The sequence below is a fragment of the Brassica napus genome, chromosome C7, assembly GCF_020379485.1.
Source record: "Brassica napus cultivar Da-Ae chromosome C7, Da-Ae, whole genome shotgun sequence".
NCBI lineage: Eukaryota > Viridiplantae > Streptophyta > Magnoliopsida > Brassicales > Brassicaceae > Brassica > Brassica napus.
The window spans coordinates 2,881,784-3,023,299 of NC_063450.1; the positions used below are offsets into that span (position 1 = coordinate 2,881,784).

Consider the following 141,516-nt stretch of genomic DNA (forward strand, 5'->3'; position numbering starts at 1 on the left):
ATTGTGCGTACCTGTAGTCTCCAGAGGGGGTGTAGGAGGTGGGATATCCATTCTTTTGAAGTCTTGATCCCTTTAGAAACAATCCGATTGCAAGTTAGAGATGTGGATGTAGGTTTGAATTTTGATGAATTAGTAAACGAATTTTGCACACTTACGTAGGCTTTTGGAGTTTTCACAATGGGAACTATGAAGTTTTTTTTCCTGAGTCAAACGTATGAACATTAAGGAAGGAGATTGGAAATCATGGATTGATTTGATTATTAATTGCTAGATCCTCTTACGTTTTTGGAAAGGATAATATATGATTACCTTGTAACTGACTTGTTGCTAATTATGGGGTCAATCACGTTTGAAAGTTGTTAGAAATATAATGTAACTTTATAAAACTAATTCTGACAATGTAGAATTCGAATCTTGGCTACCCTAAACATGTTTCGTACGTAACAATTACTTTGACTATATCTTTTGAAAAGTAAGCTAATACCTGGTAACATGTAATAAAAAGCTTAGAAAGAAAATCACTCGCCTTAATTCATAACCAGATAGAGCAACATGAGCATGATTATTAGCTAATATTCATGCAAATGAGAAAATGTTTGCAAAGTGAAAAGCTCTGTAAAATTCAAACTTAAAAAGAAAAGCATGAGTCAATAAGTAAACTAAAAACAAAGACTCTGAGTGCGCTGGAGCTTGCAACCTCTACTTCCCAGACTTTGGGCGTTTAGCTTTCTCCACCTTAGCATTGTCACCCGACCTCTTACTCCCCGCATCTGCAGCACCTACACGGCTTTTGGAAGATTCACACACATCATTTCCAGTCTGAGATGTTTCATTCGACGTTGCACTAATGTTGGTTCCTGCTGAGGTTACTGTTTCGGTTGGAGTGTCTAGAGGGAGGATCTTGGTCACAGTCAAAGCTCGGGTCTTGCCTGATAGGTTGTGCTTTGTCACCTTCACACAAAACTTGTGACTTTGTCCGATGGTGTTGATTAGAGCTTCCGGGACAGGCACCTCTTGGTCAACACCTTCGTTAGCATTAGCCTGACATTCATCATAAAAGTGTGAGTTCAATTCATGTAAGTTTATAGACTGATTATTAGTTACCTCAAAGTAGTTGCTAACTAATTCCGACGCATGCTTTCCAGTAAGCGCATGCCCAGCATCACCAAGTAGTACAAAAACGGCCTGTTCACTGTTGTCATAAACAGATAGCCTTGCCATGTACCTGTTATTAACAAATCAGAAACTAATACGAATAAAACATAATTGAAAATTCTGTTCAGAGTTCTTACTGCGCAACACCATCTACGTTAACCTTCCCACACTTGTTGTTTGTACAAATCAATGAGGTTGGGCCTTTGGTAACCTTACTATGGCACCCACTGCACGAAATATAGTACCAAGCATAGCCATGCACAACGTCATCGATCGTAGCCGTGCACTCAAAAAATGCTTCCTGCGAGAGTGTATAACCATATAAGCTTTCCTAAGTGATTAGAGATATTTAAATTGATTTTACCTTTGCAGACTCCTGCTTAATGTAGGAGAATAACTCCCCTATAGTCATTGTCTCACGTTTAGTTACCACCTCTGCATCAACCTGCTCAGCAATAGCTGGATTTGAGCTCAACCTGAGACAGAGTAGAAATCATTAATTTAGTCACTCACTGCAATGAGGTAACGGGGTAACGTCATTTAGGCAAATTGCAAATGCATATCACATGAATACTTACCAGCCGAAGTAATCTATAGTAGGCTGGACATCATAGTCCATAAAACCCCGTGAGGAGGACATTGAGGTGAGGGCTAGAGTTCCTGTGTTATTATGGAACTCCCATTTTAAAAACTCAAACTGTGCATGTATAAATGTCAATAAGCAATATAAAGAGGGAAATAAAAACCTCCTAGACGCTTTGTGTTAACGGTCGTGACCAGCAACACGGTGGGAGTGGTTTCACAAGACTTGAATTTTCTGCAGAACTCCGTTGCGACCTGGTCCCAAAGGTAAAGCTTAATCACAGGTCCACTGCAAACAAAAAAGAAACACACTGAATGTTAAGAGAAGTACAGTGAAATGGTGTTTTATATAAAAAAAAAATAACACATACCCATGTAATTGCACATGAACCAGAAGATGCCTCGCAGCTGCTATTTGCACTTCGTCAAGGACGGGACTCTCAGTGAGAGTATGACCATTTACCAACTTCATGTGGCCAACAACATCTGTTACATTGTTCAGAAAATTTATAAGTTAGATGACTCCAAAATAAAAAGCTAAATATTTAATCAAAACATGGAAATCAAACACAACTTATCTGTATATAATCAACGCATTCATTTATACTAACATATGCTATGATGAGCACCAAAATCCAAGAGTGAGGGTTAATAAGTTGTGCTACCTAACGCTACAAACCTAATAACCGAATAAATTTCATCTACATGTTCGACTTTCAAATATTATTTGAGACAATGATCTAGAGAAACCAATATCACAGTATAACTTTTAAATACATCCAATCAAAGATTCTATGATAGATTAGTGAGTTTACCGTAGAGGTCTCCTTTGAGGTCACAGTTTGCTTCAAAAACCTCGTACGTATGAAACCGGAATCTGTCTTCATCAAAAGGGGTGGTGATGTTCTGAAGATCCGACAGTTCAGAGTTCCACGAAAACGACACGGTAACGGCATGATCAGAAACCCGATAAACCGACTTGTTACTCGATCCATAGAAGTTGTCGAGCTTGTAAACTTTTCCTCGCTCCATTTTACCCAAATACTTTTCAATACGCGATGGCGAAATGAATCCTTGAATCACCGTTCCCTGTGAAGAAAAACATTAGACAAAAACGAAATAAATAACAGAACAAAATCACAATTTACTTAGGAGTCCTAGAATTTCATGTAATAACAAAGGCAAAATTATAAAACAATTTGAAAATTACGTGATGATCTTTTAATGGGGTTTATAGTAAAACATCTTAGCCTACAAATTCATCCCGAGATTTTCGTTTTATAACAAAGCGATAATTATAAACCGTAATTTATCCTACAATTACGGTTTTAAAATCAGAAAATGACGTAACCTGTTCGTCGATGAGGAGCATCTCAAGGCCGATAAGCGTCTTCTTAATCGGATTCCAAGCTTCCCAGAAGTGGATCAGACGAAACCGCAGCTGAGTTTCGTGTGGACCCAGCGAGACATCTCGGAAGAACATGACTTTTTCATCAGAGGCGGATGAGACGGGAGACTTCCCATTCGGTTTCGTCGCCATGGTTGAGATCTGAGAAGCTGGTAGGGTTTGTGTTTGTAAAGAGAAAAGAGAATCGGAGAAAAGATAATCGGTATATAAAGAAGAAAGAACATGAGGAGATGAAACGAAAACATTAAGACAAAATTAATTGAAGAAATAAAGTGGAGTTTCTTTTGTGGAGAAGTTGATCGATCAGAGCTCTTTACGCTTTGAATCGGAGAAGAGGAAGAGGCAGAGGCGTAGTTCCTCGAGACCTCCGTCTGCATCGCGATCTCCGTCTGCATCGCGATCTCCGTGATCTGTAATTTTTTTTTTGTTAGGGTTGTCGACAGATAAAACAGACCAAAGCCCTGGCCTAAAACAGACGTAGCCCATACAAATAAAATCAAGGAACAGAGGCCCAAACGTAACATAACACAACGGATCTGACGTGGCAAAAAAAAAAGGTTTTGTATTGTGATTGTGATTTCTCGATACTATAAATTATAATTTATTTCATAACAAACACAAAGTTTTCAAGCAACAAGTATCGGTCTGGAATCTTAACTGTAAGAAATCCAAACCTAACTTTGTACCATGCGTAAATCTCTTGTTATAAGGAGAATGAAGAATGAAATTTGCAGTATATAGCACATGGAAAAATGATGAGATGAAAATCAGAAACATACAGTAGCATGAAATCACTTTGCATATCAGAAACATACAGTTGTGTAAGGCGAGAAAACCTTAGTTCTCTTTTAAGCAACCCGAGTTTTAATTGTTTAATATGAACCAAAAAACATACTATCACTTAAGAATCTACCATAACCTTTTTTTCTTCCGCCGTAAGGTTTTATTTAACCTTATATAGCCAATCATATCACAGTGGAAGGTTGATTGTATTTGTTTACAAATTATTTTGTTGAAAAATATAACTCTTCGTATAAACTGTACTATAGAACTTAACTGTAATTCATAATAAAATAACTTTATAGAATTAAGTTTGCAGACACACATACACATACAGGGATATATAACTATTAAGAAATCAGAAAGATTAACATTAATATTCTACACCAAAAGTAATGTAGATTTAAATCATTATGCACCTGCTGAAACACATTGATGGTCATGTTAGGAATTTAGGATATTCATCGATTGAGATCCGTGAATTATACCACTGAATATCTAAAATACTTTTGAGGTTGGCTCGAGCATTTCCCTACTGCAAAGCTTTCGTTCTCCATTCCTCCATATACTGCTTCCAACACAATTAAACTCGTTCTCTCAGTTTAGTCTTCTTCAAGTCTTCAATAGCTGTAACTCTGCATTTTGCAGATGCTCTAGGTGAAAAGACTCTAACCTTGCTGTTTTCTTTTGTGCCTAACCTGTTTTGCTCCCTTCTTAAGCATGGGGATTTATTCGGTTGGTCAGCCTTCAGCTTCACTTCTCTTAGTTTTATTTTCATTTTATCAGCTGATGAGCCGTTTTTGTTACGGTGCGAGCATGAACCACTGAATCTTCTGTACTTTATAGTTTCTTGTAATATCCTCCTCGCTGTTTTCTTTTCACGTTGAACTATGCGTCCTTCTCTGATCTCTTTGGCTTTTGTTCGAGAAGCTACTGGTCACGTCTCTCACACCTCTGCTCATCCATGTTCACCTGAATTCTTGGCGTCTGATTTTGGAATTTGATTTCCATGTGGATCCACTCGCCCTGTTCTAGCCTGGGAATAAAAAAAAGAGTAAAAGAAGTTAGAGTCTGCCCAAATGGAAGTCAAGAAAGTAAAAATATGAAGATCACATTCAGTTTAGTTACTTACCATCTTCTCTGGCGTGTATATTGACTTGCTAAGTTTTCTCATCGAATATACATTCAGGAGTTATGGCTTGAGAATGGAAATGAAAAGAAAAGATTTAACAAACCAAAATGGACATATGGCTTCTCACTCTCAGTTTTTAGATAAAAGGGCCAGTTCCTCTCATAAAATTTCCTTGCTGATACATTCACCCAATCCGGAGCTCTAGTCTACAGAATCACAATTTGAAGAAAAACGTTAAATTAAAATTAGAAGAAGAAAAAAGCTAATGACGTTCTTCTGTTGCTAGGTTTCATGGCTTCTGCTTGGTTGCATCCCAAAATCTGAAGAAAGTTAAATCAAAACATACTGCGTTAGAACTTAGGTTTATCTACCTATCTTGTTGCTGGAATCTCAACTCTGTTCGATGGCATGAGTCTGAAGACCAGTTTAGCTTGGAATAACATCTTTAAAGAAAACAGCTTAACAGCTTCGGGGATGTTTGCAGTAGATTTTGCAGATTGTCAGCAATTGATGTAGTGTGATTTGTGGTCCTATGGAATAGGCCAGGACGTGTGTATGTTATATATTTGTAGGGAGGTGAACTGAAGGGTTCGTTGCCAATGTTACTGAAATTAAGAAAGTTTTAAGAATCCAATTTTAGGAGGAGTGACGTTAGGCCGAAGCTTCTTAACGGCTGTCGTTAGGGCTTATGGTGGGGTAGAGGAGTTGGGCCGTCGACGTTGGAAAAGAGAAGGGTATCTGGGCCACCGCATGGGCCTTAACAATAAACTCTTAAAGTTTCCGTGGAGCTGAGAAGGTTTTTCTAGACGAAAAGATTGGTTTTGTGAGGACTTATTTTGGGTTCACCCTCTTGGGTGAATTATAGGATTGTGTTATTTTATATTTGATATCTTTTAAAGAAAGAAAATAAAATATTTTTAAATTATATTATGTTTTTAAAATTATAAAATAAAAAGAAATAAATAAAAAATAGTAGTAATTACGAAAAAAAATATTTTTAACTTCGTCAGCAAAACATTAAACCCTAAATCGTAATCCTTAAACCCTAAATCATAAACCCTAAACCCTTGGGTAAACCCTAAACTCTAGGATAAATCCTAAACTCTAAATCAAAATCACTAAACATTAAAACACTCAAGGGTTTAGGGTTTATTGTATAGGATTTAGGGTTTAGGGTTTAGGGTGTTAGTGTTTTTTTATTTAGAGTTTAGGATTTATCCAAGGGTTTACGATTTACCCAAAGATTTAGGGTTTACCCAAGAGTTTAGGGTTTAGGGATTTGGATTTAGGGTTTACTGTTTTGCTGACGATGTTAAAAATAGTTTTTTTTAATTCTTTTTTTCTGTAACTAATATTTTTTTTACTTTTTTTTATTTTAAAAACATAATATAACTTGACAATATTTTGTTTCCTTTATTAAAGATATCGAATTTGAAATAATGAAATTCTATTGGATGGTGAACCGGGTGAACCCAAGAATAACTCTTTTGTGAAGATTTTATAAGGCGACACGTGGCGCAAAACGCCTTTCTCTCCAGGGTGACGTGGCAGCAGGAGAAGGGAGAATATCCATAATTTATTGTTTCTTTTTACCAACTAAAATTTATTTATTAATTAAATTATAAACAAATTACATAAATACATATACAATAATGAAAAATACCAAATAAAATAACTAAAACGATGAGAGAGAGATTCTTGCGAACTTGAAATCGTTGTCGCATTTGGACTATCAGTTCTCTTTGTTGAATTACATTGGTCTCATTCCAATTTAGATCTATTAATATTCTTCGGTTCAGAATCCAGTGTATTGATTCAACCGTAAGAAATAATAATTGGAATGACCAATTTTTAACGATTGTAAGCATATCGCCATATAACAAAGAAACTACGTGCTTCTTGGATGATGCATTCCATGATTTCAAACAAATATTTTGATACCAAATATATTGTAACAAAATATCAGTTTTGAAAAAAATTTGGTTGGCCGATATCATACTCCTTCCCCTTGTCTCTAAATCTTCTTCTTCATGTTGAATCCATGGTGGTTTCCTTGGCGGGCGGTGTTTCCGTAACAAATCCGTGAAGATTTGTTTCAAACATCGAATAGTTGTCACACTTTCATGAAAACCATCGGAAACTAATACAAAACTAACAATACATGTTAGAATTGACAAGGAAACATCAAAAATTGCTGGAAGATACCCGATATAACAATCGGAAATGATATTTGGATAAACATAGATCCATGGAACCATAATTTTGTTTTCGTGTTGCACTCATGGTCACATATGAAGCAAATTTTTTTTTGATGTTTTTAAGAAAAAGAAGAGAATTGATTAGGTGGTGGAAACCATGCAGTAAAGAGAAAAATTAAACAGAGAAGGAATCTGGGAAATGATGAAACTTGCAGAAGAAAATTGGTAGAGACAATCGCCTTCACAATCGCCTTCAACCGCTCTTCAACCACTCTCTCTTATTCGGTTACAATCATTATACTCATCTTATATATTAAAACATAAGTCCCAACCTTGATTCATGTGTGATTTTTTTAAAAATGTACTTATTCCTAGAAAGTCACGTTACATTTAATATCTAATCTTATCATTTAAATTTTGGACCTACCAGAAATTTTTATTGGACTATTAATAATTAGATTTAAACAATAGATAATTCATTGTATTTATAGATAGTATAAATTAAATAGATATAATTTAATGTTATAATATTATACCTCTATATGCTAAATATTTAAATATTTGTCTATGTTAACTTTTAAAATTATAAAGATTTTTTTTTAAATAACACAAATCATATTATCTAACAATGATTAATCTTTACTACCTTAAACCAATGAAAACAAATTTTAAACTATGTAGTTTATTTTAAAAATTAAACAAAATTAAATGTTTAATTATTTACTCGATAATATAAATCTATGAAGCGAAAAGTTTAATTTTTTAAAAACTTTCTAAATTTGTGAAATGTTACAATATCTTTGAATATGACAATAAACCAATATTTTACTAATCTTTATATATATATAGTTACGATTTTAATAATGAAATAATAATCCAAAAATATATATGTAGAAGAAGATACAGATACATGTGAAAGTTTGAAACAATCTATTCAATGAAAAATATACAGTAAACTTATTATGTTTTAAAAATTGATAGACACATATATATATTATAATATATACCAATTTAGAATTGAAAACAAAATATTTATATAAAAATAAATGAAAACAAAAATCTGTGCGGTTGCGCGGGTCGAGATCTAGTATTTTATTGTTAGAGATAGATAGATATTTTTTGAAAAAAATATTTGGACAACATCAAAAGCTTTCCTTTGGTGTCTTCTGCAACTCAAATCCATGGAGGTTTTCTTGGAGGACATTGTTTCCATAACAAATCTGAATAAAAAAATTGAGTATTCGAGTGACATTACTCTTTTACGATAATCACCAAAAATTCTCATCTCCATAATAATAACACCCATGGTGATTGTTTCCAAAATAAAGTAGTGAAAATGGTTTCTCCACCACTTAATTTTGAAAACATCAATGTATTGTCATCGATCATGGTTTGTAAATCCATATCGGAGATTACAACATCAGATTGGAAGAAAAAATAAATTAATTTCCAATCCTCTGTAAAGAAATCCCTCTCTCACCAGAGAGAAGAAGAAACTACTCTCACTTTTTTCTCGTTAAAATAATTTCATTAATCCACAGCTCTATAATTGGGTCAAAAGGCCCAAAGGGCAAGTACCTTTAGCCATGGGCTTTACAAAAATGGCTAACTCAAAGCAAAGCCAACCAAGAGCCTAAAATAGTTAGAGGAGAAGAAGCATAGCGCTAGTTCATTGGGTTACCGAAATCATACTTGGTTTGAAAACCGCTAGTTCTCAAAGAAAGAATCATCCCAAAAGTTCTGTTCTGATCAACGCAAGATAATGGATGGAGGCTCAGAAGAAAAAACCTGTTCCAATTTTTTTCTTTCTAAAACTCAAGTTGCATGCTACTAGGCGCTTGCTTTGTTACGCATTGTGGGTTTGTGGCTAGCTCACTCCCATAAAAGTGGAATGGGTTGGATTATCTAATAGGTGTGGCAATTTAAGTTATACACTACAGGAAGTCTCCGACGTAAACATGGGATTTAGATTAAAAAACGCGTATACTATTAAACTCAACTGGAACCACTACGAGAAAACATATTTATTACAAGGGTCATATTCTTTGTTAATTCGTTGTAATAGAAGGGTTACAACGAATTAACAAGGAATAGCGTTTCGTTGTAAAACGCCCGTCGTAATGCAAGATTCGTCGTAACTTTCATGTAACATTTACGACGAAATAAATTCTTTGTAAAAGCGAAAGAGAATATTTCGTCGTAGTTTCGTAGTTACGCTTCATCGTAAAAGACTCGTATAGTTTCCTTGTAAAGTCGTCTTTAAGTACTTGTACAATTTACGACGAATTTACAAGTCTTTTAATGTAAAGTCCTTGTAATATTTACGAGGAATTTACAAGTATTTCCTAGTAAATTTCTCGTAAAGATTACGAGGATTTTACAAGGAAGTACTTGTAAAATCCTCGTAATCTTTACGAGAAATTTACATTTCATTGTCATATTATTATATTATTATGAAATATTCAAAATAAAAATATATAATTTATAAAATAAAATATTGAAAATTAAAATTTTTTTTAAAAAAATATATAAATGTCATAAAATAATATTCAAATTAATAATAGAAAACAAAAAAATTGAAAAATAAAAAGCTAAGGGAGAACGCCGTCGAAGTAGTTGTTGGAGGTGTTTCTTCCTGGAGAGTCTCGTACTTCATCTATGGGTTCCGTCTCGAAGAGTAGGATGAAGTCGTCCTTGTGGTTTCATTGATGAAACTTATTCATACCGTCAGTTCCATCTTTTTAGGAGCCACCTTGAAAAAAGAAACATATTAATATAATTAATTACATAAAATTATAAGAAAATAAAATATATTTATTTTTAAAAAAAAAATATCTAATCAGTCGTTTAAATGCCTCAACCTAATATTTGAATATAGTTTTGTTACCTAAAATTACCACCTAAACTAACCACCTAATCTAATTAACTAAACTAATCACCTAAACTAATTACCTAAACTAACCACCTAAACTAACCACCTAAACCTAAATTAATATTAAAAACAACATACCTTTGAGAGAAGGAGAGGAGTGGTTTGAGATGAATGAAGGAGGCATTCCTCATTCATGTTTCGAGTGTATATAAGAAAACAACATTCCTCGTAAAGTCGTCGTAATTTTACGAGGAATCTACCAGGCCCGCGTTTTTAGTGTTACGAGGAATCTACCAGGTCCGCGTTTTTAAAATTACAACGAATTTACAAGGAATATTTACGATGAATTTACAAGGAAAATTTTACGACGACTTTACAAGGAAAGCTTTACAATGAAATTACAAGGAAAACATTACAACGAATTTACAAGGACACATGTATTACGAGGAATCTACCAGGCCCGTGTGTTTTCTATTACGACGAATTTACTAGGACTATATCTGAAACCCCGAAAATCAAATCCCCAAACCCCAAAATCACTTATCTATTTACACCATACCCTTTTACCACATCATCCCCTTTATCATATTTTTTCTTAAACCCTAAACTCCAATTGAATCCTTAAAACGCAAGTTATAAGTACTATAATCAAACAACCACTTGATAGCAAATAATCAAATTATTCTGTAATCTCTAAACCGAGGGTATGAAATGAAGTTAACTTGCTTGGCTTTAGAATGCTTACAACAAAATCAGTTTGGTAAAACAGCTTAAACACGTTTTCACCAAAAATAATGGTAACATGTTTCGTGAAAAAAATCCTTGTAAAGTTACAACGAATTCACAAGGAAAGCATTACAACGAATTTACAAAGAAAGAATTACAACAAATTTACAAGGACACATGTTTACGACAAATCTACCAAGCCCGCGTTTTTAGATTTACAACGAATTTGCAAGGGAGCATTACAACGAATTTACAAGGAAATCTTTACAACGAATTTACAAGGAAATGATTACAACGAATTTACAAGGACACGTGTATTACAAGGAATATACCAGGCCCGTGTTTTCCATTACGACGAATTTACTACGATTATATCTGAATCCCTGAAAATCAAACCCCTAACCCCCAAAGTCTCTTACCTATAACCTCATATCCCTTTTACCCCATTCCCCCATTCTCCCATTTATCCTATTTTCTCTTAAACCCTAAACTCCAATTAAATCCTTAAAAGCCAACAAATAATTATTATAACCAAACAATATACACTTGCATTAAGTCTTAAACTGATTTATATATTTTTTAAAAATATTTAAAACATATATTACATCATTCTGAATCATTCGAGTTTTCAACAATATCAGTACAATGATTATCATCGCTTGCATTGAACTCTTCTTCACTTTCTTCATTCGTCATATCGTCGAAAAGATCTTCATATTGACGGTTATCCACATCAATTAGAAGGATGTCATCAGTTTGTTGTTCAGATACTTTCACTTCAGTGATACACACTTCTTCTTGCAAAAGTGATTCTTCTCTAGCAACTATTCGTTCACGAGGTGTAACTTTGATAGCAGCTAATCAAGTTATTTCAAAATCTCTAAACCGAGGGTATCAGTTTGGTAAAGCATGCTTAAAACACGTTTTCACAAAAATTAATGATAACATGTTTCGTCGTAAAAGCCTTGTAAAGTTACAAGGACTTTACAACGAATTTTCTCTTTCTTCGTAAAATCGACGTAAATTTACATATAAATTACCACGAAACATTTTTCTTGTAACTTTACTACGACTTTACGACGAAATTCAGTTTTGTCGTAAAATCGTAGTAATTTTCTCGTAAATTTACGAGGAATATATTTTCTCGTAATTTTTCCCGTTATAGGCATGTTTTCTTGTAGTGAACGCGGTTGGTCGACGTCGTAAGCAGTGCTGTGTTTGTCCCATCCACGTACCAAAAGAGGTCACGAGCTCATGAATTTTGAAACGGTCATCAAGCCATTTTTTTAATCTTTTTACTGGCATCACCCTAAGTCAAGCACATATCTCTTCATGTTTTTGTTTCGGTCCAATTATGTTTATCAGTAGAATAGTTTATATTTCTTTTGAAATCAAACTGAACCAAAAAAAGAAAAATAAAACAGAATGAATCGAAATAAGCTTATTAAAAGGTTTTATGCCACTTACTTCTGAAGTCGAATCCAATAAATGTGGACTTCAATTGTTGCTCGGTATCCCTGAAGACGCTCTAAGGTTTGTTGGGGCGGTTAAATGATTGAAGCTCTAGGAGCTCATGCTCTATGCTACCAGTGGTTGCTCGAGGCTCGAGCTGCAACGACTAGGATGACAAAGCTGCGTGTGGATAGAAATCAATCATTTGGAATAGCACTATGGACAAGCCAAATTCTATCAAGCTGTGGTCTCATAGGTTATCAAAGGCTTCCTTCCCATGCGGCAATGCTTCTTGTGTTAAGTTTCGACTCTGTCCAAGCTAATAAACCTTTTGTTAAATATGGTAGTGACCGATGTTCCAGTTGGGTTTGTTTCTTCTTTCTCTCTGGTGTTGCTTTAGATTTATATTTTTTCGTTCTGCTATTTGTGTTTTATGTAACTTCTGTCACGAAGAAAATTTGGTATAAAATTTAACATTTACTCAAAAAAAAACTTATTAAAAGGTGTAGTTATAGAAAATGAATAAAATTCGTGATTTCTTTTAACTCACGATAAAATTCATGGTTGTTACATACATAGTGCTAAACATTTTATAACTTCTCATATACTACATATCATACGTTAATAGGGAGCTTTTAGAATAGGCTATTTTCAGAATTAGAAATGCACTATATTTTGTATTAGAAACTAGGGGTGGGCGTTCGGGTACCCATTTGGGTTCGGTTCGGGTCTATTCGGGTTTCGGGTTCAAAGATTTCAGCTCCATTTGGGTATTTCTAAATTTCGGTTCGGGTTCGGTTCGGATCTTTGCGGGTTCGGTTCGGGTTCGGATAACCCATTTAAATTATTTTAAAATTTTAAAATTCATTATCTACTTTAAATTTCTCAAAATCTATAAACAAAACAATATATTACATATAAATTTGAATATCATATGTCAAAGTACCTAAAATTAACATATAAATTGGTTTGGTTTGAATATTTGGATTGAGAATCAATAGATATTTTAAGTATTGTTGGTATTTTGAGTATACTTTAGCTATTTTAGACATGTACTTTTGATCATTTGTATATATTTATAAGTATTTTGAACAACTTAAAAGTATCTTATATATTTTGATGTTCTTAATATATATTAAATTTAAAAATAATTAATATAAAGGTATATAAATCAATTTTTGATATAATCGGGTACCCGAATATTTCGGTTCGGATCGGGTTCGGTTTCGGTTCTTTAAATACCAAAATTTTAAACCCATTCGAATATTTAATCAATTTTGGTTTGAGTTAGATATTACTTTTTTGGATCGGGTTCGGTTCGGTTTTCCGGATCCGAGTTTTCTCCGGCCCTATAAGAAACTTAACAATGTTATAAAAAGAACTGAAATTTTATTATATCGCAGGAATTTAAATAAGGGAAAATTTTATACCCGTAGATAGGAGATAACACTGATAACAATAGAGAATTTGTTATTAAGAAGGAGAAGAGATGGTGTCTTTCGTCGAACACAAACGTTCGTTTATATAGACATGAAAAAGTAGGATTCACTGTGCAAATAGTGCAGCGGGCCCCACATCTTTATATATATTCAACGAAAACGGCTCATCTTATCTTTTGTCTTTCGTAACACTCCCCCTTGGGGGCCGGTGTCACTATCCGCTCTCGCTTAACGTCTTTGTTGCCTCGTTAAAAACCTTTCCAGGAAAACCCAATGGGAAAAACCATAGTAAGGTAAAAAGAGTACAACTACGTAAGCTCCCCCTCGAATGAACAGTCATAGATCCTTCTGATGGCGCATCCCAATGTTATGGATGTGTTTTCTGAATACCGAGGTAGGGAGTGATTTTGTGAAGAGGTCAGCTTCATTGTCGCATGATTGGACATATCTTACTTCAATCTCTTTCCTTTTCACGAGCTCTTGAGTGTATGAGAAGAACTTCGGATGAATATGCTTCGTTCTATCGCTTTTGATATATCCTTCCTTCGTTTGAGCAACACATGCCGCGTTATCTTCATATAGAATAGTTGGCTCCGTATTTTCGCCAATCCCGCTGCTTGAACAGATGTGTCGGCTCATTGATCTCAGCCATACACATTCTCTACTTGCTTCATGGAGTGCAATTATCTCAGCATGATTTGAAGAAGTAGCCACGAGCGTTTGTTTCTGGGAACGCCAAGATATAGCAGTGCCTCCGATCGTAAAAACGTATCCTGTTTGCGATCGGGCTTTGTGTGGATCTGAAAGATATCCTGCATCTGCAAAACCAACCATTTGACCTTTTGAACTTTTAGGATAAAATAAGCCCAAATCAATGGTCCCTTGGAGGTAACGAAAAACATGTTTAATCCCATTCCAATGTCTTCGAGTTGGAGATGAGCTGAATCTTGCCAAAAGATTCACAGCAAATGATATATCAGGCCGTGTACAATTTGCAAGGTACATCAGCGCTCCAATTGCACTTAGATATGGTACTTCTGGACCAAGTATCTCTTCTTTCTCCTCAGGTGGTCTAAATGGATCACTTTCAATATTAAGTGACCTAACGACCATCGGGGTGCTAAGAGGAGTTGATTTATCCATGTTAAATCGTTTCAACACTCTTTTAGTGTATGTGGATTGATGCACAAATATACCATTTTGTGAATGTTCTATTTGTAGGCCAAGACAATACTGTGTCTGTCCAAGATCTTTCATCTCAAATTCTCCTTTGAGATAGTCTGATGCCTTTTGTATTTCCTTTTGAGTTCCGATGATGTTAAGATCATCAACATATACCGCGATTATTACAAATCCGGATATTGTTTTCTTGATGAAAACACATGGGCATATAGGATCATTCACATATCCTTCTTTTGTTAAATGATCACTGAGACGATTATACCACATACGTCCAGATTGCTTTAACCCATATAATGATCTTTGCAATTTTATTGCACATACATCTTTAGGTTTGGAACTTAATGCTTCTGGCATTTTAAATCCATCAGGAACTTTCATGTAGATATCAGTATCTAATGATCCATATAGATAAGCTGTAACAACATCCATGAGACGCATCTCTAGATTTTTATCAGCTGCTAGACTCATCAAGAATCTAAATGTAATGGCATCCATAACTGGAGAATACGTTTCTTCATAATCGATTCCAGGTCTTTGAGAAAAACCTTGAGCCACTAGACGAGCTTTGTATCTCGTAATCTCATTTTTCTCATTTCGCTTTCGAACGAAAACCCATTTGTACCCAACTGGTCTCACATCTGCAGGTGTGAGCACAATAGATCCAAATACTTTTCGTTTATTAAGCGAATCAAGTTCAGCTTGTATTGCATTTTTCCATTGTTCCCAATCATGTCTCTTTTGACATTCATAGACAGATTTTGGTTCTGGATCATCGATTTCTTCATTTATTTCACTTGACACAATATATGAGAAAGCATCATCAAGGTCATTTTGTTTATTTCTATTCCATATCCTTTTATTATGGATGTAATTAATAGAAATCTCATGATTATCTTTCGATTCATGATGCTCTGATTCATGATGCTCTGATTCATCAGAATCCTTATCATTTATTTCTTCCAAAATATTTTCTGCTATTTTGGGTGCATCATATATTTCAGCTTTCTTCTGTTTCCTAGGATTCTTATCCTTAGAACCAACAGGTCTACCACGCTTCAGGCGTGTTTTTGGCTCTCGTGTGTCATCCTCCTTTTCTTGTTCATTTGGCATTTTGATACGAGCAGGAGCATTTGCAGCTGGTATATGAGATTTAGTTACCGTCTTGGTATCTACAAATGCATCAGGTAGCTGGTTAGCTATACTCTGTAAATGCATAATTCGTCGAACTTCTAGTTCTGACTCTTTAGTAGGAGGATCAAGATATAACAATGATGGTACACTCCATTTTATATCACTTCCAACATTTTTGTTTTCTCCCCCTAGAACTGGGAATACATTTTCGTCAAAATGACAATCAGCAAAACGTGCTGTAAAGACGTCACCAGTCTGTGGTTCTAGGTATCTTATAATTGATGGGGAATCAAAACCAACATATATTCCCAATCTTCTTTGTGGTCCCATCTTTGTACGTTGTGGTGGTGCTACAGGCACATATACCGCACAACCAAAGATTCTAAAGTGGGAAATGTTTGGTTCTCGACCAAACGCTAACTGTAGTGGGGAATACTTATGGTATGCACTCGGTCTGATCCGAATGAGTGCTTCTGCATGCAAAATGGCATGTCCCCATACAGAGGTTGGAAGTTTTGATCTCATGATCAATGGTCTTGCAATCAATTGCAGACGCTTAATTAAAGATTCAGCCAAACCATTTTGCGTATGAACATGAGCAACCGAATGTTCAACTTCAATTCCCATTACCATACAATAGTCATTGAATGCTTGGGATGTGAATTCACCAGCGTTGTCTAGTCTAACTCTTTTAATAGTATAATCAGGAAACTGTGCTCGCAGTTTGATTATCTGAGTTAGAAATCTCGCAAATGCCACATTTCGAGATGATAATAGACAAACGTGTGACCATCTACTGGATGCGTCAATTAATACCATAAAATAGTGGAATGGTCCACAAGGTGGGTGTATAGGTCCACATATATCGCCTTGAATTCTTTCAAGGAACTTTGGTGATTCTTTATCGATTTTGGTTGGCGATGGCCTTACGATCAATTTTCCTAGAGAACATGCAACACATGTCATTTTATTCCCTTGAGAAATCTCCTGGATTTTCAGTGGATGACCATGTGAACTTTCTATGATTTTACGCATCATTGTAGTTCCTGGGTGGCCAAGGCGATCATGCCATAACGTGAACTCTTCTGGGTTCCGTTCTACTACAAGATTTGATTCGATCTCATCGATATAAGTATGATGTAACCCCGAAGGAAGCTCTGGAAACTTTTCCAATATGTGTTTTCTGCCACATTTCTCAGAAGTTACATACATGTATTTCTTTCCATCCTCAGTTGCAGACTGAGTATCATATCCGTGAAGATATATGTCTTTAAAACTCAACAAATTCCTTTTAGAACTTGGAGAATATAGAGCATTATTTATGGAAAATTTTGTTCCATTCGGTAAAGTAAAGTTTGCTTTACCAGTTCCTTCAATCACGTCTGCAGGACCTGATATTGTATTGACGACAATTCTTGTTGGTTTTATATCAGAGAAATATCTCTTTTGTCTCAGAATAGTGTGCGTTGTTCCACTATCTGGTATGCATATTTCACGAATCCGTTTCTTGGATTTTGCTTCATTACCATTCTGATCCATTTCTGAAATTGTCATAAATATAAAAGGAAACATAAAATTCATTCATATAAGGAAAAACACAATAATTATACATTAAGGTGATGTTAAAACATCATTATTTGTTTAAAACAAGAAATGTAATAATTATACATGGTAATACTGAAAACTATTCAATACTCTTATCATAGGCATTTCGATTCTCTTCAGGAGTAATCTAGTCCAGCTCATTAGCGAAGTCGGAGGATTCAAGGTATGAAGTCCCTTCAACATTTTCTGTGAGGTTCACCTCTTTAGCCTTTCCTTTTATGGACTCTTGATATAACTTGCACAAATGTGGGGGAGTACGACAGGTACGGGACCAATGTCCCTTACATCCACATCTGTAACATACAGTCTCACTTTTCTTTGTGGTATCCTCTTCGGTTTCTTTGCCTTTAGGAGGTTGTTCAGATCTAACCCATTTGTTAGATCTAATACTTTTAGGATAGTAAGGCTTTCCACGTTTGTTGTTGAAACGCCGACCACGACCTCGGTTGGTCTGGTTTCTCCTTCCCGAATATTCTACCGCCGTAGCATTCACTTCGGGAAATGCCTTGGCTCCCGTAGGTCGGGAATTATGGTTTTTGATTAGTAACTCATCGTTCTTTTCAGCCAACATGAGTGTTACCATCAATTCAGAAAATTTGGTGTACCCACATTTTCTGTAAATTCGGGATAAGACGTTGTGTTCTTTGTGGAAAGTATTATATGTCTTGTCAAGCATTTCTGCTTCGGTGACAGGGTTACCACAATATTTTAATTGTGCAACTATCCTCAAGATAGTGGAATTGTAATCTCTAACCCTTTGGAAATCCTGAAACCTCAGGGTTTTCCACTCTTCAAGAGCGTGAGGGAGATTGATTTCCTTTTGATTATCGAACCTATCTTTCAAGGCTTGCCATAGTACGGCTGGGTCCTCAACGTCTCCATAGTCGTGAGTTAGATTCTCATCTAAATGCTTCTTCAGGAAGATAATCGCTTCGGCTATATGCTCGGGTGGCGATTTGTTACCGACTTCTATCGCTTCGGTTATCTTTTTTATTACAAGATAAGGTTTCACATTTGTGACCCATCTGACATAATTTTCGCCGGTTACTTTCAGAGCCGGGAACTGGAGTTTCTCGATGTTTGCCATTTGTATTTCTAAAACACAAAATAATAATTTTATTAGAACTTCATAATTTAAAAACCGTTTACATTAATCATACAAGCAATTACAAGGAGAAGCGATGTAAAGAAAATTAAACCGATATTCATCTTAAATTCACTCGGAGTAAATTCTCCAACGAATAAACCATAAATAGAAACACAAATAAAAATGGCACATAAAAACAAAAGTGCGCGAATCATCTTTCTTGAAATGGAAAATCGGAGGAGAGCGATTTGAAATTTTTGAGAGAAGATGAAATGTTTTGGATGATGAAATGGAGTGAAAATGAGTTGTATTTATAGGTGAAAAACACTGTTCATAACCGTTGGAGAAAGGGAAAATTTTTGAAAAAATTTCTTTGTGACCGTTGGGGTTAAATCGAGTGCACCAAAAATTAGTCTGAAAATATCGTATTAAACGGTCAATCAAATCTATAAAATTTCATAAAAGTAAAAAAATATGACAATAAAATATTTATGTTATGACAACAAATCATGCGACGGCTCAGCCGATCAATGCAGAGTAATAAATAAATTATACGGCGGCTCGGCCGACCAATTAATAATAAACAGAATATAAGGCGGCTCAGCCGACCAATAAATAATAAACAGAATATGAGGCGGCTCGGCCGACCAATAAATAATAAACAGAATATGAGGCGGCTCTGCCGACCAATAAATAAATTAAATTACTAGTAAATAATATAGGCGGTATTCCGGCCATTATAACATGATATATAAAAAAATAGTAGAGGCGGTATACCGACCATTATAACAGGGTATAAATGATACAAATAAATTTTACCGAATCGCAGAGTGATCGTGCTGATAACGTGTTATAAAAAGAACTGAAATTTTATTATATCGCAGGAATTTAAATAAGGGAAAATTTTATACCCGTAGATAGGAGATAACACTGATAACAATAGAGAATTTGTTATTAAGAAGGAGAAGAAATGATGTCTTTCGTCGAACACAAACGTTCGTTTATATATACATGAAAAAGTAGGATTTACTGTGCAAATAGTGCATCGGGCCCCACATCTTTATATATATTCAACGAAAACGGCTCATCTTATCTTTTGTCTTTAGTAACAAACAACTCTTTTCTGTGAACACAAATCTTTTTTATCATGTGCTAAATGGATGATAGTTCTTTTTTGTTTCTTGACGTCATATTATAAATATTTGGTTATAAATTTAATTTTGATAAAAAAGCATTAAATCTAACGACCATTACCATATCACGAGGTGCACATGAAGACAAAGTGCTATGGACGGTGAAGTATCCCCGCCGCAATTTCTCATAAGTAAAACACGTTAAATTGACATAATTTCTTCTTACTTTTAAAAACAAAGACGCGTTGTAAAAATTCAATTTTAAGCATCAGTCCCAAAACCCGAAAATTACTAACACACAATCATTTAAAACTAAATAACACAAAAATACATATGGTTGGGAACAACTGTAATGCGATTAATTAAAGATTACAAAATCACTACTCCCTTCGTTCTTAAAACATTTATGTTTTAGAATTTTCACACTTTTTAATAAAACATATTATAATTTATCTATAAATGCATAGTTTTTTGTAATTTTATATTTCTTATATTTTTAAACCAATAAAATTTTAAAAAATACAATTAATGTTCTTGAACTTCACAGTTACTCATTATTAGTTGACAAAAACTACAATAGAAATATAAAATATGTATTTTTTTGAAAAAAAAGTTTTCTCTAGAATATAGATATTTTAGGAACGGAAGAAGTACTGTATTTCAACACATATATTTAAATAAATTCTTGTCACAGATACGGCGATCTCTACCAAATGATTAAGTAAATAAACTACCAAAACTGGAAATTTAGTGATATGTTTTTAATCATTTTTAGATCTGTAGAATAATATTTTAAAACATCAAGTTTAAATACAAAGAGAGTAATCTCAAAAGAAGGAAATAAAATCTGAGTAGATACTGACTCAAAGGTTGGTCAAAACACAACTGCTTGGAGATAATTATCCACGTCACGCTGGCTTGTTTTCTCCTCCCAACTTGTCAATTTCTTTAATAGCATATCCTAAAATATCACAAAAACTGAACAACACAGCTGTTCTTCTCGAGTCCTAATTTATTATTTCGCTGCTAAGGACTCAATTTATTTCATTATTTCATAATTCAGGACAGACTTCCTCAATTTTGGTGCAACAAAGAAACGGACAAGAGTGACATCTTCTTTTTGTAATTTCAGTTGAGGACACGATGCAAGTTAAGTTTGCTCCCTGAGGACTCACACTGTCTCCAAATATGCAGGAAGGACTTTTTGATTGGATCAATATAAATACATTTCTTCATTCTCTTGCACCATCATCAGCATCCTCACAGTATCTTGGTTTTTGTCTTTAATTTGCGTATCAACTTCCTAACAAGATGACTGTTCTTGTTGAACATTACGTCTCTGGTAACGTTTCATTTCTTTTTTTCTTTTAATATATCAGAGAACGCTATGCTTAGATTAGTTCTGAACAATGATAGTATTTAAGATTTTTATCCATAAACATATGAAACTTACGTTTTGACCATTTTATAGATTCAAGAATCGAGGAAAAGAAAACAAAAGAGGAGAGGGGTGATGGAGGTTTTATGGTTCCAAAATCTAAAGAAACTGATGAATTCGATGCTCCTGATATCAATTTCCTGGGCCACTCTTTTAGGTTTGTGCTTTTTCTTTTGTCTCTAGAGATATATAACTACATTGATTAACCTGCATGTGATAATATGTTTATGAATGTTGCATTTCATGAAAATTTATCACAATCATTTTCTATTTATGTTTAGGGACTATGAGAACGGTGAAAGCGAGAGACAGCAGGGTGTTGAGGAATTCTACAGGATGCAACATATTCATCAGACTTATGATTTTGTAAGTTCAATTAAATTAAAGTTTTATGAGGCTAACTAAATTAAAAATATCTAGTGTTAATAGAAAGCTAACAACTTAGAAAAAATTGAAACAGGTGAAAGATATGAGAAAAGAGTATGGAAAACTTAACAAAATGGAAATGAGTATATGGGAATGTTGTGAGCTATTGAACAATGTGGTTGATGAGAGCGATCCTGATCTCGATGAGCCTCAAATTCAACACCTTCTCCAAACCGCTGAAGCCATCCGCAAGGATTATCCTAACGAAGACTGGCTCCATCTCACTGCTCTTATCCACGGTACATGTCTTCTTCTGCTATATCATAACTATATATGTACACAATACAAATTTGAACATTTTCAATGTATCGTATATATTAGTTATTCACACAAAAATGACTATTTGTTTCTACGAATTTATAATTACAACCTTTTAATTTAAGTCGAGAGGTCCAAAATGATAAAAGGCTGCAAGTTGAACTTGTCAATGGCGCTGGTTGTGTAACATGAAATTCAATAAAATGCCATCATCCCACGTTATAAATGTTGCAATATAAAACGGCCAACAGTTTCAAAGATTTGTTGTTGTTCCATTCTCTTTGAAGCAAAACATGTACACAGGAGAATTAATTATATACTAAGCTACCGTTTTTTCATACTCTGGGTTAGAATACTTGTAGAAGATAATCTTGTGTCAGTATTGGAATTTTGAATTACTGTCGGTTTTTATCCAGATCTTGGAAAGGTTCTCCTTTTGCCAGAATTCGGGGGTCTTCCTCAGTGGGCTGTCGTTGGTATGTGTATTAAATATGAATTATCCTATTTTAAGTTTTTGTGGACTATATACTTGTCTAGAACTATATTTTCGTTTAATTCTGTAAAATAGCAACAAAAATGTACACAGTTTAACACTTCCATTGAATTATAGGCGACACATTTCCAGTTGGATGCACCTTCGACCCGGCCAGTATTCACCACAAGGTAAAAATATAATACACTAGGTCTATCGGTAGTGTATTTCAGATTTTGTGAAAGACAAGTTCGAATTTAAACGTAGATGATGGATAAGTTATGTTAATTAATATATTTACCATTACTATATTGCAGTATTTCAAAGAAAATCCTGATAATAACACCCCAAAGTATAACACCAAAAATGGAGTTTACAGTGAAGGATGTGGACTGGACAATGTCCTTATGTCATGGGGTCATGACGACTACATGTATTTGGTAATAATCAGTTTCTTATTTTCTGTAAATGATTATGATTTAAAAGAACTACCAAAACTTATAATATGATTGATTTGATAATTTAAAATAGGTGGCCAAGGAGAATGGCACAACTCTTCCTCACGCTGGTCTCTTCATTATTCGATACCATTCCTTTTATCGTACGTTTTCAAATGTGTCAACCATATCTTATGTTTCACTCACTAAATTTAGTATAGATATCAGCTACTTTTTAATTACTAAAATTCTAAGAAATAATCGTGCAGCATTGCACAAAGCGGGAACCTACACACATTTGATGAACGATGAAGACAGGGAGGATCTCAAGTGGCTCCATGTTTTCAAGTAATTTTTTTGTCATTTATTTTATGTTGTTACTATTCTATATTCCAAGTTTTTTTATTCTAACGAATTAAAAAAAAATTGCAGTAAATATGACCTATACAGTAAGAGCAAAGTTCATGTAGATGTCGAACAAGTGAAGCCTTACTACATTTCCCTTATCAACAAGGTAAAAATACTTTCTATGTACAATAGAATATATGTGTTACTATATATCCAGATTTGTAAACATATCATGCATTTCAATGCAGTATTTTCCGGCGAAACTAAAATGGTGAAAGATAAAAGTTGGGAGATCACTGATTACATTTTACTTGGAGGACGAGACGGAAGGTTGATGAATTTCTACTGCATAAAAAGAAAGTTTAAATTATCTAATAAGAAATAATGTTCATTCTTCTTTTCTTTTCCCAATCATTTTAAGAAAAAATGATTGACGTTGTATTTTATCAATAAAATAAAATAAATTGACCTCTATATCTTTAAGTTCCTAAGTTCAAATTTTACCTTTGATATTTCAGCATCTTCGGTCAATTATCAAATAAATTGGATTAGTGAACAAAAATCCATTCTCTGTATTTGTTAAGCTAGGATCGTCGGTGCCGGTCCAACATTTTCAATTTTTTCTTGATGCCCTAAGCTTGTGATGACCACGAAAATATGTTGACTTAAAAAAAGAGGTTATACGTAATGAAATTTTATGGAACGGTTCGCCATAAACCATGAAGGTAGAGTTGGAAACTACAATACGATACGTCGATACTAATACTACTACACATTCAAGCATCTTCTAACTATACCAGCAATGAAAGAGTTGGTGGTGAGAGATATTGTTTAAAGTATCCGTTTAAATGCTTTCCCCATTTTGATAACGCCACTGCAAGACGACATGAACTCATTAATTCGTTTGATATATGTTTTAAGTTTGAAACAATAACGACATTGTTCTCTCTTGAAGATTTCTGTAAGAATTTATATATTTTTGGTTAAACATATTTGCAATTTGGAAAACTAAAGGATATAAAAAGAATGATTCTGTTTTAAGTGGCTACTAAACAATACAAGTAGGTTAAGTAGAATGAAACGGATATTTGAAGTCCCCATTTAACATCTCTAACCCGTACCATTGAAAGCATGTAAGAAACAAATTGTTCTTTAGATTCGACCGAGACAAAAGAGTGAAGCAGTAATAATATTACAGAAGTTGTGTTAACAGTGCGATGAAAAGGAAACGAACAAAGGGTCTTGAATTTAATGGGCTTTGTCCATGAGCTGTATAGGTGAAAGTATGTTGGCTTTGCTAGTCTCGACAATGCAACCATTCATGACCATTTCCTCGAGCATGAAATGAGCTTTCTCTAGATGGAACATTATGTCCAGCTCACACTAGATGCATGAAACAAGAATCGAATCACACATAGAAGACACAAAACAAGACAAACACTATTGAGTTAGGGACTAGTAAAACTTACCACATTCCCAAAATGCTTGTCCATAGTCTCAACCAAAAGATGTATGAACTCTAGAATCGCCAGCTCGTTCTAGAACAAGACTCCAAGAAAAATGCATTAATTAGTAGTTAGAATCAACAAGCAAACACACCTACAACACTTAAAAGGGATGGTACAATAACTTACTTCATCGTCATCAACACCAACCATGAAAAACAAAGACGCATAGCGCCTGTAGACGATCTTGTAGTTGCGATGCTCCACAAACGAACACTGCTCGTTAAGAGCCAGCCAGCCAGCCAATACACCAGCATATGAACAAAGGAACTCAAACATCAATTCGAATCTAATCTAATCACAAATTTCGATGAAACTCAGAGATTTTTCAAAAGCTAATGCCGGATCGATCTAACAAAACCAAATTTCAGAATTGATCAAAAGGCCAATTCCAGGATTTGAAACAGGTCATTGACTTATGGATACGAGATCCGAACCAAAAATCACGATCGAATTTGAAGGATCGCATTGGAAGAGAAAGAGGTTAACCTGCTGGTCGTTGCGGGCGAGGCATTTACGAACGATCTCGCCTTCGAGAGCACGGCGTTCCTCGAGAGTGAGCCACTCGTAGTACTGAGCAAGGCGAGTCTGGCCTTGCTTGTTCACCATCAGTATGAACCTTATTCCCATCTTCCTTCCTCTCTCAGATCTTTCGATTTTTCTTCTTCTTCTTCTTGAGTATACATACATACACACGTCATCGCTATTTTTTATTTTTGTTTTTAATAGGAGAAAATGAAAAACTTTATTTATCGGCCCATATATAAATACTAAGCAGGCTTAGCTCAAACTTACCCTAGCCCGCCAATAAAAATGCCTAACGTCCTAACCAACATTAGTGTGTTTATGTACATCATTTGGTAGATTATTTCGGGTTGCCTGGCATGGTTCTCCAATCTTGGTGAATTCATGACATCAAATTATTCTTATTATATTTTCTTTTTTGAATAAACCATAATGTTCGACGGCCAAAATGTGGATCTCGGTGATGCCGATATTGTGAAGCGGTGTCAAATTAGTTTCGGGTTTCTTCTTGTGCCTAACGAAATAAGAACGGCCCAAATCATTTAAGCTCGGTAACGAGCTGGTGCTGAGTCAGCTGTCAGTTACAAAAGCGGGTCCCGCAAAGGTGTTGAAAAATAAACTTGATTTGGATCAAACATTATTGGGTTAATCATGTGTTGATCCAAAACTTAGCCCAAATTCTAGAAAAATCATCCACTTCCTTAAAATAAAAATCTAGATATTCTTATAGAATTATCTAGATAATTAAGATAAAATAATCTAGATTTTTAAGTAGAATTCTCTAGATTTAAGATTAAAATATGTAAGATATTTTGTACTTTGGAGCCTATAAATACCTCCACTCTCTTTTCATTTTGTATCACCAAGAAATAAACAAAGCTTGTAACAAGTAATAAAAATCTTCTTCTAAGTTATTAAATCTTTCTTCTTCACAAAATTTCTTTCTCTTCAAACACTTAAAACACTTTCTCCATCTCTACAAAGTTTTTCATTCCAACAAAGTGGTATCAGAGCTACAAGTTCCTTTTGAAGATGGCAAACAATGGTGTTCCCTTCCAAGTTCCATTGCTCACTAAGAGCAACTATGACAATTGGAGTCTTAGGATGATGGCTATCCTAGGAGCACATGATGTGTGGGAGATAGTCGAGAAAGGCTTTAATGAACCGGAGAATGATAGTGGTCTATCTCAAACTCAAAAGGATGGTTTGAGAGATTCAAGGAAGAGAGACAAGAAGGCTCTCTGTCTAATCTATCAAGGATTAGATGAAGATACATTTGAGAAGGTTGCTGGAGCAAAGACATCCAAAGAAGCATGAGAGAAGCTTCAGACATCTTACAAGGGAGCGGAACAAGTTAAGAAGGTACGTCTTCAAACTCTAAGAGGAGAATTTGAAGCATTACAAATGCAGGAAGGAGAACTCATCTCAGATTACTTCTCAAATAACCTAAAAAGAAATGGTGAGAAGTTAGATGATGTAAGAATCATGGAGAAAGTTCTTAGATCATTGGATTCGAAATTCGAACACATTGTTACCGTGATTGAAGAGACAAAAGACTTGGATACTATGACAATGGAGCAACTTCTTGGATCACTACAAGCTTATGAAGAAAAGAAGAAGAAGAAAGAAGATATTGTGGAGCAAGTTCTCAAGATGAGAATTGATCACAAGGAAGAAAGTGGCCGAAGCAATCTAAGACGTGGTGGCGGTCATTTCCGAAGACGAGGTTGTGGTGTAAATGGACGAGGTTGGAGACCATATGAAGACAACTTCAACCAAAGAGGAGAGAATTCATCAAGAGGTCGTGGAAGAGGAAACCCAAAATCAAGGTACGATAAATCAAGCATCAAATGCTATAGTTGTGGGAAATTTGGACATTATGCTTCTGAGTGCAAAACTCCAAACAACAATAGAGTTGAAGAGAAGTCCAACTATGTTGAAGAAAGGAGTAAAGAAGAAGATATGCTATTGATGGCTTACAAGAAAGATGAACCAAATGAGGTTCACAAGTGGTACCTTGATAGTGGTGCAAGCAACTACATGTGTGGAAATAAAAGCATGTTCGTGGAGCTTGATGAATCGGTGAAAACTGATGTGGCTTTAGGAGATGAATCGAAGATGGAAGTGAAAGGTAAAGGAAATATTCTCATCCGCTTGAAGAATGGAGATCATCAATTCATTTCCAACGTTTACTACATTCCAAGCATGAAGACCAACATTTTTGAGCCTAGGACAACTCTTAGAGAAAGGTTATGACATTCGACTAAAAGATAATAGCCTTTCTTTAAGAGATAATGCAAATAATCTCATCACAAAGGTTCCAATGTTAAGCAATAGAATGTTTGTCCTAAACATTCAAAATGACATTGCACGATGTCTCAAGATGTGCTACAAGGAGGAATCTTGGCTTTGGCATCTTCGATTTGGGCATCTCAACTTTGGAGCCTTAGAGCTACTTTCCAAGAAAGAAATGGTGAAAGGATTACCTTGCATCAATCATCCAAATCAAGTGTGTGAAGGTTGCTTACTTGGAAAGCAATTCAAGATGAGTTTTCCAAAGGAGTCGGAGACAAGAGCAAGAAAGCCACTAGAACTCATACATACAGATGTATGTGGCCCAATCAAACCAAGTTCACTTGGTAAGAGTAACTACTTCCTTCTCTTTATTGATGAATTTTCAAGTAAAACATGGGTTTACTTTTTGAAACAAAAATCAGAAGTGTTTGAAAATTTCAAAAAGTTCAAAGCCCATGTTGAGAAGGAAAGTGGTCTTAAGATCAAGTCCATGAGATCAGATCGAGGAGGAGAATTCATGTCCAAGGAGTTTCTGAAGTATTGTGAAGATAATGGCATTCGAAGACAGTTGACGGTGCCAAGAACCCCTCAACAAAATGGAGTAGCATAAAGAAAGAATAGGACAATACTTGAGATGGCAAGAAGCATGCTCAAGAGTAAGAAGCTACCAAAGGAGTTGTGGGCGGAAGCAGTTGCTTGTGCGGTTTATATATCAAACCGTTCTCCAACAAAGAGTGTTTTAGAAAAGACACCACAAGAAGCTTGGAGCGGAAGGAAGCCTGGAGTCTCACACCTAAGAGTCTTTGGAAGCATTGCTCATGCTCATGTTCCAGACGAGAAGCGGAGCAAACTAGATGATAAAAGTGAGAAGTACATCTTCATTGGGTATGACGCTAACTCCAAAGGCTACAAGCTCTACAATCCTGAAACAAAGAAGACAATCATTAGTCGGAATGTCATCTTTGATGAAGAAGGAGAATGGGATTGGAGATCAAATAATGAAGACTACAAGTTCTTTCCATCCTTTGAAGAAGAGAATGTGGAACAACCGAGAGAAGAGTCAGCTACACCACCAACTTCACCAACAAAAAGTTCTCAAGGAGATAAAAGCTCAAGTGAAAGGACTCCACGTTTTAGAAGTCTACAAGACATCTATGAGGTAACTGAAAATCAAGATAATCTTACTCTATTTTGTCTATTTGCGGATTGCGAGCCTATGAACTTTGAAGAAGCTAAAGAAAAGAAGTCATGGAGAAGTGCAATGGATGAAGAAATCAAGTCAATTCAAAAAAATGATACGTGGGAGTTAGCTTCACTTCCATATGGGCATAAAGCAATCGGTGTGAAGTGGGTGTACAAGGAAAAGAAGAACTCTAAAGGAGAAGTTGAAAGATACAAGGCAAGATTGGTGGCAAAAGGCTATAGTCAAAGAGCCGGGATCGACTATGATGAGGTATTTGCTCCAGTTGCTCGCTTAGAAACGGTTAGACTAATCATTTCATTGGCAGCCCAAAAGAGTTGGAGGATACATCAAATGGATGTAAAATCAGCCTTCTTAAATGGAGACCTTGAGGAAGAAGTCTACATTGAGCAACCACAAGGCTACATAGTCAAAGGAGAAGAAGACAAAGTCTTAAGGCTGAAGAAGGCGCTTTATGGATTAAAGCAAGCACCAAGAGCATGGAACACTCGGATTGATAAGTACTTCAAGGAGAAAGGCTTCATCAAGTGTCCATATGAGCATGCACTTTATATCAAAACTCAAAACAATGATCTATTGATTGCATGCTTATATGTTGATGACTTGATATTTACTGGCAACAATCCGATTATGTTTGAAGATTTCAAGATGGAGATGACAAAGGAGTTTGAGATGACCGACATTGGATTAATGTCATACTACATTGGCATTGAAGTAAAGCAAGAAGAAAATGGAATCTTCATTACTCAAGAAGGTTATGCTAAAGAGGTGCTTAAGAAGTTCAAGATGGGTGACTCAAACCCAGTTTGCACGCCAATGGAATGTGGAGTCAAGTTATCAAAAGAAGAAGAAGGAGAGAGTGTGGATCCAACACTCTTTAAGAGTCTAGTTGGAAGCTTACGCTATCTAACGTGCACAAGGCCCGACATCCAACACGCAGTTGGAGTTGTGAGTCGATACATGGAGCATCCAACAACAACTCATTTCAAAGCAGCAAAGAGGATCCTACGCTATATCAAAGGTACAATCAACTTTGGCTTGTACTACTCTATTTTTGACGATTACAAGCTTGTTGGATATAGCGATAGCGATTGGGGTGGAGATGTAGATGACCGGAAAAGCACAAGTGGCTTCGTGTTTTTCATTGGAGAAACCGCTTTCACATGGATGTCAAAGAAGCAACCAATTGTCACTCTTTTTCTACTTGTGAAGCGGAGTATGTGGCAGCTACCTCATGTGTTTTCCATGCTATTTGGCTACGAAACTTGCTAAAGGAGTTGAACCTACCACAAGAGGAGCCAACGAAGATCTTTGTGGATAACAAGTCGGCAATAGCATTGGCAAAAAATCCAGTCTTCCATGATCGAAGTAAGCACATCGACACTCGTTATCACTACATTCGAGAATGTGTTACTAAGATGGATGTGCAATTGGAGTATGTGAAGACAAATGATCAGGTAGCTGATATCTTCACCAAACCACTCAAGCGAGAAGACTTTATCAAGATGAGGAGCTTGCTCGGAGTAACCAAATCAAGTTTAAGAGGGGGTGTTGAAAAATAAACTTGATTTGGATCAAACATTATTGGGTTAATCATGTGTTGATCCAAAACTTAGCCCAAATTCTAGAAAAATCATCCACCTCCTTAAAATAAAAATCTAGATATTCTTATAGAATTATCTAGATAATTAAGATAAAATAATCTAGATTTTTAAGTAGAATTCTCTAGATTTAAGATTAAAATATGTAAGATATTTTGTACTTTGGAGGCTATAAATACCTCCACTCTCTTTTCATTTTGTATCACCAAGAAATAAACAAAGCTTGTAACAAGTAATAAAAATCTTCTTCTAAGTTATTAAATCTTTCTTCTTCACAAAATTTCTTTCTCTTCAAACACTTAAAACACTTTCTCCATCTCTACAAAGTTTTTCATTCCAACAAGGTTGTACAACGATCATCGTCTTCCTTATAAAGCATAGGAGGTTGAGAAGAAATAGAGGGTTTGTGGCAAAGAGTAGAGAGATATTACACACAGAGGAAGGAGAAAGAAGAAGATCGAGATAGAGAGATCGAGGAAGAGATCATAGCTCTTGAGGTTACTGCACTTTCTCCGGTTCACGATTCCTAGTCTTCGGCGTCGGAAGGCTCAGAGGCTGACAGCGAGTCATCCTCATCGTAATCGCTGTGGTAATCCTCTCCGGTGATCGCTTTGTGTATGTTCTTGAAATACCTGCACAAAGAGAGACTAACTCATTACTATTGTATCGTATTGATCATAGTGAAAGCATGAGAGTTTTTTTCTCTCCCCCAGTCAGTAGGAAACGAAGACTGGATAAACAAATCATGAGTGTTTCTACTTGCTTAATCACCTAGAAGAAAATATATCAATCGCAATTACAATCAAAGTATGAACGGATTAGATAAGTTGGATTTGAATCTCGGTCTTAACATATATTTTTTAATCCTCTGGTGGCCAACGGAAATCGAATTGTGGCCGGCCATAAAAATTACGCGTTATCATCAAGTAATTTAGAATTTATCCCAATTTAACTGCATGCTTAATTCAACTGAAATCAGTCACTGGTATTTTCTTTTGAACGTATCCACAACAATAGGTGAAGATCAAAAGTCTGATAGAGAACTATAAGTAGGTGAAAATGTCGTTTTGACTAAAAGTTACAGAGGGGAACGAGCTGGCCATAGTGCCAGGGCTTCTCTTAGATAATACAATTGCAAGACATGGTATTCATGGACTCTACTGGTTACACAGTGTGAATGCGCCTGCTTCCTCCCTTTGTCCGGAATGTAAGACCATATATCTAACCCAACCGCTTGTCATAAGCCATTTTCAAGGACTCATGTACGATTACATTCGTCTAGAGTATCCTGATTCTGTTAATCATATCACTAGACCATAGATTTTGTTTTCAGTCTTTACCTTATAAGTTGATTAATATAAAGATAGAAAAATAAAAATTATTTTCTTAATTGATAACTATTGTTGTTAATCTTAATGCTTTAAATAAATTCATTTTGATGGTGATGATATGTACAACAACTAAACAAACAAAGGATTATTTGAATGCTCCATCCAAATAAACATCCTAAAATTAAAAGAAACCATATTAAATAAATTATTTAGAAGAAACATTTAAAGAAGTCTGAGCTAATACAATTTCTAACAAAATCACAAGATAAATTAGAATTTATCCCAATGTAAATGCATGCTTAATTCAGCTGAAATCAATCACTGGTATTTTCTTTTGTACGTATCCACAACAATAGGTGAAGATCAAAAGTCTGAAGTTCTTTGAATAACTTTTTTTATTAGGGAGACTGAGGTTTGAAAATTGCTTCCTAATGACAAAAATATTCGCCATAAAAAATTACGTGTTATCATCAATTCAATAAAATTATTGATTGTTTTCTCTATTACATAAGTGTAAAAGTCTTTTGTTGTTTTGTTACTTGTAGGCGACACAATCCATTGATTTATCTGAGTTGACCAACCGGTACATCTTCTTTAGTTAGTTATAGAACGTTAGCCCAACGTGTTGTCTACTTAGAATTTTAGGTGAATGTGTTGTGTATATAATGTGGTTGTGTACTTAATTCAACTGAAATCAGTCATAAAAATTACACGTTATCAACAAACTCTTCTTATTTTTCTCGTTATCATTTCAATTTTTTATTAAAATTTTTTTTTTGCTACTATCTTCCTAATTTCTTACTTATTTTTTCCAAATATTTATTTATCTCTATAAACAGTAATACAAACCATACAATCAATAAACCAAAAATCTATCTTATAATTCGTTTCAATCATAATTTTAACTTATTCACTATATTATTTGACTTGAATGCAAAATATTTCTAAATCATAGTTCACATGTTCTGGTAAATATAATCCGTTCAATCTTCAAAGCCTAATTATTAATAAATCATATATGGACATTAAAAAGATTAATAATTATTATAGATACGGGTATATTTTTATATGAATATGAAATCATTATATTTATTTCTATAAATTGTTTTCTATGCATTATTTTATGCACTATATAAATATAAAAAGAATTGATCAAACATTATTACAATATCTATAATTTTTAAAATTAGCTACCATAAATTATTATTTGTAATATCATTTAGGTTATTTGGCAAGTGATAATCATTATTTGTATACATACCCTTTTATTTGATCTAATTAAATTAATTAAAAATTATATAAAAAATTCGTTCATTGTATTATGTAGTTTATAAATATAAAAAAATTGATCAAACGTTATTTTCTTTATATAATTTCAATAATTAGTTACCATAAATAATTATTTGTAATATAATTTATATTATTTCACAAGTGATAGTAAATGGTTCTAGATTTATTTTTTATTTTAAATCTAAACTAAAATAAATAAAATTAAAAATTATTGAACAAGCAATTTATAACAAATTTCTTAAGGCTTCACAAATAATCGACATGTAAACAAAAGTCACTTAAGTTACTTCTCCTCTACGTTGCACAGAAGTTTCATCGGACGTCTGCTTCCCGCTTCGGAATCGGAATCGGAACCTTGTGGAATCTTATGGAATCTCGCTTCCAAAACGCTTCTAAAATATTATCTTTAAAAACACGTTGGAAGCTTACGATTCCGTTTTGGAATCACGCTTCCATTTTTTTTAAACACAATGTCTTATATCAATAAAAATATAAAATTAGAGTTTCTAATTTATATAAAATTCAAATTTAAAAGTATTGAATAGAGAGAATATAAATATAGAAATATTAAAATTAATACTATAAATTATCTTTATGCATTGAGGTTTTTATTAAAGATAAATCATACATTGAAATATATTATGTAAATCAGTTATAAAGTATTAAAAATAATTAATATAATAATTTATTTTAAAATTAATTTATGTGTAGTTTCACAGATTTAATATGAAATCATTTAAAATTATTATAAATGAATAAATATTTTATTTTAAATTTAAATCGTATAATTTTAGTTCTAGATTTGTTAAAAAATTCTTACATATGTATATATGTGTATATATATATATATGGATACGCTTCAAACACGTACCCGCTTCCTATGTTTTTTAAAAAAATTTGTTTCTGCGCTTCCATATGCTTCCGTTTCCACGTACCTCCGCTTCCGTTTCCATGTTTCTTTATTATATAGGAGGATTTCTATTTTTTATAAATGCTTTATAAACTCTTATAAATGTTTTATAAACTCTTATAAATAATTTAAATTTATGATAAAATAGTTTTGTAAGCCATGATATATAATTTTATAAATGACTTATAAGACATATATGGACATTATAAGACATTAATAATTATAATAATATGTTATATACAAATAAAATGTTTCATATAAGAATATTATATCATTTTATCGATTTCTATATTATTTTATGTAGTATATAAATATAAAAAGAATTAATCAAAACACTTTCTATAAGAATAGGAGGATTTGAGAAATACAAAAAGAATATAACATTTAAATTGATATAACCGTAATCCATGGTAGATTATGTCACAAGCTCACTGTCGGTAATGATAACGAGAGGAATCTATGTTCGACATAGCAAAGCTCTTCCTCGAGACTTTGCCAATAAGCTTGGGAAATTCAGAATGATCATATATGGTACAAAATAATAGTTCTCCGTTGCAATTGTAAAATTGTGTTATGGTATGCCAAAATATTTTTCAGAGTAAAATGTTAACTGTGTAGAGAGTTCAAACTGAGACGATATTTTCATTCAGAAGAGGTTGTTTCAAGGTCGCTATTACAAAATCATGGTCCTGCAATCATTTCATTGGTCTTCTTCCAATAACATCCCCTATATATTAAATGAAAAATATTTTTAAAACTTACCTTAAAAGTTTATTGAAAAGGAATGTGACGTGGTGACGTGGCTTCATGAGAAGCTTTTATTTAGTAAAACGCTTAGGTGTCACGCAGAGAACGTTTCTTACCAAAACTGTGGATTTAATGCGTTCACACTAACATTCTTTTAAAAGAACTTCATACCATCTATACTTTTCTCGATGAAATTTTACGTGATAAACCTTAAACCTTCACCTTCAAGTTCGATTAGTTGATTTATCAATCCTCTCAATCCCTCTATATATTAAAAGAGAAGTCACTTTAGTGAAGTCTGGTGACGTGTCGCTCATAGGTGAAGTTTCAAAAAAAATTGTTATAATTTGATTGGTCGATTGTTTTCAATTTTTATTTATTTAAATTAGATCTAAAAAATTAAGGAAAGTCTAAAAACATTTAACATCACTTGCCATATAATCTAAAAAATATTACAAATAACACTTTATGGCAACTAATTCTCGAACCTATAGAAAGATTAATAATGTTTTATTTATTACTTTTAATATTTATAAACTATAAAATATAATGAACGAATTTTTATATAAGATAATTATAATAGTTTTATACTCTACTTGATGAATTGTATTTGAATATAATTACATAATAACTATTTTAAATCTTACAAAATCCAAACATGTTTATTAATATGATTTTTAAATTATTTATCGTTGTTTACATAATAAATTTATCAGAATTTTAAAATTATTTATATAATGTTATAAATTATTTATGAAAATATAAATCTTATTATATATTGATTGAGAAGTCACATAAGTGATTTTTTTATTACGTGTTGATCATAAATGAACTCTTCAAATTGTTATAATTTGATTGACCGATGATTTTTAATTTTATTTATTATAATTATATCTAAAATAAAGGGATAATTCAATTATCACTTTCCAAATAATCTACATAATATTAGAAATAATTATTTATGGTAACTAATTGTTGAAACTATGAAAGAGTAGTAATGCGATCAATTTTTTTATATGTTTATAAATTACATAAAATAATAAACAAAAATGTTTGCTTGAATTGATATAATGATTTTATATTCGTATAGAAAGAATTATATTTGTATATAAAGTATCATAATAACTATTAATGTCTAATAATTCAATGCATGCTTTATAAATCATTTACAAAATTATAAATACATTTATAAAATTATTTATATTGGCTTATCAGATGTTTTAAATTATTATAAGAGGATCTAAGTCATTTATAGAAGCTTATACATTAATTTATAAAATGTATTTTGAAAATTTATCCTCCTATTACAATATTTTGATTTTTTTCATTTTTAATGGTAAAATTCCTCAACTATGTTTACTTAGTGTAGAAACCCCTAAACTAAAGATTTACTGGTAGTAATGGTAATTATGACCTGTTAGAGTTTACTTCATTAAATAGAGTTAGTTTAGGGGATTTTTCGTTAAATACTTAGTTTGGAGGTTTTTACCCAAAACAAACTTAGTTGAGGGGTTTTAACGTTAAAATTCATTATTCTTTCCTTATTATCTATTATTTAAATCCTTATAGTGGGACTTGTTTTATCAAAAACCAGTTGCAATCAACTGACGAGATATCTTCTTTTCTAATATCATGCATTTAATATTTAAATATATATATAGCAAGATTTGAGTCACCAAAATTATGTATATATTATAACCAGAATATCTTTAAAAATTTACTAAAAGATATTCTTTCTCATAGCTGAATTAAAATTTATTAGATGATATTTTATCTCATAGCTTCTCTTGAAAACTAGGTCATTTAGAAACTTAAACTAATTTGCTATATAAATATCACGCCACCCCCATTAGTTTCACGCATCTATCTTTTAAGTTTTCATATGTTTTTGATCGTTCTAATTTAAATTCTACTTTTGTGATCTTGCGCAGGTGAATGATAATCAATAAGTAACTCATAGACGGGAACACCATTACTGGTTATTTTGTGGGGGATTCTTCTTCTCCGTTTATTTTTGTTCTCTTCCTCTCCATGTTGTATCTCTATCTATATTTTTGCATCAGTAGTGATTCAACTAACAAAAAGAGATGACTTTGTTTATCCAGGAACTGATCATCCCTTTCGAAAAAGGTAATTCTTTTTTTATAAAGTTAAATCACTTATTAAGAATATAATATAAGATGTGTACGCTAATCAAGTGCAATTTATTTATTGTGCGTGATCCTCTTCGGTACGTCTGAGAGCCAAAGGTAATCTCAAAGCTTTTTAAAAACTTTGAAACTCATTGACGTTGTCCTATCAATTATATAATTTGTTATCTTTTGGAGATTGTTTACATCTTTAAATATTTTTGTTAGAATTACCTCTTTTCTGACTCAAGGCTTAGAGAAGGAAACCGTAAATCATCTCTGCTGTTACAATGAAACAAATGATAATAAATCTCAGGTAATTCAAATCTCTCTTTTATATTTCATGGCTGATTTTTTTATTGGGGTTATGCGTGAAATATTTGTTTTTTCTCAATTATATTTTTATGATGTTTTAAGATTAGTGTTAAATGTGATCGTTTGAAGCATAATGCATTCTCAGAATACACCTCCATGATAAACACTTCTATGTAAATTGTGTCAATTATGTTAGTGATTTTTCATCTGAGTATTGTGACTGATGTTCCAAGAGAGAAAGCGTATCATCTCAAACCGAGATTGTTGGGCAAGTTAATTGGTTTATAGATGTAATTGGATAATTAACATCTAAATGATACATTTTATTAGATAGTACCAAGCAGTCCTTTTAAACTTTTTGAACTTTAACTTTTTGAACTCACAGAATAATCATGCTTAACCTATAAGCAGTTCAAAGAGTTATGTATCTAAAAGATATGCTTTATCAGATATAAATGATATGTTTTATTAGATAGTACCAAGCAGTTCTTTTAAACTCAAACAATGTCATGTTCTGAGTTGTACACATTGTATTGGCCTTTTTTTTCCTTGCGGTGTGTATTCAGATAACAGTAGTGAAGTGCAGATATGAAGTAATATCAACCAAAATTAAGAAAAGTCTTTTAAAAGCAGAGATAATCACATGGGCCTCTCTTGAACATGGCAAGCAACCAGCAGTTTTGCCAGACCCGAATTTCTTAAACAGGTTTTCTACTTTCTTTTTTCTTTTTATTTAGTTTCACCTGATGAGAAGTTTGAATCACAGACTCTTGACATTTTAAAATTTATATTATTTGTTTGTGTAATGGTGCAGAGGTTTCAATGAGACCGGCTTATCGTTCTTCCAAGAAAGTAAAGGACTATGACAAGCTTGAAGCTGAAGTGAAGAAGAATAGAAGGATGATAAGCTTGAAGGAGACGCAGCTTTGAACAAGTTCTTCCGTGAGATATATTTGAATTCTGATGAGGATATAAGGAGTGCTAGAGCAAATCATTTGTGAGTATCTATCTATCTATATTCCTATTTAGTCTTTCTTCTCTCATGGAGATTACAATGTTTTGGCATTTTGATTGACTCTTTTGCAGTTTTGCACAATCAACAGGTGAAATCTAATGGGACAGTGCTTTCAATAGACTGGAAAGATGTTGGTGCTAAGAAAATCGTGAGCACTCTTCATGATGATCAGGCGCTCAAGACATGAGAAATATGATCTTATATGATGTGTGGGTTTTACCTTAATCTAGACAGAACTCGAAGTCTTGGTCTTAAGGCTGGTTTCTCTACTTTATGGACGTAAGGTACTTTGTATTTTCCATAACTCATATTGTTTATACGAAACACTGAAATTTTTAATCTAAACGTTCTAATGTATTTTTTGTTCATATGAACATGTATAAATATTAATATGTAACATCAAATCTTTCATATTAACCACATACATTTAACATAAGTATTTTATAGTTGTAAATATATAATTATCAATTTAATATTAATGTTAATGCCTGCACGCATGTGCGGGCGGTCCACCTAGTATAATCATAGCATCAATAAAGATTTCTTATTCCTCTATATGTTTCTGTTAAAAACGGTAACCTATCTGATCTATCGCCATTAAGTCGACATATCCGTAGAGACGACAAAGCGATGAAACTTTAGTATGATGCCAAGTGTTAATGAAAGAACTCGTTTCTCCATACATGCTTTCATGCATTTAGCAGAGCACTCACGTTCTTGGAACCACCTCTCATTTCTGAAAGAGAACGTTGAAAATCTATTTCTAAATAAATGTGTCGTATTCGGTTTTGTTACTGCTCGATGAGGTGATCTCTGTTTCGCGGAGACTGAATCATTGTAATTCGTCTCGGCTTAGTGTATTAATCTTCTTGAGCAAGCAATATAAGCATGCGAGTGTCACCACCTTCGCCGCCATGAGAGCTCTGCATTAGATGACCTTGAAGATGAGAAGAAACTTCCAGGAACGAACCACCAGCAAGTCTCACGTGTTGGTCGCATCTGGAACAACCTTTACAATATAGATGATCAAATAACCTTTAATTTCTTTTATTATGCAACTATGTTTTCTGAATTTAAAGGAGCTATACTTGTTTTTTTCACACAGTTATTGTTTTGCTTATAATATGTTATTGGTCCACTTTTTTTCGATTTTATGTGTTAAACCCCTAAGTCCACAACTACTACAACATGATAGGCGAAATAAAAAAAAATATTTTCCAAAGCTTTTTCTCAAAATTGCAAACAACATATAAATTTTAATATTAGTGACTCCATTATAAAAAGTCTCTGACATCGTCCCTGATAACAATCATACTTTTAGTTTTATCTAACTATAGCTTAAAACATATCTTATAATCATAATATATAATTTCAACATTAATATATACATTTTAGTCGGCGCAAAAGTCAATATATTGTCTTTGTTTCCTTAAAAACTTCAAGTTCGTTAATCGTTATAAATAAGGACACTTGGCGTGCATGGAGTTAATGATCAAGCTAAAACAAAGGCGAGACGTAAGTAGTATTAGTTGAATATTGTGAGCGGCTAAGAATGTACCTATTCAGTCCAACGGTTCAGATTTCATCGCACGACATTTTTGCTAGCTCCCTATTTATCGAGCGAGAGACGACGAAGTCTCCTCAGAGTTGCATGCATTGCACATACATACGTAAGAAGATTATTAAAAATTAACAAACCAGGAAGAACAAGAAAGAAATCGAGATAATGTCGTGGCAAACTTACGTTGATGAGCATTTGATGTGCGATGTTGGTGATGGCCAAGGTCACCACCTCACCTCTGCCGCCATCATCGGCCTTGACGGTAGTGTTTGGGCTCAGAGCGCTAATTTTCCTCAGGTAACTCTCTGTCTCCTCCTTGATCGTCCATGAATGCCTTCCTCGATTCCAACTTGCATATAACCGTTTCAAACTATGTTGTAGGCTCTGCGTGTTTAATTAAATATATATAGCAAGTGTATAACTGTATTTGACATTTTCTTACTGATTATTTCTAAATGTACCAAGTTCCTGATTTTGGATATGGTTAAACAATTGTTTTCAAACAAAAAATAGCTGATGATTTATCCTCTTCAAACAGTTCAAGCCTCAAGAGATGACAGATATCATGAAAGATTTCGATGAGCCAGGCCACCTTGCTCCCACAGGCTTGTTCCTTGCAGGACTAAAGTATATGGTTATTCAAGGCGAGCCTAATGCTGTCATCCGTGGCAAGAAGGTATACTTAGGAGAATTTCCAATGTTTTTTTTTGCATCTGCAAAAATAGTTTAGGGAACTCAAATTAAAAAAGCTAATTTCTGAAAGTTTAGCTCTTTTTTCTCATATACATGCAAATGCAGATGTAGAAACTGCATATGAAACAATGGATACTCTAAGCTTGTATTATTTCTTTGCTTTTGCATATACATTTAGTAAACTTTTTCCATGTAAGCTCAAATATTAAATATTTAAGATTTTTTTTTTGTTAAGTGTAAATGTAAATGGCAAACGCAAAAGGAATTCACAATTGCGTTTGAAGCTTGAAACATGTTATGTAATTCAAAATGGTAAGTTAAATATAAAAATGATCCATGCAAATGCAAACGTAAACACATAAAATGCATTTGAAACAATTCATGCCTAAGATTAGGAGAATCAACTTTTGCAAAGATGGTCAAATATATAATCACTTGATATCTGGTGTTATGAATTTGGTTTCCGAACTCAAAAACGTTATTAGCGGTTGAGACTTGTGGGATTCTTATTATAACTTGTGCAGGGAGCTGGAGGAATCACGATCAAGAAAACAGGACAATCGATGGTGTTTGGTCTGTACGAAGAACCAGTGACTCCAGGACAATGTAACATGGTCGTGGAGAGGTTGGGTGATTACTTGATCGAACAGGATCTCTGAAGAATGCTCCAGTTCCAGTCCTTTAAACCATTGTTTTACTAATTTTGTTTTTGGGTTGGTTGTATGTTTTTTTCTAATTTAATTTGGAGTCTTTCTGCTTAAAGTTTAAAAGAAAGTTGAACTTGAGATTGCAGATAATTACACAAAAGAAGAATCCGAAACTTAAGACTATTTACCTCTTTTTCTTGGTTTCCCAATTAATTTATTTGTTTTGATTCAATTTTCCTTACACTTCTTTTTGCGTATATATATATTCACATGGTACAGTGAATAATAAGTGAAAAAGTCGGATACGTGAATAATTTTCTTTACATTTGCACATTCTCCATCAACCTTTTTAAGAACTAACCAACCGTGGTTGCAAAGCCTTCTATCAGTTGATGTGCCTACCGCCTCCCGAGTATCATTGATCAGAGATGCCATAATAACTGTCATCATTCATAGGGTTTTCAAACTCTATATAATCCATCTTGGCGCAGACCTTTACCGAAATGTTGTTGCACCATACTAAGATTCAAACACATTCCATTATCTGGGGCTAAAGTCTAAAGATAATTTCTAATCTACGTTTATATTAGACTCCAAATGTTATTAGAGAAGACATTCTTCTCCAATACACCTTCAACCATTATACTTTGGTGTTTCTAGACATATGGATTTTGATGTGTGGAGTCATCAAAACTATTGTATCTTTATAGTTGAAGATTCTAAATTCAAAACGGCTAAGAGTTGCTTTTTTACTTATAAGAAAAAGACAAGATGATGTAAAAAAAAGACAAGATGATCATTTTCACTATCTCTAGTTCTCCACTCTTTCTTTCTCTCTTGCTTATAGGAGTTAGTGATTCTAACAATATGTAACGCCCCGACAAAGCATCCCTAATGGGTCTTCACGCTCATTTTCTTGACTTGTGTGTTCCATTCATCTAACGGTGATGCATTAATTTTTAGAAAGTTCAAAAAGCTTGTTTACTATCATGCAATTAGTACATGGTTTTGTTTTCTATTTTGCCTTCTCTCCCACAGTGCCACAAATCATTTCCTAGTAACTTACTGTTATTCAACTACTCAATTTTAAGTAAACTTAACTTTAAAAGTGTTTAGATAAAATATTAAAAAGATAAATTTAATTCGGTGATGTATGTAGTCAAATCAATTTTTTTTTTAAATAACCATATGCCAAAAATCAAAATGTTTACAAAGTCTTTGAATCCTTGTTAAAAGAGAAAGAAAGAATAAAGCAGATTTTACATTGTTTTGGTTGAGACAACTATCACGGTATTACGGTGGAACACTAGACACCGAATTTTTATAATACGCACCCAAGACATTTTCATCGACTGATCAATAAAAAAAACTGAATAATTCATGTGATAATTATTTCCCAATTTTTTTTCTTTGAGTAAAAAAATTGCTCCTAAATTTGATTATCGACTATTTCCACAAACTTACGAGAGACTGAGTATTTCAAAATCAAAGACCATCTTAATAATCTCCAAAATCTGACTTAAAACACTATAATTATTGAAAGTGATGGGGCAGATGTAAATGCAATGTTGGGTGTCACGCAATAACATAATTGTGATCTGCAAAGAGAATATCCACTCTGTATTCGGAGAGAATAGAGAAGGAACGAATGGTGGGCACATTATGGCATCCCTCAACTTCTCTTTTGTGCCGAATAACTGAAAAAAAATCATTAATTCAATCATGTTTACAACTCATTGTCTAAAATAATATATTAAAGCCAAATTAATAGATACTTCGTCTGTTCCCGAAATTAAGATTTTCTAGAGTATTCACGCTTATTAAGAATTTAATAAATATTTATAATTTAATTTATTTTTTACTTTATTATACACTTTCCAATAACTTTACACCAATGAAATTTAATCAATTCAAATATTTTCAATTAATGTTTCTCAAAAGTATAAAAAAATACCTTAACAATATATAAAATCTATCTTTTGGAACAAAAAAAAATCTAAAAATTCTTACTTTTCGGGAACGGAAAGAGTATTAATTATTGTGTGTAGTTATATGATATGAGCCACTGCGTTTACTCAGTGCAAGCAATTCGAAGTAATTTCGGTTTCACTTGCAGTTAACCAAAATATAAATCATGGATTATCGTATAGAGACTATATGTATGCACATCATGTATTGTTGAAAACATTTGAGCTACTTTTAAATGTCGTTTTAACATAATTAACGGCCTCTGAATGATTCAGAATGGTATATATTGTTTCAACACGATTTGAGCTATTGGAACAAGCATGCCTGGTAAAGTGGTAAAGCATGATAATGATGGGCACCCGACTTGTTTCAAGTGTGACTGTCTCATCGTGCATTTAGCTCACATTAGCTAGTTCCAAGCGATCGCATTTTTGGGATATGTACCTTTCGAATATTTGATGCAATAAGTCAGTCACCACAGGAAGATCCTGGTTGGGTTTGGTACCAGGTGTCACTATCTAATTCATTAATAACAAAATTTAACCCGACTATAAAATTTTAGATATTTTGTTTAAATATATCACATAAAAACATCAATCAAAGTCAAAACATAGAAACTATACAGTAATATAGAATTTTAAAAAAATATCTAAATAACGTTTTTAGATACAGCTTATTATACAATTAACTAGTGTATGTTAAATGATATTTTCCGCTACTCAGCGAATACTTTGATTTCTCTATATATATTTTTCTTCCCTTTATTAAATTTATAAAGATTCTCAACTTATTTACACACATATACCATTTGTGCCTAAATTTGTTTCTATATCTTCGTGCATATCTTCTTATTAATGTTTTTAATTCCTATTTCCCATTCTAATTTTCTATTTTTCTACAACTTTTTTATAGTAAAAATATATGTTCGGGAACGCGCTAAGCGCTAGTCGGACGGTCGGGTTGGGCCTAGCGCCTAAAGAAAAAATCGGGGATTAATCGGAAATTATGCGGGACGGATTTTTAGATTGTTTACTATATTATAAAACATGTTAATTTTTAATTGTGTATAACATTAATACATTTTCATGTTTAAGATTGTATAAAACATAAATAGAATATATAAACTTAATATAGTGTAATTTTCATCAAAATTATGAATATAAATTATATTTATAAAATTTTAGATCAAATAAATAAATAAAAATATTATTAAAAATAAAATAAAAATAATAAAAAATAGATTAGGCGGCCGCCTAGGCGGTCATTTAGGCGGTCTAGGAATTGGATATCCAATTTTTTTAAACGATTTGGCATAAATCAGAACAGAAAAGTGACGCGTAACGCTCAGGCGGCCGCCAAGGTGGCTAGGCGGCCGATTTTTAGAACATGGGTAAAAATACATCCCTACAACATTTTGTACAGTAAGAATACATAAAGTATTCAAGAAATAATAAATATATTTTTAAACTAGAATTAATTTGATTTGACAGCCTAAAACACAAAAATATATTAAAAATTAAGCAGACAAATATTTCTTATGTTTGTTATAGATGTGAATGCTTTTACAAATTATTATTAGTAATAATAAATAGTAATTTTTAAAAAGATAAATTTTCACAAAAATAGATGTGAATGCTTTTACAAAATGTTATTATTAGTAATAATAAATAGTAATTTTTTAAAAAAATAATAAAATTTATTGAGTTATCATTGGTTGAATTCTATAGAAATTAAAATAATAAAATATAAGAGATTTATGATAGAAATTTAATGTACTTGTATAAAAATAATAATTTGTGAATGGGAGAGAGTATAAATTTGAACCACAACATTTCCTAGTCTGCGATCAAAAGCTCACATTGAGAGAGAAGTGGAGAAGTAAGTCTTTCACAGAAAAAAAAAAAAAAAAAAGTAAAAACCCCACCGGAGAAAAAGAAGAAGATGTCGTGGCAATCGTACGTTGATGACCACCTTATGTGCGATGTCGAAGGCAACCACCTCACCGCCGCCGCTATTCTCGGTCAAGACGGCAGTGTGTGGGCTCAGAGCGCCAATTTCCCTCAGGTTCCTCTCTCTCTTTCCTTCTTTTCTCTGATCATTGGGGTCAGATTCAGCCGTCTTTTTTGTGATTTTAGATCTGAGAAATCTCGGATCTGATTTCGATTTCACCATCTCCGATCCTCTTTCTCCAGAATCTGATGAGAAACTCGATCTGCTTTTCTGGATCAGTAGATTGAGTTCAACCTAGGGTTCTAGAAGATCTTTAGTCTGGTAGCAGTAGTTAATCGTAGATCCATGTGTTTATCTGATAATCTTTTAAGTGTTGGAATCTAATGCTTGTATCGCCTTGGTGTTCTTTTTGATATGTGTATTTACAGTTGAAGCCTGAAGAAATCAAAGGAATCACCACGGACTTCGAGGAGCCTGGGTTTCTTGCCCCAACCGGTCTATTTCTCGGTGGAGCCAAGTACATGGTTATTCAAGGTGAACCAGGAGCTGTCATCCGTGGCAAGAAGGTAACATGATTCTTATCTATTAACCCTTACTTGTACATCTTATGATAGGAATCATAATTCATTTTACAATTCTCTCTCTATGTAGGGACCTGGAGGCGTTACTATCAAGAAGACGACTCAAGCCTTGGTCATTGGCATCTACGAGGAGCCCATGACTGGAGGGCAATGCAACTTGGTTGTGGAAAGGCTCGGGGATTACCTCATCGAGTCTGACCTCTAAATTTTCAGTTTCAAATTATGCTATCAAAACGCAAATCAATTTGAAGCCTTGGAACCAATATCTTGTTGTTGGTCTTTGTTACTGGGTTTGTGTGTCTTATGTAATGGCATTTGGATCATCTTTTTTTATCCCTTCATATGTATTGTGTTTTTTCTTTAGATTTTTATTTCTCCATAGTTTTGTTTTTCTTAAATTGATCTGCGGTAGGTTTACGTTTTGTGGTTTGGAACATCTCTGTCTACAATGCCACATAAAAGAACGTTTGTAGAAAGATGAATGGAGAAAAAGTTTAGGAACTTGGACTTTTTAGACTCGGCCGGTTAGCTTGGTTCGAAACTGGGACGGATAAGAGTCCTCGGATCCTATTTTGTTTCTTTTCATAGCATCGTAGTAATAAACAACGTAGGGACAGCCAGAGACGAACGCTAGCTCTTCATCACCATTAGTGCCCATTAAGTACTAGATTCACGTTTGAAGGAAGAAACACAGTAGTTTTCTGTCCATTTTTGCTTCTTGACATTTTCAAGAACCCACAAAGTCACAAAATCTTCATTAGGCATGATCTGCCCTATAACCCCTGTTTGGGAACGCGCTAGGCGTTAGTCAGGCGGTCGGATTGGGCCTAGCGCCTAAAGAAAAAATCAGAGATTAATCGGAAATTATGCGGGGCAGAATTTTTAGATTCTTTACTATGTTATAAAACATGTTAATCTTTAATTGTATATAACTTAAATACATTTTCATGTTTAAGATTGTATAAAACAGACAAATAGAATATATAAATTTAATATAGTGTACTTTTCATAAAAAGTATGAATATAAATGATATTTATAAAATTTTAGATCAAATAAATAAATAAAAATATTATTAAAAATAAAAAAATAATAAAAAAATAGATTAGGTGGCTGTCTAGGCGGCTAGGCGGTCATTTAAGCGGTCTAGGCGGAGAAAATCGGATATCCGATTTTTTAAACCGATTTGACATAAATCGAAGCGGAAGAGTGACGCGTAGCGCCTTGGCGGCCAACATGACCTATAACTTACCATTGTGGTTTATGATATTTTTTAAAATCCTTTTTGGTGTTTCAGTGGTACATAATTCTTCAGATCCAGCATCAAAACTCACAATTCTCTTGCCTCTATACTGTTGAGTTATATACTACACATTTTCATTGAAGCATTGCATACTCCCTTGCTCAATGATCGGTCGGCCGTTCTGAACACAACCAGATAAAATATTCACATTAGCTTTAAATTTTTAAAAGCTATCTCTATAATATTATTTGAGAAGTGACTTTTCTAGGTGTCATACTCACGTTAACTCTCACGGTGGTTGATTACTATGATATCCTTAATGAATTAAAAAATACATTTAAATACTATTATTTCCTTTATAAAAATTTTTAAATAAAAATATAAAATAAAAAGGAAATATTTATAAAGTTTAAAAAAAAATTTAAACGAAAATATATGTATATATATTATGATTTCATAATAAAAGGAAAGTTCACAAAATAGTAAAATATCATTTAAAAAATATTTTTAAATAATATAAAATATAATTTTGAAGTAATAAAATACTTTATCTATATATTCTTAGATGAAAAAAAATATTTGTATATAATGTGATTTTATAAAAAAAAAGTTCACATAGATGATCTTAATATTAGAATAAAAAAATATTTTTCTTTTAAAATATAAGTTTACACAATGCAAATATGTATATTTACAAAGTAACTAGGTGATTATCCCGTGCTCATGCATGGGAATAAACATTTAAAAATAATTAAATTATAATATTGATAAATATTTTCTCTTGGTTGTTTATAAATTTTAAGTAATTTTGTAATTTTTATGTATGATAAATAAAAAAAATGTACTAAGTGTCTTTATGTTTTCATCTTAATTAGATATGTGATTTTAATTATAATATTTTTTATTATTTAAGTATTCATTTTGGTATGTTGAATTGCATCTATGCTTTTAAATTGACGATGATTTTTTGTTTAATTAGGTTAAAATTGGTTTATTAGTATCAATTCAGATTATCCTCTTATATTTTAAATATATTTTATAAAATTTTGTATAGTTTGATGTATCTTGTTTAGTAAAACAGAAAATAAATATATTTAATCAGGTATGCATTAATAAACATAACTTGTAATATTTTGAAAATTCATACACATATATAAATATATATATATATATATAATATTAATCATAATAATAGGTGGATTTAACTGTTCATATTTTGATTGGTTTCATTATTTAAATTTTGGTATATTGGGTTATATTTTTTTGAAATGAATCATATTTTTGGTTATAATTAGACTAAAATAAGAATAATATTATTAATTAGATTTTCTTTTGTAGAAAACATGTCTAAACTATTTTACTTTTTCAATTTGTTTTGTGAAGTGGTGTTTTATATATAAGTAAATATATTTTAAAAAATTTAGATATTTTATCTTTTATTTATATTTTTTGGGAAAAGATAAAAAGTAATAAAATTTAAACTTTTCGCATATAAATAATCTATAAGCTTATATTCTGTAAATATCCCTTTTTCTTATTTATGTGCTTTTGGAAGAATAAATGAAATAAAATTAGATGATGTTAATGGTAATCATTTATAATCTTTTTATTTCATTAAGGGTGTCTATGTAATTAACTGTCATGAAAATTAAAGTGAGCGCGATACATAAGAAACTGACTTCTCAATAACGTGAACACGACACATAAGAAACTGACTTCTCAATTAATATTATAGAGATATAATTTGTTTTTATATATCTATATATTTTCTTAAATGATTGCATAAAATAATTAAGTAACATAAACTGATATATGTTTAATTGACAAAATATAATTTATGATTAGTATTATTGAAATGTTTTTATTTTATTTTTCAAATATTTCGTTGACTATAATATCTTACCGTTACAGCAAAAAAATATAAGTTGTATTTTACTTATATAATTTAATTTTTCAAAAACAATCACATTTTTACTGCATATTTTAAGAGATATTAAAAACCAAAAATAAATTTTAACCATAAACATCTTTTGATCAAATAACTATAACATGAGTGACTTGACTAATCCATCTTATATTTAAAATCATAGATTTAACTATAATAAGAATATAATTTATTTATTTTATAAGAATATATAATTATTTAATAATAATTTATTTATTTTATAAATTTAATTATGGGATGACTTAAAATATATTAACAAATAAAAAATAAAATATTAACTCACTTTTACAATTTGGTTCTTTTGTAAAAGTTATATATATATATATATATGACTTTAGAATATTATCATTATATTAATTTATGTAATTGGGAATCAGGCACTTTAGTTTTTTTTTTTTTCATTCGAAGCACAATATATTTTAAGTTATACATTTTTTTAAGTCATACATAATCTTACTAAAATATACTTACATATCTAAGACAACAACCAACCTAAATACAAATAAGAAAATTAATCAGAAAATAATATATTTAGAATAAAAAAATATTATAATTGAATTCAAAGAAATAGATGGAATCCAATATGTCCAAATGATAGTTGAATCTACTGTAAAAACAACATAACTGATTAGATATAAAATATCTAAAATCATATGTATAGTTAAAGTAATATAATATTATTAATAAAAATTATACATATATATTATAAATTAATTTAAAACTAAAAGTAAATATCAATCAATTATTATAGTATATTTACTTTTTAAATATTTATGTCCGTGCATGAGCACAAAAAAATCACCTATTTATAGATATGTCGCATGACCTCCAAACCATCGATATTATAATTTTTTTATCTAACTATCATTTAAATAAGGGGAATTGAGCTGTATAACATTCAAACAATTAATAATTCACTAGTTATCTAAATACCCTAACTCACCGATACACCGCTTCTCTTTTATAAATAATAGCCATATTGCCCTCATGAATAACCGGAGAAACCTACAAACAAAAACCAAAATTTAATAATAAATAATGTGGCAATGTTACTCGTGTCCCTTTGTTAGTCATACCTTTTAATAATCACACATATCTTTAAATGTTATTTTTATTAGTAAATATTAGAAAGATTAATCAATTTTGTTCAGATGTGTAGCGCCTCCCGACGAACTCTATTGTGTTCATGGTGAAAGATTACAGTGAGCAGACACAAAAACTCTTTCATTTCTTTTTCTTTTTATGTTAAATCATTGATTACTTACAATCATGCTTTTACTTTAATACTCTGTGTTTTGTTTCTGGTTTTGTTTTCCAGATACAGTGTTGAAGAATAACGACGGCGGATCAGTAAAAATGTCGCCTTGTCAGAAAACGAAAAGAGATGAAGACGAGCTCTATATGGTGGTGAAGAATAATGATTGTGAGCCTAGTAAATGTGTGTCACCATCAACATGTCTAAAAAAAGAAATGAAGAAGATGAACTATCCACTCCATCCATACTACCGGTGAAAATAATAGTATAGTATATATATTTTAGTGTACTTATTTATGTAAGGGTACCATACTATTTGAGACATATTTCTATACTATTTTTTAAAGATAATAATATATCATGTTTTGAAATTTGATAGTACTCTTCTCTGTAATTTTGTGTGATTGATTGTAATATAAAATTTATTTTTCTCGAGTGTTGGACAAATTTGATTATTTGTAAGATTTACTTACTATACTACTTAGACTATATGGAATAGAAGATATACAACATGTTAACCAAGTAAATGGCATCCAAGTGTCAAATATTGAAAAACAATTTATAGATTGTATTTGATTTTATAGGTTCCTGCTTAGGGTTTAGATTTACTAAGTAGAGGTTTGTGTATAGTAAACCATATTATATACATTCTATTTGGGTTTATGCTTCCTTGATTAGAGTTTAATTTCACTAATCAGTGGCGTGTCTTGTATTGTTGTATTTTTTCGGGTGGGGAGAGCTTGCTGTTTGCATTTCATACTATAGATACATCACTGGATAAATTTGATTATTTAGAACATTCGTTTACTATACTATTTAGGAAATAGAAGATATGCAACATGCTAACTAAGTAAGTGTGCCTTCAAGTGTCCAATATTAGAAAACAATTTATAGATTGTATTTGGGTTTATAGGTTTCTGTCTGGGGTTTAGATTTACTAAGTAGAGATTTGTGTATAGTAAACCATATTATATACATTCTATTTGGGTTTATGCTTTCTTGATTAGAGTTTAGCTTTATTAATCTGTGGTGTGTCTTGTATAATTTTCAGTAGAGGTTTGAGTGAGATACAATAGTACATGCGTAACCGAGATAGAATAGTATACACGCAATCTGGTAAGCGTTAACTTCTTCGTGCATTCATCTTTATCTATGTTTATTTATGTGGTAAAAATTAAATTGATGTGGTTTCTTTTTCTTTCGTAAGTTATGCAAAGGTCACATAAATTGTGGGCCACATATGTTGGTGTCAACATCAATTTTTATCATTTGTTACCGATAAATACACATATTTTACATGGGTGACGTGGACTTACCTTCTTCCCTTCACCTGCTACTTGTAGGACAGATGGTTATAACCGGATGAAAGAAGACACATTTGTTACTTCCTTAGTTATGTCAAAATCATTGACCTGCACTTAATTAAACTACCAAACTTAGATATCTAGCAAATTCTCCCTTTAAATAAATAGATATTTTAGTAATATATTATGATTCTAAAGTAATACATTCGATCCTGAATTAAAAATTACAATTAAGTACAATCTGAAAAACACTTTTCCTCCTTTGTCTGATAATCACATTGAGATTTAACATCTCCTAACTTTCTTTTAATTGGATATTTTCTCTTTTCTTTTTTTCGTTGTCAAAAAGAAATGAGATTGGATAGTTTCCTAAATGCCATTATTTCATATAAGAAAAACTATTGCCATGTTCCTATACGTTCATTTCCTATTCATTCCTCGTGTTCCCGAAAAAATCACTAGTCGGAGCCCAAATAAAACAGGGTCGTTTTCTCCAGGGTTCCCTTTATATAGACAAACTCTAATGAATATTTCATTTTCTTATTTATTCCTTTTTATTATTATGTGAATTTGTAAAAAAAGTCCTAATTAAATAAAAAGGAAATAAAACAATTTTTGGTAATGGATTTTAGGTAGAAAAATTAAATCAAGCAAACAACACGGCAGGTTTCTCCAGGTCTTCCTTTATATAAACAAATCCTCTGAGCTTTTGACAAAAAAAAAAAAAATCTTAAAATCATAATCAAGAAAAAAGAATAGAGGAATATGGATTCCTTGACAGATGATCTTTGGGCATCAACACTTGTCCTATTACCCCTAAAGAGCATCGCCACTTCCAAACTGGTCTGCAAGCGATGGAGATCACTATCAGATCTCTTAGAAACACAAAGAGTTATAAGAACAACTTTTCTTATTAGTTTTAGAAACTACTCAAAACTAAAGCTCTCAATATGTTTCTCTCAGATCATATGGAACACCTCTCCATTAGACCTATATTTATATGAAAGACAATTCCCTTTAACATGTGGGATATGAAAAACACAAACCTAACCTAAATAGAAACTTCCTTTTCCTATTTCTAGGTTTCCTTATTGTGTTTATCTTAACATATTAAACATCTAATAATATGTTAAGTTTCCACAAGCTTGGAATTATCCAACATTCACCCCCTTAATTCCAACTTGAATTAGGGAGAACAATTTCTTGAACTCCGATTAAGCTCCTCATTTGCTTGAACATAATCCTTGCTAATGGCTTGGTAAGGATGTCGGCCTTCTGCTCAACACCCGGCACATGCTCCACTTTGATCTGCCCGTTCTCCACACACTCACCAATGAAGTGATACTTCTTGAGTACATGCTTACTCCTTCCATGGAAAACTGGATTCTTGGTTAGAGCAATGGCTGATTTGTTGTCGATCCTAAGCTTGACTATCTCGCCTTCTTTTCTTAGTATCTCACTCAACAATTCCTTGATCCATATAGCTTGCTTCGCTGCTTCTGTTGCTGCCATGAATTCTGCTTCGCATGATGACAATGCAACCGTCTGCTGCTTCTGCGACGTCCAAGTAATCAGTGATGAACCGTAGTAGAATGCATGTCCTGACGCGCTCCTCCCGTCATCGAGATCAATGTTGTGACTGCTGTCACTATAACCAACGACACTCCTTGACCCATCTCTCTTGAAGAACAGACCGTAGTTTGTTGTTCCTTTCACATACCGCAATATGTGCTTGATGGCTTGTCTGTGAGAGTCTCTCGGATTGTGCATGTATCGGCTAAGAACACCTACTGCGTAACACAGGTCGGGTCTTGTGTGAAGCAGATACCTCAAACATCCTATGATTCTTCTGAACTCGGTAGCATCTATCTCTCGCTCATCTTCAGCTTTTGAGATCTTCAAATTCGCCTCAATTGGAATTTGAGTTGCGTTACACGCTTCCATCTTTGTGTCACGCAGGATTCCTTGAGCATACCTCTCTTGTTTTATTCTGATTCCGTCTGCTCCTTGAATCACCTCTATGCCAAGGTAGTACGTTAGCTTACCTAGATCTGACATCTCGAACTTCTTAGACATCTCCTCCTTGAATTGCCTAATCACCTTAAGTGAAGTTCCTGTCACAAATAGATCATCAACGTAGATGGCAATGATCAAGACGTCTTCTCCTTCAGTCTTGCAGTACACTGATGGTTCCTTCGTACACTTCTCAAATCTCATATCCTTGAGAACCTGATCAAGTTTCACACTCCATGCTCTGGTGCCTGGCGTAACACATGCAACGTCTTGTGTAACACACAAACTCGATCCTCTTCTCCTTTCTTCTCAGAACCAGTTGGTCTATCTACAAGCTCCCATATCTTGTTTCTTGTGATAGACTCCAACTCGTCTTCCATAGCTTCAACCCAATCTTCTTCACAAGATAAGTTGAACTCATCTGAGGCAATCTCTCCTCCTCTATCGGTGCATCCTAGATGGAACACATCTGAGGCAACCTCTCCTCCTCTATCGGTGCAACCTAGATTGAACATAGCTAAGGCAAGCTCTCCTCCTCTATCGGTGTGAGATCTTTTGAACCGATAGAATGCCTCATGATTATCTGATGTCGTTGGTGGTGCGGTTTGTTCACTCAAATCTCCAAGCAATAATCTTAATGGCTTTGATGTATGAACCATGGCCTTAGTCAGGAGTGAGTCTCTGGTTTGCTTCCCTGCGAGACATGTGTCACACACGTCTTCTTCGTGTGTTACACTCGGGAATGAGTGTCTCGTTTGCTTCCCTGCGAGACATGTGTCACACACGCCTTATTCGTGTGTTACACTCTGCATTCCTACGACCATCTCCTTCCTTACCATGTTGTTCATCACTCCATAGCATATATGTCCTTGTCGAGCATGCCACCTCCATGTAGCATCTACGTCCCTGACATGTAAACACTCCGGGTAGCTTATCTCCATAGGGGTCTTGTAGAGACGGTTTGGAGATCTTGTCACACGAACTAGCAACCTTCCATGCGAATCTGTGAGCGTTAAGTAGACATCTATCATGTTAACCTCACATCCGTTTTCTGTTGCTTGCCCAAGACTCAATATATTGTGCTTCAGATCGGGTATGTAGTATATGTCCTTGAGTGCCTTCTTCTCTCCAGTCTTGCACACAAAGGTAACTACACCCTTTCCTATAATGTCAACACACGATCCATCACCAAACTTCACCTTCCCTTTGGTGTTGAGATTCAAACTCGAAAAAAACTCTTTGTTCCCTGTCATGTGATTGCTCGCTCCATTATCCAAATACCAGACACTTGCACTGCCTTTATCGATATCAAGATTCTTCGGAATCACCTTATCTTCGTTCAAAAACACCACCTCGTGTACATAGAGTGCATCAGCCTCTTCTGTCTCGTTTAGGTTGGTTTCTTGATTCTTCTCTGTCTTTTCGGGACAGGCAGTTGCGTAGTGACCAGGCTTGTCACATCTCCAACATATCAGCTTTGAACGATTCTTCTTTGAGTTGTTATCTTCGGTGTGTGACGCACGGTTTTGGTTGTGTGACCTACCTCGACCTCTGCCTCTACCGTTCCGTCCTCTTCCTCTACCACGGGTATTCTCATAGCCCCTCTGACTATGCTCTTCATTGTTCGAAAACATCAGTTTCCCTTGGTCTTCTTTCTGAGTTTCTTCTCCTACACGCTCCTCGTACGCCTTAAGTCTTCCAACTATGTCTTCAAACCCCGTCGAGTTGAGATCTAGGACTTGCTCAAGTGATGCTACGATCTGGATATACTTGTGTCTTGGAAGACCCTTCAAGAACTTCTTGACCATCTTGGATTCTTCTATGTTTTCTCCCAACGAGGTTGCTTTGGATGATAGGCCCGATATCTTCCCCGCGAAGTCATCGACCGTATCTGCATCATCCATCTTCAACCTATCAAACTCCGTCATCAACGTCTGAAGTCTCGCCTCCCTTACACGATCAGCTCCTAGGTGTCGCGACTTGATGGCATTCCAGATCTCTTTTGATGCGATTTGTTCTCCCACCTGGAGAATCAAAGTCTCTGGAACAGATTGAAACAAAAGAGCTATCGCAACATCGTTCTTCCTTTGATCATCTGAACCGGGTTCGATTGTGTCCCACACTTCATGAACACGTAGTAGAACCTTCATCCTCATCGACCAAACTGTGTAGTTTGTCGGTGACAACATCGGACATTGGATGGATGTAGATCCAAAGTCCTCCGTGCGTGGAGCCCTAGTCACGTCCGCCATCTTGCTTACGCGATCTCTTGTTCACAAGCACCAGGATCTTAAGCTACAACTTAAGCTTAGATCGAGTTTCCAACCTGAGGCTCTGATACCAATTCAAATATCTTAGAAACACAAAGAGTTATAAGAACAACTTTTCTTATTAGCTTTAGAAACTACTCAAAACTAAAGCTCTCAATATGTTTCTCTCATATCATATGGAACACCTCTCCATTAGACCTATATTTATATGAAAGACAATTCCCTTTAACATGTGGGATATGGAAAACACAAATCTAACCTAAATAGAAACTTCCTTTTCCTATTTCTAGGTTCCTTATTGTGTTTATCTTAACATATTAAACATCTAATAATATGTTAAGTTTCCACAAGCTTGGAATTATCCAACACACTACTCGAATCTCCCTTTCTCCGTAGGCTTTTCCTTTCTCGCCATCAACTCTCACACTCTATGTGGTCGCTCATGGTGAAAGATGATCAGCAAGAAGCCGTTGCTCACTACAGATGCGACATTTGGGGTCATCCAACACAACAACTTGGCTCTTACATCGCCACTTTCATTACCGAAGCATTCTTAAACCACAAGCAAAAATACAGACAAGTCGGAGCCGTGGCTTACACGGATGTCGGGTTGATTCTTATCCGTGTTGTGTCTGTCCTCGGGAACGTATCCTTGTACGTGGTTAATCCCGTTTCACGGGAATGCGTAGAAACGGATCCTCCATGGTGTGAAGCAGAGGAGGATTACTGGAACCTAGGTTTAGCCACACTAACCGATAGAGATGGCGTCGTTTTGGGTTACAAAGTCGTTCTTCTATATGATGCTATACCACGGAAAAAGATTTTTAGTTTGCTGATATATTCGTCAGAGACTGGCTTGTGGAGTCAAGAAACCGTACAGTTTCCTTACTCTTTTAGCCGTCAGGAGTTTCGCTGTTCCATTAGCTTGAACGGAAATCTTCACTGGGTCGCTCGCAACAACGTGAATGATGAAGTTGTTGTATCCACCGACTTCTACGGTTCTGAGCATCTTGTTTGTCGTGTTACGCGTTTCCCTGATTTAGAAACATCTCCAGAGTTTCAAAGATTCTGCACTGTTTTGTAACATCCCGAGTTGTGATATATGGAAAGGCTTAAGAGAATTGATTTGACTACCTATGTCACCAAAGTTGACTTACCTTTTCCGGAGCACATCCTGAAAGAACTCCAGAGTTAAGCGTGCTTGAGCTGGAGTAGTGGAAGGATGGGTGACCTATCGGGAAATGATTCGCGATAGCATGCGAGTGAGGCCAAAGCATGGGAAAAGGTCAGGTGGTGATTGCAGGGTCAGTAAACAATGATTTCGAGCCTTTAGAAAAATTAACGGACCGATCGCTGGAAGGGGATGGGCCTACGGGCCGAGATAGCGGGCGTGAGTGGCCCATTAGCTGTGGGCGGTCGGGGCGTTACAAGTGGTATCAGAGCTGGTTAGCCATCTCAGTTCTGACCTGAGAGGCGTCTTGGGACCTGTCGTGGGGCGCAACGAAGACGTTGCGTTCTTTGAGAGGGGGTGAATTGTAACATCCCGAATTGTGATATATGGAAAGGCTTAAGAGAATTGATTTGACTACCTATGTCACCAAAGTTGACTTACCTTTTCTGGAGCACATCCTGAAAGAACTCCAGAGTTAAGCGTGCTTGAGCTGGAGTAGTGGAAGGATGGGTGACCTGTCGGGAAGTGATTCGCGATAGCATGCGAGTGAGACCAAAGCATGGGAAAAGGTCGGGTGGTGAATGCAGGGTCAGTAAACAATGATTTCGAGCCTTTAGAAAAATTAACGGACCGATCGCTGGAACGGGATGGGCCCACGGGCCGAGAGAACGGGCGTGGATGGCCCATTAGCTGTGGGTGGTCGGAGCGTTACATGTTTCTCAAGGGAGTCTCATGTATATGAACATTGCCGCTCAAGGCGATGAGCATGATAAACTAAGCGTGTGGAGGCTAAAGAGCAGCTGGGAATGGCAAATAGTATCTGAAGTATCCTACATTGGTTATAAACACCCTTATATTCCGTTGGCGATAAACCCCTTTGATGCTGAAACAGTCTACTTTTGGAGCAACGACTTGGACAACCAATGTTTGGTATCTATGAACTTGCGCATTGGCGAGTTTGTCTTCCACGGTAAGTTGGAACGTAGCAGCAGCGATGGTTGCATTGTCAAGTCCCCTGAAGGCCACACTTTTATACAGCTCGCCCAAGAATTTTCGTCGTTTGTTTTACCAAAGTGGCTGCATCGGATCCCGAACACGGTGACTAATAATAGTCGACAGCCCAAGCCTAGCTCTAATCCTACTTTCATCTGCTGGCCGCCCGAGACTCCACAGCCCAATACGTTCTTGACTTGCACAAGACAGCAAGACGAGCTGAACAACACATGGCAAAACATAAAGCAAAAGAAGTCCGCAAAAGGCAGGTTATCCTTATCTACAGCTCATCATATTGCAACCGCAAATAGCTTCTCTATGCTAGAAGATAATTAAGGATGATGAAACCACTTAACCTAATCATCTAAGTACTACAAATATTTAATCCATGATGTAATGAAAAACGAAGAGTGAAAATTAATAAAGTAGTACTCTCTTTCACCTCTATTGTCACCAGTTTTGAGTAAAAAGGATAAACTCGGTTACGTCACTTTCTATTAAGTTGGAAATGAACAATTTTATACTTCAAATGTTAAGACGCGACCAAAGTGGTTCACTCTTTATTGTAGTGAACATTCTTGTTGACGTAATATACTTCAAATGTTAAGACACGACCAATGTGTTACATTGATTTCGAAAAGTGACTTATCGAGAACCTATATATATCGTCTGGTAAGACACGACCAATGTGGTTCACTCTTTATTGTAGTGAACATTCTTGTTGACTTAATATACTTCAAATCTTATATATTAAAAGAAAAGTCATGACTTCTTTTATGTATGATTTTTTTTATTTAAGTCATTTCTTAGAAACTATATTAAATTTTACATATTTTATTTAGAATATCTTTCAATATCTTTAGCTTTTTATTTGAAATGGAACTTAATATTTTTTAAAAAAATATAACAAAATCTTTGAAAAAATCTTCTTAGAAGTTTTTTGAAAAAATCCGAAATTATCATTTTAAATTATAATTATCCTAATATATAATTAGTTTTGATGTATTTTATTTATTAAGTCATGAATTTTTTCATGTGTGATTTTTTTATTTGGGCCATTTCTTAGAAACTATATTAAATTTTACATATTTTAGTTATAATATCTTTCAATATCTTTACCTTTTTATTTGAAATGTTACTCAATATTTTTTTAAAAAATATAACAAAATCATTGAAAAATATTTTTAGAAGTTTTTTGAAAAAAATCTGAAATTAACATTTTAAATTATAATTATCCTAAAATATAATTAGTTTTGATGTATCTTATCTATTAAAACAGAAATCATGACTTCTTTCATGTGTGGTTTTTTTTATTCGGGTCATTTCTTAGAAACTATATTAAATTTTACATATTTTAGTTAGAATATCTTTCAATATCTTTACCTTTTTTATTTGAAATGCAACTAAATAACTTTTTTAAAAAATATAACAAAATATTTGAAAAATCTTTTTAGAAGTTTTTTGAAAAAATCCGAAATTAACATTTTAAATTATTATTATCCTAAAATATGATTAGTTTTAATGTATCTTATCTATTAAAACAGAAGTCATGACTTATTTCATGTGTGATTTTTTATTTGAACCATTTCTTAGAAACGATATTAAATTTTACATATTTTAGTTAGAATATCTTTCAATATCTTTACCTTTTTATTTGAAATGCAACTCAATATTTTTTTCTAAAAAACATATGATAAAATCTTTGAAAAATCTTTTTAGAAGTTTTTTTGAAAAAATCCGAAATTAATATTTTAAATTATAATTATCCTAAAATATGATTAGTTTTGATGTAAACGAAAATTAAAATTATGTAAAAAATAATTAAATTCAATGATAATAACAATTTAAATTGATTATCTAAAAAATACATTTACAAAAATATTGTTATAATTCAATAATGAAAATGATAAATAAAAACCATAAATTTATCAAATGACAAATGAGTTATACTATGCTAAAATTTTTGCTTAAAATTATACTACCGACATGAGTAAATAATACCATATACAATTAAAAAAAAATAGACATTCTTGAATATTTTTTGAACAAATAGTTATTTTAAAATTTAATTCATGAAAAAACTAACTGTGCGGGTCAAAATCTACTGGTAAAAGTTAAGACACAACCAATGTGTTACATTGATTTCGAAAAGTGACTTATCGCGAACCTATATATATCCTCTGATAAGACACGACCAATGTAGTTCACGTAATATAAGCAAATTCATCTAAAGTTTAACAAAAGAACTTTACACAAACTGTATTTTTATTAGTTTTACGCTAGAATAGAAGAATTCTATTATAAAAATGAGATTTGCTATAATCTATTTTCTAAAATAGCAATCTCAAATTATAAAATAAAATATGCAGAAATGTTGTTCTTCCTCTATAAATAAAGATTAGTAAAGATCAAATTTGCTTCTAAATACTGTTATAGAGGCAAAACATTGAAGTTCGTCGGAGAATGTTTATTTTTATTTTTGTTAGAACATCTTTTTTAAAAGACATTCTATAATTTCAAATACGATTTTTTTTTTTTGCAAAAACACAGTAATAAATATGCAAATCTAGTAAATAATAAAATTTATAAGCCACTAATCCAAGAACGTATGGTACATAATCAGATGAGAAACAGATGTAACCCAAATGAAACTGATTAAAGAAACATTGGCTCAACAACATCCATTGGCTTGGTTGATAAACTAACGAGTGATTCAAATAATCAAGAAAACCACAATCAAAAGGGGAAACAGTTGATGTCTACTTCTCTGATGAGTTTGGTCCTCTCTTCTTGCCAAAGCCAACAACTGAAGACAACACAAACAAAATCGAATAAGAACCCAATTGTCGTTTAAATTTTGAAACAAACTTATTGAATATCATGATCAACCAAAAGAAAAAGTGATAGATTGATTGGAACAGAGATGACAGAGAGTGGAATCAGTGATCACGTGTGTTTACTTTTCAGAAACTATTATATCAGTGATCGAATATTAAGAGTGGACTACAACATCTCTAACAAACTTCATATTACACAGACGAACGTTCATGTAGCATGATCAACATATAAATGTTGATCAAAGCACACGCTACAAACAAAAGCACAAGATTATTGAAATTGACCAAACGCAATCTAATGATGAACAACACAAGTAAAAATGGAATTCTGTGATTACACACTAACTCAGATTTGCTGAAGAAACTAAAATCGAATTCATAATTACACACTAATCTTGTGCTTCTACTAAATCAAGTTAAAATGACTAATCACAAGACCAAATAAGTTTAAGATGAACCAAGGAGAGTCAATAACGAACTAACAAACCCTAATTCAACTACGGTGAACGACCTAGGAATCCTATAACAGAAAGTAAAAAAAGAATATATACCGGCGGTGACGAAACGGCGGTTGTGTTGCAATCGCTTGTGAGCACGGCCACGGGGCTTCTTCTTTTTGTCCTGCTTGGCGACTTTTGGTGTCTGACCCCTCACCTTACCGGCACGAGCCAATGAACCGTGCACCTTCCCTGCGATTCATTATGACACGAAATCAGTAACATTTTCGATGACAATCACCAAAATTCTAAAGGTATTTCGAAGCGTAAAGGAAACAACAAGTCGAGAAGAATCACCCATGATCAATTACGGAAACACTTCTGGCTTCTCTGCTTTGTTGCTGGATGCGCCGACGCTAGGTGAAACTTTTTTTTTAGGGTTAGGAATAATACGGTCGTTTATATACTATACAAACTCGTTTCATAGGCTATAAGGGACATTTTGGGTTTAAAATGGGCCTTATATAAACCAATTGTGTTTCCAAACACCTTAACCAAGTTAATTTAGCTTTGGTTCAAGGTTCTTACAACCGAACCGAACTGGTCCGTTTTCTACCCCGGTCTAACTGGTAACAATTTGCTTTGGTTCGAGGTTTCTTACAAACAAGCTCTTTAATATGATCACGATCGCAGCTAGGCCTGGACGTTCGGGTATCCACTGGCGTTCGGATCAGGTTTTTCAGATTTCGATTCTTTTTGACAACACCTCCTAAATCTCATTCTAGTAAATTTGCAAGTACGGGCCGGGTTTGAATATAACACATCGGGTTCAGATCGGTTTTGTATCACATCATAGAACCCATAAAGTAACCATATATCATTCGGATTCGGGTTATATCGGATCGGTTCGGATATACTCGAAATAAAATCTAAAATTTAAAAGCAAAACATAAGAAATATATACTTATTTATATATAATTAAGTATTTAGATTATTTATTTAAATTTAAAATACTTATTGTTAGATACCATATCAAAATAAATATGAAATTGAATATTTTAAGTATATATTCATGTTTCATATAATTACATTGTATATTAGTTTGGACATTCAAACCGGTTTCTTCGGATATCTTTTCGTATTTTTTGATTTTTGTTTTGTTTTTCGGGTTGTCCGTTCGGATTCGGTTAATAAAACTTCGGGTTCGGACATGTTTTGTACCACCTTACAAGATCCATTCGGGTATTTTTTACATTTCGGACCGGGTACGGATCGAATTTTTTGGTTCGGATTTAGGATTATGGATTTTATGCCAAAGCCTAGTCATGCCCATAATTACAAACGATTCACACGGAAGACATTGGTTGTACAATCAATCAGTTATATTTGCTCGGGGACCATGGATCGGCTGTTTATGAAATCAGAGATTCATTTTTTATTATTTTTGTTTTGTAAATGAAAGTAGTCTATCATTATACACTCAATTCGAATTAATGTGGTACTAATTCAAGAGTCCAAAACGTAACGGAGATGGAAAACCAGAGTCAGGTAAGGACTCACAAAATAACAGGATCAAACTCGAATCTGTTCTCGTCTCTGGAACATATAACATAAGATATAAATTACCAAAATAGGTAAGTGATCAAAAACAAGCAAAGTCTTCTGTCTTTCATCTAACGATTTAACAAACAAAAAAAGTTGCAACGACAAGGGTTTATGAGTAAATAAATCTACCATATTTTTCACTCGTCTTCATCGATGACCTTGGTGCCCAAACCAGACAATCCTTCAGCAGGAATCTCAGCGACAGTGACAAGAGAGTAAAACTCCTCCTTGGCGTCTTCATCATCATTTCTCTTACGTGCAACACGGACTCTGACTCTCCTGGGAGGACCACGGATTCCCCTGCTCCATATCTGCTTGTTGAGTTTAACATCCACTCTAACATCCTTTGTTCCCATTGCTTTCAATGCAAACTTCCTAATCTCTTTGATGGCATTGGGTGCCTTCTTCTTGAATGTGCTGCGTACATATATTTATAATCGATCAAATCAATCAGCATCTCTAAAACCCTAACGAAAATGTACATGGAGCAATAAGGAAGGAGATGATGTTAATGGCTCGTTCTAATAATCTTCTTCTACAAACAATGAGATGTCACAACATTTTTACCAGCTATGAAGGCGCCTGTGGAGGTTGATAGTGTACTCCCTGGTAACAATCTCCTCCTTTCTTCCCTTGCCTTTCTCCATTTTCGTCTGGTCTATCTTCTCTTCAGACGACGGCACAGGGAGAGAAAATTAAAAGAAGCTACGAAAACCCTAATATACAGATTCCCGTATTATTGTTATTTGGGCCTGATGAATGGGCTTATGGTACGCAAATATACTGTCTTCATTCTAAACTATAGTCTTTTCTCATTTAGTCCAAATATAAGTCCAGGGTATGTTATAATATAGTCCATTCTCATCCTATCCTTGAAACTTAATCTATTAAAATATAACAGGACTGCTGAAGACAATTCAGAAAATATTATGGAAGATGACTAGATGCGGAGAGAATGAGAGCCATTGCTACAGGTTACTTTAGAACACTTTCCGAATCATCGTATTCTTTCGAATCATCAAATTCAGAAGAAATAAATGACGTTTTTTGAAAAATATCTTTACAACAATCACATATGCGATAAATCAGGAACTCACAGCTTCAGTTACACAATGAGAGGTAAAACTTACATTTGCGATGCACCCTGATGGAATGAGCGCTTTATTTTTTCAGAAGTTTTAGGACATAGTGAAAGGAGATTTGACTCGTATGATCAATGAATTCTTATTTGATGGTATCATATAGTCAATGATTAAATGACACAAACATTAATTTGTCTCATTCTGAAAAAGATAAGCATGTTGATATGGTCCAATTTTTGACGATATTACTGCTCTTATTAGGTTCTTGACAAAGAGTAGGCAAATATCCGGTATCTCTATCTGTTGTCAAAGGAAGTTTGTCCCATTGTAATGCAGAAAACTGTCATATGAGCTCATGAATTTGTTTTCCCTTTGTAAGAGGAGATCTTCGGTTAGATGTTCGAGATGGGAACGTTGGCTAAGTGGTCCGTGAACAACGTCTTTCTGTGTTTCTTCAATGACGTTGTCAACTTCAGGACCGAGCTGGTGGCTCGGTGGATCTTTGATTTCATCAACCGGAGATAGGTTGTAGCTTGGGCTAATGTTCGTTTCAAGATGATGATCTCATTTTTCAGGCTTGCGGTATGTTGTCTGAAATGGATTCATGGTTACTATTGTCTAAACTATTATTCTCGCGGGCTTCTTGGTGACGAAGCAATTTGAAAATCGATATGCTCTAGCTATTCACCCAAGATTTTTGTGAGTTGCTTTAAGCTTTGTAAAGCTTGATGTCCCATAACCTCCGGCTGACCTGCACGTTGAATCAAGATAAAGGAAACATTTTGTAACTCGCCTGGTAGTTTCGTCCAGATTGGCAATTAGTGATGTCGGTGGTGTTACGGTGATGTGAGTTCCATCCGCGTTGAATTGCTGCCCTACGACATGCAGGGTGGAACCCGTGAGTTTTGTTGCTCCGGATAAATCAAATGTGCGTGTTCCAGTCAATTTTATTTGGTTCACGCCGGATCTGTAAAGGGTTTTTGTATTAATTCCCACCTCCTTCCTTTAGCGCGCCAAATGATGGACCAGATGATTCACTCATAAATTATGGTTATGCTTTAATCTAAGATGTTGAACAAGTAATGAACAAAATGATAATGCGTATGAGACTTAAAGATGGAAAAAAGTTTCTTAGTGATACTCAAAGTTGATATAATGATAAAGAACAAGATATGTAAGAATACAAGTGAATTTGATTGTAAAAAGAGTATAATTTTGGTATGTGATTCTGAGGCTTGGATCCCTTTTTCTCCTTTGTCTTTATTTTATAGTCGGTTCTGAATAGATTAGTAACAGAGACTTTATATCCGGCGTGTATTCAACACCATCAGTAGGAATATTAATATGGCTCAACCTAACAGGGTTATCCTTGACCTTGTAGGCAAACTTTTAGCACAAACCCTTACATTGACACAAAGCTTAAAAGGCTTGAACATAATTAGCCTTAAATTTATAAGGCTTAATTTTAGCTCTTTTATTTTGCTTTAGATAAATTGTATACAATATTTAATTGTATACTAAAATTTTAAATTTGTTCGATTATGCAGAATAAAGTTTTCTCACCACTCCGTAAAATCAATTTTTCTAGCCAAAACTTCAAAACGAGTTCTCTTGCCAAAACCAAAAAATCGAGCTTTCACATAAAACCCCGTAAAATGAGTTGTTTTTCCAAAACCTTAAAATGGGGTTTTCTACCAAAACCAAAAATCAAATTTTCTCGTAAAACCGAAAATGCATTTTTTCGCCAAAACTTCAAAAATCAAGTTTCCGCCAAAACTAATAATCGGGTTTTCCAGCCAAAACCGCAAAATCAAATTTTCCTGCCAAAACCACAAAATCAAATTTTCCCGCCAAAAACTTAAAATCGAATTTTCCTGAAAAAACTGGAAATCACGTTTTTCCGCCAAAACCGCAAATTTAAAATTTCTCCAAGACCAAAAATTTAGTTTTTATTTGATTTAAAAATAGTTGGAGGTTTAAATCACTAAAATATCCATCGGTTGTAAGCTTCTCGTGACGTTTATGTGATTATATGAAACACCTCGTTAATCTAACATGCATCCCTCCAGAAAAGATGACTATGTTAACAGAAGGTTAACGATATTAACGATGGGTTAACGGCAATAACGGCTTAATAGTTGAGGGTTTAAAAACATAAAGTTTTAGTTGGAGGTTTTCCATCTGATCTAAAAATAGTTAGGAGTTTAAATCGCTAAAAACATTTCATGAATTCTCATGACTCGTGTTATTTATATCATATAAATTGTTATAAATCACATTGTGGATGTCCATCACCGGCCCGGTCCATAACCGGCCCGGTCCATAACCGACCCGGTCCATAACCGGCCCGGTCCATAACCGGCCCGGTCCATAACCGGCCCGGTCCATAACCGGCCCGGTCCATAACCGGCCCGGTCCATAACCGGCCCGGTCCATAACCGGCCCGGTCCATAACCGGCCCGGTCCATAACCGGCCCAATACCTAGAGAGAGAGAGAGGCGGCCGCAGGAGAGAGAGAGATAGAGAGAGAGAGAGGCGGCCGCAGGAGAGAGAGAGAGGCGGCTTAGAGAAGGGAAAACCCTACTTTTCTTTTTCTTGTATTTGTACGCTTTCCATATTTGTAGTCTTTCCTTTTATCTCTTTGTAACTCTCATATATAAGGGCACCTTATGATTGATTAATAATAACAAGAACTTACAGATTCTAAATCCTTAAGTTTACAACACGTTATCAGCATGAAACTCTAAAACACCATGAGCCAAAACCAAAATCGAAAAAACCTAAAAACCCTAACCCTAGCCAGCGGATCCTAAGAACCCTAACCCGATCGCGTCTCTTGTTCTTGTTCCCGTCTCAGCTTCATCCGATCAGCTTCAGCCCCGAGGCGTTCCTGATCATAGACGAACTCAGCCTCAGCTCTTGACCAGGACAGCTCGCGATCCGACAGCAACAACTCTCCTCCGACGATCAGCCGTTCGCAATCCGATAGAAGACAGCTCACATATAAACCGTTCCCGTTTGTGTTGCAGCTCGAGGTTCATTCTTTGGTGGTCCGGTTCATCAAATAACTAGGCTAAAGGTAATTCAAATTTTAAGAACATATGAATCGAATTGGGTTGATTGATAAAGAATGAAACCGTAAAACCTAATCTTTATGATAAAAGCCATAGGATAATAGATCAAACCCTAATGAGTAAATCGAAGCTCTAAAAGTTTGATCCCCAAACCCTAAAATCGAGATTGATCTATTGATCAATTAAAATCAAAGCTTTAATGGTTTTGAATCTCAAATCAAACCCCTTTGATCTAAGATCAAATCGAAACCCTAAACCCTAATTTGAAAATCTGTTTTGATTGTTTGAATTTGAATCTTGATTGATTTTTTGATCACCTAGAACTATTGCTAAGATTGTTTAAACTCGAATCTGAATAAATTAAGATTGTTTGGCTTGTTTAAATTGAAACCCTAATAACCTAGTCTAGATTGTTTTAAAATCGAATCTGAAACTACATGATAGGTTAATTGTTCTAGATCATACCTCGTGGCCGTGTGGCCTTGTTGCATTCATACCCTAATTGATCACAATTGATTGATTACAAATTACACTTAGAACATTATTCTAGGAATGGTATTGGATTAAAATCAAGTAGCCGTGTGGCTTGTTCTTTTGCTTGGCCGAGAGTTTTGTTTGTATTGATTGCATCGTATCAGCTGATAGAAACAATGTAAGTTAGGATTGCAATTACATGATAAACTAAATATATAAGATTGAACCGATTACATACATAGCCGTGTGGCTTAACTTGGCCGTAAGGAATAGATCTTGGCCGTGAGGCTTGATTGATTGTTTAAACTTAAAACCTGTTTGTTTAAAACATTGAAACTATTCCTAAAAGATCTAAAAATATTAATCTATGATTTCAGAAGTTGAAAATCAATAACCTTGATTTTGCTGCCCTAAATCTCTCTGGAGATAATTACCTTTAGTGGGCACTTGATGCTAAGATCATCCTGAAATCCAAGGGACTCGGTGAATGTATCACCGAGAACAATAATGCTAATGGGAAAGATCGATACAGAGCCATCTTGATCATTCGTCATCATCTAGCTGAGAATCTCAAGGATCAGTATCTAACCATTGAGAATCCACCAGATTTTTGGACAGAATTGAAATTGAGATATGATCACCAGAGAACGGTGATCTTACCAAAACCTCGGTTTGATTGGACGAATCTCAGGATCCAAGACTATAAGTCTGTGGACGAGTATAACTCTGCATTGTTTAAGATTGTTTCTAAATTGAAACTGTGTGGTGAAAGTATTACGGATCATGATATGCTTGAGAAAAACTTTTCCACTTTCCTTGCAAGCAATGTGCTGTTACAACAACAATACCGTGAGAAAGGTTTCAAGACCTATGCTAATCTTATTTCTTGTCTCTTGCTCGCTGAGCAGAACAATGAATTATTGATAAAAACAGTCAGATGAGACCTCTTGGATCAGGTCCACTACCTGAAGCACACACGACAGAGGACAATAAAGAGTCCAACCACGTCCAAGGAATAGGCCATCGTGGCCGTGGTCGAGGAAAGTGGAACGGATGTGGACGTGGCCGAAGCTCCTTTGGCCGCGGGCGAGGGAATCAACATGGTAGAGACCATGGGCGTGACCCTGGCTCATTTTGAAGAGGTCATGGTCGCGGCCGTGGATCTTCATTCAAACCCCAACACTCGACCAAATCAAATAAATCTGTGTGCCATAGGTGTGGAATGAGTAATCATTGGGCTAAGACTTGTAGGACTCCCAAGCATCTAGTTAACCTCTATCAAGAGAGTTTGAAAGGGAAGAATCCAAAAGCCCATATGACCTATCAAGATGATGAAAATGACTTCGATCATGAAAAATACGATCTTATGGACTATGAAACTTCATATTGTCTTAAAGACTGAAGATTGATTTCGACATTTGCAATCTAAATTATGTGTTCTTTGCTTTGGTGTTTTTCATTTCTATGTTGTCATTTCTTTGAACTTATTACAACCTAATAATAAATGAATGATTTTTATAAATGAAGTCTCTAAGTAACATCCTTTGAATCTTGTTTTAGAAATGAACGAGAACAAGGATATACTCGTTGTGGACAGTGGGTCAAGCCACACGATCTTAAAAGACTAGAGATACTTCATAAACCTAACTATGAAAAATGCCAACATCTCCACCATTGCGGTTATAGCTAGTCTCATAGAGGGTCACGACCATGCCAACATCATGTACATCATGTTGCCTATGGGTACACATCTTGAGATATCAGATGCCTTGTATTCACCCAAATCTAAGAGAAGTCTATTAAGCTTTAAAGACATTCGAATGAATGGCTTTCATATTGAAACCACGGGCGAAGGAAACAAAGAATCCCTTCAGATCATTGAAATCGTCCATGGCAATAAGAAAGTTTTAGAATCCATACCCGCACTATCTACTGGTCTTTACCATGCTAAATTCAGTATGATCGAGGCCAATGCCACTTTTAACAAAGAGGCAATCGACAATTTCACTCTATGGCACGACCGGCTTGGCCATCCCGGTTCGACCATGATGCGTAAACTGATCCTGAACACTAACGTCCATACCCTGAAAGAGAAATGAATTATCCCTAAGAACCTATCGTGTGTTGCTTGTTCCCAAGGGAAACTCATTTCTAGGCCATCACCAGTTAAAGTCACTAAGGAAATGATAAACTTTCTGGAAAGAATTCAAGGAGACATCTGTTGACCAATTCACCCATCTAGAGGGACATTTCGATATTTCATGGTCCTCATAGATGCGTCCACTAGATGGTCGCATGTCTGTCTACTCTCGACCAGAAACTTGGCATTTTCCAGGTTACTTACTCAGATAATTCAATTACGAGCTCATTTTCCAGATTTTCCTTTAAAGACTATACGTCTTGATAATGCTGGTGAGTTTACTTCCCAAGTGTTTAATGATTACTTTATGTCCATGGGTATAAATGTGGAACACTCCGTGGCACATGTACATACACAGAACGGCTTGGCTGAATCATTTATAAAATGTATACAGCTCATAGCTCGACCATTACTCATGAGGTCTAGACTTCCGGTCTCAGCATGGGGACGCGCCATCCTTCACGCGGCCGAGCTCATACGCATCAGGCCGTCTAGTGAACATAAGTATTCCCCATCACAATTGCTTACGGGTCATGAGCCAGACATTTCCCATCTTAAGACATTCGGCTGTGCCGTTTATGTTCCAATTGCTCCACCACAGAGAACAAAGATGGGACCTCAAAGGAGGATGGGGATATATGTTGGATTTGATTCTCCCACTATTATAAAGTATCTTGAGCCAACTACGAGTGATTTGTTTAAGGTCAGATACGCGGATTGTCATTTTAATGAATCCGAACATCCAACATTAGGGGGAAATAGCAGTAAAATGGTAAAAGAAATTACTTGGAATCAAACATCCATATCTTGGCAAGATCCTCGAACTCAAGAATGTGATCTAGAAGTTCAAAAGATCATACATTTACAAAAGCTAGCTAATCAATTGCCAGATTCCTTTGCTGACCTGAAAAGTGTGACTAAGTCATACATACCAGCTGCTAATGCACCAATAAGAATTAATGTTCAAGAGGGACACAATCAAGTTGCTACAAAGTCTAGACAACGTTTGAAACGTGGTAGACCAATAGGTTTCGAAAAGTGTGACTAAGTCATACATGCCAACTGCTATTGCACCAATAAGAATTGATGTTCAAGAGGGACACAATCAAGTTGCTACAGAGTCTAGACAACGTTTGAAACGTGGTAGACCAATAGGTTCCAAAGATAAGAACCCTCGGAAAACAAAGAAAGGTGCTGAAATGGAAACCGAGGGACATGATATCCGAGACACGGCCGCGGCCGATCCGAAACCCCATGACACGGCCATGGTCGACCCTGATGCCCTTGATGTGGCCGGCTCTGATGTACCAAACAATGATTCTTGGGACACCAAGATTCATGGTACTGGAGTTCCTGATAACAATGAGATCTCAATAAACTATGTCTTGTCTGGGATACAATGGAACCGAAAGGATGTCGACATCGATGATATATTTGCATACAAGGTAGCACTTGAACTTATGGATTTAAACGAGGATCATGAACCTACGTCTATTTATGAGTGCACTCAACGATCAGATTGGATCAAATGGAAAGAATCTATAAACGTGGAGTTAAATTCTTTAAAGAAGAGAGGTGTTTTCGGCCCTATCATCCGAACACCATATGATGTAAAACCAGTTGGATACAAATGGGTCTTTGTGAGGAAAAAAATGAAAATGGTGAAGTCGTGAGATATAAGGCACGACTTGTGGCACAAGGATTCTCACAGAGACCATGAATCGATTATGATGAAACATATTCCCCTGTGGTGGATGCAACAACTTTCAGATTCCTGATAAGTCTGGCCATAAGAGAAAACTTAAACCTACGGTTAATGGATGTAGTAACCTCATATTTATATGGTCCACTGGATGATGAAATTTACATGAAAGTTCCAGAAGGTATCGAATTGAAAAGTAAAGAGAGTTCTCGAGAACAACATTGTATTTGAATAAATCTCTTTATGGACTGAAACAATCCGGTCGAATGTGGTACAATCGACTGAGTGAGTACCTAGTGAAAGAAGGATATAGAAATGATCCAATCAGTCCATGTATCTTCATAAAGAAATTCAAAAATAAAGGATTCGTGATCATAGCTGTATATGTTGATGATCTGAATATCCTAGAAACCTCTGGAGAGATTTCCCAAACGGTTGAATACCTTAAGAAAGAATTCGAAATGAAAGATCTAGGAAAAACGAAATTCTGTTTGGGATTACAACTTGAGTACATAAATGATGGAATCTTTGTGCATCAGATGACATATAAAGAAAAGGTACTCAAGAGGTTCAATATGGTCGATTGCCATCCTCTGCCCAGTCCCATGTTCGTTAGGTCTCTTGGCCTGGACACTGATCCATTTCATCCCAAGATGGACGATGAAGAAGTCCTAGGTCCCGAAGTGCCATATCTTAGTGCCATAGGAGCTTTAATGGACTTGGTAAGTCACACACGGCCTGATATATGCTTTGCCATGAACCTACTATCTAGGTTTAGCTCATGTCCGACCCAAAGGCATAGGAACGGGATAAAACATGTTCTTCGTTACCTGCAAGGAGCGAAAGATTTGTGTCTATTTTATACTAACCATAACAAAGATGGTTTAGTTGGCTTTGTTGATGCAGGCTATCTATCAGATCCACACAATGCTCGATCATAGACAGAATATGTCTTTACACATGGAGGTACGGCCATATCATGGTGTTCCATGAAACAGACAGTCGCGGCCACTTCATCTAATCACTCGGAAATATTGGCCATTCATGAGGCCAGCCGCGAGGTCGTCTGGTTGAGGTCGATGACCCAACATGTACGATCAGATTGTGGGATGGCCGAGTGCAAGAAACCGACCGTGATGTATGAGGACAATGCTGCGTGCATTGCTCAGCTCAAAGACGGCTAAATCAAAGGAGACAGGACAAAGCATATTTTGCCCAAGTTCTTCTTCACTCACGAGTTGCAAAAGGCTGGAGAGGTCCAAGTACGTTCCAGTGGCAACTCAGCCGACCTGTCCACCAAAGCACTTCCGACTTGCACGTTCAGGAAGCTCACGCATCAGATTGAGATGCGTAGATTGAAAGATCTTCAGTGATGATCAGAACAGGAGGAGTAGTACGTGTTGTACCCTTTTTTCTTCACCATGGTTTTGTCCCACTGGGTTTTTTCTGGTAAGGTTTTAATGAGGCAACATCCAAAGCGTATTACAATCCCTGTATGGTTATGGCATCCAAGGGGGAGTGTTATAAATCACATTGTGGACGTCCATAACCGCCCCAATACCTAGAGAGAGAGAGAGGCGGCCGCAGGAGAGAGAGAGAGAGAGAGAGAGAGAGAGAGAGAGAGAGAGAGAGAGAGAGAGAGAGAGAGAGAGAGAGAGAGAGAGAGAGAGAGAGAGAAAGGGAGAGAGAGAGAGAGGGAGAGAGAGAGAGAGGGGCGGCCGCAGGAGAGAGAGAGGCGGCTTAGAGAAGGAGAAACCCTAGTTTACTTTTCCTTGTATTTGTATACTTTCCATATTTGTATTCTTTCCTTTTATCTCTTTGTAACTCTCATATATAAGGGCACCTTATGATTGATTAATAATAACAAGAACTTACAGATTCTAAATCCTTAAGTTTACAACATAAATCAAAATTTTCATTTAGTTTTAACTTTTACCTTTTTAGCTTTTCTTTTGAACTCGTTATCCGCAAACTTTGTATTTGTGTGCATGTTGTTTGGTATTTAGAGCATCTCCAATGGTTAGCTTCACATTTTTATCTTAAAAAATTCATTTTTTTTTAAAATGAAGTAACAATCATTTCAATGGTTTGTTTCATCGCTTTCTTATAAAAAAAAATATTCCAAATATATTTCATCTCCACTTTATCATTAATTACTAATAGACACCTTATACTTTTTTTAAATTTACTTATTTTGCCTAACTATTTTGTTTTAACAATAATCCAACATAATTATTGTTTCATATAAATTTAATATTCTCATAGAATGAATTTATTACATAACATGGATAAACAAACACAAAGCATCATAATTTGTATAAAAAAACCATATATATAATTTTTTTTCTACAACTGATTAACAAAAATGTTTAGAGTAAAAAATGAGCTTATTTATCTTTGATTCTTTTAAATCGAGTTAAAAAAAGTTCTTAAAACAAATATTCATATGTTTTTTGATATAAACACCTGTTTAGATAAAATTAATAGTCAAAATTTTGAAATTAATTGAATTATATTAAAGCATATAGTATATTTAGTCAAAAGATAAGATTAAATAAAAGTTGAGGATCAATTTATAACGAAAAAGTTCATCTTCAAATAAATGAAGATATGTACAGTAGATTTTTAAATTTGAAACAACAATGTTCATTGGTTCATTTTGAAGCAAAAAAATGAAGTAAGGTTAAAGCAAAACTTACTTTAAAATAAAACAAAAAGTAAAAAAAGAGGTGGAGTTGGAATGCTCTAGTAGGTAATTTGATTTATAATTTTAGATAAAGAAAGAACACGTGGGTGTAGTACAACTAGGTCAAATTTTCAATTTCCTTTATTAATTTAATTTAGTTTTTAAATGTGCTTTTCAAAAAATGATCTATATTCTATTTCTGAAGGATTTCCAACCAGTCGGTGAGACAGGTCCGATGTTAACGTTACCAGTAGTCAACACAGTCACACTTGCGCTGAACTTGGGCACATCACCGTGGATATCGTTGTTCGACACATCGAGTGTCCTAAGCCTAGGCAAAGTGGTAAGCTCTGTCGGTATACTCCCGGTGAGTTGGTTATTAGAAAGATTGATGGTTTCCAAGGAAGTAAGCTTAGCAAAACTCGGAGATACCGTACCCGTGAGCTCCTGCCTCCCAAGATCAACCACCGTAACATCATTACTTCCAGAACAAGTAATCCCAAGCCAGCTACGGCCACACGGATCATTCCCTTTCCAACTCTTGGCTAGCTTCACCCGGTATCCAAACGACTCAGCTACAGAAAGCAAGGCCTCGACGCGAGGATCACACGGAGCACCAGCAGTATCCAGACAGAAGCTATTCGTGTTGGCTATTACATCAACAGCGACTGAGTTGTCGAATAACGGAGTCGGTCCTTGAAAGCAGTTATTAGTCAGATTCACGACAGTAAGCGATTTGAGACCAGTAAAGGACGGTGGGACAAGACCAGTGAGCTGATTCTCTCTTACATTGAACAACCTGAGAGACTGTAAACCAGAGAGATCAGGGATGGGACCCCAAAAGGTGTTAGCTTGCAGATCAACCTCGACGAGAGAAGTCATCTTCTGTAACACGGAGATAGACCCGAATAGCTTCTGTCCGTTGAGATAGAGCTGCTGTAACGAGGAAGCTCCGAAGCTGGAAGGCAACCCTCCCTGCAGATTATTGCGAGATAGCTTCAAAGAAACGAGGCTTGGGAGCGTCTGGGAGCTGAAGAAATCAGGAATCGAACCCGCGAGGTTGCAGTTGACGAGAGAGAGGTTCTTGAGAGACGTGGCTTCTTTAATAGTCTCTGGAATCTCCCAAGAAGCGAAAGGGTTGTTGTCGAGGTACACTTCTTGCAACGAGTTCATCCCCGAGAAGAGATTCGCCGGCGTCGAATCGAAGAGATTGTCATGTAGATTCAGCCTCTGTAGATGCGTTAGTCCCGAGAGATCAGGAACCGGGCCGGAGATTTTGTTGGAGAATAACTCGAGGACGATGAGCTCGGAAAGTTTCTGGAGATCCGGAGGGAGAGTGCCGCTGGTCCCTTTCTGTTTAAGCTGGATCCTCGTCACGCGGTTGCTTCCGTCGCATTGGACGCTGGTCCATTTGCAAGGGTCAGGGTTCGACCAGTCCACGTCTGGTGTGAGATGAAGAGTAGATTTGAGGGATTGCATGATCGTCGCATCGTCTTGAGAAGCCGCGAAATTCACTAGGGAGAGGAGGAGACAGAGGAGGCAAAGATGTGATCTCGTCATTTTCGCGGGAAAGTGAGGTGGAAAAGTGAGACTACTCGAGAGTGTTGTGTGTGTGTGTGGGAGAGAGACACTGTCTCTATTAATAATAGATAAACAGTATAAAATGGGGAAAATATTCATAGTCAAACAAATGAATGTTTGTATATATCCTGAATAATCGTATTTTAAGTAAGAAGATCGAAACGATTGACTGATTGGATGAAAGTTTGGTAACTCTCTGACCACTTTTATGGTAAGAAGGAAACAAAGAAAAATCTACGGATCAATATGAGAAAACGACATGGTCTTTGATTTATTATTCTCTTGCCTGTATTTCTATGATTGATTTTTTTTTTTTTTGGCATTTTCGGCTCCCACTACTGATTAAGGAATTAAAAGGATGGATACGAATTGATACTACCATAACTTGGATGAAAATTTTGTAACTCTCTAACCACTTTTATGGAAAGAAGGAAACAAAGAAAAATCTACAGATCAAGATGAGAAAAACGATATGGTCTTTGATTTATTATTCTCTTGCCTGTATTTCTATGATTGATTTTTTTTGGCATTTTCGGCTCCCACTAATGATTAAGGAATTAAGGATGGGTACGAATTGAATACTACCCTAACTAGATGATAATATGCGCCCAGCATGCAGTGAATTTTTAAAAATATATTGTACTAAAATATTATAAACAATATACATTTTGTTATCAATATTTTTTTTTTACATTTGATTAGAGGTAGGCATTCAAGTACCATTTGGTTCGGTTCGAATCGGATCCTTGCGGGTTTGGTTCGCTTCTGATCTTTGCGGATCTAGTTCGGGTTTGGGTTCAGATAACTTATTTATTTATTTTTTCAAAAATTAAAGTTCATATATACTTTAAATATTTCAAAATCTAAAAATAAAAATAATTTATAGCATATACATTTAAATAATATATGCCAAAATACTTAAATTTAAGCTAAAAATTGGTTTAGATTAAATATTTGGATAGAAAATCAATAGATATTTTAAATATTTTAGGTATATTAAGGTGATGATTGTTTAAGTGGTTTTTGGATTTTAGTTTTTGGTTTTTGGATTTTAATTTTTAGATTTTAGATTTTGGTTTTTAATTTTGGGTTTTAGATTTTTCTGAAGATTTTGGCTTTTCAAAAACTTGAATGGTAATTTTAGATTTTGCTTTTTGCTTTTCAACTATAATATTATTAATAATAAAATATTATTTTGAAAACAATAAAAATAAAAAATAGTATTATTATGAAAATAAAATCTTATTTTAAAATTTATTTAAAATATATCATTAAATAAAAACTAATAGTTAGATATTAAATACACATTTAATTTATATCTCCAAGAAAATCCAAAATTAATTGTTAAGCTGTTTAAACAAATTAAATAAAATTTACTTATATTTTTAAAATATGATAAATTTTAATAAAATTATCAAATTAAAATATTACAAAATACTTATCAATAAATGAATTTAAAGCACATCTAGTTCTAGATAATTAATAATTATATTTATCGGAACAAAATTAAAATAATTATATTTTAAAAATGGAAGTCATACATAAAATTTATGTAATTCAAACATTTAACATAAAACTAAATGTCATATATTATATAAAAAATAAAGTTACAATGTAATAAACGTATAATATTAAATAAATAATTAATAAATAATTCACCTAAACAAAAATCCAATAACTTAATTTTTAAGGAATAATATTGTTATTTTCTATTTTTATTCATGTGCTTTGTATAATAAATATAGATAGTAGATTTTTTCCTAAAGTTAATATTGTTTGAAAAAAAAAACAAAATGGTTTTCGTGGGTAGAAACTAGAAAAATGTGGCTTTTAGCATTTATACATAACACAATAAAACAATGAAAAAACTAGTTTCCCTAAAAATTAGGGAATCTACTTTGTTAAAATCATGATTGGATCAAAACTAGATTTTGGAAAATCAAAAACCAAAAATTAATTCAAAAACTGAAAACAATCAACTTCTAAGTATCATCAAGCTATTTTAAACATATACATATAACTATTTTTATATATTTTCAAGTATTTGGACAACTTGAAAACATCTTATATATTTTGTATATTCTTTTAGATATTAAATTTAAAAATAATTAATATATTTAAGTATATAATCTGGTTCGGATACCCGAAATTATCGATTAGGATCGGGTTTGGTTCTGGTTCTCTATGTAACCAATTTTGTTAAAATTCAGTACTATTTTTTTTGGTTCGGTTTTGGTTTAGTTTTTTTCTATTTGGATTTTTTTGCCCAGCCTTATATTTTTATTATGACAAAATTTTAAACGAAAATGATGATGGCTCATATTGATTTTGGGTATGCAATAAATTTTTTAACCAAAATGTTTTTTTATTATGTATGTGACCCATTTAGTTAATCATTAAAAACTGTTTTGGGACCATTTAAGAAAAACAATGAGCTGAAATTAAAAAAAAAATACATTTCAGATTGTCAATAGACACTTTCAAATATTCTATGTTGGTGTTGTGACAAATAGAAAGAGGGTTAGAGTTAGGAAATCAATTTTTTTGTGCAATCCATGTTCTCGCTTGGTGATTTCAATAGCTTCTAAATAAATCTTAGTTGTATCGATTTCTTGTAAGATTTTTGAACAATATCAATTAATAAAACCTTACACATGCTGAATTGTTTCTCAATTTATATATAGGAGATTAGAGTAATCAGATAAATCAACATAATACCTCTTATTTAGTTACAATATATTTATGGTAAATAAATTTAAATAATCATTTTATTTTACTTTAAATGGTATATAATTATATTTCAGTGATATTGACATAAATATATATTATATTTTAATATAAATATTTATTCTTGAGACTTCATACTCATATGCTTTTATTAACATTTGTATATTTGATGTAACAAAAAATTTAAACCATTAATCCCAAAATTTTCGATGTGATATTTTTTCGATGCAAATTTCAAAACTAACATATAATTTAATCAATATTAATATATATATATATATATATATATATATATATTATTTAATATGAATATCTATTAAATAAAAATTCATATTATTACGATTTTATGATCATTGTATCTTGCTATAACAAAAACAATTAAGTCATTAATTACAAAATTTTCAAAGGAAGTTTTAACATTTTTGTAATTTAAAGTCATTTAAAAAATTCAAAATATAACATATAATAAAAAATCCAAATTAAATGTTTAGTGTGATTTTTAATTTCTTTTAATAATATAAAAATAAACAAAAATGAAGAAGGATACAAAAATTGTTAATATAATGTTCCTTGGAAATTGGATTTTAGACCTACAAATTATTCAATTGATTCTTATGCTGGCACGTAAGCCAAATTGATATTTTAATTAAATGACACATCTTCAAGTCTCTTTTGTAATTAGTACAAAATATATGTTACAATTTTTAAATGATTCTCAATTAATATATAGGGGACTTTCAGTATTTATATGACTTACTTCATATTTTAGCGATATGTAAATTTTCGATTTGTTTAGATTCAAAAATATATGGATATTCAAAAAATCGGATATCCATAAATTTTACAGATATTTGCGATGTATATTTATAGATATGTTATCCACTTCTAGAAAAACTATAAAAGTTTGTTTACAAAATATATTTTACTTAATATAAAGTGAAAATAAATATTAGTGAAATTATATGTTCTATAAATTTTTAAAATTTGCTAAAATGTTTCTGTAAAACATTAAATTTAGAAAATTGTAATTTATAAAGATTTATATTCCTTTCTTAACTTAATACTTTTATATGAAATTTATAAATTGTATGTTAAAATAATAGTTATACAAAATTATACATTTCAAATTCTATATTTAATTGTAGATATATATATATATATATATCCTTTATATACTAAAGCACAAGTCACTTCCCCAATAAAATTTTGACTTTTGGAAAATGCTTTTAAAAATGGAATAAAAACTTAATAAAAAATTGATTAAAACAAATTTCTCATGAACCCCTAAATTTCAGCAACCTCATCCTAACTTTTCTCAAAATATTACGCCCACGTTCAAAATTAATTTAGCATGATTTCAAACTGTTTTTTTTTCTCATATAAATTTTGATCTACTCATTTACTTTATGTTTTTTTCATTATTTCTATCATCTCCACTATCAGTTTTGATCTCTACGGTTCTTCATTTTCAGCATTCAAAGCGTTTTATTATTTATAGCATGAATTAATATTAAAAAATCCATCAGTGACAAAATTCTATTTTAGATCATTTCAATATAGCTAACTTAGAAACTTCTTCTATCTATTGATTTAGAGACCCTGGAAATGATAGTTTGGAGAGATGGGATGGAGCATAGGCAAAATTATTCTCTTGGAAAGCCCATAACAACAATCACACGTTGTGAATTTCCAGTCGAGTCAAAGGGGATTAAAAGGACAAAGATCAGGTTTTTCCACTCTTTAATACTTTTCTTTGATTTGTTCATTAGTGATTCCTTTGATGAATCCATTATGTTTCAGTAAGTACAATTGCAGTTAAGTTCGACCATAAAATTATTGATGAACGACTGGACGTATCATGGAGCTTTTGCATTTCTGAATCCAAAGATAAATTTACTTCTTCTTTTTTTTCGTAACTGGAATTTAATTAATTATTGCTGGACAATTCATTATGGCTTAATAAGAATCAAACAAAAGTTGTAATTTTTATCTTATAAATTCAACAAACTATCAAAATAAAAATTGTGAGTTAATTATGTTCAAATGTGTGCTTTATAAAAAGACTAGTAGTATTCCGGCGTTAGGGTTCGTATGTTTTATTCTCTAATGAATTTAATTTTTTGATCTATTTGATAGTGGTCAGAGACATTAGTATATTACTTTATTTTAAAGTTGCTTATGTCAAAGAGGAATAATATAAGTGGTTTCACTGATCAATTCAATAAAAATAGAAAAAATAGTTGATAGTTGCACCAAAGTAAATATGGTTAAACTTAAAACATAAATTAAAGTTGATGTTCCAAAAGGAAAACATGTAAATGCATGTGTTTGTTTTGTAATTATATTATTCGAATGAAGATAACAAATTTTTTCATCCTTTTAAATTAGTAACAATCATCGCATGTTTTATCCATATTCTGGATGTGACAGTCTGTTTGTTAGGGGTTTCATTGTAGATGTATTGGTTAAATACTTTGAAATCCGGTAAATGAATTCTTAATCATGGTCCAACATTGAATTGACTATTTTCTCAGAATAACTTATTCAAATATTCTTTTCCTTTTTCGAAATTACCTTTGCATAACATTAATGTACCATCTTTTACGTGTATTTTGGATATTTTGGGATAGTGTTATACATGAGCAGACCCGGCGATGTGCATGTGCTGGGAGCACATTTGCACAGGCCCATTACAATTTTTTTTTAAAATTTCCCAAATTAAGGCCCAAAATGTTTTTAAATTGTTTTTTTTTTCTTAAGGAAAAAGGCCCCTAATATTTTTTCTCTCTTTAAAAGGGCCCCAAATTGTTTTTTCAGCACAGGGCCCCATCTACAACTGAGACGGGCCTGTACATGAGTACATATTGTTTTTAAAGAAATTTTTTGCTACATGCGGGCTGTGTTGTGTTAACATTTGGATTATATATTTGTAATTTTTATATATTTCTAGTGACGGGAATGTAGACCCATGAAGAAAAAACCACAGAAGAATTGCAGGAACGTATTCAATGTTTGTAACGATATGAAAACAATAGGGATTTGTTAAAAAAAGAGAAAACAATAAGGAAGATGTTTTGTAAATGCATATTGTTCTTCTATGAAAACGCTTGTCAATACAAACCTCTGAGTCTGTAGAGATACATAGTGAAATAAACTAACAACAGTCGTTTGTCTCAAACATTTGCGGGGTGTCTCAGACACAACATTTCGCTGGAGCTTCTTCGAACATTTTGAGCAACCAATATAACACCATCATTTCTCTGCCTGAATTTGCCTGAATTCCAGTAACTTTGGCGTACAGAGGAACTCTATTATCTGTAATCAATAATAGAACAACAACAATTAGAATGGACAACTTAAAGAGTAACTTTATATAGATTTTTATACGTTGACCTGAGGTTCAGATGTGATAACGTATCGGTTGAGCTCAGAACGATAAGAGGTTCTATTTTCTGTGCATGAAGAAACTTAGATGAAGAGACAGTCTAGTTTGTGTCATCCCCAACCAACCTGCAGGAAGATAAAAGTGACAGGACAGAAAATGTAAGAGGAATTCATAGAGCAATATATTTGATGCACACGATGTGGTGGATATGTAATATTAATTTCAGAATGACTTACTTTTCATACTGTTCTTTTCCAACATCTGTCTTATAGTCAATGGAATTCCCAGCGCACACCTCTTCAGGAAGAGGAATCATGTCAGCCTTAATTCCATGTGAGCAGGTAAAGTTGGAGTGGCAGCTGCAGTTCCTTCAACCATCCCAACAACATCAATCCCACCGTTGGTCTTAGGGGCTTCTCTGGTCGCACAATGGAGGCCTTAGTTTTCACAGCTCCAGAGCAATGGTTCCTCTCTGTGCATAGACAATTCAAAAAAAAAAAAACGGAGAACTAAATAGAGTGAGACGAGTACACATATAGACAATGGGTGGCACATACATGTACCGCAAAGTTTTCAGGGGCTGACGTTCATTGTCATCAAAGATTCTTGCTATGGTAAAAGACTGATGTTTAGAAGAGAAGTTGAATTCGAACAGCTTTAACTTGAAAGTGTAGGTTCTGCGTGTTGGAATGAAAAGTTTTATAAAGATGGAGAAAGTGTTTAAGTGTTTGAAGAGAAAGAAATTTTGTGAAGAAGAAAGATTTTATAACTTAGAAGAAGATTTTTATTACTTGTTACAAGCTTTGTTTATTTCTTGGTGATACAAAATGAAAGGGGAGTGGAGGTATTTATAGCCTCCAAAATACAAAATATCTTACATATTTTAATCATAAATCTAGAGAATTCTACCATAATATCTAAGATTTTTTTATTATAATTATCTAGATAATTCTATGAGAATATCTAGATTTTTATTCTAAGGAGGTGGAGGATGATTCTAGATATTGGACTAAGTTTGGACTAAAATGATTAGTAAATTATTAGCCCAAAATGTGATCCAAATCAAGTTTAACTTTCAACACCCCCTCTTAAACTTGATTTGGTTACTCCTAGCAAACTCCTCATCTTGATAAAGTCTTCTCGCTTGAGTGGCTTGGTGAAGATATCAGCTACTTGATCATTTGTCTTCACATACTCTAACTGCACATCCATCTTGGTAACACATTCTCTAATGTAGTGATAACGAGTATCGATGTGCTTACTCCGATCATGGAAGACTGGATTCTTCGCCAATGCTATTGCCGACCTGTTATCCACAAAGATCTTTGTTGGCTCCTCTTGTGGTAGGTTCAACTCCTTTAGCAAGTTTCGTAACCAAATGGCATGGCAAACACATGAAGTAGCTGCCACATACTCCGCTTCACAAGTAGAAAGAGTGACAATTGGTTGCTTCTTTGACATCCATGTGAAAGCGGTTTCTCCAATGAAAAACACGAAGCCACTTGTGCTTTTCCGGTCATCTACGTCTCCACCCCAATCGCTATCGCTATATCCAACAAGCTTGTAATCGTCAGAAATAGAGTAATACAAGCCAAAGTTGATTGTACCTTTGATATAGCGTAGGATCCTCTTGGCTGCCTTGAAATGAGTTGTTGTTGGATGCTCCATGTATCGACTCACAACTCCAACTGCGTGTAGGATGTCGGGCCTTGTGCACGTTAGATATCGTAAGCTTCCAACCAAACTCTTAAAAAGTGTTGGATCCACACTCTCTCCTTCTTCTTCCTTTGATAACTTGACTCCACATTCCATTGGCGTGCAAACTGGATTTGAGTCATCCATCTTGAACTTCTTAAGCACCTCTTTAGCATAGCCTTCTTGAGTAATGAAGATTCTATTCTCTTCTTGCTTTACTTCAATGCCAAGGTAGTATGACATCAATCCAATGTCGGTCATCTCGAACTCCTTTGTCATCTCCATCTTGAAATCTTCAAACATAATCGGATTGTTGCCCGTGAATATCAAGTCATCAACATATAAGCATGCAATCAATATATCATTGTTTTGAGTTTTGATATAAAGTGCATGCTCATATGGACACTTGATGAAGCCTTTCTCCTTGAAGTACTTATCAATCCGAGTGTTCCATGCTCTTGGTGCTTGCTTTAATCCATAAAGCGCCTTCTTCAGCCTCAAGACTTTGTCTTCTTCTCCTTCAACCATGTAGCCTTGTGGTTGCTCAATGTAGACTTCTTCCTCAAGGTCTCCATTTAAGAAGGCTGATTTGACATCCATTTGATGTATCCTCCAACTCTTTTGGGCTGCCAATGAAATGATTAGTCTAACCGTTTCTAAGCGAGCAACTGGAGCAAATACCTCATCATAGTCGATCCCGGCTCTTTGACTATAGCCTTTTGCCACCAATCTTGCCTTGTACCTTTCAACTTCTCCTTTAGAGTTCTTCTTTGCCTTGTACACCCACTTCACACCAATTGCCTTGTGTCCATTTGGAAGTGAAGCTAACTCCCATGTATCATTCTTTTGAATCGACTTGATTTCCTCATCCATTGCACTTCTCCATGACTTCTTTTCTTGGGCTTCTTCAAAGTTCATAGGCTCGCAATCCGCAAATAGACAAAATAGAGTAAGATTGTCTTGATTTTCGGTTACCTCGTAGATGTCTTGTAGACTTCTAAAACGTGGAGTCCTTTCACTTGAGCTTTCATCTCCTTGAGAACTTGTTGTTGGTGAAGTTGGTGGTGTAGCTGGCTCTTCTCTCGGTTGCTCCACATTCTCTTCTTCAAAGGATGGAAAGAAGTTGTAGTCTTCATTATTTGATCTCCAATCCCATTCTCCTTCTTCATCAAAGATGACATTCCGACTAATGATTGTCTTCTTTGTTTCAGGATTGTAGAGCTTGTAGCCTTTGGAGTTAGCGTCATACCCAATGAAGATGTACTTCTCACTTTTATCATCTAGTTTGCTCCGCTTCTCGTCTGGAACATGAGCGTGAGCAATGCTTCCAAAGACTCTTAGGTGTGAGACTCCAGGCTTCCTTCCGCTCCAAGCTTCTTGTGGTGTTTTTTCTAAAACACTCTTTGTTGGAGAACGGTTTGATATATAAACCGCACAAGCAACTGCTTCTGCCCACAACTCCTTTGGTAGCTTCTTACTCTTGAGCATGCTTCTTGCCATCTCAAGTATTGTCCTATTCTTTCTTTCCGCTACTCCATTTTGTTGAGGGGTTCTTGGCACCGTCAACTGTCTTCGAATGCCATTATCTTCACAATACTTCAGAAACTCCTTGGACATGAATTCTCCTCCTCGATCTGATCTCATGGACTTGATCTTAAGACCACTTTCCTTCTCAACATGGGCTTTGAACTTTTTGAAATTTTCAAACACTTCTGATTTTTGATTCAAAAAGTAAACCCATGTTTTTCTTGAAAAGTCATCAATAAAGAGAAGAAAGTAGTTACTCTTACCAAGTGAACTTGGTTTGATTGGCCCACATACATCTGTATGTATGAGTTCTAGTGGCTTTCTTGCTCTTGTCTCCGACTCCTTTGGAAAACTCATCTTGAATTGCTTTCCAAGTAAGCAACCTTCACACACTTGATTTGGATGATTGATACAAGGTAATCCTTTCACCATTTCTTTCTTGGAAAGTAGCTCTAAGCCTCCGAAGTTGAGATGACCAAATCGAAGATGCCAAAGCCAAGATTCCTCCTTGTAGCACATCTTGAGACATCGTGCAATGTCATTTTGAATGTTTAGGACAAACATTCTATTGCTTGACATTGGCACCTTTGTGATGAGATTATTTGCATTATCTCTTAAAGAAAGGCTATTATCTTTTAGTCGAATGTCATAACCTTTCTCTAAGAGTTGTCCTAGGCTCAAGATGTTGGTCTTCATGCTTGGAATGTAGTAAACGTTGGAAATGAATTGATGATCTCCATTCTTCAAGCGGATGAGAATATTTCCTTTACCTTTCACTTCCATCCTCGATTCATCTCCTAAAGCCACATCAGTTTTCACCGATTCATCAAGCTCCACGAACATGCTTTTATTTCCACACATGTGGTTGCTTGCACCACTATCAAGGTACCACTTGTGAACCTCATTTGGTTCATCCTTCTTGTAAGCCATCAATAGCATATCTTCTTCTTTACTCCTTTCTTCAACATAGTTGGACTTCTCTTCAACTCTATTCTTGTTTGGAGTTTTGCACTCAGAAGCATAATGTCCAAATTTTCTACAACTATAGCATTTGATGCTTGATTTATCGTACCTTGATTTTGGGTTTCCTCTTCCACGATCTCTTGATGAATTCTCTCCTCTTTGGTTGAAGTTGTCTTCATATGGTCTCCAACCTCGTCCATTTACACCACAACCTCGTCCTCGGAAATGACCGCCACCACGTCTTAGATTGCTTCGGCCACTTTCTTCCTTGTGATCAATTCTCATCTTGAGAACTTGCTCCACAATATCTTCTTTTTTCTTCTTCTTTTCTTCATAAGCTTGTAGTGATCCAAGAAGTTGCTCCATCGTCATAGTCTCCAAGTCTTTTGTCTCTTCAATAACGGTGACGATATGCTCGAATTTTGAATCCAATGATCTAAGAACTTTCTCCATGATTCTCACCTCATCTAACTTCTCAACATTTCTTTTTAGGTTATTAGTAACCGTCAAGACTCTTGAGAAGTAATCTGAGATGAGTTCTCCTTCCTTCATTTGTAATGCTTCAAATTCTCCTCTTAGAGTTTGAAGACGTACCTTCTTAACTTGTTCCGCGCCCTTGTAAGATGTCCGAAGCTTCTCCCATGCTTCTTTGGATGTCTTTGCTCCAGCAACCTTCTCAAATGTATCTTCATCTAATCCTTGATGGATTAGACAGAGAGCCTTCTTGTCTCTCTTCCTTGAATCTCTCAAACCATCCTTTTGTGTTTGAGATAAACCACCATCATTCTCCGGTTCAACGAAGCCTTTCTCGACTATCTCCCACACATCATGTGCTCCTAAGATAGCCATCATCCTAAGACTCCAATTGTCATAGTTGCTCTTAGTGAGCAATGGAACTTGGAAGGGAACACCATTATTTGCCATCTTCAAAAGAACTTGTGGCTCTGATACCACTTTGTTGGAATGAAAAGTTTTATAAAGATGGAGAAAGTGTTTAAGTGTTTGAAGAGAAAGAAATTTTGTGAAGAAGAAAGATTTTATAACTTAGAAGAAGATTTTTATCACTTGTTACAAGCTTTGTTTATTTCTTGGTGATACAAAATGAAAGGGGAGTGGAGGTATTTATAGCCTTCAAAATACAAAATATCTTACATATTTTAATCATAAATCTAGAGAATTCTACCATAATATCTAAGATTTTTTTATTATAATTATCTAGATAATTCTATGAGAATATCTAGATTTTTATTCTAAGGAGGTGGAGGATGATTCTAGATATTGGACTAAGTTTGGACTAAAATGATTAGTAAATTATTAGCCCAAAATGTGATCCAAATCAAGTTTAACTTTCAACACTGCGTACTAAATCCTTTAAGTTTTGTGGCAGTGATCTAGCATCTATGTCTTCAACAGATGCTTCCTGTTTCCAAAAAAAAATTTAGTAAGCTGTGTTATGGCAAAAATCCTAACACATTTGGCAAAAATCCTAACACATTACCATAAGTTGTGCGGGGTTGTATCTTTATTACAAACTATTCCTTTTTTTCTCTGAAACTCTTCATGGAAAGCTTGCTTTCTCATTCTCATCCTAGTTTTGATGATCCAAACTCATCATTAATATCAGTTATAAGCATGTAGGATATGTAAAGAAGAGCATACACATCATTATTGATTTTTTATGTTAGAAGCAACATAGCTAAGTCTTATTAATCAAAGTTTTATTAGTTGGGATTTCACGTGATCACAGAACTTAGTTAGGTGTTCTGTGATGAAACATGCTAAAAACAAAAGCTACATCTATGAATCCAATTTACGTACATAAAATGGTTCAGGTGTTCCATACCTCTCAATTCTTAGGATCACCATTATAACGTTATGGGTTTCATTGTTCCAGATGGTTTTGATGCCCCTTAATTCGCCAACAATATCTGCAATTTAACAGTCGCAGGAGGTTAGTTGTTTTTCAAAATAAATTGGTAAGAGAGAAGCAACGGTTGGGTTTGTTATTGAATCATACCTGATAATCTTCTGTTCGTGCGAGTAACATCAATTGTTCATTCGTACGAAACATGAATATCTTTGTTGGACGGTGTTTATAGTCTCGGCAATCTCAACGAAGGTGGACTTCCGTGAACGACGGCCGTCTAGAGGCAGTCGAGAGCTTGAATCGGTTTTAAGAAAGATGTTGTGAAGAAGATTGTTGTTGGGTATGGGCCTCGCCTTCCCAAAAGCCCCACAAGATAATTGCCCAAACACATGATCATACAAAGAAATTCGGCTCGTCGACTCGCGAGCCAGCAACGGCTCGACTCTAGACTGCTTTTAGCCAACAAAGCGAGCAATCGGAAGTTGTCGGCTCGGCGACTCGAATTAGCGGCCCTACACCTCGGCCCAATCGTCGAGGAGACCCATTAAGTCACGGCAAATTTGGTTAACGAGAACGCGTCTATAAAAGGAGAGGGAAAGACAACGATCAAAGGATCCGCAAATTTCTACATCACATACTTTCGGCTAGAAACTAGGGTTTCAATTCTCTATTCTCATCGACTTGTATTCTTCGGCGAACCAGCTTTCGCCGGTCCATTTCTTTGTTTCCCCTCCTTGTAACACGACTGAACATTCACTTGATCTAATAAAACACGTCTTTGTCTTGACCCATCGACGAGAACTCGTCATTTTCTCTTTACTAGTTTATCGACAGTCTCGGTTCAAACAGTTGGCGCCCATCTTGGGGCAGACAAAGTAGCGTCAGCAAAGATCATGGCTCGATCCGATTCGCCGTCCGACGACGAGTCACCTACGACCGAAGGCGCTCCGACAGCAGCGGCCTTCGCAGACACCATACTCGAGAGGATGGCGCAGCAAGACGCCGTCCAGAAGGTGACGACCGAGCAACTCGCCGCCATCGCCGCCATCTTGGCTCCTTTGGCCGGAAACTCAGGAGATCCGGCTATGACAGTCCGAAAACAGCTGTTTGACACTTACCGAACAGCCGGCGAAGAAAACACGACGAACACAAACGCCGTCCAGGTTCAAACACCCGGCGGCGTAGATATCGTCACCGTCCGGGAACTCGCCGAGCTTAAGCAGTCGTTCCTGGACATGAAAGACCGGTTGCTCGAAGGACCTACTTCGGCGCCGTTGATTGAACGCGTCCTCGCCGAAACCCTAAAACCCCCCTTTTTCCGGCGAATCACCGACGTACGGTACCGACCAGCCGAGAAAATCCGCCTTCTGACTTTTGCCGGAAAGGCAGACCCGACTGACCATATCACCGCTTTCAACATCGCGCTGGGTCGAACTAACTTTACCGATGAGGAAAGAGACGCTGGCTATTGTCGGCTCTTCGTCGAGAGTCTTCAAGGACCAGACCTCGGGTGGTTCACTGGATTGGAACGAGACTCCATCAACGACTTTCACGACTTGACGTCCGCATTCCTCAAGCAGTACATCATGTTTACGAGACAAGGAGCGACCCTATCCGACCTTTGGAACCTATCTCAGGGAGCAAACCAGAGCCTCCGTGACTACATGGAAAAGTTCAAAGCTGTCGCTTCAAAGGTGCATGTCCCCGACAACATCGCCATTGATGCGTTGATGAACACCCTCTACTTCAAGTCCCTGTTTCGCGAGGATCTCTACAGAAACCCAACCAAATCGCTTCAGGATGCTATCGCGAGATCGAACAACTTATTCCGAATGGAAGAAGACACATCAGCGATACTCAAGAAAATGAATGCGGCCGCTAAACTGATGACTGCTCCAAAAGCTTCTGAGGCACACCAAGAACCCCGACAGCACGCCACTGGCAACAAATCTAATCAGCAGAAAAGCTTCGTCTATGTTGTCGAAGATTAAAACCCGCCCCCGGGATCGACTGTCGTCGTGCGCAAGAAAGGTTGGAACGCCTGGGAGAACGACGAGAAGCCGCAAACCTCTTCGGCGCCTTCAACTTCAAATCCTGGCTCGACCGAGCCAAACCTATGGTGCAGCTACCAAAAGTCCAAGGCGTACGATATGAGAAACTGCAGGCATCTGGTCGATGCCCTCTTCTCATCTTACAAAAATGGAACAGTCAACGTCGAGCTTCCCAAGCCTAGGCTAAACAACACCAAGAGCTGGAGCAAAAACAAAGAAAAGAAGGCTCAGAAGAATCAAGACAAGGCCGGAGCTCGACCCAAACGCGCAGAGGATGACAAGCCAGAATATTGTTTCGGAGATCGAAATATAACTCAATATAAAGAACTCACTCTTCTTTATTAATGCTTAAGAAAACTCACTCAAAAACTTAAGCTCACACAATTCTCAATCTCTAAAACTCTCTAGTTATGTCACACTTTGACATCTCCTTATATAGAGATTATAACTTCCTAATCCTATTAGATAAACATATCTAGATAACTACTAAATATATTATAACTCCCAAACATAATAGGATTAGGCCTTTTAACTTGCTCCTCAAGTTTATTTAGATTTCAAGTTTATCTCAACATTCTCCCCCTTAAGCTTGAAATCTTTCTTCTCCAAATCTTGCATTCCTATGAAGAAGTCTTGCATTCCTATGAGCTTCTTCATTTCCTTGAATTTGATTCTTCCCAAAGACTTAGTCAATATATCAGCCTTTTGCTTGTCGCTTGATACATGTTCAACCTCTACTAATCCCTTCTCAACACACTCCCTTATAAAGTGATATCTTGAATGGATATGCTTACTTCTGCCATGAAATACTGGGTTTCTTGTGAGCGCAATTGCAGACTGATTATTTAACCTGATAGCAACTCTCTCAACCAGTTTCTTTGTCACCTCGCTCAGTAGATCTTGTAACCATATAGCTTGCTTTGCGGCTTCAGTTCCTGCCATAAATTCCACTTCACAAGAAGACAAGGCAACCGTATCTTGTTTGTGTGAGTTCCACGTGATCAAGCTGTCTCCTAGATAAAATATATGACCTTCATTTCACTCCAATAGGTTTAGCTCCAACAGGAAGATCAACTAAGCTCCAAACTTCATTTTTTTTATTGACCCTATCTCGTCTTTGCATGCTTCTATCCATTCATTCAATTCACTTGCCTCCAAGAAGTTCCTCGGCTCATTATTCAGACATAGAAACAGCATCTCTCCTTCTTCTTCTGCGAACAGAACATAATCTTCTAGATACTTTGGTTTCGTTGTTTGTCTTTCACTTCTTCTTAGTGGTGCTATCTCGACTTCCGTATCGCTACCACTCTCGTCCTCAACGTCATTAGATACGTGGCTGGTGATCTCATTAGTCTTAACGTCTGTAGCTTCACTATTACCCTTGAGCTGTGGAGCATCCTCTGTATTAGGGATTCCGTGGTTACCAAACTCTCCAAGTGTGATAACAAACTCTCCATAGTTGTCGTCGGTACTCTATTTCTTCCAGTTCCAACCTTTTGTCTCATCAAATATGACATCACGGCTCACCACTATCTTCCGTGTCTCAGGTTCGAGGAGTCTATACGCTTTTAACCCCGGTTATGTTCCAAGATGAACAAGCATGCAAGATCTATCATCAAGTTTCCTCAGATGTTTTTGATCATTCTTTGCATAAGCAATGCATCCGAATATCCGAAGGTGGTTGATGTTAGGTTTATGTCCACGGAAGACCTATGGAGTTTGATCCTTGAGCGCTCGAGTGGCTATTCTGTTAATGAGATATGTTGCGTGTCTCGTTGCTTCTCCCCACAAGTGATTTGGCATATGCATATGCTTCAAGATACTTCTTGCCATCTCCATCATAGTTCTGTTGCGTCTCTCCACAACCCCATTCTGTTGTGGAGTGTACAGAGCCGTTAGATGCCGTTTTATTCCTGCTTCTTCGCAGAATAGGTTGAACTCCTTAGACACAAACTCACCTCCTTTGTATATTCTGAAAGTTGTTATCTTCTCTCTTGTTTCTTGTTCTACCACGAGTCTCAGTTTCTTGAATTTCTCGAAAGCTTCACTTTTCTGTTTTAATAGTATCGTCCACATATATCGCGAGTGGTCGTCTATGATAACAAATATATACCAGATTCCAGCAAGAGTACTCGGAGTTATGGGACCACAGAGGTCACAATGTAAGAGTTCTAGTACTCTAGTGGCTCGGTACGAAGTGGCCTGCGGAAATACCAATCTTGCTTGTTTCCCAAGTAAGCATGATGAACATATTTCTTTTGTGATATTCACATTGGGAACTCCATTGACGAGGTCTTTCTGTATCATAGTCTTCATTGTAGCTGCGTTTATGTGTCCCAACCTTGCATGCCATCTGTTAGACTCACTTATCTCGCTTAGGTATAGTTGCGCAGCTTCTCTTATTCCCATATGGACTTTGTAAAGTCTGTTTTTCGATCTGTTTGCTTGCACAAGGAGTTTTCCCTTTTGATCGTGCATAATGAGATGATCCCCTCTCAATCTTATGTCGCAGCCTGATTCAGTAGCTTGTCCAAGGCTGATGACGTCACTTCTTAAGTCCGGAATAAAATACACATCAGTCATCTTCCTCGCCTCTCCGTTCATATCGATGAAAGATATAGTTCCTTTTCCCATGATATCAACTCTTGAGTCATCTCCAAATCTCACCTTTCCCGTGATTGTATTATCCATAGACGAGAAGTACCTTTTATCACCAGTCATGTGGTTGCTTGCACCGTTGTCCAAGTACCATATGTCATCTGCATCCGTGTTGCTCTCATACTTCTCAGGGTTACAATTCTTCTCGTTTAGGTACACAACCTCGTGTATCATGAGGTCATCTGCATCTTGTGTGTCACTAGCTTCATTCTCTTGAGTTTCTTGAAGCTTCAACAACCGGTCGGGGCAATCTGTGACATAATGTCCTACTTTGTCACAGCAGTAGCATGTGACTTTTGATGCATCCCTTACACCATTATACCTTCCTCTGCCTCGTCCTCTGTAGTAGCCTCTGCCTCCACGACCGCGTCCTCGCCAATCCCTGTTGTAATCTCGGTTGTAATAAGGATTTGGTTGTGTTACTTGATTCTCAACGTTTGAGTACATTAGTTTGGTCTGATCCTCTTGTGGTTCTTCTTCTTCTTCTTCTTCATGTATGCATTCTTCATACGCTTTCATACGACCAATTATTTCTTCAAAGCTGGTGTTGTTTAGATCTAGCACTTGTTCAAGGGAGGTGACAATGTGAATGTATTTCTTCTGTGGTAGGCTGGTCAAGAATTTCTTAACCAACTTCGGTTCTTCTATGCTGTCACCTAGGGCTGCAGATTTAGATGTTATCTTAGATATCTTTCCTCCAAAGTCATCAATCTTCTCTGTATCTTTCATCTCTAACCTCTCGAATTCACTCATTAGGGTTTGTAGCCGTGCCTCCTTTACTCTTTCAGCTCCAACATGCCTAGCTTTTATCGCATCCCATACCTTCTTGGCAGTATTGAGTTCGCCGACCTGTAAGATCAGCAGTTCCGGTATGGATTGAACAAGAGAGCTATGGCCATGTCGTTCTTATCTCCTTCGTTGATCTCCTCTTCGATGGCTTCCCATACCTTATGCACTTTTAAAGCAATTTTCATTCTTATTGCCCATACTGTGTAATTAGTGGTATTAAGCATTGGACACTTGATCGAAGAAGATCCTCCTCCTTCTTTAGGTTTCACGGTCGAAGGTATGATTGTTTCAGAGATCGAAAGATAACTCAATATATTGTTTCAGAGATCGAAAGATAACTCAATATAAAGAAATCACTCTTCTTTATTAATGCTTAAGAAAACTCACTCAAAAACTTAAGCTCACACAATTCTCAATCTCTAAAACTATCTAGTTATGTCACACTTTGACATCTCCTTAGAGATTATAACTTCCTAATCCTATTAGATAAACATATTTAGATAACTACTAAATATATTATAACTCCCAAGGTTCTTTAGATTTCAAGCTTATCTAAACACAGAAGAGCAAGACGAAGACGAGGGCGAAGCACAAGTCGAAGAAGAGCAACCTCGTAATCGTCGACACGTCCAAGTCATCCTCGCACGACCAAGTTCCTACTCAGATGAACAAGAGGACAACAAAGTCCGCGATTCGCACGAACACTCCAGCAAGTGACCGAGTGAGAATGGTGGACCGGAAGAGTCGAATGACTTGAGAAACAAGAGCAGGCAAAAGTCGCAGACAATCGACCACGTGCACGACTCTAAGGACGATCTTCACTCAATCATCGAAGAGTCCAAGGTTAATAGAGTCAAAGACTCCAGTGTTCGACCCCAGCTCAAGCCCCGAGTCATCGACCTTCGCGATCAGCTCAACTCGAAATCAGAAGACCTCAGGATCAAGCTCAATCGACCTAAGCGTTCCAACTTACGACGAAAGTTGGAAGAAACGAAAGCCAAGAACGGCGACAAACATGAGCCCATCCTCGAGGACTCGTCTAACGATCTGAGGGTCCAACTACGAAACAGACGGGTCGAGCGCGCTCTCTTCTTAAACGTAATTATGGGAGGCTTGCCTCCTTGCGGCGACTCGGTTCGGTGGGTCAAGGACCACCGACGACAAGCAATAACCTCGAAGAAATGGCCATCAAAACCTGAGAATAATTCCTCGATCAATTTCTCACCTGACGATGCCATCGGCGTCCACCTACCTCATAACGACCCCCTACTCGTCAAAGTAGGAATCGCGAAGTGTGACGTCGCCAAAGTTCTGGTCGATACTGGCAGTTCGGTTGATCTGATCTTTCGCGATACACTCGATAAGATGGGAGTCGGCTTGCGTGATATGAAACCTTCATCTCGCTCCCTCACGGAATTCAACAGAGCTTCCGAGACGATGATCAGAACAATCAAACTCCCATTCTACGCATACGGAGTAACACGCACAGTCAAATTATTCGTCATCCGAACGAAGGCCCCATATAACGCGATCCTCGGAACCCCTTGGTTGCATTCGATGAAGGCAATATCATCAACCTATCACAAGTACGTGAAGTTCCCGGGACCAAATGGGCTGGTGCAGACACTTCGAGGAGACCAGCAGGCCGCACGCGACCTACTGATTGCAACGGTGAAGATGCAACAATCGACTCCTCGCATCAACGCGATATCGAAACAGATTCAGCCCAAAAAGGACGAGATTCTAGAAGTCACAATTGATGACTCCGACCAAAGCAAAGTAGTTCGAGTCGGCGCATTCCTCTCCGAAGAAATACAACACACGATCCTCGACTTCTAGAAGCAGAACGCGTCGACTTTCCCTTGGACAATCTCGGAAATGAAGGGAATAAATCCCGCCATAACGTCCCACGAGTTGAATGTCGATCCAACCATCAAGCCCATTCGCCAGAAAAGACCCAAGCTTGGCCCCGAGTGAAGCAAAGCCGTCAATGAAGAAGTAGAGCGACTGCTCGCAGCCGGTTCAATTGCAGAAGTACGATACCCGAAATGGTTAGCCAACCCAGTTGTCGTCAAGAAGAAAAACAGAAAATGGCGCGCCTGCATCGATTTTACCGATCTAAACAAGGCATGCCCCAGAGACAGCTACCCACTTCCGTATATCGATCGACTGGTCGAGTGGACTCTGAAAACGAGCTCCTGACTTTCATGGACGCCTTCTCAGGATACAATCAGATCTTGATGCATTCCGACGACCGAGAAAAAACGGCGTTCATCACCGATAGGGGGACCTACTGCTACAAAGTAATGCCATTTGGCCTAAAGAACGCCGGCGCGACTTATCAACGACTCGTCAATCGAATGTTCGCCGACAAACTAGGGAACACGATGGAGGTCTACATCGATGACATCCTGGTTAAGTCGTTCCGCGCAGTCGACCACGTAAGTCATCTGAAGAAGTGCTACAAAACACTGAACAAGTACGGGATGAAACTCAACCCGGCAAAATGCATATTCGGCGTTACTTCAGGCGAATTTTTGGGTTACATCATCACCCAACGAGGAATAGAAGCGAATCCAAAGCAAATCACCGAAATACTCGACCTCCCCAGCCCGAAGAACAGCTGAGAATTCCAGCCACTGACGGGGAGAATCGCAGCATTGTACCGCTTCATCTCCAGGTCCACAGATAAATGTCTCCCCTTTTACGAGCTACTGCGCGGAAACAAGCGTTTCGTCTGGGACGAGAAGTGCGAAGAGGCGTTCGGACAGCTCAAGCAGTATCTTACGACTCCTCCCGTGTTATCCAAACCTGAAGCCGGTGATACACTCTCTCTCTATATCGCAGTATCCTCTACCGCGGTCAGCAGCGTCCTCATCCGAGAGGATCGAGGAGAGCAGAAGCCTATCTTCTACATGAGCAAGCGGATGACCGACCCGGAAACTCGATACCCCACCCTCGAGAAGATGGCTCTCGCCGTTATCACGTCAGCAAGGAAGCTGCGTCCTTACTTCCAATCGCACACGATCGAAGTACTGACAAATCAACCGCTCCGCACAGTAATGCAGAACACCAACCAGTCCAGACGATTATCGAAGTGGGCAATCGAGCTCAGCGAGCATGACATTGTGTTCAAAAATCGAACAGCAGCAAAATCCCAAGTCCTCGCTGACTTCTTGATCGAGCTCGCGCCAGAGCTAAAGCAAGACCTAATCCTTCCAAGTCAAAATTCGATACTCCATGTCGACGGATCGTCAACAAACAAAGGATCAGGAGCACGAGTCCAACTGCAGTCACCAACAGGCGAGTTAATCAGATAGTCGTTCATTTTCGGCTTCACCGCTTCAAACAATGAAGCGGAATACGATTCGTTGATCGCCGGACTACGACACTCTAAGGCGGTCAAAGCAAAATGCCTCAGTGCGTATTGTGACTTGCAACTCGTTACCAGTCAGTTTAGCGGCGACTACGATGCTCGCAATGAACGAATGGACGCATACCTTAATGTCGTTCAAGCACTCGCTAAAGACTTCGAATTCTTCAAACTCACCAAAGTCCCCAGAGGAGAGAACGTGTGCACCGACGCCCTCGCTGCCTTGGGTAGCAGACTGCGCGATCAAGTGAATCGAACCATTCCTATCCACAAGATCGATAAACCAAGCATTGAGCTCCCGCCTAACGAAGGGACCATCATAGCACCCATAACCGAAGCTATCCCCATGGACGAAGACCCCGCAGTGGAACAAATTGAAGCTGCCGACTGGAGGACAGAATTCATCAACTATCTGGTCGATGGAAAGCTACCTCCCGAGAAATGGATTGCAAGACGGTTCAAGGCACGGAGTGCCCACTACGTCGTCTTGGATGGAGAGCTCCATCGATGGACCGTAACCAAAGTACTCTTGAAGTGCATCAACAGCGAAGAAACAGACCTTGTCATGGCCGAAACGCATGAAGGCGCTGCAGGAAATCACTCTGGAGGTCGAGCACTCGCTCTAAAAGTCAAAAGCCTCGGCTTCTACTGGCCAACAGTGAACGCGGATTGTGAAGCATACGCTCAACGATGCGACCAATGCCAGCGACAGGCCTCGACAATCCATTCCCCGAGAGAGCTGCTACGGACGATGACAGCACCATACCCTTTTATGCGATGGGGAATGGACATAATCGGCCCTATGTCGAGCTCTCGACAGAAGCGCTTCGTCCTAGTCCTAACTGACTACTTCACAAAGTGGATCGAGGCGGAAGCTTTCCCTAGCATAACAGAAAAAGAAGTTCAACGGTTCGTGTGGAAAAACATCATCTGTCCCCACGGCCTGCCTTACGAAATAGTGACTGACAACGGCTCCCAGTTTATATCGAACAAGTTTCGAGAGTTCTGCGAAAGATGGAGAATCCGACTCAACACATCGAGTCCGCGGTACCCGCAGAGCAACAGTCAAGCTGAGGCATCCAACAAGATCATAATCGACGGGTTAAAGAAATGCCTCGACTTCAAAAAAGGATGCTGGGCCGATGAACTCGACGGTGTTCTCTTGTCACATAGAACAACTCCTCGTGGAGCAACAAAATCAACTCCTTTCTCAATGGCACCCGGAGTCGAAGCTATGGCTCCCGCCGAAGTGAATGTAACTAGTCTACGATGGTCAAGAATGCCGCAGAACATTGAACTTAACAGCGACATGCTACTCGACGCTTTGGACGCTATCGAAGAACGACGCAACCAAGCCTTGATCCGCATCCAGAATTATTAGCATCAGATCGAGAGCTACTACAACAAGAAGGTCAAGTCTCGATCTCTCGAACTGGGCGATATCGTACTCCACAAAGTGTTCGAAAACACTAAGGAGCTGAACGCAGGCAAGCTTGGGACTAACTTGGAAGGACCATACAAGATCGCCCAAGTCATTAAACCAGGAGTCTACCGACTCGAGACATCGACTAGCGAACCTGTTCCCAGAGCATGGAACTCCATGCATCTCCGAAGATACTACTCTTGAGAACATATCTAATGATCGAGTAACTGCCAGTTTTACTCGATCAGACCTCCAAACCAACGAGTGAATGACATTCACTCACTTTCACTCGCAAAAAAAAAAAACGAGTGAATGCGCATCCACTGCCATTTTCGCTCACCAAAAAGGAACTACGATTGGCTTGATGCTCTCCCAGAGGTACGTAGGCAGCCTTAACCGGTCCAGCTATAACCAAAAAATCAAAACAAATTCCCTCAACGAGAGGAAGTGCGAATTGTTTTGGCGATGCTTACGCACGAGCATGACCCTGTCTCTCGGACGAACGTACTAGCACTCGCACCCACTAACGAGCATGTCCTGATCAGACACGTGCTCGGGGGACTCTCGGTCGTATCACGGTCCCAGCCTTGATACGATCGAGACGACGACTTTCAATCATCTTATGATCCTTTAAAGTCAGGTTTGGCCGACCTAATATTCTAGGGTTACTTTGAGATCGATTGAGAACCGTTGTCGCTCGAAAAACAAACGATTCTCTTCGAAATCGAAAATTTTAACTTTTCGATGACTCGAACTGACGGCATAACGCGTCAAGACTCGATAAACCAAACAATCGATCCTTCGGTTTACTTCGAAACACTGACCGGATCGCCAAATCCAAATCGTTAGAATCTAAAGTCCGAAACGAAATTCAGCGACTCACCGAAAAGCAGCTGGCATTTCCGAGTCCAAGAAATCTCGTTTCACGACTAAGGCAAACTTCGTTTGAAAGACTTCCAAGTCCAAAAACAACCATAAGGCTTACCGAAGGTTCGAAATGAAAAACACAGCCACAAAATAAAGAAGTTCAAAGTTACAAAAACAAAAGCCTCACATGGCTAAAAACATAAATCTTAAGAGAAACAACAACACATAAGGTCAGTCTTCAGCGCGATCAAAGTCTTCTACGACGACTTGAGCTCCAAGCTGATCAGAGGCACCTCCAATCCCATCTATTGTCGGATCAGACGGGTCCTCAACTTCGTCCCCGTTGCCTTGCTCGTTGGCCGAAGACTCCACGAGATCCCCCTCTGTTCCTTGTGGATTGCTATCAGGAACCTGTTCATCGGAATTCTCCCCGCCGGACTTCTCCCCAACGTCTTCCTCAGCTGAAGAATCGGAGAGTTCAAGCAGATCCACAGGATTCGATCCTGCCCCATCTTCCCCCAGAGGAAGAGTCAGAGTCGCATCGCTAATTCCAAGTGTCGGACTCGACGGTTCCTCGTTCACCACAAGCCTGGTTGCGACGGGAGCCGGGTTCAGAACAACTGGAGCAATTATCGGTCCAGAAGCGTCCTCGGTTCTTTTGACCCCGCTGATGTCTCCTTGTTATTGAACGGATAATCCCTCGAGGTCTCTCTCAGTCGGGTCGTTCGAATTCTCGGTCGCATGTCTGCAGTTCCAGCGTCGATCAGATTCGCGTTCGACCCATATGGGTCGATCTCCGCCAAGACATTCTCATTCAGGAAAGGAGACGGGAGATGAAGTGGAGATAAGCAGAGAAGCTCTTCCGGAATCCCACCAACAGTTAAGCGATTAGCCTCTTCTTCAAACTCTTTCTCTTGTTCAGCAAACAAGTCAATCGTCTCTTGCGGGATGTCAATCCCACTTTCCTTAAGCGCTTCGAGGCACTTCTTCGTCCCGAAAGCTTGGCTCTGCAAGGACCTCGCTATTTCGAAGTCGCTGCGACGTGTTTCGAGGTCTCGAATCTTGGTAAAGCACTTGTTGCATTTTGCGATCATGGCAGTTTGAACACGGACTCGCTCATGCGTAACCTCGTATCTACGGGAGTCCCTCCGCCGGTTGATTTCCTTCAGGTGCCTTAAGGATGTGGTAACCTTCTCTCCCTTCCAGGCAACTTTCTCTTTCTCCAAAGCAGCTTTCTCGTGCTCGAGTCCTCGAATCTTCTCGCCGGCAGCCTTGAACTTGCCCTTCAACTCCCCGAACTTATTGTGGGAACCGAAATTCACACTATCGATTTCCGTAAAATAAGGAAACTTAGGAAAACCCTAATTTTCCGGAGGACCCGGATCTCTGCGAGAGCCAACGACAAGTAACCAAATAAATGCGGAAAATATGAGAAAACATGATAAAACGAATTTACAAAGAAAGTAGATCTTATTTCGAATTCGCGTAAGAGCGTTGCGATCATTACAAGAGAATACAAAGGCTTTGGCCGCAGGGGCCGTCAGCGAGTTACCTAGTTCTAGCAACATAAAACCCTAATCCTAGTTGAGTCGCAACTCGATAACAAAAGACGAAAAAGATATCTAAAAGGCTTTGATTGATTTCGGACTGAAACTTGTGAAAGGCTGCCTACGTACCCCTTTCGAGGATCAAGCCGAACGTAGTTCAATTGGTAGAGCTGGACAAGAGATTGAACTGCCTAGGCGAGTTCGTCTAGTGATTGAATGCCAGTCATAGAAACCGAACTTGTCGAGAAATAAGCCTAAGTTTCTAAGTGCAGAGAATTCTGAGTCTAAAAGAGTCATCTCCCATGTCTCTCGCCTAAGACTCCTTATATACTCGCTCCTAGGTCGGTTTACGATTTTTTATCTTCTGCCCTTAAGCCGTCATCACTTAAAAATGGAGATATTCCGTTTTCCCGATCTTTCTAATTATCTTCGAATACTTCATATTTATCCACGGAAACTTGACGTTTATCTTTCCTTGCGCACCAAGCATAAACCGTCCTACGGTTTATGGGCTTTTGGTTAAGAAATCGTAAGTGGGTTTCGAGTCATGTCCTAGGTCTCTTTGGGCCGTTGTTTGACTCGAAACGTTTATTACGGCTTCTTCTGATAAAAACAAACTTTCTGCGGTTTTTATCGTAAAGTTCGATTGATGACTTCAAATGATGAGAAACATGAAATGGGTTGGCTACAGTCTTCGGGAGAGATAGCATTAAAGAGTAGACGAGAATGCATGGATTTGTGTCGTATCGATTTTTAAGAAAGCACGGTCGCTACGTAGCGACCGAGTCGTGTGAGTGCTCGGTCGCTACGTAGTGATTGGGCTTCGGGGAGAACTCGGTAGCTACGTAGCGATCGAGCCGTGTACGTGCTCGGTCGCTACGTAGTGACCGAGCTTCCTTGAGAGCTCGATCGCTACGTAGCAATCGAGCCGTGTACGTGCTCGGTCGCTATGTAGCGACCGAGCTTCGGGGAGAGCTCAGTCGCTACGTAGCGAACGAGCCGTGTACGTGCTCGGTCGCTACATAGCGACCGAGCTTCAAGGAGAGCTCGGTCACTAAGTAGCAACCGAGTAAGCTATGTAGCGACCGAGCACGCTACGTAGCGACCGAGCACACTACGTAGCGACCGAGCACGCTACGTAGCGACCGAGCACGCTACGTAGCGACCGAGCACGCTACGTAGCGACCGAGCACGCTACGTAGCGACCGAGCACGCTACGTTGCGACCGAGCACGCTACGTAGCGACCGAGCACGCTACTTAGCGAACGAACACGCTACGTAGCGACCGAGCACGCTACGTAGCGACCGAGCACGCTACGTAGCGACCGAGCACGCTACGTAGCGACCGATCACGCTACGTAGCGACCGAGCACGCTACGTAGCGACCGAGCACGCTACGTAGCGACCGAGCACGCTACGTTGCGACCGAGCACGCTACGTTGCGACCGAGCACGCTACGTAGAGACCGAAAACACTACGTAGCGACCGAGCTTCGCTGAGAGCTCAGTCGCTACGTAGAAAACGAGCCGTGTACGTGCTCGGTCGCTACGTAGCTCGTTCGCTACGTACCGACCGAGCTTCGCTGAGAGCACGGTCGCTACGTAGCGACCGAGCTTCGGGGAGAGCTCAGTCTCTACGTAGCGACCAAGCCGTGTACGTGCTCGGTCGCTACGTAGCGACCGAGCTTCGCTGAGAGCTCGGTCGCTACATAGCGACCGAGCTTCGGGGAGAGCTCAGTCGCTACGTAGCGACCGAGCACGCTACGTAGCGACCGAGCATGCTACGTAGCGACCGAGCAATGCTACGTAGCGACCGAGCACGCTACGTTGCAACCGAGCACGCTACGTAGCGACCGAGCACGCTACGTAGCGACCGAGCTTTGGTGAGAGCTCGGTTGCTACGTAGCGACCAGCTTTTAACCTGGTTGCTATGCGGCAACCTTGTTCGCGTCTTTCTCCGATTTTTCGTGAATGTGTTTTCTCCGCAAGATTCTTCGTAAAAAATAGATCTTTTTCTAAGATTTATTTTTCGTAAAAACGTTCATGCCGATTTTTACGGACTTTCAGACATTGATTCCATCGTGACCGATTTTAACCCCAACAGTTAGCCCCCCAGCTCGTGGGAACCATGAGCTTCTAGCGTAAGGTTTTAACGAGTGGCTTGGCAAGTTAGGTGAGTTAGGCGGAATTAATGGCCGAAAAGGTCCGTGGTAAGTTTTCTTCTCGCTCTTCTAAAAGTAGAAGGCAATTAGATTGGGGCTGCGCCTTATGACGGCTGCCTACGTACCCTTGTTGAAGGGATCAAGCCTTTCGTAGTTCGTCTTGGAGTTAAGGTTTGTATGACTAGTTTTCCAGCGAGACCTTTACGGTCTGGTTTTTATGTAGAGGTTATCAGGCGTGTTGCTGCCGATAGCATTTTATATGGGTGTAGAAGGAAGACTACGAGTTGTCCTCTCGTAATCTAACTCTGTGTGAACTGCTATATCCGTGATCTGTTTCGAGAGTTTTCCGCAGTGTGTAAACTTGCGGGATTTCTGTAGACGCTCGAATATTGGCAAAGAGACAAATTTTGGGATCTCGTATCAAGGTTTTTGATACTATGCCTAGAGATGTTAGAGACTAGTGCGCTGGGTTTAGGGCAAGACCTAGGTTTTCTCCTGGTTTTAGAGGGTGCGATGACTAATTCGACTTACGTATCCCATTTCAGTTTCATCCTGATTCAATACCGATTTAAAGTCCACGATAGGTTCTCGGCTTATACGACTTGTATGGTTGGAACCGAGCATCTCTCCAAGGACAATTTTTAAGCCTCTTGGAAGTGCTGACCAAAACTTTTGGGTTTCTTTTATAGCGCTATTATCCTTGTGTCGGATGTACGAGAGTCATCTCTACGAGATGGCTAAGTCTGTTTAGGACGTTAAGAGTTTGTTGTGATCAGCAACAAACTTAATGGTTAAAATTACCGTTTCGAGTCTTCGTGAAGGATATGTTTTGAGAGGATGTTAGTGCGTATGACTGTCTGGTCTTCCAAGAAAGTGTTTTTATCGAGGAAGGAAATTTCGTCGAAGAACGAATCTTCAGGCGTCTGTGACGTCTCGCGATGCTGAAGATTTGTTATTCTTTCGTATGCTGCGTTTCGTGCTTGAAATGTTCGCAGGCTTAAAGATGTTTCGTGATGTTGCAAGGGATTAGTCTTAGCCCTGCGTTTGGGAAACATTCTGGTTTGACTACGGATGTTGGCAACCAGAATTGTTGTTCCTGTTTGGATTTGATTTGCGATCGAGGAGTTAGGACCAAGGGGTCGCGTAGATTTGTCCCCGGAAAGAGGCATCCTCCTATACCGTGCTTTGTGTGTTGTTGGCCTTCTGAGATTTCTTTCGTGTCTATTTGAGGATGTTCCGTATAGCTATAGGAGCTCTGTTACGAGTTTTTCTTACATGCCGCATTTTACGAGTAATACACAGCGGGCTTAAAGTGATTCGTAGTATATGGAACTTGGTCGATTTTTGACAAGTGGAACATTTCCGTTAACTGTTTGGTTGTTAGGACTGAGTTTCGTTATGACGAATTTACCGTATGATTCCCGTTTTTGGGTAGTACGATAATTGTTTGTGGGCTCGAAGATTTTGCGTGGTGTTGCAAAGGTTTTGTCTTAACCCTGCTTTGCAGGAACACTTCGATTTGTTTGCGGACATTCGCAGCCAAAACTTATGTTCTTGTTTGGATGTCAAGTAGTTTGATTCATGCTAGAGCAGTTCGGAAATAGAGTGAATTGTGAGAATGTAAAACTTAGTCGATTTTTGACATGTTTACATTGTCCGTCGAATGTTTTGGCTTGGTGCGAAGGTTGTATTCAGCCGCATATCGAAGGACATAGTTGATCAATAATTAGGCCATGACACTTTCGTGCTATCAATAAGGTCGAGTTGGTTCGGATTGCCCATAAAGGGGATGCCGTAACCTAGCTCGTCATCGAAGTGAAGCGTGATAGGACAAGGGCCAAGTAGCGTTTGTCGAGATTGATATGCCAAGTATGTCCATGGTTGTAGGAAACGTTTTTCCGTTTTTAGGTTTGATTTATACGATGAAAGTTTCGTATAATCTTTCCTTTGTTCGTATGGAAGTTGTTTCTTTTTTTATCCGAGGGAGACAAAGCCTAAGAAGCTCGATGCAAACCCCGTGCGGAGTCAGTCACGGGGTGGTTTCATCCCTTCGAAGGGATGATCGTCAATCCGGGTCGATTAAAGACCGCGACTAATTGATGATGACTTGCAATATGTTGGTTTTACGAAAATTTCTAGGAGCGAGTCGGTTTTAAGACGACGTTCGTGTCCCTAGTTTCTTCTTTCCTTAGGAAGTGAGATGAGTGTGCTTGAATGTGTGGCAATCGTTTCTCGGTTGTACGAGAGATTGGATCGGTTTGCGAGTTTTGCCTGAACAGTTAGAGAACAATAGATCGAGATAGAAAAATTGCCTACGGTTTTCGGCAGTTTCCAAGACATTTTCATTCCTTTCCTACAAGAAATTAGAAGTCTAATAAAATTTTCAAATCAGACATACCTTAGTCTCATCGATGATTTGGGGCTGCCTCTTCTTCGTTATTCTCATGTCTTCTGACTTATTCTCGTACGAATCAATTTTGACGAAATACCAACGAGAGTTTCGGAGTGAAAAAGGGATTTCAACATCCGAGTTTATGTTCTCGTTTCTTCGTACTGCTGGTTTTACTTAATTTACTAGGTGTGCTTTGTATATCATTGAAAAATCCATCTGATGTTTATGATTAGATGTTTTCGACTCAACGTGGCAGAAGTTTATAAAACCGGATTGCGTTTAGAGAGTTCAAATTTCTCGTATAGTTTAGACAACTTTGGCGTTTAAGTCGACCGTTGCCGTTTTAGACGATTGATTCGATCTTATACGAAAAAACAAGTCTTTGCGGTTTTTATCGTAAAATCGAGACGAAACAAAAATCTGCGCGATGGAGACTCGAGAGAGAAGCTCGAGGAGTGGTCCAGCTCGCCATTGGGCGAGCTGTGTGAGCTCTCTCAGCTCGCCACACGGCGAGCTGATGCGGACAGTCTCGATTCGTCGAGCTTACTTGTTTTCGTCGTAAAATCTCAACGGAAATTCCAATTGAGACGAAACGTAAAGCTGTACGATCGAGACTGGAGAGAGAAGCTCGAGGGGTGATCCAAGTCGCCATAGGTCGAGCTGAATGAGCCCTCTCAGCTCGCCACACGGCGAGCTGATGCGGACAGTCTCGATTCGTCGAGCTGACTTGTTTTCATCGTAAAATCTCAACGGAAAGTCCGATCGAGACGAAACGAAAAGCTGTATGATTGAGACTGGAGAGAGAAGCTCGAGGGGTGATCCAGGTCGCCGTAGGGCGAGCTGAATGAGCCCTCTCAGCTCGCCACACGGCGAGCTGATGCGGATAGTCTCGATTCGTCGAGCTGACTTGTTTTCATCGTAAAATCTCAACGGAAAGTCCGATTAAGACGAAACGAAAAGCTGTACGATCGAGACTGGAGAGAGAAGATCGAGGGGTGATCCAGGTCGCCGTAGGGCGAGCTGAATGAGCCCTTTCAGCTCGCCACACGGCGAGCTGATGCGGACGGTCTCGATTCGTCGAGCTGACTTGTTTTCGTCGTAAAATCTCAACGGAAAGTCCGATTGAGACGAAACGAAAAGCTGTACGATCGAGACTGGAGAGAGAAGCTCGAGGGGTGATCCAGGTCGCCATAGGACGAGCTGAATGAGCCCTCTGAGCTCGCCACACGGCGAGCTGATGCGGACAGTCTCGATTCGTCGAGCTGACTTGTTTTCGTCGTAAAATCTCAACGGAAAGTCCGATTGAGACGAAACGAAAAGCTGTACGATCGAGACTGGAGGGAGAAGCTCGAGGGGTGATCCAGGTTGCCATAGGGCGAGCTGAATGAGCCCTCTCAGCTTGCCACACAGAGAGCTGATGCGGACAGTCTTGACTCGCCGAGCCGACTTGTTTTCGTCGTAAAATCTCAACGGAAAATCCAATTGAGACCAAACGAAAAGCTGTATGACCGTTGTTTGGAGTAGGATCAGGCTTGGGATCCTGAGAGTCATGTCCGACATGCCGTTGGACGAGCAGGACGTTGCGTTTCTAATTTGCTGTGCTCCTTTTTTCTGCGAGTGACCTAGGGTTTTTCTGCGTGTAACCTAGGGTTTTTTTTTACGCAGTTTCTAGGAGAGCAAGTTTTATTTTTCCGAAAAGTTTTTGGAAAACATCTTTTGGTCAAACCCTCACACGTTGAGATTTCTCTGATTTGGTTACGGGGTTTGATAGGTTTTATCGTTGCCCTTTTGTTTAGACGGAGAAATCGCGAGCTCGTTTCGTGCTCTTTCTGTGGTGAAGAGTCTCGATTAGGTTTTCGATCTAGTTAAGTACTACAGCGTTTGCATGAGCGTTGGCTATAGGAGTAGTCGCTGCTGGAGTTGTTTTACCAACGTTTTTGCGAGCTGCGACTTTGTCTTTCATAATTCAGACATCGTTTTGATCAAGCGTTTTGCGGCTATGAGTAAGAGTAATCCGACCCCCCCTCTCTCTAGCGCCAAACTGTGGGAACCGAAATTCACACTGTCGATTTCCGTAAAATAAGGAAACTTAGGAAAACCCTAATTTTCTAGAGGACCCGGATCTCTGCGAGAGCCAACGACAAGTAACCAAATAAATGCAGAAAATATGAGAAAACATGATAAAACGAATTTACAAAGAAAGTAGATCTTATTTCGAATTCGCGTAAGAGCGTTGTGATCATTACAAGAGAATACAATGGCTTTGGCCGCGGGGGCCGTCAGCGAGTTACCTAGTTCTAGCAACATAAAACCCTAATCCTAGTTGAGTCGCAGCTCGATAACAAAGGACGAAAAAGATATCTAAAAGGCTTTGATTGATTTTGGACTGAACCTTGTGAAAGGCTGCCAACGTACCCCTTTCGAGGATCAAACCGAACGTAGTTCAATTGGTAGAGCTGGACAAGAGATCGAACTACCTAGGCGAGTTCGTCTAGTGATTTAATGCCAGTCATAGAAACCGAACTTGTCGAGAAATAAGCCTAAGTTTCTAAGTGCAGAGAGTTCTGAGTCTAAAAGAGTCCTCTCCCATGCCTCTCGCCTAGTACTCCTTATATACTCGCTCCTAGGTCGGTTTACGCATTTCCCTCTTCTGCCCTTAAGCCGTCATAACTTAAAAATGGAGATATTCCGTTTTCCCGATCTTTCTAATTATCTTCGAATACTTCATATTTATCCGCGAAAACTTGACATTTATTTTTCCTTGCAAACCAAGCATAATGGGCTTTTGGTTAAGAAATCGTAAGTGGGTTTCGAGTCACGTCCTAGGTCTCTTTGGGCCGTTGTTTGACTCGAAACATTTATTACGGCTTTTTTCGATAAAAATTAACTTTCCGCGGTTTTTATCGTAAAGTTCGATTGATGACTTCAAATGACGAGAAACATGAAATGGGTTGGCTACAGTCTTCGGGAGATAGCATTAAATAGTAGACGAGAATGCATGGATTCGTGTCGTATCGATTTTTAAGAAAGCACGGTCGCTACGTAGCGACCGAGTCGTGTGCGTGCTCGGTCGCTACGTAGCGACAGGGCTTTGGGGAGAGCTCGGTTGCTACGTAGCGACCGAGCCGTGTACGTGCTTGGTCGCGCCGTGTACGTGCTCGGTTGCTACGTAGCGACCGAGCTTCGGGGAGAGCTCGGTCGCTACGTAGCGACCAAGCCGTGTACGTGCGCGGTCGCTATGTAGCGGCCGAGCTTCGCTGAGAGATCGGTCGCTACGTAGCGATCGAGCCATGTACGTGCTCGGTCGCTACGTTGCGACCGAGCTTCGGGGAGAGCTCGGTCGCTACGTAGCGACCGAGCCGTGTACGTGCTCGGTCGCTACGTAGTGACCGAGCCGTGCACGTGCTCGGTCCCTACGTTGCGACCGAGCACGCTACGTAGCGACCGAGCATGCTACGTAGCGACCGAGAACGCTACGTAGCGACCGAGCACGCTACGTAGCGACCGAGCACGCTACGTAGCGACCGAGCACGCTACGTAGCGACCGAGCACGCTACGTAGCGACCGAGCACGCTACGTAGCGACCGAGCACGCTACGTAGCGACCGAGCACGCTACGTAGCGACCGAGCACGCTACGTAGCGACCGAGCTTTGGTGAGAGCTCGGTTGCTACGTAGCGACCAGCTTTTTTGCTGGTTGCCACGCGGAAACCTTGTTCGCGTCTTTCTCCGATTTTTCGTGAATGTATTTTCTCCGCAAGATTCTTCGTAAAAATAGATCTTTTTCTAAGATTTATTTTCGTAAAAACGTTCATGCCGATTTTTACGGACTTTCAGACATTGATTCCGTCATGACCGATTTTGACCCCAACACTTATCGACAAAATTCTCCTTCTGAACCTTCTTCTATTCGAGTAACCGACTCCGCTCCGCTGCAGTCTTGTCAATCATCGCTTTGAACTCCCTCGTCTTGCGATTGAGAGCTGCGTCCTTCACTCGCATGAGCTTGTCGGCTTGCGTCAATTTGGAGATGGTCTCTTTAAGGCTTGTGTCATACAACTCAACGACGTAATTCATGCTCCCATCACTCTGCACAAACAAAGGAAAGGGTCAGAACTAGAAGTATAGAGAAGGCGAGACAAAGAAAGTAACCCTTACTAGAATCTTAGTCCTCGCTGCATCGACATATGCATCTTTGAAGAAGAGATCCTTAACCGGCGGCATATTCTTGGCACCACCTCGAATATGTCGAACAAGCTCAGCACATTCTGATGGAGCATAAGCGAGCGGAGTGTCACCGTCATACTGAACCACCACCCCTGGTCGTCGGAGACACCACCAAAGGAGTCCTCGCAGCGGAAACGGATGCGTCTCGCTCACGGGAAGGTTTTTCTTCCTTTCCAGCGGAACGATCGGGGCATCAGCCTGGGCCGCGACATCATGAGAAGAGCCGTCATGAACAACGGGTTCGCGACCCTCAACATCCCCGATGGGTTCTGACTGCCCCTCAATAGACTTCTTCCTCTTTTTCTTCTCTTTCTTCTTCTTTTTCCTCGGAAGTTCGTCAGATTCGGTCCTCGCACGAGCCTCGACTGAAGTAGAAGAATCCGGAGCAGACCTTTTCTTCTTGTTACCATCAGTCACTGACGATTCAGCAGCCTCTTCCCTCGAAGATTCGATATTAACCGGATCTACAAACGGCCCCGGCGTAACTGCGAGAGACGAAGGCCTGGAAGGAGTCGTCTCACTAGGAGTCGCAGAAGGCGTCTTTTTCGCTCCACTCAACTTCTTCTTGATTAGCACGCTCAAGTCTGGAAGTTCTTTCATTTCTCTAGCTGCGTTGATCACCTTCTGCTCAGCGCGAGTGAATATCGAGAACCGCCACTTGTTGCTGGTAATCAAAGGTGGTAAATCAGATCCCCAGTCCTCTGCAAAAGACCGACAAGTCAAACCCAGATAAGTGTCTCGAGCGAACAGATGCAAGCAAGGAAATATATATTCGCGTTAAGGAATCTTACTCTTTGAGATCCTGTCGACGGCTCTTCGAATCCTCTCGACGGTGATGTCCTTCCAACTTACTTGAGCAAGCGACGCGACAGTACGAGCGTTAGCAATGAACTCTTCGAGATAGAAGGCTGAATCCGAGTGATCAACTGCAATCAAACGAGGACTCGTCAGAAAAGGAAGGAAAGAAGCTATTGATAAACTATCAGCAAAACTCTACCAAGTTCATGATTCCATAAAAATCGAAAGGAGTCGCCGGGCGGCTCCTCAAAGGCAAAACTATCAGGCTTGACGTAAAAGTAGAAGCGCTGCCAGTTATTCGTCCTGCTGGGGTGGTCGACGATCACATTGTAGTTAGGCCTCATCTGGATCGAGTACAATCCATCCCCCATCGACTTAAGGTAGGTCAGCTCTTCAAGAGTCCGCACGCTCATCGACACATTGATCTCCGCCGCTGCCACCATCAATGCTACCGAGTTACGGAACGCACCGCTTAAGAATTGGCTTATCGCTGCATCGCGACGTCTCGCATAGGACGTGACGAGACGAGGAATTGGAAACCAGAGCTTGGTCTCGTTCTGAAAGTATGACTCGTATACACACTGAAATCCCACTGGAGGGGACCACGGCCTCTGGGCTTTCGTCGGAATCAGGAAAGTTACTCCGGCTCCTCCGCACGTTCTCAGCAGAATTTTCACACTGCTGGGAGTCAAACGAGTCTCCTCGATGTTCCCCCATGTTTGTCCCTCCAAGATAGGAGAACACGTCAGCTCCGGCGCCAAAGCCGGGAGGTCCTCGAAAATCCCCCCGGCATGATAACAACACGGAACAAAATCAGGGAGAGAAGTCTATCCTTCACTCGCTCTACCTTGACCGTCTCTCATGACTAACGCAACAGCCTCTCTCTCTTCGCGAATTTGACGCGCTCTCGGCAACAAGGACTCGCTGAAGCGTATCCATATTCGATGTATCCAGCATGGCTTCACGATGAATTGTCTCGAAATCAGAAGGAGAGTTCGACTCGACGACACGTGCATGACTGGATTCGGTCGCTCTCGCCACCACCTTCCTTTTCTGATCTCTGGATAGCCTACCGCTTCCGCCCGACGACATTCTCAAAAGCTAAGACTAGGAAGCTAGAGAGAGAAGCAGAGCGAGAGAGAGAGAAAATACCTAAGCCGGATGAAGAATGGAGAGAATGAGACGCGAGAGGGGTATTTATAAGGGAAGGAGCGCATCGCACCCCGAGGCATCATCATTAGACCTAGATGGGCCTAGACAGGCCCATTTAGGCGTGTGAAGCTCACCACGTCTCGCAACGGTTTGACTTCTCGAGGTAAACCAAGACCGGTTTAGATCGAGACCAACAGTCGTGATCAAAACCAAAGAAAACCGCCGGTCCAAATCAAACCGATCGGATCACGAATTGCGAGTAGGCGAGTTGCTCCCATAGTCGAGGAGTTGAGTAAGATCACGAGTCTAGGACAATTGTCTTGCAGACCCTATTTCCAAATTCGCTGAGTCGGCTACGCTACTCACCAGCGAACTGGGGGGACTTTCTGTTGGGTATGGGTCTGGCCCACCCAAAAGGCCCACAAGATAATTGCCCAAACACATGATCACACAAAGAAACTCGGCTCGTCGACTCGCGAGCCAGCAACCGGCTCGACTCTATACTGCTTTTAGCCAACAAAGCGATCAACCGAAAGTTATCGGCTCGTCGACTCGAATTAGTGGCCCGAAACCTCGGCCCAATCGTCGAGGAGGGCCATTAAGTCAAGGCAAATTAGATTAACGAGCACGCGTCTATAAAAGGAGAGGGAAAGGTAACGATCAAAGGATCCACAAATTTCTACATCACATACTTTTGGCTAGAAACTAGGGTTTCATTTCTCTATTCTCGTCGACTTTAATTCTCCGGCGAACCAGCTTTCGCCGGTCCATTTCTTTGTTTTCTCCTCCTTGTAACACGACTGAGCATTCACTTGATCTAATAAAACACGTCTTTGTCTTGACCCCCCGACCAGAACTCGTCCTTTTCTCTTTACTAGTTTATCGACAGTCTCGGTTCAAACAATTGTCGAACGATTAGATTGTTCGAGGGTTTTGTGAGGGTGCAATACATTGCAACGAAAGGACATGAAGCTGAATGGTTGGACCAAGTACTGGGTTGCTTTGATTGCTTCCTTTCATTAACATCTACGGCGTTATTGCTTGAAAAGTGAAAACAAAGCGTTGAGGATGCCTCCGACGACATCGAGGCGACACAACAAAAGTAAAGATGTATTTTAATAAATGAATGGGCCACAACAATATGATATAAGCCCAAACAAAGGTCAAGCGGTAAGAAAGCTCATAATGGTTTTCAACGAGAAAAAATTTGTTTCGTTTAAGATTTATTTAAGGTGACATGTGTCACTAATTGTCCCATGTTCTATGCTGAGGTTGATGATTGTGGAGATAGCATGATCTAACTTTATTATTATAGAAGATAAATAGATTAATAAATGTTAGATAACTTAACATAAAATGTCAATGAATTATTTAAAAATAAATTAAAAAGACAGTAAATTTAGTAGATTCATTGTATCTAAATTGACATTAAATTAGAGAAAGTATTTATTATTCAAAATCATCGAATAAATTAATCTCTCAGAGAATGTATTTTTACTATATTTTATTTATTTTTGAAAATACTACAAAATGTATCGATTTTATAATAATATGTTATTGTTTTACCACTTCAACCGACTTTGTTTCAATACAGACACTTCAAAAATAATTTGCCACTGTTCATGTAATATTTTTAAATAATATTTATTTTGATTGCAAATTATGACAGTGATCAAATATTTTAAAAACAATAAATTAACCCATTCATAGCATGAGCTAACTATACGAGTATTTGTTTAAAACTTGAATCGGAGCGGATATTAGACTTTAATTTTTATAGTATTTATGATTTGTTTTGTTTAAATGAATATTAATTTTTAATCGAATCAAAGTTAATAGATAAAATGTCCAGCTTTACTAATAATATTGATCGGCTTACATAATTTGAATATTTTCTATAGATCTTGGAGTTTTCTTCACGTCATTTCCATTTTCTTCTATAAAATAACACTACTATTTTCTTCCATTAGCTTTTGTGTGACAAACTCTAAAATGCGTGAAATGTATCACTGTGATTCAGCGAAAAGGAGATAAGGAGTATGCAAGTGGAATAGCAGATTGGTTTGATACGAGATAGGCAAATGTCTTAAGGAGATGAGACTTTGTTAGGAAATTTTGGACTATAAATATGCAAACTCAAAAATAGGATGCACGTGTTGTAAAAAAATATTTTTTCTTTGAATTAAATTTAACATTCAATTCAAAAAAAAAGGAAAAAGCATTTAATTATGGTCAAAATTAGTGAGGAAAATCATCGTAACGTGCTAAAGACAGTTAGTATACATTGTTTATTTATTTTTACATAGATTAATTTCTTTATCCAAGAGTCACGATTCTGTGAGTCATCGTGGTAAGTGAATAATGGTCCCAATGATCTACCGTAGTTAATAATGTATATGATGTCCTGATTCGTTTTACTTTAGAGTAACTATGATCACTGATGTCTATGGTCACTGTAGGATAATGAAAGGTTGCTACAGTTTACGCGTTGATTGAACGAGTCCTTGTTTGTAAAGCATCATTCAATATGATTGGTATACATCTCAGTCAACGATGGAACCCACGTACTCACTCACCACACAAGACTTCAGTTATACACTCATCTCTCATCTTCTCCAAAACAAGAGTTCCATTGTTTTTTTTTTTGTTTTGTTCTTTTTCAGTTCAAATGATCTGTTTTATTTTGTTTGTTATCTCTATTCTTATTTCCGCCTCCACCAACGGAGAAGGAGAAAGGGCTGCATGCAAGCCCACCGATGTCTTCCTCATCAATTGCGGCGCTACCTCCAACACCACTGGCTGAGCCTGGACACGGGACCAGCAGAAGGATCATGGGTTGAGTTCAGTCTCCACACACTCTTGCTTTCATTAACGGCTTGGAGATTGTTTCTATGCCTAACCGGCTTTACACAAATGGAGGATTTCATGACCACATAACAGATGTTGGTAGCAACAGTGACTTCGGGATAGACGATACCACCACGGCACTCGAAACCGTTTACCGCGTCAAGGTCGCTGGAGATGGGGTACCTTAGATAACCGACCTTGGAATGTTCCTACATTGGCCTTTGTAAAGAAACCACCCTTGATAGTGCTTAGCACTAGCCCAAGACCGTAATACCCGAGAACCCGAAAGAAACAAGAAAACTTCCAAGTATGAAGAATAGTATGGAAGAATTCTCAAAGATATTTAGAGAACTTTGAGTCGAACACTCTTTCTTTAAGAAAACTTTCTTATACTTTACTTGTTCAACTTCTTGTGTTTTTACAAATGAGAGGATGAAGAGGTATTTATAGCCTCCTAAACTCTATTACAAATATCTAAATGGTTCTATTACAACCTCCTTACTTCCTAGATTTTTCTTTATTCTCTAGATTTTTCTACTACAATATCTAGATATTTTTCTATTTGAGGAGGTGATGATAATTCTAGAAAGATTTTAGAATTTAAGCTTAATTTTGGGTTTAGTCCAATTAAGAGTTTATTGGTCCATAATTAAGCATAGCCCAAAATCAAGTTTAACTTCAATACCCCTCCTTAAACTTGATTTTGTCCACCATTCCGAGCTTGGAGCGGAGTATCTCGAACTGACCTTTAGGTAATGACTTGGTGAAGATATCAGCAATGTTGTCCTCGCTTCGAACCTCCAATGCTTCAATTGTTCCATCAAGCACCTTCTCTCTTATGAAATGATGTTCCAATTCAATGTGCTTTGTTCTTCCATGGAACATTGGATTATTGGCCAGCTTGATAGCACTTTGGTTATCTCCATAGATGGTAATCGATTTATTGATTGGTTTGAACAAGTCTTCAAGGAGTCTTCGAAGCCATATACATTCTTGGGCTGCGAGTGTTGAAGCTTTATACTCTGCTTCGGTAGTAGACAATGACACCGTTGCTTGCTTCTTACTGCACCATGAAATGCTTGTGTCTCCACATAAGAACACAAAACCCGAAGTTGATTTTCGATCATCTAAATCTCCACCAAAGTCAGCATCTGTGAAACCATGAAGAGAAACCTTGGCATTATACTTGTACATCAGTCCCATGCCAAGAGTTGTCTTCACATATTTTAATATCTTCTTTGCCGCTTCTAGATGTGGCTTCCTTGGTTCCTGCATGAACCGGCTTACAAGGCCAACCGCAAAGGCAATATCTGGTCTTGTAATGGTTAAGTATAGAAGACTTCCAACAAGAGAGCGATAAGGTCGAGGATTGGCTAACAATGATCCTTCATCGCGTTTGAGCCTTATGTTAGTATCTAGTGGAGTGGAACGTACCTTTCCTTGGTGTACTCCAAACCTGTCAACAATCCTTTTCGCATAACCTTGTTGGCCGATGAATATTCCATCCTTTACCCTCTCGACCTCTAGACCAAGAAAGTGATTCAGCTCACCTAACTTCTTCATCTCAAACCTCACCGACATATCCTCTTGTAGACGAGCAATTTCAGCATCGTCATTTCTAGTAATGATCATATCATCCACGTAGAGGAGAACTACTACATGAACTCTTCCACTTCTCTTGAAGAATAGGCTTGAATCAGCACTTGATGCCATATACCCGCAAAACTGAAGAAATTGAGCAAGCTTTCCATACCAAGCCCGTGGAGCTTGTTTTAACCCATACAAGGCTTTCTTTAGCTTGCATACATGGTTAGGATACTCTTGTGACTCAAAACCAGGTGGTTGCTCCATAAAAATCTCCTTATCAATCTCACCATAGAGAAAAGCATTCTTCACATCTAACTGCCATAGTTTCCATCTAAAGCTTGCAGCTAGTGATAAGAGTGAGCGTACCGTAGTCATCTTTGCTACTGGATTGAAGGTCTCATCATAATCTTCTCCGTACTTCTGAGAGAATCCTCGAGCAACCAACCTTGCTTTGTATCTATCGATGCTCCCACCCGCCTTTCTCTTTAGTCGATACACCCATTTACAAGAAACAGGTTTAGCATCCTTTGGTTTCGAAACCAAATCCCATGTTTCATTTTTCATGAGAGCATCAATCTCTTCCTTCATTGCGATCATCCATTCTTCAACTCCTTTTGCTTCTTCATAAGATGATGGTTCATCTTCATCGAAAGGAGCTGCAAAGTAACAAGAGTAAGTGGTGACGAACCTTTCATCTCTGAACCGAGCGGGTTTGACAATGTTCCTTTTTGGTCGTTGATTGGCGATAGAACCATGATCATGCTCCTCTTCTTCATCTTGGTCAATGCTCCCCCTTTCACCTTGAGTCTCCTTTTCAAAGCTTTCATTACTACTTGGAACTTGAATAATTTGTTCATCAGTCTTGGAGGAACATGAACCATCATGCTCATCTAAGACTTGATGTGGTCCATAGTAGGATGAAACTTCGTCAAAGACAACATCACGAGACACTGTGTATTTATGTGTCTCTGGATCCATACACATCCAGCCCTTTCGTTTTTCATCGTAACCGACAAAGATGCACTTCTTTGCCTTTGCTTCCAACTTTGTTCTTTGGGAGTCGAACACATGAACGTAGCAGACCGATCCAAATATCCTTAGATGCTTCACCGTCGGCTTCTTCCCGTGAATCATCTCGTAAGGCGACTTCATGTTGTTTGGACTGAGTGGCATCCGGTTGATGACATAGGCTGCACATCTCATGCCTTCTGCCCATAGGCCTTTGGCAAATTCTTATCATGTAGCCAACTTCTGCACGTCTCAGTTAGATGTCTAATTTTTCTTTCTGCTACTCCATTTTGTTGAGGTGTATACGGACATGTATATTCTCTCTTAATACCATTCTTTTGGCAAAAAGAGAGAAACTCCTTTGACATGAATTCTCCTCCATTATCCGTCCTTAGAGTCTTTAGCTTCCGGCCAAACTCTCCTTCTACGGTAACCTTGAATTCTTGAAATCTTTGAAATACTTCTGATTTTTCCTTCACAAAGTATACCCAGGTATACCGTGAGAAATCATCTACGAACAGCAACATGTAGCGAAACCCGGAATAGGAGGATGTTCTTGTTGAACCCATCAAATCACTATGGACCTTCTCCAATGGACCGTTGCACCTTGAGGTTGAATGATCAAATGGAAGTCTATGTGACTTTCCATATTGACAACCTTCACAAATTTTTCCTCCATCTTGAATCTTCAATTTTGGAAGCCCATGAACCAAATCTTTATTCACCATGACTTTAAACTTGGTCATATTTATATGGCCAAGTCTAGCATGCCAGATGGAAGCATTGTCATTCGTACTCATCTTCTCCACATAGGCGTGTGAGGCCGATAAAACATATAAATCTTTGACGCGTGCTCCAGTGTGAACAACATCCGCCTTTAATTCTTTAATATTCCTTAAGAACTTAACGTCTCTTGGGCCAAATAGAATATAATTACCTGAGTCGACCGCATTCACCACCGAAAGAAGATTCTTCTTTACTCCAGGGACATGGTACACATTCTTGAGGGTGATCGGTTCTTCATCATCTCCTTTAATGACAACAGTCCCTTCTTTCTCAACTCGATGGATTGAATTATCAGCGGTAATAATGGCTTCTTTCCCGTCATGACGTTGAAGACTAGAAAATAACTTCTCATCTCCGGTAATATGATGGCTACAACCCGAGTCTACAATCCAATCATTTCTCAAGTTTTTAGTTGTGGGTGTACCTGGATGTGTAGCCTCCACCGTGAAACATTTCCCCCATTCTTCATCTTCCGTATGACTTTTTGACTCCACCATATTTGTTTCCTTCAACTTGACTCGACAATCCCTTTTGAAATGCCCAAGCTTTCCACACCAAAAGCACTTGAACTTTTTCTTATCCATAGAAGATCCTTCACTTCCATCATTGTGTCTTGAACCTCCATCTTTGTTTTTCCCCTTGAAGCTTTGTTGTCTCCGAGCTACAAAGGCGCTTCCCGAGTCATCATTGATTTTGACTCCTGACATTTGCATGGCTAATGACTCTTGCGAAGCTAGCAAATTTTCAAACTCTTCCAAGGAAGGTTGTGTAGCCCATCCTTGAACCGAAGTCACAAATGGTGTATATTCAGGCCGTAGACCTCGAATGATAGACCGCTTCAACCGTGCTTCAGAAATTGACTCCTCTGGATTTAGAGTATTAATCTCAGAGCATAGGTTCTTTACCTTGATAAAAAACTCCGAGATTGAAGACCCCCCTGCTTCGCATTCGCAAGCTCATTCTCTAATAATTGTAGTTTAGCCTCATTCTTCTTGTTGAACAATTGATCTAAAGCTTGCCAAATGGAACTAGCGGAAGTACACCTTGAGACATACTCAAATATGCTTGAAGATATGGACCTCTTCAAAGCAAACTCCGCCTTGGCATTCTTCCGTGTCCACTCCTTTGTCGCTTCCGGGGTTGCAGCATTTCCCCTTGGTGGTGTTGTGTTGTTACCACCGACGACATCCCATAAGTCCTCACTCATCAGGTATGACTCCATGCATGACTTCCATAACCGATAGTTAGATTGGTTTAGGATTTCCATTCCCAATCCAACAACACGACCCGCTGATTCCATACTTAGAATAGACCCGAGCTCTCTTTAAAAACCGATCTTGATGAGCACAAGATTAGCTTGGCTCTGATACCATGTAAAGAAACCACCCTTGATAGTGCTTAGCACTAGCCCAAGACCGTAATACCCGAGAACCCGAAAGAAACAAGAAAACTTCCAAGTATGAAGAATAATATGGAAGAACTCTCGAAGAGATTTAGAGAACTTTGAGTAGAACACTCTTTCTTTAAGAAAACTTTTTTATACTTTACTTGTTCAACTTCTTGTGTTTTTACAAATGAGAGGATGAAGAGGTATTTATAGCCTCCTAAACTCTATTACAAATATCTAGATGGTTCTATTACAACCTCCTTACTTCCTAGATTTTTCTTTATTCTCTAGATTTTTCTACTACAATATCTAGATATTTTTCTATTTGAGGACACTACAAGAAAACATCGGTATTCTGACGGACATTCCGACGGAAAATGAAATCCTCGGAATTTCCTCGGAATATACCGACGGAATTCCGAGGAAACATCAATCCGTCGGAATATTCCGAGGAAATTCCGACGAACTAGTGATCGATCGATGCGTTTTTGGACATATACCCATCGATCGATCACATTTTTACGCTTTGGTCCATCATAGTGATCGATCGATACGTTTTTGGACATAAATACATCGATCGATCCGTTTATAAAAAAACATTCGAGATTTTGAAACCCCAAACACTAGTTCCTCAGAATTTCCTCGGAATATTCCGAGGAAATTCCGAGGAACACTTGATATCCTTGATCGATCGATGGGATAATCTCATCGATCGATGGGATAATCTCATCGATCGATCACATTGTTACGCTTTGGTCCATCTTAGTGATCGATCGATGCATTTTTGGACATAAATACATCGATCGATCCGTTTATAAAAAAACATTCGAGATTTTGAAACCCCAAACACTAGTTCCTCAGAATTTCCTCGGAATATTCCGAGGAAATTCTAAGGAACACTTGATATCCTTGATCGATTGATGGGATAATCTCATCGATCGATCACATTGTTACGCTTTGGTCCATCTTAGTGATCAATCGATGCGTTTTTGGACATTAATACATCGATCGATCCATTTAAAAAAAATTGACGTTTTAAAACCCCAAACACTAGTTCCTCGGAATTTCCTCGGAATATTTCGACGGAATTCTGAGGAAGAAAAGGGTTTCCTCGGAATTCCCTCGGAATATTCCGAGGAAATTCCGAGGAAATAGGGTTTTTAAACCGAAAACAACGTTTTGCGGTTTGAATAACACCTATATAACCCTTATTAAGTGTCTTACGTTCATTATGAAGTCAAAAATTTGTTCATTACCCTATAATAAACACTTTTCCGATTGTATGAACGAAATCCTCACAACATAAGAGAAACACTTATACATTTTAATGAACGGTAAAGGGAATACTTACAATTCGTTTTCAAATTTGTTATTTCATGGTTTATGCTCATCTATACAAAGAATCTTCAATGGTATGCATTACAATTGTATAAGAAATGAAATACGGCAAAAAAAAATTGATGTTTTGAAACCCCAAACACTAATTCCTCGGTATTTCCTCGGAATATTCCGAGGAAATTCCGAGGAACAATATAAATTAATAGAAATACATGCACAGAATATTCTTTTTCCTCGAATTAATGAAAATATTCCGAGGAAATTCCGACGGATATTTAAGTGGCCGTCGGAATTTCCTCGGAATATTTTCATTTAACCGGGCAAACAAGCCGCCAAATATTTCGCGAAAATTGAAATTGAAAATACTGAGGGAATTCCGACGGAAAATATCCGTCAGACCCAAGGTTTTATAAACTCGAACCGCATCTTCTTCCCCATTTCTCTCTTCTTCCCCATTTCTCTCTTCTTCCTCTCCGGCGATCTCTCTCTCCTTCCGGCGTTCTCCACCTTCTCTCGCGACGATCTCTCCGGCGAATCCTTTCAATTCCTTTACAAATCATGTAAGGACCTTATCCCACTCTCTTAGGTCCTATTTGTTAGGTTTTTAAGTAGATTTGATGATTTTAGAAGTTTTTTGATATATTTTTGTTAGGGTGATTGGGTAGGATTGTGATTTGTTGTGTAATAGGTTTAGAATTGTGATTTGGTTGTGTTGAATTGATTTAGAACTTTTTTTATAAATTGTTTATTATTTTTGTATTTACAAAACGTTTATATAAATTCGATTTTACAAAACGTTTTTGTATATAAATTCGATTTTTGGATTTATAAAGGATGATTTCATATTTATAAAAATATTTATATTTATTAAAACTAATTTTGTATTTATAAAACATTTTTTGATTTATAAACACTATTTTTTTATTTTTGTATTTATAAAAACTATTTTTAAATATACAAAACGTTCTTTGTATATAAATTCATTTTTTGGATTTATAAAAGATGATTTCATATTTTAAAATTAATTTTGTATTTATAAAACATTTTTTGATTTATAAACACTATTTCATTATTTTTTGTATTTATAAATACTATTTTGTATTTATAAAAAGATGATTTCATATCTATAAAAATATTTATATTTATTAAAACTAATTTTGTATTTATAAAACATTTTTTTTATTTATAAACACTATTTTATTATTTTTTGTATTTATAAAAACTATTTTGTATTTATAAAAAGATGATTTCATAATTATAAAAATATTTATATTTATTAAAACTAATTTTGTATTTATAAAAAAAATTTTATTTATAAAAACTATTTTATTATTTTTTGTATTTTAAATATGTTTTCTATTTCAATTTTAATTTTATATTTTTGAATTTCAATTTAAAAAAATAAATTTATAATTTTTTTTTGAATTTTGGAAATATTCCGAGGAAGTGTATCCCTCGGAATATTCCGACGACATATTCCTCGGAATATTCCGAGGAATTTCCGACGAAAAAAGTCCTCGGAATATTCCGAGGAAATTCATTTCCTCGGAATTCCGTCGGAAATTTCCGAGGGATTTCCGAGGAAAGATGTATTTCCAAGGACTTTTTTCGTCGGTATGTCGTCGGAATAGCGTTATTCCGACGACATACCGACGATTTTTTCCCTCAGTATGCCGCTGTTTTCTTGTAGTGGGAGGTGATGATAATTCTAGAAAAATTCTAGAATTTAAGCTTAATTTTGGGTTTAGTCCAATTAAAAGTTTATTGAACCATAATTAAGCATACCCCAAAATCAAGTTTAACTTCAATAGCCTTCCGATTCTGAAGCCATACAAAAAAATAGAATTGGTTGGTAACGGAGTGATTGGTAGGGTAGATGCTTTTGTACAGGAATATATCAATTATACTAAGAAAACGCCGGACTGGGTAGCGCCTAAGGCCATGTACGGGGCCTATCGCGTAATTTATAACGAGTAGTACCCTAAGCAAAACCCGGATTTTGGTTTGACATGGCTCTTCGCAGTGGACGCTGGATTCAACTACCTTGTTAGGCTTCATTTCTGTGACAGTACAGCGAAGGCAGCAGCCTTGCTGAGGTTCTCAATATACATCGGTAACAAGACTGCCAAGGCTGAAACCGACTTTAGAAACCTGAGCGGTGGCCCGATGTATCTAGACTTCAAAACATTTTTACCCCGCAAAAGTGGAAAGAGACCTAATCTACGATTTGACTTGCATCCTCAAAACAAGGAAAATCTACAGTATTTCGAGGTTGGTCTGAGTGGTATAGAGATTCTCAAGCTTAATGAGATTCCAGGGGAAATCTCTCCGGATCTAATAAATGTCCAATAGCAATAGCTTCCTTTTACAAAAAACAAAAAAGTCCAATAGCTTTACATGCTCTGGCGATCATCCTCATAGCCATTGGTTCCGGTTCCGCAGCTGGGCTGGCGACTTTCATCATTGTCCTCATGCGTCAAACTAAGACGAAGAATAAGGACAATAATAATGTCGTTGTATTTAAGGTATTGCTAAAACAGTACACTTATGCAGAGTTGAAGAAAATCAAGAAATCATTTTCATACACACTTGGAAGATTTGGAACCGTATATGTTACATTGCACCTGATAAATGGCAAAGAACGTCGTAGGAACATAAGAAACCTTTGAGCATTAGTTTGGAAATGTGAAAAATGAAAAAAAAAGTTCCAAGGATTGGTTGTCAAGTCACCGTATTTTGGATTGTTTAGCTTTAAAAGCGATGGACGGCTAAAGCGTAAAAACAACACATAAATAGGGACAAACATATGATCTTCAGTAACAGATAGTTTCGTTACAGAGACAACACACCACATAAGAGAGCTTTTCTCCCATATTTAATTCGCAGAGCCTTTCTCCCATATTTAATTCTCAGGTCATGAAATATTACAAGCTGTAATGTAGAACACAAAAAGCCAAAAATCCAGAAGAAAAAAATAAAACATAAAATAAATTGAACCCAAACTACTTAAATAATAAGAAAAACGAGTTTTTTTTAGAGAGAGAGATATTCATCTAGTCTGCCTTGAGTTGCTTCATGTGAGAGCATCCGCTAACACTCTTGTAGTCAAGCTGATTCAACTCGCTAAGCTTGCCAAGTTTTGTTTCATAGTTTTGGATTAGATCAAACCTATAGAGTGTAAGAAGAAGCATATATATAAATATAAAAAAAACTGAATATGATTTAAAAATTCAAAATACTAGAAGCAAACCAGTAGGCTAAAGACTGGAATGGAGAGAATCTGTCGTAAAAGGATTGTGCTGCTGTCTCTAGCGTCTCTTTCGAACATTCCACATTTACATGCACCTCCAAACACAACATTAGATTAGATTAATCAATGAAATATAACTTATAAACAGAATTAAGAAATATATATATAAATATATACCTCTCGGAAGAGTCTTAGGGTCTCCGTATCTGATGGAACAAGGTGGTAATATCCAATACACATAAGCACTGTTGCAGTTAAAAAAGGACCAAAGCCTTTCAATTTTTTCAGTTTCTCAGACACTTCTTCTGCTTCCATATCTCTACTTTCCATCTCTTCAAGATTGAGTTTCCCGCTTTCGACCATCTTTGCTAATTTAACGATCCAATTTGCTCTATACCCGAGTTTACAGTGCTCGTTTATCAACTCTTTGTCAAGGCTAGCTATTTCCTTGGCACTAGGGAAGTTTCCACTTGTTTCTTTCCTTGCTTTGACTACTCGTTTCCTTTTTTTATTAGTTTGACTACTAACGGTTCCGTCAGCTAGCTTAGATTGCAATATGCAGAGGCTAGAAGCCATACCTAGTGTCCTCTCCCAAGTAATGTTAGACAACAAGATGGATTTCACCATATCTTCAAAGAGAAAGGGGGAGCGGAAAATTCGACCGAAACCATACTTCTTTGCATCCTCATGAAGTTGTTGGAACTCGGTCACGTCACGATCGTCCTCAGCTGATATTCTCAGCATCCTTCCCACTTGTTGCAAGATGAGTTCTTCGTCGACCCTTGAGACATTGTTGATGCCGTGAACTTGGATCACAAGAAAAGAGAGAGTGCGAGGGTGAGAGATTGTCACACTGACAGAAGAGGAATTTGAAAGGGTCAAAGGTCGAGTTAGTGACTTAGATTTGGGGTCCCACACGTTTGGAGCCATCATGAAGAAGCCATGGTTACATACCGCTTTTTCCATATCGAATTTTCTTTCAAACTCTTTTAGATATAGTCTCAAATTCATCTCTTTGTCGCTTTTCAAGTACTTATTTTCTTCTTATTTTGTGTTCGAATAATCTTGTCACTTAGCTTTGTTTCTTTATATATAGTAGCGATTATGTTCCTTTTGCCTCTTCGTATATACAACTGCTTTTCAATAGTTTCGTTTACTGTAATCAAAGACTGGTTAGTGTAGTTTACTTTCCCCAAATTCACTGGTCGTCTGTCATCTTTATTATTTTTGCCTTCGTATATACAACTGCCTTCCCTTTTGCCTCTTCGTATATACAACTGCTCGTCTGTCATCTTTATTTTTTTTTTTCCGATTCGTTAGGGAGAAGGTGAGTTGAAAAAGGTGTTTCAGTGCTATTTGATTTTACTTTGTCACTTGGTGCATAACTCTGGACATGTCTTACGAAGAATCGTTACTTTGATTTCGAGAAACTAGCAGCAGGAGGTCAGCGTTTAATTACTTAAATTTATTTTGATAAGTTTGCTGCAACCGTTACTGTAATTTGATGTTGATTTAAAAAAAAAAATTATATTCTGTTTCTTCAGGTTACTGCAACCGTTACTGTTAATCTCAATAAGATAATTGATGTGAATCAGTATCCTGTGGATGCAGATGCATTTATTCTTCTTGGAATGCCAACCGCGAAAACTTCAAACATGCGTCATAGGCAGGCCTATCGGTATTGGTGTACAAGGTCTTGCAGATGCATTTGTTCTTCTTGGAATGCCATTTGATTTGATTCCCCTGAGGTAAACTTTTGAATCGACCTTTCAAAGTAGCTCTGTTCTTCTGGTCTGAGCAGCTTTTTGCAATAATCTCAGGCTCACAAAATTGAATTTTGTTTGTGAATATTGAAAGGGTTTGAAAACGGGGATGTACTACTTGAGATCACGTGCTGCAGCAGATGCAATAAAGTTTACAGCAATGCTAAAGGTAAAATACCCAACACTTTTATGTGTCAGTGAAGTTATTTTAGTCAGCCAAGTTGACATTCCCCTGGACTGATGTAACAGAAGAAGAAGACGATTAGACGAAGATGGCACAGATGGTTTGCTCTTTGACAAACCGTGAAGATTGTCTCTCTTGCGGAAGCTAAACACACAAAGAAACAAATAGAAAGTTGATCAAAACCCCTCTTTACACTTGTCTTTTTTCGTCTGCTGTTTTATTGTAATTTAGTTCTATAAGGTTGTCTTGCTATTCGTGTGTGGAAGGAATGTGAAGGAGAAGACCACAGTTAATCTCACAGAAGTTATCTCCTAAATGAGCTTCATGGATATTTCGTTCTCAGTCAAACAGAATAAATATATCACATGATCAAATCCTTGATTTGATAAAAAAAAGATCCAACACAAGCACACCAGAAACCAAAAGCATAATAAATAAAAAAAAGTTCTAACTTCTTTTGAAAAGGATAAGCATAGCATAGTGTTAAGGTTCGACTTGAACAAAAAACAACTTAATAAACCTCTTCAGTACTTCAAAAAGGCTTAAGCTTGACGGTTTCTTTGCTTGGCACCGGACTTGGCAACCCTAATGCTTTTGCTGATGACACTGAGTCTAGCAAGAGCGAATTTCTTCAAGTCTGGCCTGTAGTAGTTGTCAACCACCTGAATCATTTTCACACAAATTAACCCAATTATGACAAAATGAACACATGTAAAGCCACTACAAGTAGGCATTATTAAATGTCTATATGACACAAAAGTTATCATCACCTCTACTATCAAGCCATGTTACCATTACATATACACATGAAATCTCCACTCACAAGAAGACAAGTAGAACAAAGAACAATTGTAAATAACCAATAACTAGAAACAGCAACCTATTAGCACAACAGACATAGAAACTAGTTGAGATACAAAATTACCTGGTTAGCGACAGCCTTGGACATCCTGGGGAATTCCTTCTTAAGGATAGACTTGTTGACAGAGACCTTAGGCTTGTTCTGCTTCTTGGTCTTGGTGGTGGCCAAAACAACACCTTGTTCCTTGTCAGCTGGCTGGATGGTCACTGTCTTCTTGTTTGCAAGACCTGAACCCAAGACAAAAGATTGAGACATTAGTCCAGCTCAAGCACCCAACTCAAAATTTGTATCAGATAATAAATCCTTAGACACTAAACAAAAAGTTTTTAATTTTTTTTTTTCAAATTTCAGTCACACGTATATTTTTAGTAAATAAGTAGTAATCATATTTTTATGTGAACCTTCCAATTTTAATATAAAGTAGCCACATTTCTAATTCAGACAGATACGACCATACATACACTAAACAAAACAACAAGTTCAGTTCCAATACCAGTAATATCCAATCGATAGACAAGAGAGCAAAAGATGAATGGATCTTTACCAGAGTGCTTGTAGGAGTTAAGGTTGCAGAGATTGTTCTTCTCTTTGCTGAACTGAACCTTGGCGTTGCCTCTTCCGAACTGTTTGACCAAGAAACAGTTGTTGGTCTTAACGATCTCCCATATCAATTGTCCTGGTACTGTCGCCATTTCCAAAACGTACCTAAGTAACACCAAACCAATCGAAATATAAACGAATAACTAAATCAACAATACAGACAAGAACAGATCAATGTACAATTGAGATTGGATCTAAACGCTCACCGTGAAAGTTCAGAGAGAGAGAGAGAGAGAGAGAGAGAGAGAGAGAGAGAGAGACTCGGTTTAATGGTGATTATGCCGAAGCTTTTGGGATGTGACACGATCAAAACGATTTATATATATCACCTCCGGAAAACAAAACCCTAATTTAAACGAAAAGTCTAAATTACCCCTAAACATTATTAAATATATACTGATAAAATCGCAAACATTTGTTCTATCAAAGTTGAGAAGGGTTTTAGATCTTTCGATTCATTTCTTCTATAGAAACTTCTGTTAGAGAGAGAGAGATGGGGAGGAGGATATTGAACGACGCGTTGAGAACGATCGTGAATGCTGAAAAGCGTGGGAAAGCTTCTGTGGAATTGAAGCCTGTCTCTACCGTTATGTCTTCCTTCCTCAGAATCATGAAGGAGAAAGGTCTGACATTTTTACTTGTGCTTCTTTCTTCTGGGCCATTTGGGTCTTGATCCATATTCTTGTTTTAGATTCATCAGACATCAGACATCAGACATTGACTTCACTTGGTTGTTGTGGTGATGTGATTCTGCTTCTCTATGATTACTTTGCTCATCTAACTTATGAGAGCGCCCCTCTTTGTTAGTCCTTGAGATGACCCATATCTGAAGCATTCCCTTGTGTGTGATCTCCCAATGTTAAAAGATGATCTTTTGTTCTTGGTTTGGAAGTGAATTTGCAGACAATTGAAAGTTTATGTTTTTAATTGTCTGAAAAAGGCTTGTCTGCTCCTTTTCCAAGTCTATGGTCTACTTTACGCTTGTTCCGATTTGCTTTTATGTTTTACTTGATCTTGTTTTGAGCATCCTAAGTCAAGATTTGTGGCTCATGTTTTGAATATTTTTATTTGTTACTTTCAGAAACTGTAATGTTTATGTATGTACAGGTTACATCAAGAACTATCAAGTCCATGATCCGCACAGAGTTGGAAGAATAACTGTTGACCTTCAAGGAAGGGTTAATGATTGCAAAGCTCTCACTTATCGGCAAGACCTCAAGGCTAAAGAGATTGACCAATACACTGAACGCACTCTTCCAACCCGCCAGGTTTCTTTTTTCCCCCTTGATTATGCTTATCTTACAGTACCACTAATTTAACCTTGTGTTATGTTATATGCAGTGGGGTTATGTTGTGGTTACCACTCCTGATGGCATTTTGGACCATGAAGAGGCTATCAAGAGGAATGTTGGTGGTCAGGTCCTAGGTTTCTTCTATTAAATTGCCGGCAAGAGGTTCAATATCTGAGAGAACGTATCATTTGTCTGGCTTACTTGTTTGTTACTTTGAGCAAAATGTCAAAAATATAGAACAAAACTTTAATCTGTTGTGATAAGGTTTCCATTGTTCTATAATATCTTTAGCTTCCTATTTTGCTAATAAGCACCAAAAGTAATATAGGCAAAAAGAGCATAGTCACACCAACGCTTCAATCTGTATAATGTGTATGAAAATAAAAATTCAGTCAGAGTAAACACCAAAAAGGTCAAAAAGAAGAAGAAAAGAACCAAGTATTATCACACCACTGCTTCAATCTGTATAATGGGTAAGAATATCAACTTCGGTCAGAGTAAGGAATGAGTTTAGAGTGATCTTTGTGACAAGAGTAAATGTATCAACAGACGGAGGATGGGCATATTCAGCGGCGATTAGGAGTACGAAGAGCGCCAAGCCTTGCAAAGATATCATCACAATCCGGGAGGTTGGGATGAACATGACTAGCTCTCTCCCTTGACGGAGTTTCTGGATCTGGTGATTTTACAGTTGGTGGAACAGAGCTTGAAACTGTCTTTTGTCCTGAAGTTGATTTTGGAGATGGCTGGTCATGAGACTCTGTGTTGGTTCTCGTTGGTGTAACTGGAAATGAACGCTTCTCATGAGCTTTCACTTGTTCCTTTGTCCTTAGAGAGACCCCGGTTATTTTAGCTGGCTTGGCACTGACTCTTTCGACTTCTTCTTCATCATCTTCATACCAGGCTGAAGCTGGGATCTTAAAGTTTGATCTATTTTGATCTCTTACTCTCGTTGTTGGCTTATGAGTCTTCTCTTGACTTCTGACAAAAGCTCGTGCTGGAAGTTCTTCCTCTGAGTCATCATGGCTGAAACGGGAATCACGATATGAGGTTTGAGGTTTTGTTTCTGGTTTTCTTGAACGAAGTTGGATCTCTGAGTCATCATCATCACTAGAAGATGGTTGTGGTGGTATAGAGCTTGGTCTCTTCTCGCTGATGCTTGCTTTTCTGCTACTTCTAGGAGTAGGCACCGACTTGCCAGTATCATCAGTTCCATTATGTTCCTTTCCAGACTTGGACGATGTCTCGTTACTTGCCAGACTCATTCTGTATGGTGGGAGTGTCTTTTTGTTCCTGAATCCACCGACCAAAGGTTTAAAACTCAGACCAGTCTGAGCATCTGCCTCAGAATCTGAGTCTTCCCTTGTCCTTGAATCATCTTTATGTTCATCTGTCTCGACAGGGAAAAACTCATGTCCCACAGGATCAGAGACTTCAAACTTCTGAGATCGATGAGATGTCAGATTCACCGTTTCATCAACTTTACCTCTGTGTCTCGGCTGATCATCTTCGCTTTCTGAATTTGGATCATAGTTGTCAAACTTAGCATGGCGATCTGGCTCATGGTAAGAAGCAGGAGGACTTGTAGGGACATCATCAAACAATGGGCTCTCTTGGAAGACTTGTGAGCTTGAGCTGTGATTTCCATGAGACTTACTATGGTCACTTTTGAAGCTCCAGGAAGCCGCTGGTGTTGAGGTAAGGTTAGGTGCTTTGCTGCCAAGCAATGAGAATCCCACTCCATGATCATAGTCATCATCTTCAGCATCAAATTTAGGTTTATCAAAAAAGGAGCTATAATCATCAAAAGTACCAGCAACATCATCATGTCCATGATCATGGACATCTTTATCTTTAAAGCTTCCCTGAGATTGGTGATCATATTCAGTGGCAAAAATGTTCTCCTCCACGGCTTTTGGTGACTTCATATAATCTGAGTCAATGACATGCTCATCAGAACAATTGCTTGAATGTGAATGAGATGAAGCCCTGCTTGCCTGCTTCCTGAGGTGAACATCTTCCGAGTAACCAACATTTAAATCTGTCTCCTCATCCTCGCTTTGTTGCTTCTCTCTACCTGTTTTACCAAAGGAACCACTCTTTCTCGAGTTATTATTCAGGTAATGTCTCTCTGATGGCTGAACTACAGGAGGATTCTCAGGTTCCTTTCCCCTACCATATCTGTCTTGCTGGGTTCTGTCCATACCTTCATGCTGCATCCTAACATTGTGTCTTGGAGATGAATGATCTTCAGAAACATTCGATCTGTCACGTCTATGTGAAGGCTCGTTTCTGAAATTGACAGATGCAGAGGACATATGCGACTCTGTTGAATTCTGCCTCGTCATCCTTTCTTTGCTAGAAAGCTCAGCAGCCGCTCTAGCAGCGAAACTTGCTCTCTCAGCGGCTTCAGCAGCAGCACGTGCAGCATCTGTCGAATCAACAAACTCTGTTTCCCACCTTTGCTTACTTTCGCCATGATTTTGATTTCTAGTTTCTCCTTCATCAGGCCTAGACCCTGTCAAACAAAACCAACTTCTTTGAATGATTCATGTCAAGAAACAAAAACAGAAACAGCAGGAAGGAAACCACTTACGAGAAGGTCTTGCATTTGGATGATGATGATAGTCATTAGCCGTCCCAGAAGTAACATTGTTGGTACGGCTTGAAGATCGTCCATCACTTGCATAATAAGAGTTTTCTGATGAATGTTGCCTTTCACTTGTTCCATACTGAACATTGACATGAGCTGGAGCTGGGATTCTAGAGGAATCCACAACGTTTACACTACTCGCTGACTGAAACGAGCTTGCTCCACTCTAAAACACAGCACAAGTAAAGTAAAAAGTCATTGTTATTGTTAACAGATAGATGAAAACAATCATGCATTAACACTACAGACATGTTATTGTTATAATTACTTACCAACAACTGGTCTCTTGGATCCGGTTCAACAAAAGACTTTGCCTCCCATACAACATTATGCTCCTCAGCTATCTCCGTCAAAATCTTGACCTTTGTTGGACCATCAGGGGCTTTGACAGACAATTTATCCACCAGCTAGAAACATAAACAAGATCATAATCAAGAAACGCTTCTTAATAATACAAAATAAGCACAAAGGAACAGGATGCAACCACTTACCAGGCGACTGACACCAGAATCTGGACGCAGCTCAATAGCAGAAGTAGCAAAATCCTTCCCGTACTTGGTAGTGAATTGCTTAACGATCTCTGAGAGCTCAGGGACATCTGATAACCTCTGGGAAGCAAATAAGACGCTGGCAACCGCTTCTTTCAGATCAATGGGGCAGTTCCTGTAAGTAAATATCACAAACGATCAGTACATTATACACAGAACAACAACAAAAAAGGAGTAAAGTTATGCTTACTTTTGAGACTCGATAACACCTAAACGAACAACAATAAGCTCGCAGTAGATCCCAATGAGTTCATAAGCAGCCACTGTCTTCTCTTCCCTCACCACATGTTCCACCTGAAACATAACCAACCCACATTCACAATCTCATCAACAAACAACATGAGTGAAACCAAAACACACATTCACAATGTGATCAATACACAACATGATTGAAATGCAAGATTAAAAGTTGTTCTTACCCGAATTCTAGCGGTTGGGGTGTTCCCAGCTTCGAGCAATTGAGCTAACTCTCGTCTCAGCTGTTTGATCTGAATCTCCTTTTTGTTCTTGAGGATCTTCAGGCGTGAATTCGCCATTTGTAAAGCTGTTTTGCTACACACACACATATAAAAAATCAACATAAGAAGGGATGAAACAGTAACACCCAAAGACTCAGTTCCTCCGGTTTGAATCCTAAACAACAAAAGCTAGAATCATAGCAGAATCAAATAAGAGGAATCGAATTTTACCATTTAGCAGGCTTAAAGCCTCGATGAAGAACCTTCTTCATGGAAATAAGCTTAGCAACAAAAAAAAACAAAAAAGACGAAGATCGGAAACCGTTCGTTCGACCGTCTGGTTCGAATCTGGCGAAAAGAAAGAAGGGCGAAACTAGGGTTTGGAATTTTCGAAGGGGACAAACCCAGAAGAAACGTATAATGTTGATTTTAGAGGAGGGGGAGAGGAAGATGAGAATAGAATAGAATATTGCTCTTAGGTTGGACAATGCCATTAATATATAGTATATGTTTTGTCAACGACGTGTAAAGAGAGAACCCGTGTAATAAAATTATAAAATCAAGAAAGGAATCGGAAAGTTCCAATTCCTCGACTAATCAAGTTTTTAATCGGACCTATTTAACCCTTTTCATATGCTAAATGATTTTACTGGCACTTAGCATTTTGGGTAGGAAATAGGCTAATGCATATCTACCGGGAACCGAAGAACCGAGCTGTACCGAACCAGAAACGTAAATTGAAAGCGTACAGGATTTTTTAAATATTCAAACAGATCATATCTATCAATACTATTATAATATATTTTAAGGTATATAAACTATATTTTAGAAATTCGGTGGTTTTGGTTTCAGTTCAGTTTTGGTTTTAGTTTTCGGTTCAGTTTTATTTTTTTTTAATTATAGAGATACTAAGTGTTCTGCCCGTACATGCGGGCATAGTGTTCTTATAGATATTTACATGTTTATAACTATTAAATCAAAACCAACATAATAAATTATTAATTATGTTTTTAAGAAGATAAATCAAACATTAAACTTTATAATTTATAATAAAAAAATTTATTTTCTGATAAAAACAAAACATATAAATAAAATATTATTAATATATATTCATTAGTTTTTATCAAAAATATATATATCTATATATATATATATGCTTATTGTTGTGTTAAATTTTAAAAATTCACATATTAGAAATATTATTTTCAGATAACAACATAATATATCTAAGAATTATTTTATGTTCTATAACATGCTTTATTTTCAGATAACAAGATAATATATCTAAGAATTATCTTATGTTTTAAAACATGTTTTACTTTTGAAAATATTTTTATATTTATCTATAGTCAATTATATGTTTAATAGAAATTCGTTTTTAATTATTTATATTTTTGATAATTCTTATTATTATTAATTTTAATCATTTATTTAATCACATATATTTTAAATTCATTTTTATTTTTGACTAATTTATATAATTTATTGATATACCTTAAAATATATTATATATATATATTTAATTTTAAAATAACAAAATATCCTAAAAAAACTATTTATAAACTGAAAAGTTAAATTATCTGAATAATTTTTTATACAAAATCATTTAAATTATATGATATTGTATCCAAAAGTTCTGAAATTACTAAATTATTTGAAAACTTTACCCAAATTAACCAAAACCAAATTGGATCTAAAATATTCTCGGATATTAACAATTCTCCAACATCCTTATCTAAACCGAACCAAAACGAAAAATTGAACCAAAAGCAAACCGAATATCATAAATACCCGAACGGATCCCAAATCTCTAAAATCGAAAACCATACACCAAAAAAAAAAAAACTGAACACAAACAGAACCAAAACCAAAACCAAAATGCCCAATCCTAGTAAGAAAAGTTAGCTCATATTCCAATACCGAGCAGTTCTGATCAGAGATGCATTCACCTTATATATCTGGCACATTGACTCTTTTTAAAATTACATACCTTATTTTTTCAAACCAGGTAAATTATACGCAAATTATTGACGTATGTATAACACCGTTAGGTTACGGAATGTCAATTGTCAACATGTCATTGTTGTAAACGTTAGGTCAGGTATAGGCAACATGTCATGTCATGGTTGAAGTTGTAACTTGTAGACAGAAAAGTTTGACGATTACCGGTCCTCATACGTTGATTGTACATGTTTGGAGCTTGTAAATGCGAAATGATAAAAATATTAACTGAAAAGAAAAGCAAAAATCGCAAACAGCATCAAAGGGATTTGTATGGATTTTTATGTATTAGAAGTTTCTAAAACTATTTATGGCGACCAAGAGAGAGCTTGAATACTCTTGTTACGCAAGAACTAATATCAAATTCTGAAGCGTGTGTACAATTCATTAATTCAAGACCAATCAACGAAAATCAAAATGAGATTGGAAGAAAAAAAAATAGAGGCGATGAGCATTACTATTTAGAGAGGATATAAGAAGCAAGAAGGGATGGCATGATTACACTTAGAGAAAAGATAAGACATATGACCAATGCTTTGAGAAATGTAGGTATCAGCAGGATCATAATTCATAATTTGAAAATAAGAATAGAAAGACTTTCTGACCAAAACTAGCAAATCACATAGTGCCTTATAGTATACAGGAATAACATCTTAAAATCATTCAGCGGAACTTGAATTAAGCCAAGATAGCTGAGACTTGCAGTGGAAATAGTTACCAGTAATCACCACCACCACCAAAGAATCTTCTAAAACTACCAATGACCAATGTGATGCCTTCTAAAACTCAGAGTTCTGTTCTCATATCATTGCCTAGTTGACTGAACATAATGCCGATATCCATTCCTTGATTCACCGTTGGTATGACTACCGAGTAAGGGCACTGTTTTGAAAATCCAACCTTTATGTTTTTGGATTGTTTTATCGATTTGCTTAGCCTGTTTACGCATTTCTGGAACTTCTTATGGCAGCTTATGTTAGTCATACCTGCCAAAATGGGGAAACAAATAACCAGAGGTTTCAGAATGTAAAGCGTGTCAACTCGAGAGTCAAGACTATAAGGTTCAGCATTTGCGGTTCCTAAAAAGTACAGCTTAAAAAAGAATGGATCACGGTAGTATGTTTCAAGATCACTAAACTGAGACCACTGAAGACAGTCTCTTCATATGACGAAAGCAAGAAGATCCCTAAAGCAGTAGAATCACCTGAACCTAATGGCCTTAAACGATAATCACACTCAGATATCCTATCAAATAAATCAGACTAGCTACATTCTCAGATCAAAGGTCTACCCATTTACTTTCATACATAATCTGTATTTACATAGAGGGCATATCATTCTTCTCACAATTAAAACAATTACCTTTGGCCTCAACGCAACTGTCATGGACCATACAACAAGCATCAAGATCATCACAAGGCTCCTCACCGGGACATCCAGAGTGTCCAATCCCACAATACTTCCCATATCGTATAGAAAGTGCTGTAAACAAACGCAAGTGAGAAGCTAAAACGCAAAAAGAAAAGGTTCCACAAGGGAAACACTTACTGTCACAATTCTGTGCAATGCAGGTTCTGGTGCACTCCTGTAACAATTTGATTCAACAAAAACTCATTAGTGAACTGAATGACCAAATCTTTGTGGAATCTGAGCTTTCGGATTCCAAGCTGATTCTACCACAATGCGATTGCTTTTGTCTAATTATAGAAACTCATATTCGTATAAAGGAAAGAAAGGTCAAACCTCGCAGCGAACGAGATCGACGAGGAAGATGACAAGGAAGAAAGCTCCTGCGAAACGCGTCGAAGCAGAACGAACCATCATCGTCTCTCTCTCTCTCTGTATCTCTTTAGGCGATTGCTTAGTAAGAGTACTGTAGGAAGAAGCTTCTGGATGTGATTTACCGTGTCCTTTTGTCTTCTTCGCTAAGGTTTCGATCTCATTGGTCTTCTTCCTCCTTCCTTGATTCATACCAAATAAAAATTATTTTTAAAAATATTCTCTCGAGTCAACCCAAATAAAATACGTTTCGAATTAAATTAGCTGAACCGGATCGGTATAATTCAATCACTATATAATAAATCAGACCGGTATGGCTTTCAATTAAATCAGACCGACGGTTAAGTAACCGTGAACATAAACGTTGTCTCCCTAAAACCCTAGGCGGCCCTTTCCGATTCAAATCTCGTCTCCAAAACCCTAATCCTCTCTCTCTCTCTCTCTCTGTGCAATGGCTGCTACGAAGAACAACCACAACGAGCTAGGCTCTGATCAACACACGAAGTTACCCTTTGAAGACGTCGATGAAACAATGTGCGATGCCGATGTAGCTGATGACATAACCAGCGCCGATTACTACTTCGATTCTTACTCCCATTTCGGTAAAAAAAAAACCCTTTAAACTTTCATCCTTGAAGCTTCTCTCATTGTTTTCTTCCCCGCAAAGTGTTAATTCTGTTTCCAATTGATTTGGTTTTGCAGGTATTCATGAAGTAAGTGTCTTTGCAGTTTGAGTCGAAACACTCTGTTCTGTATGATCTTGACGGTGGTGTTTGTCTTGTTATTAGGAAATGTTGAAGGATGTAGTGAGGACAAAGAGTTACCGTGATGTTATTTACAAGAACAAGTTTCTTGTCAAGGACAAAATCGTTCTTGATGTTGGAGCTGGGACAGGGATCTTGTCTCTCTTCTGTGCTAAAGCAGGAGCTGCTCACGTATACGCTGTATGTATATAATACACTATCTTCTTCTCCACTAATCACATTAGGCTTTTGGATACATTTGATTGACACAAATGATTCTTTGAATAGGTTGAATGTTCTCAAATGGCTGACACTGCGAAGGAGATCGTCAAGTCGAATGGGTTTTCTGATGGTAATAATCTGATACAAATGTGTAAAGTGTTCATAAATAACTTTGTTACTAACAACTGTTTGGTTATTTTTGGGGTAGTTATAACGGTTTTGAAAGGGAAGATTGAGGAAATCGAGCTTCCAGTTCCTAAAGTGGATGTGATTATCTCTGAGTGGATGGGTTACTTTCTTGTTTATGAAAACATGCTTGACACCGTCTTGTATGCTCGCAATAAATGGCTTGTAAGTTCAAAGTTTTCTCCTTTGATGGCTTCATTATAATTTGGCTTTATGCTTTGGCTTTTTTGACTGTTGTTAAGGTCGATGGTGGAATTGTTCTACCAGATAAAGCTTCTCTCTATCTTACAGCCATAGAGGATGCTCATTACAAAGAAGACAAAGTTGAATGTGAGTGTGAAGTAAAGACCTTTGTCACTTTTTTCTAGTATTCTATATGTTTCCGTTAGTTTACAGTCTCCTATACAGTTTGGAACGACGTGTATGGGTTTGACATGTCATGCATCAAGAGAAGAGCAATCACGGAGCCTCTTGTTGATACAGTTGATGGCAACCAAATCGTAACTGATAGCAAGCTACTCAAGGTAGAGTAAAGATTTATACTTAAGTACTTATTGATAGCTCTCTTTAGTTAATTTTTTCTAATACAAATTCAATTTTTTTTATTCTAAAGACGATGGATATCTCTAAGATGGCTTCTGAAGACGCTTCCTTTACAGCTCCGTTCAAGCTTGTGGCAAAACGGAATGATCATATTCATGCACTTGTAGCCTACTTTGATGTATCATTCACTATGTGCCACAAGATGATTGGTTTCTCAACAGGTAGCACACTTTTCCTGCGAAGTTTCTGATTATACAATATTCCAAAACAACAGAAAAAGATATGTTTGATGCAATAGCCTCTTTGTTGATGTTTGGAACTCATGATACAATCACAAAACACAATCCAGGACCAAAATCTAGGGCTACACACTGGAAGCAAACAGTGCTATACCTTGAAGATGTGTTAACCATATGCGAGGGTGAAATGATCACAGGAAGCATGACTATTGCACCTAACAAGAAGAATCCTAGAGATGTGGACATAGAGCTCAGTTATTCTTTGAATGGCCAGCATTGCAAGATCTCAAGGACCCAACTCTACAAAATGCGGTAAAAGCTATCTTAAAGGAAGCAGTAGATCCAATCTCCCACAAGTCTCATTCATCATCTTGAGGCTGAGAATGACAATGCTCATCTGTAGTTCTATTGTTTCCATTTGGTACAATGTTTCAGAACAGAAACAAATTTTTTCCTTGATGCTATTAAAAGTTTATCTCTGACTCTCTCTGTTCCTAGAAACAAAATATGCATCAGCCCAAATCACAATAAATAGACAATGAAAAGGCAAGACCATCAAAGGTCAAGATGTATGAAGTCTTATCATTTACTGGTGAAGCAATGAATGAAGTTATTTTTGAGAACATTAGGTAGGATCCTGCTGCAAGCATGCAATCAGTCAAGACTTTACAAAGGTGATTCACCAGAGAAACAATATCATATTTGGACTTGTGTATGTACTTCACAACATCAGTTTCTGAGTAACCAACGACCTAAATACAGAAACTGATCTTGTTAACCCAAGCTTCATTTACTTTAAAAAATAATCTTTTGTATGTATTCACTATTGTGGAGATAATTTGCATCCGACTAAATTATATACAAGTTTATAAATGGTTAGAGTAGTTACATGAGTGCTTCTTGAGAAGGAACCCCACTACGTACCTCGTCTTATCTACTTGTCCAAGAATGTATGGTTTCTCCACAAACGAACACAGAGCGGTGGAGTCAACACATTGTTTGTGAGTGACAGATATCTATCCTCTCAATAGGATAAGACTTCAATACGCTCTCAATAGGATAAGAATCCTTTTGTGGTTGGTGGAGGCATAAAAATGTGGAAAAAGATAAACCACTTCTGAAGAAAAACAAGAAACCAGATTCAAAATAGCGTAGAAGAGAAGAGCTTTTTGGATTATGGAAGTAAAAAAAATCGCCATGGAAGAAGAAGAAGAGGTAGCAGGTCATCACGATGATGGAAGTAAGCAAATAAGCATGGAAAGAGTAGAGTTGCCACAAGTTCTCGAGCATCTCCTAGACTATGATGGGACTCCAGAAGAAGAAAAGGAGGTGCCACATCACGATAATGGAAAGAAGCAAATCAGCATGGAAAGAGTAGAGTTTCCACAAATTCACCAGCATCCTTTGATACCTTTCACTCGCTTTGTTCTTACTCAGTGCAAGGTGTGCAGATTACTCCATGATGATAGATATTACTTTGCTTACATCTATGGTGGGTACTGTTGCAATGATCTGGGGTATGGTATTAATGATGTGTTCCATAAAGATTGCGCAAATCCCTTAAAAGAGATCAACCACTCTTACCATCCCGACCACCACTCTGGGGTGTTGGTTATTGTTGTACAATATGTGATTTCAAGTTGGATATGGTGTGTGCTAGGAGATCAAATCCACTTGTTCTTCTTGTAAATTCCTACGGACACTCAAACTCTCATATCATCATTATGAGTTTGGATTGATAATCTGCAAAGCGTGTAAGATAAAGATAAAACCGGAAGTTCTACATTATAGATGTCAAGAGTGCAAGAATTTGTCATCCATGAAGATTGTCCTGAAGCATACCACACTTCTCACCCCCAACACCCACTCAAGTCACTTGGTGGAGATGAAGTCCCTGATTAAGCCGACAAGAAGTGTCTTCTTTGCGGGAGGGATTTTGATCAAGAACATCGCCAACTTCACCACTGTGATGTTTGTAATGTCAGCATATGCAGACTGTATGAAAAACCCACCACACGGTAAATCAATACAATTCTGGTGGATCATGAAATTGCATTGAAGACAAAAGTAAGGGCTTCGGTTACCTTGAGACCCACAAGCATTGCAACTGTAGTCGAGTCTTTGAACAAGATGAAGTTGATGTTCATGTGTGTTCATCTTGTTCAAAGACTCATTGACTACAGTTGCAATGCTTGTGGGTCTCAAGGTAATCGAAGCTCTTACTTTTGTCTTCAATGCAATTTCATGATCCACCAGAATTGTATTGATTTACCGCGTGTCATCAATATAAATCGCCATGATCAGCGCATCTCTTGGTCATGGAGAGTGGAAATGCAGAGTTTGGCGTAAAAAAAGTAGATGGATTTTATGGGGCTTATACTTGCTCAAAGTGTCCTACTTTTTTCTGTTCATGCAAGATGCGCAACAGACAAAGACGTATGGGACATGGTCGAACGGGAATGTACACCAGAATAAGAAGAGGAAATTGCACCTTACGAGGTGATTGATGATAGCACAATAAGAAATTTCAGTCATGATCATAACTTCCAATTCAACAAGGATGGGAGGACTCTATCTGAAAGCACACTATGCGTGGCATGCGTTTTTCAGATTGGTTAAGAACCATTCTACATTTGCAAGCATCATCAATGCGGTATCATTCTTCATGAAAAATGTGCAAACCTTCCACGGAAGAAACGTCACGTGCGCAACAACCTGCCATTCACGCTACACACTGATTCTCACTTCACATTTTGGTGTTGGCTTTGTGGTCAGTACTCCACCGGTTTCAGGTACGAATCTGGAGGTGTGGTGACTTTAGATGTAAGATGTGCTTCAATTTCAGATTCACTTGAGCACGAAAGCCATCCACATCCTCTATACTGCTCCTCTAGTTATACAAATGGTAAGCCTTGTAGTAGATGTGGGGCGCGCTACGGTTTATTTAGATGTGACGAGTGTGACTATATATTGGACGGCAAGTGTGCTCTTTTACCTGAAAAGGTAATGAAAAAGAGATACGATGATCATCCTCTCTTGTCATATGGAGACATGAATGTGGATGAAAAATATTGGTGTGAGGCATGTGAAACAAAATTGGATCCTAAGAGAGGTTTCTACACATGCAATGATTGTGAAGTCGTTTTGCGTATTTCATGCCTTTTTGGAGACTTCTCATATATCATGCCTGGTTCATCAGTAAACATTGCGCACAATTATGAAGATCAACACGCATATATCAACAAAGGTTCAGAGACAAGCTACAATTCAGAGACAAGATACAATGCAGAAGTGGTGTCCAACACCTCTATTTGTAGACCATTTTGCCATGTGTGTAACTCTCGATGCAAGTTCCCTTCCGTTCTTAATGTTTCCAAGGGCGACGTTATTTGTTCTTTATCTTGTTGTTCAAATGATTTTTTTTGCATGAAAAAATCGAATTATAATTGTTGTTACAAGAGATTTCCCACAGGTTTCCTCTTCGTCTTGATATCTCAGAAATATCTATACATCAGGAACACAATCGACGGTTCTCCATCCATCGTCTTTGCCTAGGTTGAGATCATATGTGGCTTTGATGTTGTGTCGTGTCTACTACTGAGACAACATAAAGAATTGTGAAGAGAACCTTGGATCATTTGTGATATAAGCTTTGCACTCTCTGAACGATACAAATCTCCTTTGAAACCAATCTGATACAGATGAAAGAAAAATCAAAAAGCTGAATTTGAGTTAAATTCATAGAGGCAGCGATGATTTATGTGTTTTACCTCGGTTGAGCTATCCGGAGAGAACCACCTTAAGAAAACTCCTAAATGTACAACGGCTGGTATCAACTTGATTAGAAATGGTGTCGTTACCTGCAACAAACTTTACTTGAATAAGTTACTAAACAATAACATTGAACTTAAAATGCAATAACGCAAAAAAAAAAAAGGATCATACCAAGCTTAAAGCAGTTGTCCCGAGAGGTAGGAGGTACAGTTTGCTATGCAAATAAACACAAACCATTTCATTTTTATCACTCCACAGAAAGCGAGCTAGCTATTATTGTACCACACAGACTGGTTGATATAAGCTTAGTTTGATCCATAAATCAAAGAGCTTACCTCAATTAGGTGAAGATTAGATACACGACTTAGCAGAACAAAAGCAAATTCTCCAATCTCCGCAACCGACATTCCAACCTATTGACAAGAAAAACTGTAAGGCCTCTCACTACATAAAGGGTTGGAGCAATGTGAAAGCGGAAAAAAGAAGAAAGGAAGGGTTCACTTCTTACAAGTATCCAAAGATTTTAACAA

The 141,516-nt window shown here is 37.0% G+C and overlaps 18 protein-coding genes and 1 pseudogene across 18 annotated transcripts; 9 read left to right on the forward strand and 10 right to left on the reverse strand.

The window, feature by feature from the left end:
• Positions 1-430: 430 nt before the first annotated feature.
• On the reverse strand, positions 431-5,168 carry LOC106440587 (replication protein A 70 kDa DNA-binding subunit D-like). The gene is made up of 9 exons (XM_013882289.3): positions 3,089-5,168; positions 2,553-2,826; positions 2,109-2,223; positions 1,902-2,026; positions 1,734-1,815; positions 1,520-1,631; positions 1,293-1,456; positions 1,105-1,225; positions 431-1,041 (listed from the first exon to the last, which is right to left on the reverse strand). The coding sequence occupies exons 1-9, from the start codon at positions 3,275-3,277 to the stop codon at positions 700-702; spliced, it is 1,524 nt and encodes a 507-aa protein (XP_013737743.2). The 5' UTR covers positions 3,278-5,168; the 3' UTR covers positions 431-699.
• A 15,712-nt stretch (positions 5,169-20,880) lies between these two features.
• On the forward strand, positions 20,881-23,735 carry LOC106376192 (inositol oxygenase 2). The gene is made up of 11 exons (XM_013816257.3): positions 20,881-21,224; positions 21,354-21,477; positions 21,602-21,686; positions 21,781-21,985; positions 22,421-22,480; positions 22,615-22,667; positions 22,794-22,916; positions 23,008-23,077; positions 23,183-23,261; positions 23,346-23,427; positions 23,510-23,735. The coding sequence occupies exons 1-11, from the start codon at positions 21,194-21,196 to the stop codon at positions 23,534-23,536; spliced, it is 939 nt and encodes a 312-aa protein (XP_013671711.2). The 5' UTR covers positions 20,881-21,193; the 3' UTR covers positions 23,537-23,735.
• A 626-nt stretch (positions 23,736-24,361) lies between these two features.
• On the reverse strand, positions 24,362-25,493 carry LOC106376193 (AP-4 complex subunit sigma-like). Its single transcript, XM_013816260.3, has 4 exons — positions 25,256-25,493; positions 24,896-24,982; positions 24,731-24,799; positions 24,362-24,644 (listed from the first exon to the last, which is right to left on the reverse strand). The coding sequence occupies exons 1-4, from the start codon at positions 25,454-25,456 to the stop codon at positions 24,510-24,512; spliced, it is 492 nt and encodes a 163-aa protein (XP_013671714.2). The 5' UTR covers positions 25,457-25,493; the 3' UTR covers positions 24,362-24,509.
• Positions 25,494-26,695: 1,202 nt separating this feature from the next.
• LOC125590352 lies at positions 26,696-27,547 on the forward strand. The gene has a single exon (XM_048763894.1). The coding sequence runs from the start codon at positions 26,696-26,698 to the stop codon at positions 27,545-27,547; it is 852 nt and encodes a 283-aa protein (XP_048619851.1).
• Positions 27,548-39,745: 12,198 nt separating this feature from the next.
• On the forward strand, positions 39,746-41,253 carry LOC125589989 (profilin-5-like). The gene is made up of 3 exons (XM_048762763.1): positions 39,746-39,983; positions 40,225-40,362; positions 40,904-41,253. The coding sequence occupies exons 1-3, from the start codon at positions 39,852-39,854 to the stop codon at positions 41,036-41,038; spliced, it is 405 nt and encodes a 134-aa protein (XP_048618720.1). The 5' UTR covers positions 39,746-39,851; the 3' UTR covers positions 41,039-41,253.
• A 3,518-nt stretch (positions 41,254-44,771) lies between these two features.
• Positions 44,772-45,888, forward strand: LOC106376194 (profilin-1). Its single transcript, XM_013816262.3, has 3 exons — positions 44,772-45,058; positions 45,373-45,510; positions 45,596-45,888. The coding sequence occupies exons 1-3, from the start codon at positions 44,936-44,938 to the stop codon at positions 45,728-45,730; spliced, it is 396 nt and encodes a 131-aa protein (XP_013671716.1). The 5' UTR covers positions 44,772-44,935; the 3' UTR covers positions 45,731-45,888.
• A 10,107-nt stretch (positions 45,889-55,995) lies between these two features.
• Positions 55,996-56,637, forward strand: LOC106373240 (F-box protein At3g28330-like). The gene has a single exon (XM_013813446.1). It carries the CDS (start codon positions 55,996-55,998, stop codon positions 56,635-56,637), a length of 642 nt encoding a protein of 213 aa, XP_013668900.1.
• Positions 56,638-60,282: 3,645 nt separating this feature from the next.
• On the reverse strand, positions 60,283-61,495 carry LOC106376195 (40S ribosomal protein S30). Its single transcript, XM_013816263.3, has 3 exons — positions 61,349-61,495; positions 61,106-61,243; positions 60,283-60,523 (listed from the first exon to the last, which is right to left on the reverse strand). Exons 1-3 carry the CDS (start codon positions 61,350-61,352, stop codon positions 60,477-60,479), a joined length of 189 nt encoding a protein of 62 aa, XP_013671717.1. The 5' UTR covers positions 61,353-61,495; the 3' UTR covers positions 60,283-60,476.
• A 1,049-nt stretch (positions 61,496-62,544) lies between these two features.
• LOC106376196 (60S ribosomal protein L31-1-like) lies at positions 62,545-63,342 on the reverse strand. The gene is made up of 2 exons (XM_013816264.3): positions 63,164-63,342; positions 62,545-63,013 (listed from the first exon to the last, which is right to left on the reverse strand). Exons 1-2 carry the CDS (start codon positions 63,241-63,243, stop codon positions 62,734-62,736), a joined length of 360 nt encoding a protein of 119 aa, XP_013671718.2. The 5' UTR covers positions 63,244-63,342; the 3' UTR covers positions 62,545-62,733.
• Positions 63,343-73,873: 10,531 nt separating this feature from the next.
• LOC106376197 (receptor-like kinase TMK3) lies at positions 73,874-76,235 on the reverse strand. Its single transcript, XM_013816266.3, has one exon. The coding sequence runs from the start codon at positions 75,432-75,434 to the stop codon at positions 73,941-73,943; it is 1,494 nt and encodes a 497-aa protein (XP_013671720.2). The 5' UTR covers positions 75,435-76,235; the 3' UTR covers positions 73,874-73,940.
• An 18,852-nt stretch (positions 76,236-95,087) lies between these two features.
• On the forward strand, positions 95,088-97,751 carry LOC106373241. The gene is made up of 3 exons (XM_013813447.1): positions 95,088-95,538; positions 95,656-96,300; positions 96,355-97,751. Exons 1-3 carry the CDS (start codon positions 95,088-95,090, stop codon positions 97,749-97,751), a joined length of 2,493 nt encoding a protein of 830 aa, XP_013668901.1.
• A 1,140-nt stretch (positions 97,752-98,891) lies between these two features.
• Positions 98,892-110,876, reverse strand: LOC106373243 (meiosis-specific protein ASY2-like). The gene is made up of 8 exons (XM_013813448.1): positions 110,655-110,876; positions 109,984-110,557; positions 109,778-109,912; positions 109,347-109,687; positions 108,912-109,184; positions 108,679-108,848; positions 99,324-99,983; positions 98,892-99,249 (listed from the first exon to the last, which is right to left on the reverse strand). Exons 1-8 carry the CDS (start codon positions 110,874-110,876, stop codon positions 98,892-98,894), a joined length of 2,733 nt encoding a protein of 910 aa, XP_013668902.1.
• A 12,066-nt stretch (positions 110,877-122,942) lies between these two features.
• LOC106374514 lies at positions 122,943-124,150 on the reverse strand. Its single transcript, XM_048763895.1, has 3 exons — positions 123,317-124,150; positions 123,140-123,234; positions 122,943-123,057 (listed from the first exon to the last, which is right to left on the reverse strand). Exons 1-3 carry the CDS (start codon positions 124,148-124,150, stop codon positions 122,943-122,945), a joined length of 1,044 nt encoding a protein of 347 aa, XP_048619852.1.
• A 1,295-nt stretch (positions 124,151-125,445) lies between these two features.
• On the reverse strand, positions 125,446-126,891 carry LOC106376198 (60S ribosomal protein L28-1-like). The gene is made up of 4 exons (XM_013816267.3): positions 126,755-126,891; positions 126,493-126,653; positions 126,012-126,175; positions 125,446-125,748 (listed from the first exon to the last, which is right to left on the reverse strand). Exons 2-4 carry the CDS (start codon positions 126,638-126,640, stop codon positions 125,629-125,631), a joined length of 432 nt encoding a protein of 143 aa, XP_013671721.1. The 5' UTR covers positions 126,641-126,653; positions 126,755-126,891; the 3' UTR covers positions 125,446-125,628.
• Positions 126,892-126,956: 65 nt separating this feature from the next.
• LOC106376201 (40S ribosomal protein S15a-5) lies at positions 126,957-128,138 on the forward strand. Its single transcript, XM_013816270.2, has 3 exons — positions 126,957-127,171; positions 127,656-127,816; positions 127,890-128,138. Exons 1-3 carry the CDS (start codon positions 127,042-127,044, stop codon positions 127,986-127,988), a joined length of 390 nt encoding a protein of 129 aa, XP_013671724.1. The 5' UTR covers positions 126,957-127,041; the 3' UTR covers positions 127,989-128,138.
• Positions 128,139-128,180: 42 nt separating this feature from the next.
• Positions 128,181-131,990, reverse strand: BNAC07G01530D. The gene is made up of 7 exons (XM_013816269.3): positions 131,731-131,990; positions 131,461-131,593; positions 131,232-131,335; positions 130,985-131,156; positions 130,766-130,900; positions 130,437-130,659; positions 128,181-130,358 (listed from the first exon to the last, which is right to left on the reverse strand). Exons 1-7 carry the CDS (start codon positions 131,769-131,771, stop codon positions 128,407-128,409), a joined length of 2,760 nt encoding a protein of 919 aa, XP_013671723.1. The 5' UTR covers positions 131,772-131,990; the 3' UTR covers positions 128,181-128,406.
• Positions 131,991-133,973: 1,983 nt separating this feature from the next.
• On the reverse strand, positions 133,974-135,490 carry LOC106374515 (phospholipase A2-beta). The gene is made up of 4 exons (XM_013814522.3): positions 135,244-135,490; positions 135,049-135,085; positions 134,863-134,982; positions 133,974-134,486 (listed from the first exon to the last, which is right to left on the reverse strand). The coding sequence occupies exons 1-4, from the start codon at positions 135,469-135,471 to the stop codon at positions 134,287-134,289; spliced, it is 585 nt and encodes a 194-aa protein (XP_013669976.2). The 5' UTR covers positions 135,472-135,490; the 3' UTR covers positions 133,974-134,286.
• Positions 135,491-135,656: 166 nt separating this feature from the next.
• Positions 135,657-137,697, forward strand: LOC106376203 (probable protein arginine N-methyltransferase 1.2). Its single transcript, XM_013816271.3, has 9 exons — positions 135,657-135,881; positions 135,982-135,992; positions 136,068-136,223; positions 136,311-136,374; positions 136,453-136,595; positions 136,673-136,760; positions 136,839-136,954; positions 137,044-137,194; positions 137,323-137,697. The coding sequence occupies exons 1-9, from the start codon at positions 135,731-135,733 to the stop codon at positions 137,526-137,528; spliced, it is 1,086 nt and encodes a 361-aa protein (XP_013671725.1). The 5' UTR covers positions 135,657-135,730; the 3' UTR covers positions 137,529-137,697.
• A 239-nt stretch (positions 137,698-137,936) lies between these two features.
• Positions 137,937-140,767, forward strand: LOC106376202 (annotated as a pseudogene).
• Positions 140,768-141,516: the final 749 nt, after the last annotated feature.

Bases quoted from the DNA above. Each gene is read 5' to 3' on its own strand.
- LOC106376192 (XM_013816257.3), top strand. From the start codon at position 21,194: ATGACTGTTCTTGTTGAACATTACGTCTCTG. The intron at 22,668-22,793 runs GTAAAAATATAA...ACTATATTGCAG, and splicing joins CGGCCAGTATTCACCACAAG to TATTTCAAAGAAAATCCTGA. The intron at 22,917-23,007 runs GTAATAATCAGT...AATTTAAAATAG, and splicing joins ATGACGACTACATGTATTTG to GTGGCCAAGGAGAATGGCAC.
- LOC106440587 (XM_013882289.3), bottom strand. From the start codon at position 3,277: ATGGCGACGAAACCGAATGGGAAGTCTCCCGTCTCATCCGCCTCTGAT. The intron at 2,027-2,108 runs GTATGTGTTATT...TTTTGTTTGCAG, and splicing joins GTTCATGTGCAATTACATGG to TGGACCTGTGATTAAGCTTT. The intron at 1,042-1,104 runs GTAACTAATAAT...GATGAATGTCAG, and splicing joins TAGTTAGCAACTACTTTGAG to GCTAATGCTAACGAAGGTGT.
- LOC106376197 (XM_013816266.3), bottom strand. From the start codon at position 75,434: ATGAATATTTTCCCCATTTTATACTGTTTATCTATTATTAATAGAGAC.
- LOC106374514 (XM_048763895.1), bottom strand. From the start codon at position 124,150: ATGAATTTGAGACTATATCTAAAAGAGTTTGAAAGAAAATTCGATATG. The intron at 123,235-123,316 runs GTATATATTTAT...TTGTGTTTGGAG, and splicing joins CCCTAAGACTCTTCCGAGAG to GTGCATGTAAATGTGGAATG. The intron at 123,058-123,139 runs GTTTGCTTCTAG...TACACTCTATAG, and splicing joins TTCCAGTCTTTAGCCTACTG to GTTTGATCTAATCCAAAACT.
- LOC106373240 (XM_013813446.1), top strand. From the start codon at position 55,996: ATGGTGAAAGATGATCAGCAAGAAGCCGTTGCTCACTACAGATGCGAC.
- LOC125589989 (XM_048762763.1), top strand. From the start codon at position 39,852: ATGTCGTGGCAAACTTACGTTGATGAGCATTTGATGTGCGATGTTGGT. The intron at 39,984-40,224 runs GTAACTCTCTGT...CTCTTCAAACAG, and splicing joins AGAGCGCTAATTTTCCTCAG to TTCAAGCCTCAAGAGATGAC. The intron at 40,363-40,903 runs GTATACTTAGGA...TAACTTGTGCAG, and splicing joins CTGTCATCCGTGGCAAGAAG to GGAGCTGGAGGAATCACGAT.
- LOC125590352 (XM_048763894.1), top strand. From the start codon at position 26,696: ATGCAGGAAGGAGAACTCATCTCAGATTACTTCTCAAATAACCTAAAA.
- LOC106376193 (XM_013816260.3), bottom strand. From the start codon at position 25,456: ATGTATGTATACTCAAGAAGAAGAAGAAGAAAAATCGAAAGATCTGAG. The intron at 24,983-25,255 runs GTTAACCTCTTT...CTTAACGAGCAG, and splicing joins TCGCCCGCAACGACCAGCAG to TGTTCGTTTGTGGAGCATCG. The intron at 24,645-24,730 runs GTAAGTTTTACT...TCATGCATCTAG, and splicing joins ACAAGCATTTTGGGAATGTG to TGTGAGCTGGACATAATGTT.
- LOC106376201 (XM_013816270.2), top strand. From the start codon at position 127,042: ATGGGGAGGAGGATATTGAACGACGCGTTGAGAACGATCGTGAATGCT. The intron at 127,172-127,655 runs GTCTGACATTTT...ATGTATGTACAG, and splicing joins CAGAATCATGAAGGAGAAAG to GTTACATCAAGAACTATCAA. The intron at 127,817-127,889 runs GTTTCTTTTTTC...TGTTATATGCAG, and splicing joins GCACTCTTCCAACCCGCCAG to TGGGGTTATGTTGTGGTTAC.
- LOC106374515 (XM_013814522.3), bottom strand. From the start codon at position 135,471: ATGAATCAAGGAAGGAGGAAGAAGACCAATGAGATCGAAACCTTAGCG. The intron at 134,983-135,048 runs GTAAGTGTTTCC...GTTTGTTTACAG, and splicing joins CATTGCACAGAATTGTGACA to CACTTTCTATACGATATGGG. The intron at 134,487-134,862 runs GTAATTGTTTTA...CCATTTTGGCAG, and splicing joins CAGTTGCGTTGAGGCCAAAG to GTATGACTAACATAAGCTGC.
- LOC106373243 (XM_013813448.1), bottom strand. From the start codon at position 110,876: ATGTCGTCGGGCGGAAGCGGTAGGCTATCCAGAGATCAGAAAAGGAAG. The intron at 108,849-108,911 runs GTTACTTTCTTT...TTGTTTGTGCAG, and splicing joins GGACTAAGATTCTAGTAAGG to AGTGATGGGAGCATGAATTA. The intron at 99,984-108,678 runs GTTACTCGAATA...GGAAATCGATAG, and splicing joins ACTGCAGCGGAGCGGAGTCG to TGTGAATTTCGGTTCCCACA.
- BNAC07G01530D (XM_013816269.3), bottom strand. From the start codon at position 131,771: ATGAAGAAGGTTCTTCATCGAGGCTTTAAGCCTGCTAAATG. The intron at 130,660-130,765 runs GTAAGTAATTAT...GCTGTGTTTTAG, and splicing joins ATCCAAGAGACCAGTTGTTG to AGTGGAGCAAGCTCGTTTCA. The intron at 130,359-130,436 runs GTAAGTGGTTTC...TTTGTTTGACAG, and splicing joins TCCAAATGCAAGACCTTCTC to GGTCTAGGCCTGATGAAGGA.
- LOC106376196 (XM_013816264.3), bottom strand. From the start codon at position 63,243: ATGGAGAAAGGCAAGGGAAGAAAGGAGGAGATTGTTACCAGGGAGTAC. The intron at 63,014-63,163 runs GTAAAAATGTTG...ATATGTACGCAG, and splicing joins CACAGGCGCCTTCATAGCTG to CACATTCAAGAAGAAGGCAC.
- LOC106376194 (XM_013816262.3), top strand. From the start codon at position 44,936: ATGTCGTGGCAATCGTACGTTGATGACCACCTTATGTGCGATGTCGAA. The intron at 45,059-45,372 runs GTTCCTCTCTCT...GTGTATTTACAG, and splicing joins AGAGCGCCAATTTCCCTCAG to TTGAAGCCTGAAGAAATCAA. The intron at 45,511-45,595 runs GTAACATGATTC...CTCTCTATGTAG, and splicing joins CTGTCATCCGTGGCAAGAAG to GGACCTGGAGGCGTTACTAT.
- LOC106376203 (XM_013816271.3), top strand. From the start codon at position 135,731: ATGGCTGCTACGAAGAACAACCACAACGAGCTAGGCTCTGATCAACAC. The intron at 136,955-137,043 runs GTAGAGTAAAGA...TTTATTCTAAAG, and splicing joins CTGATAGCAAGCTACTCAAG to ACGATGGATATCTCTAAGAT. The intron at 137,195-137,322 runs GTAGCACACTTT...AACACAATCCAG, and splicing joins GATGATTGGTTTCTCAACAG to GACCAAAATCTAGGGCTACA.
- LOC106373241 (XM_013813447.1), top strand. From the start codon at position 95,088: ATGGCGCGCCTGCATCGATTTTACCGATCTAAACAAGGCATGCCCCAG. The intron at 95,539-95,655 runs GTTACATCATCA...GGAGAATCGCAG, and splicing joins TACTTCAGGCGAATTTTTGG to CATTGTACCGCTTCATCTCC. The intron at 96,301-96,354 runs GCGAGTTAATCA...CAAACAATGAAG, and splicing joins CCAACTGCAGTCACCAACAG to CGGAATACGATTCGTTGATC.
- LOC106376198 (XM_013816267.3), bottom strand. From the start codon at position 126,640: ATGGCGACAGTACCAGGACAATTGATATGGGAGATCGTTAAGACCAAC. The intron at 126,176-126,492 runs GTAAAGATCCAT...TCTTGGGTTCAG, and splicing joins TAACTCCTACAAGCACTCTG to GTCTTGCAAACAAGAAGACA. The intron at 125,749-126,011 runs GTAATTTTGTAT...AAAATGATTCAG, and splicing joins CCAAGGCTGTCGCTAACCAG to GTGGTTGACAACTACTACAG.
- LOC106376195 (XM_013816263.3), bottom strand. The intron at 60,524-61,105 runs GTATATATTCTT...TGTTGTCTTCAG, and splicing joins CCGCCGTTTCGTCACCGCCG to TTGTTGGCTTTGGCAAGAAG.